This window comes from Salvelinus fontinalis, chromosome 42, assembly GCF_029448725.1.
Source record: "Salvelinus fontinalis isolate EN_2023a chromosome 42, ASM2944872v1, whole genome shotgun sequence".
In the NCBI taxonomy this organism is placed as follows: Eukaryota; Metazoa; Chordata; class Actinopteri; order Salmoniformes; family Salmonidae; genus Salvelinus; species Salvelinus fontinalis.
The window spans coordinates 18,931,865-19,076,043 of NC_074706.1; the positions used below are offsets into that span (position 1 = coordinate 18,931,865).

The 144,179-nt window shown below is 43.2% G+C and overlaps 7 protein-coding genes, 1 long non-coding RNA gene and 3 pseudogenes across 11 annotated transcripts in view; 10 read left to right on the forward strand and 1 right to left on the reverse strand.

Moving 5' to 3' along the window:
* Positions 1-1,101: 1,101 nt before the first annotated feature.
* Positions 1,102-18,115, forward strand: LOC129841387 (zinc finger and SCAN domain-containing protein 21-like; annotated as a pseudogene).
* A 15,307-nt stretch (positions 18,116-33,422) lies between these two features.
* LOC129841411 (uncharacterized) lies at positions 33,423-71,995 on the forward strand (annotated as a pseudogene).
* On the forward strand, positions 43,729-51,926 carry LOC129841412 (zinc finger protein 589-like). The gene is made up of 3 exons (XM_055909675.1): positions 43,729-44,238; positions 46,008-46,138; positions 46,328-51,926. The coding sequence occupies exons 1-3, from the start codon at positions 43,962-43,964 to the stop codon at positions 47,564-47,566; spliced, it is 1,647 nt and encodes a 548-aa protein (XP_055765650.1). The 5' UTR covers positions 43,729-43,961; the 3' UTR covers positions 47,567-51,926.
* On the forward strand, positions 58,814-69,839 carry LOC129841414 (zinc finger protein 354A-like). The gene is made up of 3 exons (XM_055909676.1): positions 58,814-61,618; positions 67,388-67,518; positions 67,693-69,839. The coding sequence occupies exons 1-3, from the start codon at positions 61,333-61,335 to the stop codon at positions 68,896-68,898; spliced, it is 1,623 nt and encodes a 540-aa protein (XP_055765651.1). The 5' UTR covers positions 58,814-61,332; the 3' UTR covers positions 68,899-69,839.
* A 7,901-nt stretch (positions 71,996-79,896) lies between the features above and the next one.
* LOC129841415 (zinc finger and SCAN domain-containing protein 12-like) lies at positions 79,897-83,918 on the forward strand. Its single transcript, XM_055909677.1, has 3 exons — positions 79,897-80,476; positions 81,040-81,170; positions 81,374-83,918. Exons 1-3 carry the CDS (start codon positions 80,200-80,202, stop codon positions 82,553-82,555), a joined length of 1,590 nt encoding a protein of 529 aa, XP_055765652.1. The 5' UTR covers positions 79,897-80,199; the 3' UTR covers positions 82,556-83,918.
* A 10,320-nt stretch (positions 83,919-94,238) lies between these two features.
* On the forward strand, positions 94,239-109,354 carry LOC129841416 (uncharacterized). 3 transcript variants are annotated; one of them, XM_055909678.1, is made up of 6 exons: positions 94,239-94,745; positions 95,137-95,267; positions 98,640-99,440; positions 102,232-102,384; positions 107,294-107,405; positions 107,637-109,354. In XM_055909678.1, the coding sequence occupies exons 1-6, from the start codon at positions 94,487-94,489 to the stop codon at positions 108,590-108,592; spliced, it is 2,412 nt and encodes an 803-aa protein (XP_055765653.1). In that variant the 5' UTR covers positions 94,239-94,486; the 3' UTR covers positions 108,593-109,354. The 3 variants fall into 3 exon arrangements, with proteins under 3 accessions (XP_055765653.1, XP_055765655.1, XP_055765656.1); XM_055909680.1 differs by having other exon boundaries at positions 98,640-98,828; XM_055909681.1 differs by lacking the exons at positions 107,294-107,405; positions 107,637-109,354 and adding an exon at positions 103,473-104,165.
* Positions 109,355-112,678: 3,324 nt separating this feature from the next.
* On the forward strand, positions 112,679-123,227 carry LOC129841423 (gastrula zinc finger protein XlCGF48.2-like). Of its 2 annotated transcripts, XM_055909688.1 has the most exons (4): positions 112,679-113,260; positions 113,478-113,587; positions 113,989-114,141; positions 122,991-123,227. In XM_055909688.1, exons 1-4 carry the CDS (start codon positions 112,981-112,983, stop codon positions 123,225-123,227), a joined length of 780 nt encoding a protein of 259 aa, XP_055765663.1. In that variant the 5' UTR covers positions 112,679-112,980. The 2 variants fall into 2 exon arrangements, with proteins under 2 accessions (XP_055765663.1, XP_055765662.1); XM_055909687.1 differs by lacking the exon at positions 122,991-123,227 and having other exon boundaries at positions 112,718-113,260; positions 113,989-115,582.
* On the reverse strand, positions 115,666-124,428 carry LOC129841425 (uncharacterized). The gene is made up of 3 exons (XR_008757320.1): positions 124,342-124,428; positions 121,804-123,333; positions 115,666-115,972 (listed from the first exon to the last, which is right to left on the reverse strand). It is a non-coding gene; the product is annotated as an uncharacterized LOC129841425 (long non-coding RNA).
* On the forward strand, positions 124,422-130,678 carry LOC129841418 (sal-like protein 1; annotated as a pseudogene).
* Positions 130,679-138,935: 8,257 nt separating this feature from the next.
* On the forward strand, positions 138,936-142,492 carry LOC129841420 (oocyte zinc finger protein XlCOF7.1-like). Its single transcript, XM_055909685.1, has 3 exons — positions 138,936-139,448; positions 139,826-139,956; positions 140,897-142,492. Exons 1-3 carry the CDS (start codon positions 139,163-139,165, stop codon positions 142,085-142,087), a joined length of 1,608 nt encoding a protein of 535 aa, XP_055765660.1. The 5' UTR covers positions 138,936-139,162; the 3' UTR covers positions 142,088-142,492.
* A 504-nt stretch (positions 142,493-142,996) lies between these two features.
* LOC129841419 (zinc finger protein 205-like) overlaps positions 142,997-144,179 on the forward strand; it is a 19,022-nt gene continuing 17,839 nt past the window's right edge. The window contains exon 1 of the mRNA XM_055909684.1: positions 142,997-144,179. This exon is cut by the window's right edge and continues 2,681 nt beyond it. The gene's annotated coding sequence lies outside the window, so the exon portion shown is untranslated.

Consider the following 144,179-nt stretch of genomic DNA (forward strand, 5'->3'; position numbering starts at 1 on the left):
AGTGACTTTCAACGTGACACAGTCATAGGATGCCACCTTTCCAACAAGTCCGTTTGTAAAATGTCTTCCCTGCTAGAGCTGCCCCAGGCAACTGTAAGTGCTGTTATTGTCAAGTGGAATGGATCTGCTGCGAAGTGGTAGGACACACAAGCTCACAGAACGGGAGCGCAGAGGGCTGAAGCGAGTAGCAAGTAAAAATCATCTGTCTTTGGTTGCAACACTTACTACCAAGTTCCAAACTTCCTCTGGAAGCAACGTCAGCACAAGAGCTGTTCGTCGAGCGCTTCGTAAAATGGGTTACCATGGCCAAGCAGCCGCACACAAGCCTAAGATCACCATACGCAGTACCAAGCAATGGCTGGAGTGGTGAAAATCTTGCTGCCATGGACTCTGGAGCATTGAAAACTGGAGTGACTCTCTGGACTCTCACTCTCTGGAGTGATGAATCACGGTTCACCATCTGGCAGTCCGAGGGACGAATCTGGGTTTGGCGGATGCCAAGAGAATGCTACCTGCCCCAATGCATAGTGCAACTGGAAAATTGGGTGGAGAAGTAATAATGGTCCGGGGCTGTTTTCCATGGTTCGGACTAGGCCACTTAGTTCCAGTGAAGGGAAACCTTAACGCTAGAGCATACAATGACATTCTAGACGATTCTGTGCTTCCAACTTTGTGGCAGCAGTTTGGGGAAAGCCCTTTGCTGTTTCAACATGACAATGTCCCCATGCACAAAGCGAGGTCGATACAGAAATGGTTCGTCGAGATCGGTGTGGAAGAACTTGACTGGCTTGTCCAGAGCCCTGACCTCAACCCCACTGAACACCTTTGGGATGAATTGGAGTCGTAATCGCCCAACATCAGTGCCTGACTTCACTAATGCACTTGTGGCTGAATAGAAGCAATTCACCGCAGCAATGTTACAACATCTAGTGGAAAACCTTCCCAGAAGAGTGGGGGCTGTTATTGCTGCAATGGGGGACCAACTCCATATTAATGCCCAAGGTTTTGGAATGAGATGTTCGACGAGCAGGTGTCCACATACTTTTGGTAATGTAGCGTATTTAAATGTGTAATTCGCACTCTGACCTGAGAAAGGCAGCAATACGTCGTCTAGTCTGCTGGAAACGCGCAAGAAGAAGAGTGTAAACGGAAGTAAACAATGACAAAGAACAACTTCCACGTCAGCGTTTTTATTGTTGTTATTTAGACGTTTATTAACACGATGGAACTAAAAATATGACTAATTTAATTGCACAGCATCACATACTTACCCAATGTTGTATTTAATTCGCGTTGGAGACAGGACTTGGTTGATAGACGTTATTTAGGTAACGCTAGCTAGCTAGTTGCTAACGTTAGCTAAAAGTAACAATGGCTAACTGTATGGTTTTCCACACTCAAATAGCCTCCATCATTGAGGTGTTAGCGAATTCAGCCGTGGCAGACATCTGTAAACTCGTAGACGACGACTATGCAGTGTTTCGTTTGGAAATTACTCAAAGCCAGAAAGAAAACAGGGCATTGCGGAGGAAACTACAGCTAATGGAACTGAAGGTGGCACGGGAGCGCGCAGAGAGGACGATCCGAGAGCGCGCTCTCGCCAGCCGTTCCAGTGGTGTCAAGATCCTCGACCGATACAGAGAAATGGCAAGAGGTAAAACATTTTTTAGAAGGCGGATGCTGCAGGGCCTGTCGCCCCGTTCTCCTCTGCGTATGTGTTCAGATGTGTTGTCCAAAATTGGGTCTTGGATAGTATGCAATACTAACCCCATCTTGCACAACTTTATTTTACCTTTGTTTTACTAGGCAGAACAATTAAGAACAAATTATTGCACAAAGACAAGATCGTATTCTAAGTAGATTATTGATAAACTGAATGTTGAATTATCATACTCAAAAAGAATGTGATGCATGGAACAATCAATCAATAAATAGTTTATCAAGGTGTTATGATTAGTGTAACCTTATCCTTGCCAATTGTAGACAGTGTCAATAGTGTACAATATAGTGTTGAACATTGACAGTACCTAACCACCTCTTTTACCCCAATACTTTTCTCAGGTGAAGGGCATCTCACTGGAGACCACAGGAGCTTTGCAAAGCCGGCAGGACACAACACGTGGAGAGATGACCAACCCTTAGCTGTTGATGAGGGGAGTGGAACCTCAACCCAGCATGTTATCGTGATTGAGGTTGGTGTCATACAGTGGCTTGCGAAAGCATTCACCCCCTTGGCATTTTTCCATTTTTTTGCCTTACAACCTGGAGTTAAAATAGATTTTTGGGGGTTTGTATCATTTGATTTACACAACATGCCTACCTCTTTGAAGATTTTTGTGAAATGAACAAGAAATAATACAAAAAAAACTGAAAACTTGAGCGTGCATTACTATTCAAAGTCAATATTTTGTAGAGCCACCTTTTGCAGCAATTTCAGCTGCAAGTCTCTTGGGGTATGTCTCGAAAGCTTGGCACATCTAGCCACTGGGATTTTTGCCCATTCTTCAAGGCAAAACTGCTCCAGCTCCTTCAAGTTGGATGTGTTCTGCTGGTGTACAGCATTCTTTAAGTCATACCACAGATTCTCAATTGGATTGAGGTCTGGGCTTTGACTAGGCCATTCCAAGACATTTAAATGTTTCCCCTTAACCATTTGAGTGTTGCTTTAGCAGTATGCTCAGGGTCATTGTCCTACTGGAAGGTGAACCTCTGTCCCAGTCTCAAATCTCTGGAAGACTGAAACAGGTTTCCCTCAAGAATTTCCCTGTATTTAGTGCCATCCATCATTCCTTAAATTCTGACCAGTTTCCCAGTCCCTGACAATGAAAAACATCCCCAAAGCATGATGCTGCCACCACCATGCTTCACTGTTGGGATGTTGTTCTCAGGGTGATGGGAAGTGTTGGATTTGCGCCAGACATAGCGTTTTCCTTGATGGCCAAAAAGCTCAATTTTAGTCTCATCTGAGTACTTTATTCCATTTGTTTGGGGAGTCTCCCACATGCCCTTTGGTGAACATATGATATTTTTCTTTAAGCAATGGCTTTTTTCTGGCCACTCTTCTGTAAAGCCCAGCTCTGTGGAGTGTACGGCTTAAAGTGGTCCTATGGACAGATACTCCAATCTCCGCTGTGGAGCTTTGCAGCTCCTTCAGGGTTATCTTTGGTCTCTTTTTTGCCTCTCTGATTAATGCCCTCCTTGCCTGGTCTGTGAATTTTGGTGGGTGGCCCTCTCATCATAGTGCCCCTTGCTTGGTGGTGTTGCAGACTCTGGGGCCTTTCAGAACAGGTGTATATAAACTGAGATCATGTGACAGATCATGTGACCCTTAAATAAAGTCCACTTGTGTGCAATCTAACTAATTATGTGACTCCTGAAGGTAATTGGTTGCACCAGATCTTATTTAGGGGCTTCATAGCAAAGGGGGTGAATACATATGCACGCACCACTTTTCCATTTTTTTTATACAGGTAATTTTTAAAATTTCACTTCAACATTTTGGAATATTTTGTGTATGTCCATTACATGAAATCCAAATAAAAATCGATATAAATTACAGGTTGCAATGAAACAAAATAGGAAAAACGCCAAGGGTGTGAATACTTTTGCAAGGCACTGTAGTGTAACATTAAAAGTTACAGTGCATCAAATTTGGCCCGTTTATTTCAGAAAGGCTACGCATAGCTATTAATTTGCTTACATGTACATCCTAATTTATCTGCCATAGGGGAGCTTGTTAAGATGGCGCCGAAGAAAATGGCTGACGTTTTACATGCTCCTGACCAATTGTGCTATTTAAAAAATTGTGTTGAACTTATTTTTTAACTTATTTTGTACATAATGTTGCTGCTACCATCTCCTATGACCGAAAATAACTTCTGGACATCAGAACATCGATTACTCACCACGAACTGGAAGAAGCTTTTTTCCTTTAACGAGTCCAACGAGAAGGACATACTGCTCTCCCGGGAACTGGCTCAAATCCCAGTCACTTGCGTGAGGAAAAGAGGATGCAGAACGGTTGCCTTCTGAGAATCCGTAGGCGAGCGAGTAAACTACCATCCAATCATTGGAAAATAAAATTGATGACCTACGATTACCCTACCAATGGGACATTAAGAACTGTAATATCTAAAGTTTCACCGAGTTGTGGCAGAACAACGTCACAGATAATATAGAGCTGGTGGGATTTTCCATGCACCGGCAGAACAGAGAAGCTACATCTGGTAAGACGAGGGATGGGTGTGTGTGTCTTTTTGTCAATAACAGCTGATGCGCGATGTGTAATATTAAAGAAGTCTCGAGGTATTGCTCGCCTAAGGTAGAGTACCCTATGATAAGCTGTAGACCACACTATCTACCGAGAGAGTTCTCATCTATAGTATTCGTAGCTGTCTATTTACCACCACAGACGGATGCTGGCACTAAGACCGCATTCAACCAACTCTATAAGGCCATAAGCAAACAAGAAAATGCTCACCCAGAAGCGGTGCTCCTAGTGGCTGGGGACTTTAATGCAGGCAAACCTAAATCCGTTTTACCACATTTTTACCAGCATGTGCAACCAGAGGGGAAAAAAATAGGCCACCTTTACTCCACACACAGAGATGCATAAAAAAAAACTCTCCCTCGCCCTCCATTTGGCAAATCTGACCATAATTCTATCCTCCTGATTCTTGCTTACAAGCAAAAACTAAAGCAGGAAGTACCAGTGACTTGCTCAAAGTGGTCAGATGACGCGGATGCTACGCTACAGGACTGTTTTGCTAGTACAGACTGGAATTTGTTCCGGGATTCATCCAATGACATTGAGGAGTTTACAGTACCACCACCACCACCTGAGTCATCAGCTTCATCAATAAGTGCATCGTCCCCACGGTGACCGTACGTACATATCCCAACCAGAAGCCATGGATTACAGGCAACATCCACATCGAGCTAAAAGCTAGAGCTGCCGCATTCAAGGAGTGGTACACTAATCCGGACACTTATAATAAATCCCGCTATGCCCTCAGACGACCCATCAAACAAGCAAAGCGTCAATACAGGATTAAGATTGAATCCTACTACACCGGCTCTGACGCTCGTTGGATGTGGCAGGGTTTGCAAACTATTACGGACAACAAAGGGAAACCCAGACGCGAGCTGCCCAGTGATGCGAGCTTACCAGACGAGCTAAATGCCTTTTATGCTCGCTTCGAGGTAAGCAACACTGGAGCATGCACGAGAGCACCACCTGTTTTGGATGACTGTGTGATAACGCTCTCGGTAGCCGATGTGAGCAAGACCTTTAAACAGGTCAACATTCACAAAGCCGCGGGGGGGCCAGATGGATTACCAGGACATGTACTCCAAGCATGCGCAGACCAACTGGCAAGTGTCTTCACTGACATTTTCAACCTCTCCCTGACGGGATCTGTAATACCAACATGTTTCAAGCAGACCACCATAGTCCCTGTGCCCAAGGAAGCAAAGGTAACCTGCCTAAATGATTACTGCCCTGTAGCACTCACGTCTGTAGCCATGAAGTGCTTTGAAAGGCTGGTCATGGCTCACAACAGCATCCTCCCGGATACCCTAGACCCACTCCAATTCTCATACCGCCCCAACAGATCCACAGATGACGCAATCTCAATTGCACTCCACACTGCCCTTTCCCACCTGGACAAAAGGAACACCTTCGTTAGAATGCTCATTGACTACAGCTCAGCATTCAACACCAGTGCCCACGACGCTCATCACCCTGGGACTAAACACCTCCCTGCAACTGGATCCTGGACTTCCTGATGGGCCACCTCCAGGTGTAAAGGGTAGGCAACAACACGTCTGCCTTGCTGATCCTCAACACTGGGGCCCCTCAGGGGTGTTTAGTCCCCTCCTGTACTCCCTGTTCACCCACGACTGCGTGGCTAAACACAACTCCAACACCAGCATTAAGTTTGCTGACGACACAACAGTGGTAGGCCTGATCACCGACAACGATGAGACAGGGAGGAGGTCAGAGAACTGTCAGTGTGGTGCCAGGACAACAACCTCTCCCTCAATGTGAGCAACACAAAGGAGCTGATCGTGGACTACAGGAAAATGCGGGCCGAACAGGCCCCATTAACATCAACGGGGCTGTAGTAGAGCGGGTCGAGAGTTTCAAGTTCCTTGGTGTCCACATCACCAACAAACTGTACATCACTGGGCCAAGCTTCCTGCAATCCAGGACCTATATAATAGGCGGTGCCAGAAGAAAGCCCATAAAATTGTCAGACTCCAGTCACCCAGGTCAGACTGTTTTCTCTGCTGCCGTACGGCAAGCGGTACCGGAGAGCCAAGTCTAGGACCAAAATGCTCCTTAACAGCTTCTACCCCCCCAAGCCATAAGACTTCTACCCCCCCAAGCCATAAGTACTTCCAGGTCACGGAATTTCACATTTTTTCAAAATTAAAGTTCCCCATGTAAAAGTGTCAACCTGTATTTATTCATGAAATTAAAAATAATTGTCTAAACATTAACAGTGATTCATATTTGTGCATATTTAGGTGACATTAAATGTGGATTTTAAAACAGAATCTATATATGAAGTTATTTCATGGGGGACTGAGGTCTATACAGTGGGGCAAAAAATAATTTAGTCAGCCACCAATTGTGCAAGTTCTCCCACTTAAAAAGATGAGAGAGACCTGTAATATTCATCATAGGTACACTTCAACTATGACAGACAAAATGAGAAAAACAAATCCAGAAAATCACATTGTAGGATTTTTTTATGAATTTATTTGCAAATGATGGTGGAAAATAAGTATTTGGTCAATAACAAAAGTGTATCTCAATACTTTGTTATATACCCTTTGTTGCCAATGACAGAGGTCAAACGTTTTCTGTAAGTCTTCACAAGGTTTTCACACACTGTTGCTGGTATTTTGGCCCATTCCTCCATGCAGATCTCCTCTAGAGCAGTGATGTTTTGGGGCTGTTGCTGGGCAACACGGACTTTCAACCCCCTCCAAAGATTTTCTATGGGGTTGAGATCTGGAGACTGGCTAGGCCACTCGAGGACCTTGAAATGCTTCTTACGAAGCCACTCCTTCGTTGCCCGGGCGGTGTGTTTGGGATCATTGTCATGCTGAAAGACCCAGCCACGTTTCATCTTCAATGCCCTTGCTGATGGAAGGAGGTTTTCACTCAAAATCTCACGAAACATGGCCCCATTCATTCTTTCCTTTACATTGATCAGTCGTCCTGGTCCCTTTGCAGAAAAACAGCCCCAATGCATGATGTTTCCACCCCCATGCTTCACAGTAGGTATGGTGTTCTTTGGATGCAACTCAGCATTCTTTGTCCTCCAAACACGACGAGTTGAGTTTTTACCAAAAAGTTCTATTTTGGTTTCATCTGACATTCTCCCAATCTTCTTCTGGATCATCCAAATGCTCTCTAGCAAACTTCAGACGGGCCTGGCTTAAGCAGGGGGACACGTCTGGCACTGCAGGATTTGAGTCCCTGGCGGCGTAGTTTGTTACTGATGGTAGGCTTTGTTACTTTGGTCCCAGCTCTCTGCAGGTCATTCACTAGGTCCCCCCATGTGGTTCTGGGATTTTTGCTCACCGTTCTTGTGATCATTTTGACCCCACGGGGTGGGATCTTGCGTGGAGCCCCAGATCGAGGGAGATTATCAGTGGTCTTGTATGTCTTCCATTTCCTAATAATTGCTCCCACAGTTGATTTCTTCAAACCAAGCTGCTTACCTATTGCAGATTCAGTCTTCCCAGCCTGGTGCAGGTCTACAATTTTGTTTCTGGTGTCCTTTGACAGCTCTTTGGTCTTGGCCATAGTGGAGTTTGGAGTGTGACTGTTTGAGGTTGTGGACAGGTGTCTTTTCTACTGATAACAAGTTCAAACAGGTGCCATTATTACAGGTAACAAGTGGAGGACAGAGGAGCCTCTTAAAGAAGAAGTTACAGGTCTGTGAGAGCCAGAAATCTTGCTTGTTTGTAGGTGACCAAATACTTATTTTCCACCATAATTTGCAAATAAATTCATTAAAAATCCTACAATGTGATTTTCTTGATTTTTTTTCTTCTAATTTTGTCTGTCATAGTTGAAGTGTACCTATGATGAAAATTACAGGCCTCTCTCATCTTTTTAAGTGGGAGAACTTGCACAATTGGTGGCTGACTAAATTCTTTTTTGCCCCACTGTATGCACAGCAACACTTTACTCCACCCACTCCATTGATCCCAATACAATACACTGTAGGCCTATAAATGACATATTGGCTTATAGAGAAAGAAACTATTCTATGTGTAGAGGTAAACGTGGGTTTGGGAGTACAAACCTGTATACACACTAAAATATCAGCACTAAAAAAACAACACATAAGACAAAATTTTTGGTCTAAACAAAAAACTAATTTAAATGTTATGAACATCAACCAGGCTATAGGTACACAGTCACTATAGTCACCAATTTTATAAAATGTGTCAGTTAAAATTCATGGTCAAACACACTCTAGGATACATTCATTCATTTCAGTCCCCCATTTCATAAAATGTTTCGGCAGAGACAATGAATTTAACACACTTTTTTTGTACATTCATTCGTTGCAATCGCTCACAATAAATCCACTGAATTAGTGATTGGAACCCCGAAATGGAAATGTTTTTTTCCGATATTGATATTGGTTCGTAGAAAATACTTTGAAACAGATTTTTCAAAGTCCAGACAACGGCTTGCCCATGTGGCCAGGTGTGTTCTGGTGGTATAAACCTACCTAACCAGATTGAATACAATGGGAAGCCCATCCACAATTGACATCAGCAGACAATTAAGCAGGCTAAGCAACCTGTTTTTGTTTTATTGTTCGTTTTTTGAAGTATGCTAAGCAGCTTTGTTCATGCAGGAACAGTCATGCATGCTTTTTTAGAGAATAGTGTAGGTTAAAAGGAAGAATAAACCAATTGGGTCTGAGGGTCTTCTCTGAGCAGTTGACATTCCCTCATTTAAACTCTCTACAGGCAAAAGGTTTTGTAGCTGAGCCTCATATAAATTCTCTGTTTGTACCATTTTGTTTAATATCACCTTGTTTTCACCAGCAATAGAATGTAGAAATATTACCTCTATTATCGTAACACATATTCCTACCATTTGACACTACGTTTAGTGACAATGGGTTTTCCAATTCGCCATTGCAAAGTTTTGGCAACTTCCTCCTAAAATTGGAAGTCAAATGTTTCATTATGCTGCATAACATAATGGTATTGCCATTGAAATAGCATGATAATCCAAAAATGTATTTTATAAAATAAAACATTTTTTAAAAATTGAGTGATTCTTAACTTTCTGATCCTCCCCAACATCCCTGCCACCCTCATACAGTTTGTTTCAGATTTGGTGGTTCAACAGCATTATTTTCATTTATCATCTGTTGTGTCAAGTTATTCAGATCTATGCATTTATCAGTACGGTCCGCTCCACAGTTAACTATCACAACAGACAACGGTGTCACTATCAGTACAGTTAGGACACTGCACCTCCTACTCCTACTATAGCACTTGGTCCACCCTTTAACAGTCCCTCCACATGTACAGTATAATACATTTTTTTTGACAAATAAAAACATCTCAAGAAGCCTTTGACTTGCCTCCCAAAGTGCCACCATACACAGCACAGTCATTAGTTAGACAGCACAAACATGTTTACATCAGCAAGAGCAGGGCAGGCCAGGGCTCATGATTGGAATATCAATTGCAGTGTGTAATGTATTGTAGCCTCGTTTTATTTACACCATCCCAGCAGTGCAAAACCTCGGGAACGAAGTTAGACGTTTAACTTTTCCCTGTGCTTCTCCGTGCATGCACTTCGAATAGCCTATTATAAACTGGGTGGTTCGAGCCCTGAATGCTGATTGGCTGAAAGCCATGGTATACCATTGGTATGACTAAACATTTATTTTTACTGTTCTAATTACGTTGGTAACCAGTTTATAATAGCAATAAGGCACCTTGGGGGGTTTGTGATAAATGGCCAATATACCACGGCTAAGGGCTGTGTCCTAGCATTCCGCGTTGCGCATAAGAACAGCCATATACCACACCCCCTGCAGTTTATCAAGTTCGTGCACATTTTTTGTTGAGACATGTGCATGTGTGGTTTTCATATGGTGTATTTAAAACTTGATCTCACCCTATTCTGCATAAACACGACAGCGCTTTATAACCTATATAGACTTAAATATACCTACACAAACAAACACCTACTGTACACGTCAAAATAGTGTAGGCAGGCTTGTCTGATGATGACTTTTGACTTATCATAGCTGACTATATGTCCACCATGATGGGTTTAACAACAATGAAATCATTCTGTAACTACAGTACAGGACTCAAACGTGGTGGGGATGGGTAAACACTCCATGTTTAATGTGTGTTTATCTGTGTGTACGTACCTGAGGGAGTGTATGTCTGTGTAATCTGTATCACTTGTCTCTTCCAGGAGGATCAGGGTCCAGAGGTGCTGCTGGTGAAGGAGGAGGGGTGTGAGGAGGGTCTGGGGAACCCTGAGGGGACCATGGTCATGGAGGACAACCAGACTACACCTCCTGAACCCACAGAGGAACCAGCTGAGCAGCACAGGACCACACACAGTCTCACTGAGGTGAGCCCACTGTAAACTACTGTCTGAATAGTATTAGGTCAGGGCCTGTATCCACAAAGTCTCTCATTGCAGGAGTGCTGATCTAGGATCAGTTTTGTCTTTTAGATCATAATGAATAAGACTATTTAGACAGGTGGGGACCTAATCCTAGATCAGCACTCTTACTCTTAGATGCTTTGTAGATACGGGCCCAGGTCTTGATACATTTTGTCTTAAGTGTGGCACCATGCCTTTGAATTATCAAACCATTAAAGTGTTTCAAGTAATCAAATCAACTAACATGTTTGCATAGTACTCATAGCAATCCCTCATTCTTGATCTAACATCCTCTCACTCTGTATTTCTTATAGTCAGTAGACATGGAGGATGGGAAGCCTGATCTGCTGCTGGTCAAAGAGGAGACAATAGAAGACGAACCAGAGAGCATTGATCTGCTGAGTGGACTAAAGATCGGGGAGCAAGGTAAGGAAGAAATACATATAGCCTACATACAGTAATAGATCTTCAATCGGAATAGTGATGCACCTGGCTATTATTTTGTCTTCATTCATAAAATGAAATCAATACAACTTGTATTTACATACAAAAACACACATTATAATGTATGAACTTGACCAGGTAATTGACCAAAAAATATATATGTAGAGTTCTCTGTCATGTTTATTTTCTAACCTCTTTCTGCAGGTGGTTGGCTGGAGGATGACAGAGGAGACTGGGCGGCCATCTTGGATTCACAGACCCAGACGGATGCAGCTAAGGGCCCGCGGGACAACATAGTGGAGGTCAGTGGATGGGACAGCGTCCTCAACTCTGGGCTGGGGAACAACACTGTTAACCACAACCAGAAACAGACAGTCGAACACAAAACCACATCTGAACTTAGTCTCCATGACAACAGACTGGCTGAGACCAGGGTGAGGCGTAGATTTGGTCTGCAGGGACGGGAAGGTGTCCCTATGCGACAGGAGAGAACAAACACAGACGCGGCTAGCGATGCTCCATCCTGCTCCTATAGTTGTGATTCAGAGAGACTGATGGCACCTCAGGTTAACCCCCTAACAGGTGCTGCCTTCAGTCTGCCTTCTATAGGATCTATCAACTGGAACATGGACCCTGCGACAACACAGACACTCCCTGGCATTCATCCTCCTCACACTCTCCTTATGTTAAACCAGAACTTAGACAATGCCAGTGCCTCAACACTAAATGGCTACACAAGCCCATTGACAAATGACAGTAGTAGTGATGCTGTCAGTAGATCCGGTGGCAAGGAGAAGCGCTTTTCGTATTCGTTCTGTGGGAAAGCCTTCAATTTACCCAAACAGGTGCAGCTCGACCAGAGGATGCACATGGGGGAGAAATCGTTCGGCTGCCACCTGTGCCATGCCAGTTTCTCCCGCTCGTTCAACCTGAAGAGGCACCAGAGGGTCCACACAGGGGAGAAAACCTACAGCTGCCCCCAGTGTGAGAAGCGGTTCTCCCACCAGCACCACCTGAAGAGGCACCAGAGGGTCCACACAGGGGAGAAATCCTACAGCTGCCCCAGTGTGAGAAGAGGTTCTCCCACCAGTACCATCTGAAGATGCATCTTAAGGTCCATACGGGAGAATGTTTGCCTGTACTCACTGCAGGAAGAGGTTCTCAGAAAGGAGATACCTCAGGATACACCAGCAGAAAATGCACACGGCCCATGTATAGAGTATAGTGACATGTAGTAGTACTAGTTCGTTTGTAGTTAATTCTGTTGGTTTTGGATGTATTAGGGAACTGGATGAGGTGAACTGAGGAAAGAATGAGTATGATGACATAAACCCCACTGATCTCATGAGCCTTATTAATACATACCCCAGTTCTTATTCCCAGTCCCCTCGTGACCTCATCACTAACTGCAATGACTGCCTTTTTCCCTGGATACCCTCACTCCCCTCAACCTGCTCAGTCTCCTTCACCCACACTTCTCTCTGGTACACCCCCGAGCTACGCCAGTTAAAAGTGGACATCTGCAAGACGACTGGTCTAGAAGTTAATTCTCAAGCATACACAGATCACCTGTTAAAATATAAGAACGCCCTCTCAGATGCAAGAACATCTTACTACTCCGACCTCATCAACTCTGGTAAAAACGACCCAAAAGTCCTCTTCTCCACAGCGAACCGCCTACTTTAGCATCCTGACAACTTCCCTGCAGACTCCTCCCCCAAACATTGCAAGAAGTTCCTGAAAATCCATGACATTCACCAACACCTACTTACAATGTCCAGTACAACCTCAGCATCACCATAGATAGTTTTTACGGTCCCTCTGTCAACACAAGTTAAAAGCCTTGGGGTCACTTTGGACCGTGCCCTTGTCACTTCCCGTTTTGATTATTTTAACACTCTCCCTCCCAAACTCACCAACAGACTTCAACTGGTCCAGAACTCTGCTGCCAGAATCCTCACCCAAATCAACCGATCACATTATTCCAATCCTCATCAATCTACACTGGCTCCCTGTGCAATCCCGTATTAACTTTAAGGCACTCCTCATCTACAAAGCCCCCCACAACCTGGCACCAACCTACCTCTCTGACCTTCACCCAGCACGTGCCTCCTCTGCTCCTCCTCTTTCCATGTCACCCCCCCATTCACAGGTCAAATAGCGGTGCTTATATTTGTCCTTTTTCACTGCATGTATTAGTGGTTAACCAGTGTGAGATGTGAAATGGAAATGTGTGTTTTTTTTTTTTTTTTTAAATATCCCAACACCCTCAGACACCCTGGGAGAGTGTCACGGGCAGGGATCAGCCATTATTGACAGCGATACTGGAGCAATTAGGGTTAAGTGCCTCGCTCATGGGCACAGCGGCAGATTTCTAATCTAGGCTGCTCAAGGATTGGAACCAGCGACATTTTCGGTAACTGGCCCAATTCTCTTCACCGCTAGGCTACCTGCCACCTCTCCACCATGGTTGCCTGAACCTTCAACTGCTCTGCCCCAGGCTCTGGAATGCACTCCCCCCAAACATACAACATGCAGACGAGTCATCTCATTCAAAAACATCTTAAAAACACACCTCTTCAAGGATGCCTATAACCTATCATTGACTCTGTCCTACCTAACCCCCCCACCCCCGTGTCTTCTCAGTATACCTACAGTGCCTTCAGAAAGTATTCAGTTCACACCCCTTGACTTTTTCCACATATTGTTGTGTTACAGGATTAAATAGATAATTTACAGTGCCTTGCAAAAGTATTCGTCCCCCTTGGCATTTTTCCTATTTTGTTGCTTTACAACCTGTAATTGAAATTGATTTTTATTTGGATTTCATGTAATGGACATACACAAAATAGTTCAAATTGGTTTAGTGAAATGTAAAAAAATCTAAAACGGAAAAGTGGTACGTGCATATGTATTCACCGCCTTTGCTATAAAGCCCAGACCAGTCCTCTTGCAATCTAAGGGTCACATGATCTGTCACATGATCTCAGTGTATATATACATCTGTTCTGAAGGCCCCAGAGTCTGCAACACCACCAAGCAAGTGGCACTATGAAGACCAAGGAGCTCTCCAAGCAGGTCAGGGACAAAGTTGTGGAGAAGTACAGATCAGGGTTGGGTTATGAAAAAATATCAGAAACTTTGAACATTCCACGGAGCACCATTAAATCCAGTGTTAAAAAATGGAAAGAATATGGCACCACAACAAACCTGCCAAGAGAGGGCCGCCCACCAAAACTCACGGACCAGGCAAGGAGGGCATTAATCAGAGAGGCAAAAAAGAGACCAAAGATAACCCTGAAGGAGCTGCAAAGCTCCACAGCGGAGATTGGAGTATCTGTCCATAGGACCACTTTAAGCCGTACACTCCACAGAGCTGGGCTTTACAGAAGAGTGGCCAGAAAAAAGCCATTGCTTAAAGAAAAATATAATATGTTCGCCAAAAGGCATGTGGAAGACTCCCCAAACAAATGGAATAAAGTACTCAGATGAGACTAAAATGTAGCTTTTTGGCCATCAAGGAAAACGCTATGTCTGGCGCAAATCCAACACTTCTCATCACCCCAAGAACACCATCCCGACAGTGAAGCATGGTGGTGGCAGCATCATGCTGTGGGGATGTTTTTCCATCGGCAGGGACTGGGAAACTGGTCAGAATTGAAGGAATGATGGATGGCGCTAAATACATGGAAATTGAGGGAAACCTGTTTCTGTCTTCCAGAGATTTGAGACTGGGACTGAGGTTCACCTTCCAGCAGAATAATGACCCTAAGCATACTGCTAAAGCAACACTCAAGTGGTTTAAGGGGAAACATTTACATGTCTTGGAATGGCCTAGTCAAAGCCCAGACCTCAATCCAATTGAGAATCTATGGTATGACTTAAAGAATGCTGTACACCAGCAGAACACATCCAACTTGAAGGAGCTGGAGCAGTTTTGCCTTGAAGAATGGGCAAAAATCCCAGTAGCTAGATGTGCCAAGCTTATAGAGACATACCCCAAGAGACTTGCAGCTGTAATTACTGCAAAAGGTGGCGCTACAAAATATTGACTTTTGGGTGGGTGAATAGTTATGGACGCACAAGATTTCAGTTTTGTCTTATTTCTTGTTTGTTTCACAAGGAAAAATATTTTGCATCTACAAAGTGGTAGGCATGTTGTGTAAATCAAATGATACAAACCCCCCAAAAATCTATTTTAATTCCAGGTTGTAAGGCAAAAAGAAATGTAAAAATGCCAAGGGGGGTGAATGCTTTCGCAAGCCACTGTATTAAATTATCAAATTGAGATGTTTTTGTCGTCAGTGGACTACACACAATACCCAATAATGTCAAAGTGGAATTATGTTTTTTTTTTATGTTTACAAATTAATTCAAAATGAAAAGCTGAAATGTCTTGAGTCAATAAGTATTCAACCCCTTTGTTATGGCAAGATTCAACCACAAAGACCAGGGAGGTTTTCCAATGCCTCGCAAAGAAGGGCAGTTATTGGTAGATGGGTTAAAATAAAAAGCAGACATTGAATATCCCATTGAGCATGAGGAAGTTAGTTATACTTTGGAAGGTTATCAATACACTCAGTCACTACAAAGGTACAGGTGTCCTTCCTCATGATCATTGATGCCCAACGAGGTGAGATCTTGCATGGAGCCCCAGACCGAGGGTGATTGACCGTCATCTTGACTTCTTCCATTTTCTAATAATTGCGCCAACAGTTGTTGCCTTCTCACCAAGCTGCTTGCCTATTGTCCTGTAGCCCATCCCAGCCTTATGCAGGTCTACAATTTTATCCCTGATGTCCTTACACAGCTCTCTGGTCTTGGCCATTGTGGAGAGGTTGGAGTCTGTTTGATTGAGTGTGTGGACAGGTGTCTTTTATACAGGTAACGAGTTCAATCAGGTGCAGTTAATACAGGTAATGAGTGGAGAACAGGAGGGCTTCTTAAAGAAAAACTAACAGGTCTGTGAGAGCTGGAATTCTTACTGGTTGGTAGGTGATCAAATACTTATGTCATGCAATAAAATGCAAATTAATTACTTAAAAATCATACAATGTGATTTTCAGGATTTTTGTTTTAGATTCCGTCTCTCACAGTTGAAGTGTACTGTACCTATGATAAAAATTATAGACCTCTACATGCTTTGTAAGTAGGAAAACCTGCAAAATCGGCAGTGTATCAAATACTTGTTCTCCCTACTGTAAGTATTCAGATCCTTTGCTAGGAGACAAAATTGTGCTCAGTTGCATCCTTCCATTCATCATCCTTGACATGTTTCTACAACTTGATTAGAGTCCACCTGTGGTAAATTCAATTTATTGGACATGATTTGGAAAGGCACACACCTGTCTATAATTAGGTCCCACAGTTGACAGTGCATGTCAGAGCAAAAACCAAGCAATCATGTTGAACGAATTGTCTGTAGAGCTCCGAGACAGGATTGTGTCAAGGCACAGATCTGGGGAAGGGTACCAAAACATTTCTGCAGCATTGAAGGTCCCCAAGAACAGTGGCCTCAATCATTCTTAAATGGAAGAAGTTTATAAACACCAAGACTCTTCCTAGATCTGGCCGCCCGGGCATACTGAGCAATCGGGGGAGAAGGTCCTTGGTCAGGGATGTGACCAAGAACCCGACAGTCACTCTGACAGAGCTCCAGAGTTCCTCTGTGGAGATGGGAGAACCTTCCAGAAGGACAATCATCTCTGCAGCACTCCACCAATCAGGCCTTTATGGTAGAGTGACCAGACGGAAGCCACATGACAGCCCGCTTGGAGTTTGCCAAAAGGCACCTAGAGGACTCTCAGACAATGAGAAACAAGATTCTCAGGTCTGATGAAATGAAGAATGAACTCTTTGGCCTGAATGCCAAGGGCCACATCTGGAGGAAAGCGCCTGGCACATCAGACTTGGGCGAAGGTTCACCTTCCAACAGGACAATGACCCTAAGCACACAGCCAAGACAACGCTGGAGTGGCTTCGGGACACGTCTCTGAATGTCCTTGAGGGGCCCAGTCAGATCCCGGACTTGAACCTGATCTAACATCTCTGACGAGACCTGAAAATAGCTGTGCAGCGACGCTCCCCATCCAACCTGACAGGGCTTGAGAGGATCTGCAGAGACGAATGGGAGAAACTTCCCAAATACAGGTGTGCCAAGCTTGTAACTTAAACAAAGTACTGAGTGAAGGGTCTGAATACTTATGTAAAAGGAATATTTCTGTTATTTGCCCAAAAAAATTACAAACCTGTTTTTCCTTTGTTATTATGGGGTATTGTGTGTAGATTGAGGGGGGGGGACTATTTAAATACATTTTAGAATAAGGCTGTAACGTAACAATGTGGAAAAATGGCTCTGAATACTTTCTGAATGCACTGTATGTGTCCCCCTATCCCGCACCCTAAGCCGGGTCCGTATCCTATTCCTAAACCTAAACCCTTACCCTAAACCGTATTCGCATCCTCTACCCAACTCCTCCCTCCTCTTTTTACCTGCCCTGTTTTGTCTGTTCCTTTATTTAAATATTAATTTGATTGATGCACTTGATTTGATCTTTTGTACAGTACTTGATTTTATGTAGGTCTAATTTTAATGTAAGATGTCCTTGATTTCCCTGAAAGGTGTCCGCCAAATATAATGTATTATTATTCTATTATTATGATGATGATGATGATGAGGCAGAGTAGATATGGTGATGGTTGATTTGATGGTGTCTGTAAAAATGCTTCACTGATCAAGAGTGACAAACTTTGTCCCTTTAGGTTGATACTAGTGTTTTATAGTCAGATAATGATAGTGACTTAATTCATGTTTACCTGACATGACGTAGTAAAGATGTGTGTAATGTTGAACCTTTTCATAAGTATTCTCAAATTAATTTTATCAAAGCGAGGGTACCAGATTTACAGAAAAGGTCAAGTGTTACCATAGTGATAAAAGTTATTCTACTTGTCACATATCGTTTTGTGCAATAAAAGTAATGTACTTCATATTATGTGAGTGTGTGACCATTTTGTTAAATACAACGTTAACTGTGTCGACTGCCTTGGCTATTTTTGTATCATTGCAGGGACTGAAATTTCCTTCTCTCTCTCTCTCTCTAGTGGTCCGTCGGTTTCGACGGTGACGACTTGTGGATGTCATTTTGGTTTCTTGTGGGTTCTTCAGTGGCTCAGGAGTCAGTTTTGAAGAGCAAACTGGGGCATGAGGGACAGACATGTGCTTCTGGTGGTTTTGTGGGCGCTGTTGTGCAAGAATGACGCTTTGCTCTGGCTGCAGATAGTAGTTTCTCTCCCGCTCGAAATTGTCTACTGCGGTGAGCGTTTGAGTGCCAGGTGGATATCGGGTAGAGGTGATGTCTGAGTTGGCTGGGCTGGATATTGCAAAACTTGAGGTTGCGTTTAAGGTGGTCTTTGAAGAGCTTTTTGGGGTCGGCCTGTCTTCTAGTGCCCTTGCTGCAGCTTGCCAAAGAAAATCCTGATGATGAGGCCTGTCCATCGGAGCTGTGCCTTAATGATCTTAGTCTCAATGCTGGTGCTGTTAGCTTTCTGCAGTACCTCCCGGTTGGAGATCTTGTCTTGCCGCCGGATACCCATAATAGATCTCAGAGATTGTGCATGGAATGTCTCCAGCTGTTTGAAGTGGCGACTGTACAGGGTCCAAGTTTCACAGCCATACAACAGAGTTAGGATGACTACCACATTCTAGATTTTCACCTTTGTGGAAAGAGTGATGTTATGGTTTAGTATTCTGTTCCTCAGCCTTTCCAATGACTGGCTTGCTTTCTGGATTCTGCTAGTTATTTCTTGGTCGAGTGAGCCATCCTTGGAGATGGTGCTCCCCAGATATGCGAAGTGGTCGACATTCTGGAGCTTGGATCCACTTAGGTGGATGCTGCGGACCACTGGGTTGGACAGGAGTGATGGTTGATGATTACAGTTTTTTTTCCCCAAGCTTTATCGAAGTTGTCTGCTAAAGATTGGAGGTCTGCCTCTGTGTGCGCAAGTAGGGCACTCATCAGCAAAGAGGGCCTTGCGGACAAAATGTTCTTGTGGTTTGGTCTTAGCTCTTAGCCTGCACAGGTCGTAGATTGAACCATCATCCCTGTATCTGATGTAGATGCCTGTTGAGGTCCTTAGTGGCATGGTTGAGGACGGCAGTGAAAAAGAGGTTGAACAGCATCGGGCTCAAGATGCATCCTTGCTTGATGCCATTGGAGATGGGAAAAGCCTCAGATATCACCACAACAGTGGATCTGCCCTTGCATTTCGTCATGGAGTACACGTCATGGATGGCCTTTTGGGGCATCAGGTTTATGGTTGTGGGGTCGGACAGTGGATGGTCTGTTCAGGAGATTGCTTAAGTGTTCCACACACCTCTCTGCAATACTTGTTTTGTCTCTGAGGAGGTGTTTGTCATCTGCTGATCTCAGAGGTGATGTGCAAGATTTCACTGGTCCGTAGATGGTGCCGGTCCGTTTGGTGCAGTGTGTGTGCATACATTTGTGTGCATTCTGCTAGTCCCTCCCACCATTGATCTTGCATCGATTGGAGCTGTTTCTGCAGTCTTTGCAACAAGTTGAACTTGTCTCTCTAGGAGGCAGATTGGGGGTTGTTTTGGAAAGACAATAATGCAGAGTTATTTTCCTTCAGGAGCATCATGATTTCGTCATTGTCATTGAACCAGTCTTGGTGGGTTCTCTTTTTAGTGCCAATGAGTTTTGTTGCTGATTCCTGTACAGTCTCTTTGAACTCCTCACATTTTTCCGAAGGCGTATCCGAGGGGATGATGCGGTTTGCAAGTTGGGTATCCAAGCTGCCTTGCAACTGAGCCCTGAGGTGGGCATCTTGCAGCTTCCCTGGGGAGGGTGTAGATTTATTTTTTGCCGCCTTGGGTGGTTTGGCACGGTGTACATACCAAGGATCGCTCTGACCATTCTATGTGCAGCACTCTTCGCCATGCATGGCTCTTGATATCTTGACATCAATGTCAGTCTGTCACACAATGATATAATCCATCAGGTGCTTGGATCTTGGATGCATTCATGTAGTTTTGTACTTGTCTGCTTGCCCGACGATGGTGTTGATGATGGCGAGGCTATGCTCTGAGCATTTGCTCTAGAGTAGAAGCCCATTTCCATTCATAGTTCCCACTCCATATTTGCTAATCACTCCTTGCCAGTTGGTGCTGTCTTTGCCCACCCTGGCATTGAAGTCTCCAGCAATGATTAGTTTGTCACTCCGGGGAGTTGTTGGATGAGTAGAACTGCTCTTTCATATTGTCAGGGCTTGGTAATGTAGGTGCATTGGCACTGATTATTGTGGCATGTCTGGTCTTGTTGAGAGGAATCCTGATTTTCATTAGCCTCTCATTTATGTCGGAGGGTAAGTCAAATAGAATACAATTTTATTGGTCACATACAGATGATACAGCCCGACAGGATGCTCTCAATTGTGCACCTGTAAAAGTTAGTGAGGGCAAACTTGATGATTAAGTTGGAGGCGTGCATGGCCATGCAGTCGTGGGTGAACAGGGAGTACAGGAGGGGGCTGAGCATGCAACCTTGTGGGGCTCCAGTGTTGCAGATATGCGGAGTGGAGATGTTGTTTCCTACTTTCACAACCTGGGGGCGGCCCGTCAGGAAGTCAAGGACCCAGTTGCACAGGGCGGAGTCGAGACCCAGGGTCTCAAGCTTAATGATGAGCTTGGAGGGTACTATGGTGTTGGATGCTGAGATGTAGTCAATGAACAGCATTTTTACATAGGTATTCCTCTTGTCCAGATGGGATAGGGCAGTGTGTAGTGTGATGGCAATTGTATCGTCTGGACCTATTGGGGCGGTAAGCAAATTGAAGTGGGTCTAGGGTGACAGGTAGGGTGGAAATTACATGATCCTTGACTTGTCTCAAAGCACTTCATGATGACAGAAGTGAGTGCTACGGGGCGATAGTCATTTAGTTCAGTTCTCTTTGCTTTCTTGGGAACAGGAACAATGGTGGCCATCTTGAAGCATGTGGGGACAGCAGACTGGGATAGGGATTGATTGAATATGTCCGTAAACACACCACGGAGAAGAAGAGCACACAGTCTGGTCGCGGGCCGTGTCGGTCGAACTGTATTGTCCTCCAAGAGCATAAAGAAGTTGTTTAATTTGTCTGGGGCCCACTACTGAAGTCTTGCAGGTGCATGTGAAGGTTGGTTCTCATGGCAAGTCCCAACCCATGTATTCTATCCTCATCGTTTGGTTTCCCTTTCCAGAAAAACGTTCAGTGATGGTGCCATCGTCAGCTAACCTTGTTTCACTCAGAGCTGCTATGTTGATCTTACATCTGCTCAGTTCTCTGGACAGCATGGGTGTTCTTCTCTCGGGACGTGTGACAGAGTTTTTGTCCATTATTGTTCTAACGTTCCAAGCAGCTATTATGAGCTTCTTTTTGACCAGTTTGCTTGTTTTTTCTTTTTGTTTATATTGCTTGTGTTTCTACCGTTTGGGGAATGATCTGCCAGCCATGGTAAGCTGGACAGATTCAGTAGGACAGGCGTTTTATAGGGCACCTTTTCTAGCCCCTTCCCTAGGTTAGATTGAACAGTGCTGTCCTAAAAGGGCTGCTCAGACATCCAGGGTGCTGCCGAACATTTTCTCTGTCCTGGTTACGCAGATGAGCGGCCAATATCCTGGACCGCCAACATGCAAGTTCGTGGCTACGACTGCCAGTGAACATCTCTCCCTGTCCATTCGCCATTCCCCCACCACTGTAGGGAAGTGATGTTAGCATGAGTTACCTGTGCTTGAGTTAATTATAGTGGAAGAGCCGTTGCACTGAGAAAGTCCCACTGTCTCTGCGTCCAAAGCTAGGGCCCAGAGGCACGGTAAACATTGCGGCTGGAAGCTTCTTCAGCTCCAGTGGATGGTCAGGGAGATGTGTGTCCTACCTTCGTGCACTCCACAATGCATTGTTGCTATTTAACCCATAGGTGGGGTAGAGATTGACGGGCACCAGAGCATATCTGCTCACTGGTGAGCCTGCACAACTCATCTCTGTGGCCCACTACTGCTCCGAGATCCCCTGTAGTTTAATATGAGGTCGCTCGATACCCAGTTACCATGTATTGCCACGGGGAGGCACTACATTAGTCTTGGTGGTGGAGAGGCTATGTACTGGCAGGGAGAGACTTACATACAGTGCATTCGGAAAGTATTCAGATCCCTTGACTTTTTCCGCATTTTGTTACGTTACAGCCTTATTCTAAAATGGATGGAATTGTTTCCCCCCCTGTCAACTAGCACGCAATACCCCATAATGACAAAGCAAAAACAGGTTTAGACATTTTTGCACATTTATTAAAAATAATCAGAAATATTAAATTTACATAACTATTCAGACCCTTTACTCAGTACTTTGTTGAAGCACCTTTGGCAGCGATTACAGCCTTGATTCTTATTGGGTATGACGCTACAAACTTGGGACCTGTATTTGGGGAGTTTCTCCCATTCTTCTCTGCAGATACTCTCAAGTTCTGTCAGGTTGGATGGGGAGTGTCACTGCACAGCTATTTTCAGGTCTCTCCAGAGATGTTCGATAGGGTTCAAGTCTGGGCTCTGGCTGGACCCCTCAAGGACATTCAGAGACTTGTCCCGAAGCCACTCCTGCATTGTCTTTGCTGTGTGCATGGGGTCATTGTCCTGTTGGAAGGTGAACCTTCGCCCCAGTCTGAGGTCCTGAGCGCTCTGGAGCAGGTTTTCACCAAGGATCTCTCTGTTCTATGCTCCATTCATCTTTCCCTCAATCCTGACTAGTCTCCCAGTCCCTGCCGCTAAAAAACATCCCCACAGCATGATGCTGCCACCACCATGCTTCACTGTAGGGATGGTGCCAGGTTTCCTCCAGACATGACACTTGGCATTCAGACCAAAAAGTTCAATCTTGGTTTCATCAGACAAGAGAATCTTGTTTCATGTTCGGAGAGTCCTTCTGGAAGGTTCTCCCATCTTCAGAGAGAAACTCTGGAACTCTGTCAGAGTGACCATTTGGTTCTTGGTCACCTCCCTGACCAATGCCCTTCTCCCCTGATTGCTCAGTTTGTCAGGGTGGCCAGCTCTAGGAAGTGTCTGGTGGTTCCAAACTTCTTCCATTTAAGAATGATGGAGGCCACTGTATTCTTGGGGACCATCATTGCTACAGAATTGTTTGGGTAACCTTCCCCAGATTTGTGCCTCGACACAATCCCGTTTCGGAGCTCTACAGACAATTCCTTCAACCTCATGGCTTGGTTTTTGCTCTGACATGCACGGTCAACTGTGGGACCTTATATAGACAGGTGTGTGCCTTTCCAAATCATGTCCAATCAATTGAATTTAACACAGGTGGACTTCAATCAAGTTGTAGAAACATCAAGGATGATCAATGGAAACAGGATGCACCTGAGCTCAATTTTGAGTGCCATAGCAAAGGGTCTGAATACTTATGAAAGTAAGGTATTTATTTCTGTTTTATATATTTTTTTTTTTATAAATGTGCAACAATTTCTAAACCTGTTTTGGCTTTGTCATTATGGGGTAATGTGTGTAGATTGACCACTTTTTTAAACTTAATCCATTTAAAATAAGGCTGTAACATAATGTGGAAAAAGGGAAGGGGTCTGAATACTACTGAATAGCTGAAAGCAGCAAGCAGGCAGGCGGCAAGCACTAACTACCACTACACTACGGCACTAAATGCATCACACACAAAGTACTTTGACCATTTGACCAAGTTAACCATGTGTTGACTGACTTGGTTATTTTTGTGTCATTGCAGGGACTGAGATTCCATTATACTAAATTCCTGAATCAACACTTATGGACATTTTTTATAATAAACTCCAATGGCTCCATATTGTTTGGTACTTAAATAAAAATTGTACCTTTATTGAACTAGGCAAGTTAGTTAAGAACAAATTCTTATTTACAATGCCGGCCTACCGGGGAACAGTGCCCCCTCGTTCAGGGGCAGAATGACAGATTTTTACCCTGTCAACTCAGGGATTCGATCCAGAAACCTTTCGGTTACTGGTGTAACAGTATAGCTTCCGTCCCTCTCCTCGCCCCTACCTGGGCTTGAACCAGGGACCCTCTGCACACATCACCAACAGTCACCCACGAAGCATCGTTACCCATCGCGCCACAAAAGCCGCGGCCCTTGCAGAGCAAGGGGAACAACTACTTTAAGGTCTCAGAGCGAGTGAAGTCACCGATTGAAACGCTATTAGCGCGCACCATCGCTAACTAGCTAGCCATTTCACATCGGTTACACTGGCCCAACGCTCTAACCACTAGGCTACCTTAATTGAATCACATTATTAGAGATGGGCTTGACTGTGGTTAACATTTATAATATAATGTCATGTTTCTGTGTGTACAGTAAAGAGTTTCTTATATAAAACTTTATGCTTTTCTGTACAATTTGTGTTTATAGTCTGCAGTCCATGAGGACCTGCTGATATCCGGTGTTGCTGGCGGGAGAGACTGGACCTCTGAAGCGGCTGGTCACAAAACCTGGCCCCTGACCAGGACCCTGGATCAGGAGCCGTCACTGTTCCTTCCCGAGTCAGAACGGAACCACGAGGGACAGAGACTCCACCACGCAGAACACAACCAGTGGACAGGTGGATTGAACAACCTCAGTCCTGGTGGTCATCAGAGAGACAGAGGCTCCAGTCAGGGATCCAGTCTGCAGCCCAGACCCTTCTCTTCACAGTCTCAGTGCAGGGATGAAGCAGGGCCTGGGGCTGATAAAGATAGACCCTCCTGTTCCTATGATACAAACACCACAGTATCCATGATGAACAGAGCAGGTCACCCTGGGCTTCAGCCTTCACAGAGAGTGGTGGGAGACCCCTCTGGTGGAAGTCTATCGGGAAGCCTGTCTTTTCCTTCAGGGTCTCATCTAATGCCTGGTGACTGGGTTCATAGAAGACCTGGACCTGGGTCTAGCCTTCCTCGGTTACCTCAGGGTTACCCCACCAATACAGACAGGGACAGGATAGGGGTTCACCACAAGAAGTACTTAGCCTATAACACAGCGCACAATCCCAACAACACCGAAACGATGGCAAGAGGTCAAGGAGGGAGCTCAAAAGCTCCTGCTTCTACCTCCTCTGGTGTCATTGGGTCACAACGTGGGAAGCCGAATATTAGGGCAGACGCCGACAAGCCGTACAGCTGCGCCACGTGTGGGAAGCACTTCACTCGGGCAAACTATCTGAAAGAGCATCAGACAGTTCACACCAAGGAGAGGCCTTTCAAGTGCAAACTATGTTACAAGAGCTTTCCCTTCCGGAGTAACCTTATCAGACATAGGAGTGTCCACAATGGGGAGAAATTGTAGCAGTATGGCTTGAGATGTACACAGGGGATGTCAGGAAATCATTCTTTAGCTGACAGTTATATTGTTAAGTGTCTTGGGATAAGAGGGTAATTAACCACATACCCCTCATTAACCCTTTGTTAACTTGTAATTTGAAACAGGCTTGTGTAAATACCTGTTTTTAGAGCAACAGTAAGCCTAGGCTAAAACAAGGACAAATGAAAATGTATGTTATTGACGTGATGGAATAAAGTCGTTCTATAAAATGTCTCTATTTTTGCTAACACACTGTTCATTCTAAACAAGTCTGCTTAAAAGATACTGATCATGGCAGGATTTGACGTGTATTGTAAGAAGCAATACCGTATTTCAAAGAACAGAGGGCATACCTTTTTAGTTTAACCACACCCTTTGAGCTTTGACGGCAACCAATAAGATCCTTTCTCTTCAGTGTTAACTGAAGTGGTGTGTCTTGATTTGTCTAGTTCTCTCTGGCCTTTTCTCATTTTGGCAAAAGTCCATCCTCTGCAGTAGTGTAGGGTATATGCAGGTAAACACCTATACCCACTTATTTTTCAGTGTGCATTGCGTATACTCACTTCTTAATCCCCACAATGCGTATACAAGTAGTGTAGTGGAGGTATACGCCGCTTCAATTAATAAGGCTGATGGAACAGATCAGAATGTTTAGCTAAATGTTGATAAACTATTATTGCTTCACATTTTAGGTGCAGCAATGTGCACACAGCAGTACGCCTAAGTGTGAATGTTCCAAAATGCAATTTCCAGGTAAACACCTTTCTAGAATGTGCACTGCACATTCAAGCGGTTTCCAGGACAGAGATGGAAATATCCGTTACAAATTTAGAAAGAGGGGAGATCTAAAGATGCAACAACTATCATGGGTTGCTAATATGACAAGGATAATGCCTTGGCTGTTAGACAATGAAAGAAAGAAAAGCGATAGAATCAATCAAATTTATAAAGCCCTTTTTACATCAGCCGATGTCAAAGTGCTATACAGAAACCCAGCCTAAAATCCCAAACAGCAAGCAATGCAGAAGCACGGTGGCTAGGAAAAACTCCCTAGAAAGGCAGGAACCTAGGAATGAACCTAGAGAGGAACCAAGCTCTGAGGGGTGGCTAGTCCTCTTCTGGCTGTAGTGGGGGGAGATTATAACAGTACATGGCCAAGATGCTCAAACGTTCATAGATGACCAGCAGGGTAAAATAATAATCATCACAGTGGTTGTAGAGGGTGCAACAGGTCAGCACCTCATGAGTAAATGTCAGTTAGCTTTTCAGGAGAATGTATTAAGTCGTTATAAAATAATTGACTCCACGTTTCTATGGTGGGATTTTAGCTATAGGCTACTTTGAAGCAAGGTAAGACATGCCTCATAATATGAGGTAAAACGTCCAGGTTTCAAACAATTAAGGAATAGGAAAAATATAGCAATGTTAATGATAGGCCTAACTTTCTTCTGGTAGATGGTAAGGCATTCCAGAAAACCTTCTCAATTAAATGTTAACTAGCTACAAAGTAGCCTATGTCTACCTGTCAGAATATGATTATTTGCTTCAATCCAGTGGCCATTTGTTTTGCAAACTCATCTCACGTGCTACAGAAACACCACTAACCAAACGGTGCTAGGTGTCTGTGCGCTTCAATTAAAGGCCAACTACACTCAGAAACCAACATTTCGTGGATTTTTCCCAGACCTCAAAAGTGGTCTCCTGATGTGGTTTAAGCATTGTTATGGACTAACAACATCCAATGTTGTTTTTCTATTAAAAAAGTGTGATGTCCACTTCGTCCACTTTCCCTCTCCTCGATTACCTTTGACCTTTTTCAAAAGGAGGCCAGAGAGGACTGAGGAGGCTTCGGATTCATAACGCAGACATGGAAGAATGGGAAGAAATGCACAAGGCTCAAACCTCCATCTTCTGAATATATACCTAGTAATGGTGTTAGAGTACAGATCAACTGCTGAGTGCGAGAGCCTGTCTCTTGTTACAAGTAACCATGGCGGGAGGGACAGAGTTTGGAAGTGAGCCTGACCAGGATGAAGTACCTGCGGTGACAGGTGTGGTTGAGACTTCCAACATTATCCCTGAGAATCCTATCAGAGACGATTTTTGACCGTTAGAAGTAAGGATTTTGGAAAAAGTGGATCCCTGCTTTTTGGCTGACCCATATGTAGTTTCAAGCTGGGTAAAAGACAAACTGGGAACTGTTACATCTGTCAAATTTTCGAGAAGGGGAAGGGTTTAGATTTTTTGTGCATCCTCTGCCCAGAGGCAGCAGATGCTCCATATCCCACGCCTCGGTGATTGACCTGTGTTATGCTTTGCTCTCCAGAGCAGGGCGCCGCTCAAAGGAGTGATCAATGGGGTAGTGTAGAGGTGGATCAAATGGAAAAATTATATTCCTGGCGTTTGTGACGCGTGCCGTCATCCTCCGCCCAGAGGCAGCTGGCGCTCCGCGTCATGTGCCTCGCGCGGTTTTGAGTGTAGGTGCGCCGTTCAAAGGCACTTAGATATTGTGTCTTGCCCATTTACCTTCTGAATGGCACACATACCAAATCCATGACACAATTGTCTAAAGGATTAAAAATCATTCTTTAACCTGTCTTCTACCCTTCATCTACACTGATTGAAGTGGATTTAACAAGTGACCAATAAAGGATCATAGACTGACCAGGTGAATCCAATGTAACTTGACATTTGAATACATTCAAAAAGATTTGCAAGCATAATTTACTATGACTATGAATATTCTGCTGTGAATCAAAAATATACTTGCAGATTGTTTATCTGTGCACATGCAGAGTTCTGTCACTGTTGTCACGTTACCAAGAGAGTCTTAAGCTTGTAGAAAGTTTTGTAAATTTGTAGAAAGAGATTCGCAAGTTAAAGAAACTGGTTTGAGCAGCTTTGGGGTTAGGACCTTTTACTCTTTCCAATTAACCAAAACCCCAGCCGCCTCATGCTGCAACCATTGGCTGAATCATTCTATCAATGAAAGTAACGTTACTCGGCCTGAAGTACGAGAATAAAACTACTTGAACGTTGTCATGGATTTTATATGTGTACATAGATTTTTTTGTGAAAAGGCATGAGAGTAGTTTAACATGCGAAACACAATGGTGCATTTCAGACGAAATTGACAGCAGCTAGCTGGCTTCTGACATTCATACTAACTTTACTATCAACTGGCTAGCTTCATCAGGCAGCTTTAGATGAGGGGAAAACAAATAGATTTGATATTTAACCATATGATTAATGAAGTTGATATAAATGCCATTAGCTAGCTGTCAACATGTAGCTATCTAACGTCAACTGCATTGAAACTGCTGGGGGGAAAACTTCCACCTTTGTCACTGTAGCAAATAATGTTAGGATTCTAGAAAATAAAAACTATATATATATATATATATTCAGTACCAGTCATAAGTTTGGACACACCTTCTCATTCCAGGGTTTTCTTTATTTGTACCATTTTCTACATTGTAGAATAATAGTGAAGACATCAAAACTATGAAATAACACATGGAATTATGTAGTAACCCCCCAAAAAAGGGTTAAACAAATCAAACTATGTCATTTAGATTCTTCAAAAAGTAGGTCACCCTTTGCCTTGATGACAGCTTTGCACATATTTGGCCATAATGTTAATAAGCTGACTGGTTTGAGACCACTAAATCAACCAACATAGCGCTGCTAATTGCTCTACATTGAAAATACTGTGAATGAAGAAAAAAAATGCTGATTAAATGAATAAAAAAATGTAAGTTCATTATAATTTCTACACACTCTCTACCTGGTTTAAGTCTTCGATTCAGAATGTTGTATTTTTTCATTTAAAAAAAATCAATTTTTTACTCAGACCCACCAGTTGAGAATTGCAGATGTAGGCTATATGATGCTCATAAATTCCCATTTCATTACTTCCATTCAAATACGTAATTTCTTTTCCCCCCAAGACACTTTTAATGAGAAAATGAATGCAGTTTATCAAGTTCATGTACATTTTTTGTTGGCACATGAAGAAGCACCAGAGGGTCTACACAGGAGAGAAACCCTACAGCTGCCCCAGTGAGAGAAGAGGAGAGAGGCTGTTTGCTTGTACTCACTGCGGGAAGAGGTTGTCAGAGAAAATCTGCTTCAGGATACACCAGCAGAAAATGCACACGACCCATGTATAGTGTACATGTAGTAGTACTAGTTTGTTTGTAGTTAATTATGTTGGTTTTGGATGTATTAGGGAACTGGATGAGGTGAACTGAGGAAAGAATGAGTATGGTGACATACACCCCACTGATCTCATGAGCCTTATTAATACATACCCCAGTTCTTACTCCCAGTCCCCTCCTGACCTCATCACTAACTTCAATGACTGCCTTCCTCTCTGGATACCCTCGCTCCCCTCAACCCGCTCAGTCTCCTTCACCCACACTGCTCCCTGGTACACCCCCGAGCTACGCCAGTTAAAAGCCAGTGGACATCTGCAAGAGGACTGGTCTAGTACGGCATTCTCAAGCATACACAGATCACCTGTTAAAATAGAAGAACGCCCTCTCAGCTGCAAGAACATTTTACTACTCCGACATCAACTCTGGTAAAAACAACCCAAAATTCCTCTTCTCCACAGTGAACCGCCTACTTCAGTCTCCTGAAAACTACCCTGCAGACCCCTCCCCCGAACAGCACCACAAGTTCCTGAACTTCTCTCCTGTCCTGACTGGCATAATAAACTCCCTCAACACTGGCATTGGTACCCTCCAGTCTCAAGAATGCTGCAGTTTCCCCATCCTCAAAAAGATGAATGTTGACCCTGATGTCATGAACAACTTTGTTCTTATGCCAAACCGTCCTGGAGCTGGTTGTGGCCACTCAACTACAACACCATCTTAACTTCAATAACCTTCACAAATCATTCCACTACGGTTTCCGCTCCAAACACACCACTAAAACAGCCATGGTCAAAATCACTAACGACCTCCTTCGTGCAGCTGACTCGGGACTGCTATCCACCCTCATTCTCCTCCACCGGAGTGCAGCCTTCAATACCCTCTCCCATCCACTCCTCGTGGAATGTCTGGCAGGTGTTGGTGTCATGGGTGTTGCACTCCTTGTTTTCCTCCTACCTCGCTGACCGCCAACAGTTTGTGCAACTGAAATATCACAGACCAAGTTCACTTCCATTGCTATGCTGATGACACCGAGCTCTACCTCTCCACCAAACCCACCACTCCCCTCCCTCCCTCCCACCTTCCTTATCAGCTGCCTTCAAGACATTCGGAGCTGGATGAGCATGAACCTCCTAAAACGTACCAGTAACACAACAGAGGTCAACCTCATCGGGCTAGAAATCCACTCTCTCCAACTAGCACAACCTCCACATAGATGGTTTCCAGGTGCTCTGTCAACACAAGTCAAACGCTTCGGTGTCACCCTGGACAGTTCCCGCTCATTCAACCCCAAATGAAAACCATCACCAGGACAGCATTCTTTCACCTCCGCAAAATCTCCAGGCTACGCCCCTCACTGTCACACTCCAGCATCAAAACCCTCATCCATGCCCTCGTCACTTCCCGTTTGGACTATTGCAACACTCTCCCTCCCAAACTCACCAACAGACTTCAACTGGTCCAGAACTCTGCTGCCAGAATCCTCACCTGCACCAGATCAAAAGAAAACATCACACCAATCTACACTGGCTCCCTGTGTAATTCCATATTAACTTTAAGACACTCCTAACCTAAACTGCTATAGACCTATATCCATCCTGCCCTGCCTTTCTAAAGTCTTCGAAAGCCAAGTTAATAAACAGATCACTGATCATTTCGAATCCCACTGTACCTTCTCCGCTGTGCAATCCGGTTTCCGAGCTGGTCACGGGTGCACCTCAGCCACGCTCAAGGTACTAAACGATATCATAACCGCCACCGATAAAAGACAGTACTGTGCAGCTGTCTTCATCGACCTGGCCAAGGCTATCGACTCTGTCAGTCACCGTATTCTTATCGGCAGACTCAACAGCCTTGGTTTCTCAAATGACTGCCTCGCCTGGTTCACCAACTACTTCTCAGACAGAGTTCAGTGTGTCAAATCGGAGGGCCTGTTGTCCGGACCACTGGCAGTCTCTATGGGGGTACCACAGGGTTCAATTCTCGTGCCGACTCTTTTCTCTGTATATATCAACTATGTCGCTCTTGCTGTGGGTGATTCCCTGATCCACCTCTACGCAGACGACACCATTCTCTTTACATCTGGCCCTTCTTTGGACACTGTGTTAACTACCCTCCAGGCGAGCTTCAATGCCGTACAACACTCCTTTCGTGGCCTCCAACTGCTCTTAAACGCTAGTAAAACCAAATGCATGCTTTTCAACCGTTCGCTGCCCACACCTGCCCGCCCGACTAGCATCACTACTCTGGACGGTTCTGACTTAGAATATGTGGACAACTACAAATACCTAGATGTCTGGCTAGACTGTAAACTCTCCTTCCAGACTCATATTAAACATCTCCAATCCAAAATTAAATCTAGAATCGGCTTCCTATTTCACAACAAAGCCTCCTTCACTCACACCGCCAAACATACCCTCGTAAAACTGACTATCTTACCAATCCTCGACTTCGGCAATGTCATTTACAAAATAGCTTCCAATACTCTACTCAGCAAACTGGATGCAGTCCATCACAGTGCCATCCGTTTTGTCACCAAAGCCCCTTATACCACCCACCACTGCGACCTGTATGCTCTAGTCGGCTGGCCGTCGCTACATATTCGTCGCCAGACCCACTGGCTCCAGGTCATCTATAAGTCTATGCTAGGTAAAGCTCCACCTTATCTCAGCTCACTGGTCACGATAACAACACCCACCCGTAGCACGCACTCCAGCAGGTATATCTCACTGGTCGTCCCCAAAGCCAACACCTACTTTGGCCGCCTTTCCTTCCAGTTCTCTGCTGCCAATAACTGGAACGAATTGCAAAAATCGCTGAAGCTGGAGACTTATATTTCTCTCACTAACTTTAACTTTAAACATCAGCTATCTGAGCAGCTAACCAATCGCAGCAGCAGCTGCACAAAGCCCATCTGTAAATAGCCCACCCAATCTACCTACCTAATCCCCATATTGTTTTTATTTACTTTTCTGCCCATTTGCACACCAGTATTTCTACTTGCACATCATCATCTGCTCATCTATCACTCCAGTGTTAATTTGCTAAACTGTAATTACTTCGCTACTATTGCCTATTTATTGCCTTACCTCCTCACGCCATTTGCACACACTGTATATAGACTTTATTTTTTCCCCTATTGTGTTATTGACTGCATGCTTGTTTATTCCATGTGTAACTCTGTTGTTGTTGTATGTGTCGAACTGCTTTGCTTTATCTTGGCCAGGTCGCAGTTGTAAATGAGAACTTGTTCTCAGCTAGCTTACCTGGTTAAATAAAGGTGAAATAAAAATTAAAAATTAAAAGATTGGGCGTCGGGGCTCTTAAAATAAACTTCCCCATACAGAAGACGCCTTAGTCCAATTACTTTTATGTGTAATGTCATGGAACTGAGAGTCATGATAAATGGCTAACTGCCTGCCAGACAAGTCAAAACAATTATGCTGGCTTGCTCAGCAATAAAGCAGATTTTAAATATATATATATATTTTGGATCTATTTGGGTCTGATACAGACCAGACCCAATTTGGATCCGATTCACCCTCATCTCTGAAATATTTTGGGTCGACCCACCTCGGATTCAAAACGGAATTGATTTTCAAAACAATTACGGGGTCCTGTAGGTGTCGGATGGGAATTTCACAGATCTAAGTCGGTTCAGATCTCAATTTCGGGATTCGAGAAATGTGCAATTCACACCCCGACCTGTGAACGGCAGCAATACCGCAACACTGCGTCTAGTATGTGGGAAACTCACACGAAGAAGTTAACGGACACGAACAGTGACCAAGAATAATTAACACGTTAGCCTTTTTATTGTTGTTATTTAAACGTTTATTAACACCCTGGAATTCAAAATGTGCCTAATTTAACTGCAAAGTATCAAATACTTACCGCATGTAGTGTTTAATTCGCGTTGGAGACAGGACTTGATTGATAGATGTTATCTAGGTAACGCTAGTTGTCGAGCTGCTAACAATGGCTAACTCTAACTGTATGGTTTTTCACACTCAAATAGTCTCCATTATGGAGGTGCTAGCGAATGCAGCCGTGGCAGAGATCTGTAAACTCGTAGACGACGACTATGCAGTGTTTCGTTTGGAAATAACTCAAAGCCAGAAAGAAAACAGGGCATTACGGAGGAAACTACTGGAAGTTAAGGTGGCACGGGAGCGCGCAGAGAGGACCTTGCGAGAGCGCGTCCTTGCCAGTCGTCCCAGTAGTGTCAAGATCCTCGACCGATACAGAGGAATGGCGAGAGGTACATTTTACAGAAGGCCAAGGCTGCCTGTCATTTATAGCGCAGTGCCTGTCGCCCCGTTCCCCTCTGCACATGTGTAGATTTGGTACCCAGAATTGGGTCTTGGTCAGTTTTTAGATAGCTAATCAGAGGAATTATTACATAATACTGTATGTATGTGAAAAGACACTATCATATTCTAACAAGATTCTTGATTTACTGCATTTCCTATTATTTACTCAATGAAAACAATATGATGCATGGAACACAATACATCGATCAATACATTGTATATCATTAAGTTATGAGAAGTATTACCTTACATCCTTGCCAATTGTAGACAGTATCAATAGTGTACAATATAGTGTTGAACATTGACAGTACCTAACCACCTCTTCCCCAATCACTCTCTCAGGTGAAGGACATCTCACTGGAGGCCACAGGAGCTTTGTGAAGCCAGCGGGACGCAATACATGGAGAGATGACCAACCAATCACTGTTGGTGAGGGGAGTGGAACCTCAACCCAGCACGTTATCGTGATAGAGGTTAGTGGAATATGGTTGCATGAAAAAAGATTTTGGACTTTGTATATAAAATGTGACCATTTATTTCAGGAAGACTCCTCTCAGGTATTGACTTGCTTACATGTACATCCTCATTTATCTTCCATAGTGGAGCTTGTGAGGCTTCACTACGACATTGTTATCCAATTCAACTCATATACCAGTAATAACCCTCTCTCTTCTTGTCAGTCTGCAGAGGCTGCAGGTCCTGGAGGATCATCTGTGGTCAAACAGGAGAGGACTGAAGGAGAGGAGGACCCACAACACAGCAGAGACATCGAGACTGGAGCAGCGGCTATACTAGTGCCCCCTGCAGCCACGGATCACCTATCCACTGCCGCGCCCCAGCCCAGGACGCGATGCAGCATGGTGGAGGTCAGTGGAACTCCGAACGCCGCCCTCAAGTCAGAGATGGACACAGAGACTTTAGTTGTAACACAGAGGCTTTTACACACAGGATCTGACCACAGGCCAGACCCAGAGAGACTGGGGCTGGGGAGACTGGGCTGTCCACTTGCTCCCGGATCAGAGTATTTACTTTACAGTAATCCGAGACCGAGGACTGTTCATTCCCATCGGGACTCAGGTGACACGTTAGAGACTGGCAATGATCCGTCTTGTTCTTACTCTACAGAGGTGGACCGTGGCAACATGCCCTTGGATTTGGAGACACAGACTGATCTGTCTAGAGCAGACTGGAACCCCTACAGTAGTAGTGTATACTCTGAAGGGTGCCTAGATAAGAAAGGGGAGGTTATAGTGGTAGATGAAGTAACTGTGAAAGTGGAGGGCGACGCTCCTCTGGCATGGAATGTAGGCAAGACTCACTTAGGAGAAGGACACTCACATGGCAGAGATTTCTTAGATTACAGGGGAAGCTTAAAGACAAATCTAAATGTCCCGACTCACTCCCCTTTACATGCGTTCAGAGATCGCGACCCAGTGTCCACATCAATGGCACCTTCCGATTCGCATGGCCGCGTCTTTTTCGATCAGGTATTGAACTCAAACGACAGGGCTGGAGCTGAGACTCGGGGAGGGGGAGCAACATCAGGCAATAGTAAAGAGAAACAGTTCCTCTGCATGTTTTGTAACAAAGGCTTCAGCTGCCCTCAGAAGGTGGAGATCCACCAGAGGGTCCACACAGGTGTGAAACCCTTCAGTTGTACCCAGTGTCACATGCACTTTGCCCTGGCTGGCAACCTGAAGAGACACCAGATGGTCCACACAGGGGAGAAACCCTTCAGCTGCCCCCAGTGTGAGAAGAGGTTCTCCCAGGCTGGTGACCTGAAGAGGCATCAGAGGGTCCACACAGGGGAGAAACCCTTCAGCTGTACCCAGTGTCACATGCGATTCGCCCTGGCTGGCAACCTGAAGATGCACCTGAAGGTCCACACGGGAGAAAAACCGTTTGCCTGTACACACTGCGGGAAGAGGTTCTCCGAGAGGAGCTACCTCAGTATACACCAGCAGAAAAAACATTCCACTCTATAACATAGAAAGTAACCATTCCACACGATATCCTCTGACGTTTAGATGAAAACCTGCACAGAGACAAATAAATTGATTTTGTTGTCAGCGGAAAAGATCCACAGATTCATTTGGAATAACGAGTGTAACAGATTTCAGTGTTGAATATTGCATCCAGGCATTGTGTGATATACACTGAGTGTATGAAACATTAAGAACGCCTTCCTAATATTGAGTCGTATCACCCCCTTTTGCCCTCAGCACAGACATGTTGACTCCAGTGCCTCCCACATTTGTGTCAAGTTCCTTTGTGGTGGACCATTCTTGATACACATGGGAAAATGTTGAGCATGAAAAACCCAGCAGTGTTGCAGTTCTTGACACAAACCAGTGCCCCTACTACCATCCCCCGTTTTAAAGGCGCTTAAATCTTTTCTCTTGCCCATTAACCCTCTGAATGGCACACATACACAATCCCTGTCTCAATTGCCTCGAGGCTTAAAATTCCTTTAACCGGTCTCCTCCCCTTCATCGACACTGATTGAAGTGGATTTAACAAGTTACAACAATAAGGGATCATAGTTTTCAGCTGGATTCACCTGGTCAGTCTATCATGGAAAGAGCATAATGTTCATGTTTTTTTACACTCGTTGTATGAAACCTAAAATGTCTGTTACATATTGTGTTTGTACTGTGTAGGCCAGTGGTCACCAATCGTTCGATCGACTTGTCAATCTCCAAGGCATTTCTAGTCGATCGCCAAACATCTCTGTATAAAGCCTTGTGTTCCTATTTATTTAAATTGGTCTCGGGCTGTCGGTGGTAGGTGCAGCCAATTCAGCTGCCCTGCGCGCCAGGTAGGCAAACTGTTGCCATTTCATGTGTCTGAAGGTACAACCTCTGCCTTCCCGGTGGGCCTGGAGAGGAAATCAAGTGCACTATGCTACCGCTGGCCAATCATATTGCTCAGATGACCGAATCTGCAGTAACCTAGCAGGCATAAATGAAAGCTACTGCAAAATTGTTACTGTGAGATTTCAAAACCATGACTAGAGAGAGACTGTTAACGAATACAGCAAAGAGCTGCTGTTTTTATGTTTAAGTTCTTTCTCGGCACTGTCAACACTTTGTATTTCACACTTTTATAAACCATAAAATGTGCGTTCTTCCTATTTCCATTCAGCGCTACAACAAGCAGTGCAGCAGTAATGAATGAGTAGGAAAGTGTATCTACAGGCTTGTGTTGTTGTCATTATAAGCGGCTTGGGTCTTTTTTAATATCAAGGAATATTTCACTTTCTCTGTTCATAACATGAATTTGTGCACGAGAGGCAGAAATAATGCGGTGCGACTTGAGTTTCGCCATCAGCTGGAAGACGGTGTCCCTTTTTGGTCAGTGTCAGTGGAGGAAAGGGAGAGCGGAGGGATGTTGAGAGACGGACCCTCAGTCTGTGCTGCTCTCTCCCTCCGCTGAGACTGACCATCAGATGCAGGCACCATCAGCCCAGCACAAAATAAAAAGCCAATTATTTAAATGTATGCTCACTCAGCTGTCCCTCACAAGTAATACAACAATGGATCTATTACCACTGTGATCATATAGCCTACCTCAAATTTTGAAATATAATTACAAAAAATGTCCTGAACAACAATGCATTCGTAGGTAAATTCAAGCAAAGTCAATATGCAGTGATCATGTATTGGGCCTATAGCTTACTGCACAAACCTCATTGCTACAGTACTGTTTTTAATTGGTTAATGTTGCATATGCTTACATTTAAGTCATGTTATTAAGAAAATCAGAGCGGTAGATCTCGACATGCATTTTGACTCAAAGTGATCTTGACTCAGAATAGGTTGGTGACCACTGGTGTAGGCTATATGATGTTCACAAATGCCTATTTCATTACTTCCATTCAACTACTTTATCCCCCCCCCCCCAAAAAAAACTCCCTAGTCCTTGCCGATGATAAGCATACCCATAACATCAAGCAGCCACCACCATGCTTGAAAATATGAAGAGTGGTACTCAGTGATGTGTTGTTGGATTTGCCCCAAGCTAAACGCTTTGTATTCAGGACAAAAAGTGCATTTCTTTGCCAATTTTTTTGCAGTATTACTGAAGTGCCATGTTGCTAACAGGATGTATGTTTTGGAATATTTGTTTTTCTGTACAAGCTTTCTTCTTTTCGCTTTGTCATTTAGGTTAATATTATGAATTAACTAAAATGTAGCCTGTTTGGCCCGCCTTTTCCTGTAGTCCATGATCAGCTCCTTTGCCTTGCTCACATTGAGGGAGAGGTTGTTGTCCTGGCACCACACTGCCAGTTCTTTGACCTCCTCCCTATAGGCTGGAGGGGACTAAACACCCCTGGGGGGCCATAGTGTTGAGGATCAGCGTGACAGACGTGTTGTTGCCTACCCTTACCACCTGGGGGCGGCCCATCAGGAAGTCCAGGATCCAGTTGCAGAGGGAGGTGTTTAGTCCCAGGGTCCTTAGCTTAGTGATGTTCTTCGTGGGCACTATGGGGTTGAACGCTGAGCTGTAGTCAATGAACATCATTTTCACATGGGTGTTCCTTTTGTCCAGGTGGGAAAGGGCAGTGTGGAGTGCAATTGAGATTGCGCCATCTGTGGATCTGTTGGGGCGATATGAGAATTGGAGTGGGTCTAGGGTATCCGGGAGGATGCTGTTGATGTGAGCCATGACCAGCCTTTCAAAGCACTTCATGGCTACCGACGTGAGTGCTACGGGTGGTAATCATTTAGGCAGGTTACCTTCGCTTCCTTGGGCACAGGGACTATGGTGGTGAAGACACTGATCAATAGATTTCTCTGTCAATTCCTCCACCCACCATGCACTCTTTAAATAGCCTACCTCCGTGTCAGTGAAGGGCTGTTAAGTTAAAACCAAGACTCGAATTGAGAGGGTATAACATAGGCCTACCTTTTTATTAAAGAAAATTGTGAAAAACACAGGCCTACCCCTTAGCTTAAGATTTTGAAGAAAATGAAACCGATCCGATTATATAAAGTGATCTATAACAGCGCTTGGGTCCGTGATGCTTTAAGCTAGAAACAAACTATGAAATACCCGGGAAAGACGTGACTCCGATATATATGGGGATATCATTGTTTCGTTTCTTTGACATTGAGGCTGAGCTACAACCTATAGCCGAGGAGAGAAAACATTTACTATGCTTTGGAAGTAATCTAATTCTTTCACTATCAATTGATTAATATTCCTTTTCTGTACAACAGAAGCTGTTCAAACCCAGACAGCTTTTAGGGGAACACTTGTGACCTTTTGTTGGGTTAAGCCACAGAAGAAGAGTCGCCAGCAGTTAAAGCTTACATTTTCTTAGTCGGTAGACCTACTCTGGGCTGGAAAGGTATAGGCCTAACTTTTGAAAGTACCATGCTCAGATTCCTAATGATGTCACAAATTAAATTATTTGCAAACGGACAGTTTTGTTGCAAACAAAACACACTGAATTGGCATTGGAGAAATATTATAAGATGAACACATCTCTGTCCATTCTTAGCCTGTAATTTCGCTAATTTGTTTGGTATAAAAACATTATTACAATATGTAAAAGGACATAGAATTGCATGACATTTCAATTTCTCTGACCTGCAAATATGATGATAGATTCATGCAATGCTTTTACTATAAAAGGAGATCTTCCCACCTCTACTCTTGTCCACGGTGGTCTGCGAAACCACAACCTTCTGGCCCGCAGCCCTTTGCGCTATCAAAGTTCCTGCGTTGCCATGTAATGCTTACAGGACGAAGAACAGTTTGTAAAACTGCATATCTAAGGCTCTGGTCTGTCCAAGAAGTGAGGATAAATGGTAGCTTTTATCTGCTATCCACTTATTATTTGGGGTATAGCCGAGAGTCACTTTTTTTAATTTAAGCGTTCAGGTAGGGTTTAGGTCAAATATATTTTGCTGAAGGGAAGGCCATACATTTTCATTTCAGAGGTCCGATTTTGAATAATGTTCACTCCCTAAAGTTACTGACTGAAAACCGAGAAATAACTGCTAATTCTGTTTTTATACTAACTGGTTACCATGGTGAATAATCCAATAATTATTGGTAGGACACATGAAAGGAAACAGAGTTTACCGGAATCTCTACATTAAAAATACTATCAGATCAATAAAATGTCCTTGTAGGTCTAATAGAAAAACACCACATAGGATAATATAGGTTATATTGGCTCAGAACAGGGCAGCACGGCTGGCCCTTGGATGTACACAGAGAGCTAACATGAATAACATGCATGTCAATCTCTCCTGGCTGAAAGTGTAGGAGAGATTGACCTCATCACTACTTGTATTTGTGAGAGGTATTGACATGTTGAATGCATCGAGCTGTCTGTTTGAACTACTGGCACACAGCTCAGACATCCATGCATACCCCACAAGACATGCCACCAGAGATCTCTAAACAGCCCCCAAGTCCAGAACAGACTATGGGAGGTGCACAGTACTACATAGAGCCATGACTACATGGAACTCTATTCCACATCAAGTAACTGACGCAAGCAGTAAAGTTAGATTTTTTCAAAAAACTGATTAAAATGCATCTTATGGAACAGCGGGGACTGTGAAGCTACACAAACAGACACATACACACACAATAACACAGCGCATCCGGGAAATGATTCAGACCCCTTGACTTTTTCCTAATTTTGTTACGTTAGCCTTATTCTAAAATGGATTAAATTATATTTCTCATCAACCTACAGACCTACAACCTACACACAATACCCCATAGAAAAAAATCTAATTTACATAAGTATTCAGACCCTTTGCTATGGAATTCGAAATTGAGCTCTGGTGCATCCTGTTTCCATTAATCATCCTTGAGATGTTTTTACAACTTGATTGGAGTGTACCGGTGGCGCAGCGGTCTAAGGCACTGCATCTCAGTGCTTGAGGCGTCACTAGACACCCTGGTTTGAATCCAGGCTGCATCACAACCGACCGTGGTTGGGAGTCCCATAGGGCGGCGCACAATTGGCCCAGCGTAGTCCGGGTTTGGCCGTCATTGTAAATAAGAATTTGTTCTTAACTGACTTGCCTAGTTCAATAAAGGTTCAAAAATATATATATAGGCCTCCCGGGTGGCGCAGTGGTCTAGGGCACTGCATCGCAGTGCTAACTGCGCCACCAGAGTCTCTGGGTTCGCCCCCAGGCTCTGTCGCAGCCGGCCGCGACCGGGAGGTCCGTGGGGCGACGCACAATTGGGCTAGCGTCGTCCGGGTTAGGGTGGGTTTGGCCGGTAGGGATTTCCTTGTCTCATCGCGCTCCAGCGACTCCTGTGGCGGGCTGGGCGCAGTGCGCGCTAACCAAGGGGGCCAGGTGCACGGTGTTTCCTCCGACACATTGGTGCGGCTGGCTTCCGGGTTGGAGGCGCGCTGTGTTAAAGAAGCAGTGCGGCTTGGTTGGGTTGTGCCTCGGAGGACGCATGGCTTTCGACCTTCGTCTCTCCCGAGCCCGTACGGGAGTTGTAGCGATGAGATAAGATAGTAATTACTAGCGATTGGATACCACGAAAATTGGGGAGAAAAGGGGATAAAAAAATATATATATATAGAATCTATTGATTGGACATGACTTGGAAAGGCACACACCTGCCTATATAAGGTCCCACAGTTGACAGTGCATGTCACAGCAAAAACCAAGCCATGAGGTCCAAGGAATTGTCTGTAGAGCTCCGAGACAGGATTTTGTCGAGGCACAGATCTGGGGAAGGGTACCAAAACATTTCTGCAGCATTGAAAGTCCCCAAGAATAGGGTGGCCTCCATCATTCTTAAATGGAAGTTTAGAACCTTCCTAGAGCTTGCCGCCCGGTTGAACTGAGCAATCGGGGGAGAAGGGCCTTGGTCAGGGAGGTGACCAAGAATCCGATGGTCACTCTGACAGAGCTCCACAGTTCATTTGTGGAGATGGGAGAACCTTCCAGAAGGACAACAATCTCTGCAGCACTCCACCAATCAGTGGCCAATCGGAAGCCACTCCTCAGTAAAAGGCCCTAGACAGCCCTCTTGGAGTTTGCCAAAAGGCACCTAAAGACTATCAGACCATGAGAAACAAGATTCTCTAGTCTGATTAAACCAAGATTCAACTCTTTGGCCTGAATGCCAAGCGTCACGTCTGGAGGAAATCTGGCACCATCCCTACGGTGAAGCATGGTCGTGGCAGCGACATGCAGTGGGGATGTTTTTCAGGGGCACGGACTGGGAGACTAGACAGGATCGAGGGAAAGATGAATGGAGCGAAGTACAGAGAGATCCTTGATGAAAACCTGCTCCAGAGTGCTCAGGCTGGGGCGAAGGTTCACCTTCCAACAGGACAACAACCCTAAGCACACAGCCAAGACAACGCAAGAATGGCTTCGGGACAAGTCTCTGAATGTCCTTGAGTGGCCCAGCCAGAGCCCGGACTTGAACATCTCTGGAGAGATCTGAAAATAGCGGTGCAGCGACGCTCCCCATCCAATCTGACAGAGCTTGAGAGGATCTGCAGAGAAGAAGGGGAGAAACTCCCCAAATACAGGTGTGCCAAGCTTATAGCATCATACCCAAGAAGACTCAAGGCTGTAATCGCTGCCAAAGGTGCTTCAACAAAGGACTGAGTAAAAGCAACATTTTCTAAAAACCTGTTTTTGCTTTCATTATGGGGTATTGTGTGTAGATTCATGAGGGGGGGAAACAATTTAATACATTTTAGAATAAGGCTGTAATGTAACAACATTTTGAAAAAGTCGAGGGGTCTGAATATTTTCCAAATGCACTGTACGCACTATACACACACGTACACATGGATTTTGTGTTGTAGATATGTGGTAGTGGAGTAGGGGCCTGAGGGCACACACTTAGTGCGTTGTGAAATCTGTTATGAATGTATTGTAATGTTTTTTAAATTGTACAACTGCCTTAATTTTGCTGGATCCATAATAAATTCAAATATCATAGAAATCAAAAGCTATTTCCATGTGAAAATGTTATTGCATCACTGGTTTCGTTGGTAGGCCACTGATAGGACCACATTATGTTCAAATAGCCAGAATAGCCTATTGGATAGTCTAAAACTTCAACTTGAAGTTTGTACAGCACTGTAAATGCACGCAGGAAGCTCCACAGAATTCTCACAACATTCTAGTTTACATCCCCACAAACTGAAATTTGCTCAGTGCCACCCAAGATATTAAGGGAACTGTGGTACCAGCTCATGTTGGGGAAAAGAAGCAGCAGATAAGGTAGCTCTGAAGAGGGAGGTAAATGTGGTGGTCCCATCAGGAGGGATGGAATGTTGGAGCATCATAGCAGAGGGGTTGACCCAGGAGTGGCAACGTGAGTGGGAGAGAAGAGGAGGGCAGTTTTTCTCTATCCAGAATTCTGTGAGGAAGGTATGTGGGGAGTGAAATGAGGGATACGGTTTTAGTGACAAGGCTGAGGTTGGGTCATTCTGAATTGGGAAGTGGGTTATTGTTAGTGAGGAAGGTGGCGAGGTAGAGATTGAAGTATGTCATGCTATATTGCCGGTGGTATGCTGAGGATAGGACATTTTTCTGTGAGCTGACTAACCGCATTTTTGCTTGTAACAATTTTGAGCTCAAATGATAAGCAAAGCGAAATACCAAGTAAGCTGTTGTCGTTTCTCTATTCCACCGGCCTGCACCTACTGGTGTGAGCCTATTATTCATTCGCATTCCGACCTGCGAAAGACAGCAATTCACAGTACACCTTTTAGTTTGCCGGAAACGCCGAAGAAGACAGCGGATAGTCTGCTGGAAACTCACAGGAAGAAAAATAAGTAAACGGAAGTGAAGTGCCCAAGAACAATTTCCACGTTAGCGTTGTTATTTAGACGTTTATTAAAACCCTGGAACTTAAAATTACTGATTTAACTGCATATCATCACATACTTACCGCATGTAATGTCTAATTCGGGTTAAGGAATTGGTTGATAGATGTTATCTAGGTAATGCTAGCTAACTGCTAACAATGGCTAACTGTATGGTTTTTCACACTCAAATAGCCTCCATCATGGAGGTGCTAGCAAATGATGCGGTGGCAGAGATCTGTAAACTCGTAGACGACGACTATGCAGTGTTTCGTTTGGAAATAACTCAAAGCCAGAAAGAAAACAGGACATTGCGGAGGAAACTACTGGAACTGAAGGTGGCACGGGAGCGCGCAGAGAGAACAACACGAGAGCAAATCCTCGCCAGTCGTCCCAGTCGTGTCAAGATCATTGACCGATACAGAGGAATTGCAAGAGGTACATTTTGCGGAAGGCGGAGGCTGCGCGGCCTGTCGCCCTGTTCAACGCTGCATGTGTTACCCAGAATTGGGTCTTGGTCAGTTTTTGGAAAATATGCAATAATTCGCCTGATTGGTATAGACACTATCACATTCGAATCAGGTTCTTGATTTACTGCATTTCTTATGATTTACTGAATGGAAACAATGTGATGCATGGCATTTAATAGATTGATTTATAAATAAACTCAGCAACAACAAAAAAAACGTCCCTTTTTCAGGACCCTGTATTTCAAAGATAATTTGTAAAAATCCAAATAACTTCACAGATCTTCATTGTAAAGGGTTTAAACACTGTTTCACATGCTTTAAAAAATTGAACCATAAACAATTAATGAACATGCACCTGTGGAACGGTCGTTAAGACACTAACAGCTTACAGACGGTAGGCAATTAAGGTAACAGTTATGAAAACTTAAGACACTAAAGAGGCCATTCTACTGACTCTGAAAAACACCAAAAGAAAGATGCCCAGGGTCCCAGCTCATCTGTGTGAACATGCCTTAGGCATGAGGACTACAGATGTGGCCAGGGCAATAAATTACTGTGAGATGCCTAAGACAGCGCTACAGGGAGACAGGATGGGCAGCTGGTCATCCTCGCAGTGGCAGACACCCGCACGTCTGCGGGACAGGTATAGGACGGCAACAACAACTGCCCGAGTTACACCAGGAACGCACAATCACTCCATCAGTACTGTGCGCAATATGCGGAGAGAGGCTGGACTGAGAGCTTGTAGGCCTGTTGTAAGGCAGGTCCTCACCTGACATCACCGGCAACAACGTCGCCTATGGGTACAAACCCACCGTCGCTGGACCAGACAGGACTGGCAAAAAGTGCTCTTCACTGAAGAGTCGCGGTTCTGTCACCAGGGGTGATGGTCGGATTCGCGTTTATTGTTGAAGGAATGAGCGTTACACCGAGGCCTGTACTCTGAAGCGGGATCGATTTGGAGGTGGAGGGTCCGTCATAGTCTGGGGCGGTGTGTCACAGCATCATCGGACTGAGCTTGTCATTGCAGGCAATCTCAACACTGTGCGTTACAGGGAAGACATCCTCCTCCCTCATGTGGTACCCTTCCTGCAGGCTCATCCTGACATGACCCTCCAGCATAACAATGCCACCAGCCATACTGCTCGTTCTGTGCGTGATTTCCTGCAAGACAGGAATGTCAGTGTTCTGCCATGGCCAGCGAAGAGCCCCGATCTCAATCCCATTGAGCACGTCTAGGACCTGTTGTATCGGAGGGTGAGGGCTAGGGCCATTCCCCCCAGAAAAGTCCGGGAACTTGCAGGTGCCTTGGTGGAAGAGTGAGGTAACATCTCACAGCAAGAACTGGCAAATCTGGTGCAGTCTATGAGGAGAAGATGCACTGCAGTACTTGATGCAGCTGGTGGCCACACCAGATACTGATTGTTACTTTTGATTTTGACCCCCCCCCCCCCTTTGTTCAGGGATACATTTTTCCAGGTCTGTGGAACTTGTTCAGTTTGTCTCAGTTGTTGAATCTTGTTATGTTCATATAAATATTTACACGTTAAGTTTTCTGAAAGTAAACGCAGTTGACAGTGTGAGGACATCTCTTCTTTTGCTGAGTTTAGTATATCAAGAAGTTATATGGATTTTACTTGACATCTTTGCCATTTCTGTGTCAATAGTGTACAATATACCATTGAGCATTGACAGTACCTAACCTAACCACCTCTTTTCCCCCAATCACGCTCTCAGGTGAAGAACATCTCACTGGAGGCCACAAGAGCTTTGTGAAGCCAGTGGGACACAATACATTGAGAGATGATAAACCAATCACTGTTGATGAGGGGAGTGGAACCTCAAACCAGCACACTATCATGATAGAGGTCAGTGTAATAGTGTTATGTTAAAATGTGTTACTTTGTAAATCAAATGTGGCCTGTTTATTTCAGAAAGGCACCCCTCAGCTATTCACTGTCTTAGATGTACATCCTCATTTATCTGCCATAAGAAAGTTTGTTAGACTTCCCTATGACATCAACTCATGTACCGGTAATAACCTCCTTTCGTGTCAGTCTGCAGAGGTTACAGGTCTTGGGGTCAAGCACGAGAGGTCTGAAGGAGAGGAGGACCCACGGCACAGCAGAGACATCCAGACTGGAGAGACTGGACCACCCCTTGTAGCCACGGAGGACCTCACCACCACCCCAGCGCAGCCTAGGATCAGAAGCAGCATCCCGGAGGTCAGTGGAAGGCCAGACGCCGTCCTCAAGTCAGAGACAGACACCAAGACTTTAACTGTAACACAAAGGCATTTACACACAGAGACACTGGGGCTGGGGAGGCTGGGCTGTCCTCCTGCTCCCATCTCAGAGTATTTACTTTACGATAACCCGAGCCCGATTCATTCCCATCGAGACTCAGGTGACGAGACTGGCAATGAACCGTCTTGTTCTTACACTACAGAGATGGACCCTGGCATGCCCTTGGGTTTAGAGACACAAACTGGTCCATCTAGAGGTGACTGGAACCGGTACAGTAGTATTGTATACTCTGAAGGGTGCCTAGATAAGAAAGGGGAGGGTCTGATCGTAGATGATGTGAAAGTGGAGGGCGACGTTCCTCCCACATGGAATGCACATAGTCACCTAGGAGACGGACTATCACAGGGCAGAGATTTCTTAGACAACAGGGAAAGCTTAAAGACAAATCTAAATGTCGCGACCTACTCCCCTTTACAGGCGTTCAGGGATCGCGACCCAGTGTCCACGTCGATGGGGCCTTCTGATTCACACGGCCACGTCCTTTTCGATCAGGTATTGAACTCAAAAGACCGGGCTAGAGCCCAGGCTCAGGAAGGGGGAGCCACATCAGGCAATAGTAAAGAGAAAAGGTTCCTCTGCATGTTCTGTAACAAAGGCTTCAGTTGCTCCCAGAAGGTGGAGATCCACCAGAGGGTCCACACAGGGGAGAAACCCTTCAGCTGTACCCAGTGTCACATGCGCTTCGCAGAGGCTGGCAACCTGAAGAGGCACCAGAGGGTCCACACAGGGGTGAAACCCTTTAGCTGTACCCAGTGTCACAAGCCCTTCGCCCAGGCTGGCAGCCTGAAGAGACACCAGAGGGTCCACACAGGGGAGAAACCCTTTTGCTGCCCTCAGTGTGAGAAGAGGTTCTCACGCCAGCACCAGCTTAAGATCCACCTGAAGGTCCACACAGGAGAGAGGCCATTTACCTGTACGCACTGCGGGAAGAGGTTCTCAGAGAGAAGCTGCCTCAGGATACACCAGCAGAAAAACCATTCCACTGTATAACATAGGAAGTAATCATTCCACCCAATGTCTGACGTTTAGATCAAACCCTGATTTTAAAGACAAACTGGAATTTTCATTGTTGTCAACAAAAAAAACCCACAGAGGCATTAGGATTCACGAGAGTAACAGATTTCGGCTTTTAATATTCCTGGGTAGAATATTGCATCCAGACATTGTGTAAAATACAGTATACGGCAGTAAATACAGTGCCTTCAGAAAGTATTCACACCCCTTGACTTTTTCCACATTTTTTTACAAAATGGGATATAAAATGGATTTAATTGTGCTTTTTTGTCAATGATCTACACAAAATGGAATTTCTTACATTTGTTTAAAAAAAGAAAAATAACACTATCTTTTAGAATAGTATTCAACTCTCCCGAGTCAATACATGTTTAGCATCACCTTTGGCAGCGATTATAGCTGTAAGCACTTTCCACACCTGGATTGTGCAACATTTGCCCATTTATTCTTCTCAAAATTCTTCTAGCTCTGTCAAATTGGTTGTTGATCATTGCTAGACAACAATTTCAGATCCTTAGCTCCATTATGTTATTTTTTTAAATCCTGATCAACTCCCCAGTCCTTAACGATTACAAGCAGACATAAGCCTAGGAAGAGTAGTGTGAATATTGTATATATTTTTTAATAATTTGATTGTTTCTTTTTGCATTTTTATCTTTTAGTTTTGGCTGCTCTAGGGTTAGATATCTATATCCTGTGGTCTTGACTCTTTTCATCACGATTTGCAGGATCGTGATGAAGTATTTTGGCTTGATAGCTAGCTGGCTGTTTTGAGTCAAATAATGTGGCTTTTTGTTTTATCTGTTTGGAAATTTTACAACAAGGACTGCGTGCTGTGTCCAGAGGTAACAGAGGAAGTTCAGGGAAAGCTCCTAACCAAGGGGTTGAGTACTTAGTGGCAAGAAAAGGTTTGTAAACCCTTTGGAAATACCTGGTTCCTGCATAAATTGGTAATAAAATTGGATCTGATCTTCATCTATGTCACAACAATAGACAAACTGTCTGCTTAAACTAATAACACACAAACAATGATACGTTTTCATGTCTTTGAGCACATTCACAGTGCAGGGTGGGAAAAGTATGTGAAGCCTTGGATTTAATAACTGGTTGACCCTCCTTTGGCAGCAATAACCTCAACCGAACGTTTTCTGTAGTTGTGGATCAGACTGGCAAAACGGTCAGGAGGAATTTTGCACCATTCCTCTTTACAAAACTATTTCAGTTCAGCAATATTCTTGCGATGTGTGGTGTGAACTGCTCTCTTGAGGTCATGACACAGCATCTCAATCGGGTTGAGGTCAGGACTCAGACTGGGCCACTCCAGAAAGCATATTTTCTGTGTTGAAGCAATTCTGTTGTTGATTTACTTCTGTGTTTTGGGTCGCTGTCCTGTTGGGTCACTCAAATTCTGTTTAGCTTCAATTGGCAGACAGATAGCCTAGCATTCTCCTGCAAAATGTCTTGATAAACTTGGGAATTAATTTTTCCATTAATGATAGCAAGCTGTCCAGGCCCTGAGGCAGCAAAGCAGCCCCAAACCATGATGCTCCCTCCACCATACTTTACAGTTGGGATGAGGTTTTGATGTTGGTGTGCTGTGCCTTTTTCTCCACACATAGTGTTGTGTGTTCCTTCCAAACAACTCAACTGTTGTTTCATCTGTCCACAGAATATTTTGCCAGTAGCACTGTGGAACATCCAGGTGCACTTTTGCAAACTTCAGACGTGCAGCAATGTTTTTTTTGGACAGCAGGGACTTCTTCCGGGGTGTCCTCCCATGAACACCATTCTTGTTTAGTATTTTGCGTATCGTAGACTCGTCAACAGAGATGTTAGCATGGTTCCAGAGATTTCTGTAAGTCTTTAGCTGACACAAGAATTCTTCTAAACCTCATTGAGCATTCTGCGCTGTGCTCTTGCAGTCATCTTTGCAGGACGGTCACTCCTAGGGAGAGTAGCAACAGTGCTGAACTTTCTCAATTTGTGGACAATTTGTCTTAACGTGGACTGATGAACATCAAGGCTTTTAGAGATACTTTTGTAATCCTTTCCAGCTTTATGCAAGTCACATTTTTTTAATCTTAAGTCTTCTGAGATCTCTTTTGTTCGAAGCATGGTTCACATCAGGCGATGCTTCTTGTGAATAGCAAACTCAAATTTTGTGAGTTTTTTTATAGGGCAGGGCAGCTCTAACCAACATCTCCAATCACGTCTCATTGATTTGACTCCAGGTTAGCGGACTCCTGACTCCAATTAGCTTTTGGAGAAGTCATTAGCCTCGGGGTTCACATACTTTTCCCAACCTACACTGAACGTTTAAATGTTGTTTTCAATATAGACACAAAAAATACAATAATTTGTGTTATTAGTTTAAGCACACTGTTTATTGTTGTGACTTAGATGAAGATCAGAAAATTTGATGACCAATTTATTCAGAAATCCAGGTAATTCCAAAGGGCTCACATACTTTTTCTTGCCACTAGCAGAGAAAGTTCAGGGAATGCGTCTAACCACTGCCAAGATGTGGCTTTTCGTGCACTTTTCAGCAGCGGTGACATCACCCAGGTGGGTGCTACATTCCTGGCAATGGAGGACCAGTACCAGAGAAGCGGCTCCAATGGAGTGACTGACCATTCAGAGAAGCAGGTGCGGTGGGCTGCTGAAGAGCTCCGGGCCTGTTTTTTTTTTTCAGACTGTCTTTGTTTCACCTTGGCTGTCCCCTCGATGCCCCCTCCACTGAACCTCCACTGCCTTTCTACTGACCCTAAAGCCCAAACTGCCTCAACTTCATCCCAAGCTGCCTGAAGCTTTCAATCTTGATAATTTACGTTTGTTTGTTTTACCATTTATACACATTCAGTCTTTGAAAAGCACTATACTAGTTCAAAAATGTATATACATGTTAATGTTTGTAAATTGTTTTAACCATTTATTTAAGAGAACCACAATGGAAATACGTTTTCAAACTTGTCATCCTCGATTACTTTAAAATGCGTTATCCAGATGCGTGGTTGAATGGATTTAAATGATCAAATAAATCTATAACATGATGCAGCCACCACTATGCTTGAAAATATGGAGAGTGGTACTCACTAATGTGCTGTATTGGATTTGCCCCAAACATAACACTGTATTCAGGAAAAATTGAATTGCTTTGCCACATTTTTTGCAGTATTAATTCAGTGCCTTGTTGCAAACGGGATGCATGTTTTTTGTTCTATACAGGCTACCTTCTTTTCACTGTGCCAATTAGGTTAGTATTGTGGTGTAATTACAATGTTGTTGATCCATCCTCCGTTTTACTATCACAGCCATTAAACTCTAACTCTTTTAAAGTCACCATTGGCCTCGTGAAATCCCTGAGCGGCTGAGTTAGGAAAGATGCCTGTATCTTTGTAGTGACTGGACGTATTGATTCACCATCCAATGTATATACTGTATTTTATACCATCCATTGCATCTTGCCTATGCCACTCGGTAATCGCTCATCCATATATTTATATTCCATCCCTTAGATGTGTGTATTAGATAGTTGTGGAATTGTTAGGTATTACTGCACTGTCGGAACTAGAAGCACAAGCATTTTGCTACACTCGCAATAACATCTGCTAACCATGTGTATGTGACCAATAAAATTTGATTTGAAGTGTAATGAATAACTTCACCATGCCCAAAGGGATATTCAATGTTTGCTTTTTAAAATGTTTCTAATTTAATTTTACATCTACCAATCGGTGCCCTTCTTCTCGAGGCATTGGAAACCTCCCTGGTCTTTATGGTTGAATATGTGTTTGAAATTCACTGCTCAACTGAGACATATTACAGATACTTATGTGGGGTACAAAGATGAGGTAGTCATTCAAAAACCATGTTGAACACTTATTAAGCACATTTTTACACCTGAACTTATTTAGGCTTGCCATAACAAGGGGTTGAATACTTATTGACTCAGGACATTTCACCTATTCAGACTCTGATGAATGTGTTAGTGTGTAAGCCAGTGACAAAAAAATTATAATCTAAATTTAGTCAAATTTAAATTCAGGCTTTAACACAACAAAATGTGGAGAAAGTCAAGAGGTGTGAATACTTTCAGAAGGCACTGTAAGCCTAAAAAAAGTTTACATGGATCTATATCTAAAGCAATGTCATCTAATTAAGCAAGAAAAAACAAAGAATGAATAGTGGACTCAGTGATATGTTTGAAATGTAAGTTTATTTATTGTTGAAATCGTTTGAATTCAACCGCAATGACAGTAGTTGTCATTCATTCACAATAGTTGTATCCAATACAGAAATAAAAATATATAATAAACTGGGTACCCAATAAAAATAACATTTGAGAGCACTCAATTATCTCGGTTCCTACCAGAGATGAGGCGACGACGATGATTGTGGCGGCTGCAGATCAGGGGTATTCAAACCTTACCCTACGAGGTCTGGAGTCTGCTGGTTTTGTTCTACCTGATAATTATTTGGACCCACCTGGTCTGCCAGGTCTAAATCAGTCTCTGATTAGAGGGGAACAATAAAAACAAGCAAGTGGAAGTGGCTTCGCGGTCCAAAAGCCAGTTAGCACAGAATTGATATTCAGGCTCTAGGGGTTGCCAACAAACTCCAAATCGATAAAATTATTGTATATTATTGTATAGAATTTAGGGACTGTCTTGTTTTTGTGAAAACTTTGTCTAAAATAGCATGGCTACATATACAGTAAGTGTGATGCACGTGACATCATGGGAACTTTGAGAAGGAAAAAAAAAAACTTTATATCGGAGTTGTCTCTTAAAATTCGAGACGGTCTATTCATGCGGCTAGCATAACATCTCACTCTCTATTGCATTGAATCCAGGCGGTTGACGTGAGATTCAACTCTTACCCTACGAGGTCTGGAGGGGTATCCCTATCTATAGGCCTAAAAACGGCATTCTCCTTATGTAGGCTACCATGGCGGTCCCACGTGGGCGAAAACATTGCAGCCTAAATGTAATTATACTCTGTTAATTACATGCTTCAAATGATGATGAAAAGCCAGGAATCTCACGAGCATTCATAACTGAATGTTTATGATGCAAATCAAATAGGCGACACTTTGTGAAAACTCGACAGTTGTCCATTTTGCACGCCTCTTATCCCCGCGACCCAGTATTTTACCCGTTGTGCATGACATTGGGGCTATATACTCCAGTATAACATGGTGCAGCCAAGCGCCATGTTATGTTTATGTTAACAATTGTACATGATTCATCAGAGGGAAAAAGGTTTGGAAGCCCATTCCCACCGCCCCCAAAAAATAACAAATGTATACTGTCTTTTCTATTAAATCTACATTTCGAAATAGTATAGAATATACACTGCTCAAAAAAATAAAGGGAACACTTAAACAACACAATGTAACTCCAAGTCAATCACACTTCTGTGAAATCAAACTGTCCACTTAGGAAGCAACACTGATTGACAATAAATTTCACATCTGACCGTTTGAGCAGACACATGCACATTTATGGCCTGCTGGAGGTCATTTTGCAGGGCTCTGGCAGTGCACCTCCTTGCACAAAGGCGGAGTTGGCGGTCCTGCTGCTGGGTCCTGCTGCTCAAACGGTCAGAAACAGACTCCATGAGGGTGGTTTGAGGGCCCGACGTCCACAGGTGGGGGTTGTGCTTACAGCCCAACACCGTGCAGGACGTTTGGCATTTGCCAGAGAACACCAAGATTGGCAAATGCACCACTGGCGCCCTGTGCTCTTCATAGATGAAAGCAGGTTCACACTGAGCACATGTGACAGACGTGACAGAGTCTGGAGACGCCGTGGAGAACGTTCCGCTGCCTGCAACATCCTCCAGCATGACCGGTTTCGCGGTGGGTCAGTCATGGTGTGGGTTGGCATTTCTTTGTGGGGCCGCACAGGCCTCCATGTGCTCGCCAGAGGTAGCCTGACTGCCATTAGGTACCGAGATGAGATCCTCAGACCCCTTGTGAGACCATATGCTGACACATGCACATTTGTGGCCTGCTGGAGGTCATTTTGCAGGGCTCTGGCAGTGCACCTCCTTGCACAAAGGCGGAGGTAGCGGTCCTGCTGCTGGGTTGTTGCCCTCCAACGGCCTCCTCCACGTCTCCTGATGTACTGGCCTGTCTCTTGGTAGCGCCTCCATGCTCTGGACACTACGCTGACAGACACAGCATACCTTTTTGCCACAGCTCGCATTGATGTGCCATCCTGGATGAACTGCACTACCTGAGCCACTTGTGTGGGTTGTAGACTCCGTCTCATGCTACCACTAGAGTGAAAGCACCGCCAGCATTCAAAAGTGACCAAAACATCAGCCAGGAAGCATAGGAACTGAGAAGTGGTCTGTGGTCACCACCTGCCGTACCATTCCTTTATTGGGGGTGTCTTGCTAATTGCCTATAATTTCCACCTTTTGTCTATTCCATTTGCACAACAGCATGTGAAATTTATTGTCAATCAGTGTTGCTTCCTAATTGGACAGTTTGATTTCACAGAAGTGTGATTGACTTGGAGTTACATTGTGTTGTTTAAGTGTTCACTTTATTTTTTTGAGCAGTGTATATATATATATATATACAGTTGAAGTCGGAAGTTTACATACACCTTAGCCAAAAACATTTAAACTCAGTTTTTCACAATTCCTGACATTTAATCCTAGTAAAAAGTCACTGTTTTAGGTAAGTTAGGATCACCACTTTATTTTAAGAATGTGAAATGTCAGAATAATAGTAGAGAGAATTGTTTATTTCAGCTTTTAATTATTTCAACACATTCCCAGTGGGTCATACGTTTACATACACTCAATTAGTATTTGGTAGCATTGCCTTTAAATTGTTTAACTTGAGTCAAACGTTTCGGGTAGCCTTCCACAAGCTTTGTCTTGGCTGATTTCTTTTGATTTTCCCATAATGTCAAGCAAAGAGGCACTGAGTTTGAAGGTAGTCCTTGAAATACATCCACAGATACACCTCCAATTGACTCAAAGGATGTCAATTAGCCTATCAGAAGCTTCTAAAGCCATGACATAATTTTCTGGAATTTCCCAAGCTGTTTAAAGGCACGGTCAACTTGGTGTATGTAAACTTCTGACCCACTGGAATTGTGATACAGCCTGTGTAACAGTTCAGATATATCAAGAGCAGATCTACCTCTTTGGAGAGGAAAGCCTCGGTTGCATCACACTTTGAAGCGGGACAAAGTTAAGGATTCAGGAAAGCGTCCTCTTGCAGTTGTGAATTGTGAAGATTCTCATGTACATTTGTGCCATTGTGGTGGATATTCTGCGAGGCACGTTGCAGTCCTCAAAATTGTACTTTGTATTTATAATTTTACTGTCAAAGGGATTGTCTAATTATAATTTTACTGTCAAAGGGATTGTCTAATTTATAAGTTAAATAATCGGTCTGTAAACAATTGTCGGAAGAATGACTTGTGTCATGCACAAAGTAGATGTCCTAACCGACAGAAATTTGTGGAGTGATTGAAAAATGAGTTTTAATGACTCCAACCTAAGTGTATGTAAACTTCCGACTTCAGCTGTATATATGTATGTATATGTGTGTGTATATTTATATATGTTTCTTAATTTCTAGCGTTGTGTGGCGATTTCCATCTATCCGTATTGCAGAGATAAGCATAGCACGGCCGCAGGCAAACGTGTGTTGAGCTGGCATATGCCCCAACACTTTTGATTCAGTGTGATAAAAAATATTGACACAAAGACGTTGAAAATAGGGACAAAGTACTGCTGTTTACACTGATTTGCTTCATGATTTGTCAACTTGTGCACAATTAATCTGTGTTTCAGTCTGATCAACTGTAGCCTACTGATGACAACCACAGCTGCGGTAGCCTAGGGAAGCCTATCGGCTCTGATCCCCTCCTGCCAGGGGAAACGAAGCGGTAAAGTCATGTATTTATAGCCTAAAATAGGCCATTGTGTTAAGAGAAAATGTGAATGTGATCAAATTTGCTTTATATTCCAACTTCGGGTGGCTAGTCTACCTAGACCTCAATCCAAAATTATTGACTGTAATTAATCAATCAACACAATATTGATGACGTACTGTGTGAGTAACTTTTTAATTACAGATGCAAATGCCTACACAATGCAACCCTGCTTATAGAAAACTCAGCCCTGTTCGTTCTATTGTCCAATCGCAGATGTCTATTTTTTTTTTAAACCATATGACCTGATTAGAAACAATCTGGTCCCATCATTGTCCATATAAAACCGTTTTACAGCTGATTTATTACTACCCTCCAACTAGGGTCCGAAGTTTTACCTGGTTAGGTTAACCCAGTGGTTCTCAAACCTCTCATTGGGAACCCCCAGATGTTTCACAATCTTGTTTTAGCCCTGAACTAGTTCAACTGATTCACCTAGTCAAGGGCTTGATGATTAGTTTACAAGTTAAATTAGATGCGCTAGCTCTGGGATAGATCAAATACATGAACCGGTTGGGGGTCTACGAGGACAGGTTTGAGAACCTCTGCTTTAGCCAACCAGATAAGGCAAAACTCTAGGCCCCCGGACTTTAAAAAACAAACAAAGGAATTTAATTTAAAAATTCTGAGTTAACGGATTAAAAAAAAACAGAGGGAACGATTTAGTCTGGCTGTTTTCCCTCCTACACCTAGGCCCCCCATAGGCTTAGGCTGGAGCTTGACAGTCAGCCGTTCCGCTCTACAAGCATCTCGTCATTGTATCCAGTATCTCTGGTACCGTAATTCAAGAACAGAGCGCACAACTTTTTATTTTGCGACACCATTTGCGCTATGACGCTAACCAATAACATACTTTCTCTACAGTGTAAACGGAAGGAAACAATGACGAAGAACAATGTCCACGTTGGCGTTTTTAATATTGTTTTTTTGACGTTTATTAACACCAAGTGAATTCAAAATATTAATAATTTAACTGCACAGCATCACGTATTTACCCCATGTAGTCTGTAATTCTCGGAGACAAGACTTGGTTGATAACGTCTATCTAGGTAACGCTAGCTAGCTAACCAACAATGGCTAACTGTATGGTTTTTCACACTCAAATAGCCTCCATCATGGAGGTGCTAGCGAATTCAGCCGTGGCAGAGATCAGTAAACTCGTAGACGATGACTATGCAGTGTTTCGTTTGGAAATAACTCAAAGCCAGAAAGAAAACAGGGCATTACGGAGGAAACTACAGCTACTGGAACTGAAGGCAGCACGGGAGCGCGCAGAGAGGACAGTGCGAGAGCGATACAGAGGAATGGCAAGAGGTACATTTTGCAGGAGGCAGAATGGCTGCGGGGGCTCTCGTCCCGTTTCGCATGCGTTTAGAAGTGTTAGCAAGAATTGTGTCTTGCTCAGTTTTTGATAGTTTGCAATACTTCCCCTGATTACTTAGCTATCTTGCACATTTGTTGTATTTTACTTTTATTTTACCAGTCAGGCCAATTAAGGACACATTCTTGCACAAAGACACCACCATATCTAACCAAATTCTTGATTTACTGAATTTCTTATTATCATACTATAAAAATAATGTGATGCATTGGACATTATCAATCAATATATAGTATGTCAACAAGTTATAAGAAGTGTTACCTTACATTCCTGCCAACTGTAGACTGTGTAAATAATGTATAATATAGCGTTGAGCATTCACATGATCTAATCTAACCACCCCTTTCCCCCAATCACTCTCTTAGGTGAAGGACATCTCACTGGAGGCCACAGGAACGTTGTAAAGCCATCGGGAAACAACGGGTGGAAAAATGACCAACCCATAGCTATAGATGAGGGGAGTGGAACCTCAACCCAGCATGTTATCGTGATAGAGGTTGGTGTCATAGTGTAACATCAAAATTACAGTACATCAAATGTGGCTTGTTCATTTCAGAAATGCTTTCCTCAGCTATTCACTGGCTTGCATCAATATGTATCTGCTGTACGGGAGTTTGTGAGACTCCCTAAGACATTGTTATCCAATTATACCGATTATAACCTCCTCTGTTCTTGTCAGTCTGTAGATGCAGAGGCTGCAGGTCCTGGGGTCAAGCAGGAGAGGTCTGAAGGAGAGGAGGACCCACAACACAGCAGAGACATCCAGACTGGGGCAGCGGCTGGAGTGGCGCACCCTGTAGCCACAGAGGACCTGGCCACCGCGCCCCAGACCAGGACCCGATTCAGCATCCCGGAAGTCAGTGGAATGCTGAATGTCGCCCTCAAGTCAGAGACAGACGCTGAGACTTTAAATGTAACACACCGGCTCTTACACACAGGGTCTGACCACAGATCAGACCCAGAGGGGCGGGGGAGACTGGGCTGTCCTCCTGCTCCTGGCTCAGATTACTTACCGGTATTTCATCAGAGCCAGAGGAAGGTTAATTCCCTTGGAGATGGTGACGTGCTAGACACTGGGGTTGATGATCTCTCTTGTTCTTATGATATAGAGATGGACCCTGGCAACATATCCTTGGGTTTAGAGACACAGCCTGATCTGTCTAGAGAAGACTGGAACCGGTACAGTAGTTGTGTATACTCTGAAGGGTGTCTAGATGAGAAAGGGGAGGTTATAGTGGTAGATGAGGTGACTGTGAAAGTGGAGGGCGATGCTCCTTCCGCACAGAATGCAGATAGTCACCTAGGAGATGGACACTCACAGAGCAGAGATTTCTTAGATTACAGGGGAAGCTTAGAGACAAATCTAAACGTCACAACCAATTCTCCTTTACACGCGTTCAAGGATCGCGACCCAGTGTCCACGTCGATGGGGCCTTCTGAGTCACACCATTTCGATCAGGTATTGAACTCAAACAACTGGGCTAGAGCCCAGGTTCAGGGAAGAGGAGCCACATCAGGCAATGGTAAAGAGAAACGGTTCTTCTGCATGTTCTGTAACAAAGGCTTCAGGTGCCTCCAGAAGGTGGAGATCCACCAGAGGGTCCACACAGGGGAGAACCCCTTCAGTTGTACCCACTGTGAGAAGAGGTTCTCCCGCCAGGACCACCTGAAGAGGCACCAGATGGTCCACACAGGGGAGAAACCCTACAGCTGCCCTCAGTGTGAGAAGAGGTTCTCCCGCCAAGACCAGCTGAAGATGCACCTGAAGGTCCACACGGGAGAGAGACCGTTCTCCTGTACACACTGTGGGAAGAGGTTTTCAGAGAGGAGCTACCTCAGGACACACCAGCAGAAAATGCACACGGCCCTTGTATAGTGACATGTAATCAGGATGAAAGTAAGGTGGTCCTGGTGGCGTCCCGGCAAATTAAATAGTGGGGGTACGCCGTACCAGTAAAACATGAGCCTATCACAATAATGAAAGCAAAATGTCAAGAAAACTGTAGGCTATTACACCATTATTTCATTAGGCTACCCCATATCTGAGGCATGAACAATTTGCGAATGGACTTGAAAACGAGTGGTATAACTTCAACTCCAAAATGCGACATGGTTCGACGAGAACACTGACATTTTTCCAAGGCAGTGATGAATGGCTGACACAGAGACACACAGCAGTGGATGTATAAATTCCGGCGTAATGAAAAATAGCCAAAATGTCATTAGACTTTGTGGTGTTTTGTGTGACAGACGTCACTTTCCATTTCCATGTTTGGAGGCAGGAAATAGTGTGCATTCACAAATGATTCATACCCCTTGACTTATTCCACATTCTGTCGTGTTACAGCCTGAATTCAAAATGTATTCAATATTTTTTTCTCTCACCTATCTAAACATGTTTTTAGAAATGATAGCAAATTTCTTAAATTAAATACAGTTATCTAATTTACATATGCATTCACAATCCTGAGTCAATACATGTTGGAATCACCTTTGACAGTGTTTACAGCTGTGATGTCTTTCTGGCTAAGTCTCTTAATAGCATTGCACACTTGGATTGTCCAATATTTGCACATGATTTTTTCAGATCTTCAAGCTCTGTCAAGTTGGCTGTTGATCATTGCTAGACAGCCATTTAAGTCTTGCCATAGATTTTTAAGCTGAGTCAAAACATTTAACGTCGTCTTGGTAGGCAACTCCAGTGTATATTTGGCCTTGTGTTTTAGGTTATTGTCCTGCTGAAAGGTGAATTAATTTCCCAGTGTCTGGTGGAAAGCAGTCTGAACCAGGTTTTCCTCTACGGTTGTGCCTGTGCTTAACTCCATTCCGTTTCCTTTTTATCCTGAAAACCCCCACATTCCTTAACGATTACAAGCATACCCATAACATGATGCAGCCCCCACCATGCTTGAAAATATGGAGAGTGGTACTCAGTAATGTGTTGAATTGGATTTGCCCCAAACATACACTTTTTGCCCTGAATACAGTGTTATTGCTTTGCCACATTTTTTTGACAGTATTACTTTAGTGCCTTGTTGCAAACGGGATGCATGTATTGGAATATTGTTATTCTGTAGAGGCTTACTTATTTGAACTCTGTCAATTAGGTTAGTATTGTGGAGTAACTTTAATTTTCTTGAGCCATCCTCAGTTTTCTCCACACAGCCATTAAACTCTGTAACTATTTTTAAGTCACTACTGACCTCATGGTGAAATCCCTGAGCGGTTTCCTTCCTCTCCGGCAACTGAGTTAGGAAGGACTTTGTCTTTGTTGTGACTGGATGTTTATACACCATCCAAAGTGTAATAACTTCACCATGCTCAAAGAGATATGTCATGTCTGCTTTAAAAATATATATATTGAAATAGCTATAGGTGGCCTTCTGTGCAAGGCATTGGAAAACCTCCCTGGTCTTTGTGTTTGAAATTCACTGTTCGACTGATGGACCTTACAGATAATTGCATGTGTGGGGTACAGAGATGAAGTCATGAAAAAATCATGTTAAACATTATTGCTGAACTTATTTAGACTTGCCATAACAAAGGGGTTGAATACTTAATGACTAAAACATTTCAGCTTTTCATTTTTAATTCATTAGCAAAAAATTCCACTTTGACATTATGGGGTATTGTGTGTAGGCCAGTGACAAAGAAATTAATCATTTAATGTATTTTAAGTTCAAGCTAACACAAAATGTGGAAAAAGTCCAGGGGTGTGAATACTTTCTGAAGGCAATCCTGACCCTGGACCCTAGATAAGATAGACTGGGCTAACACAGCAAACCTTTTTGGCCAATAATATGCCGTTTTTAAATGTTTTTTGTTTGCTTTATAATCGTGAGAGATATTAGTTATACATAGATAGCTAACAAGGTTAGCAGTCTTTTCTCAAAATTAACCTCATTGAACTTCTACATCTGCATTGCTTGCTGTTTGGGGTTTTAGGCTGGGTTTCTGTATAGCACTTTGACATCTGCTTATGTAAAAAGGGCTTTATAAATGCATTTATAAATACCAGGCCTTTGGCATGGTGCAGGAGCAGATAGGGTCAAAGTAGTGGAATGGGGTAGTGGGCTAATGAGTGTAGGGTTAGGTGGAAGGGTGTTTATTTACTTTTAAATATATATTTGTCTTCCAATTTTTTTTTAATTATCACAAAGTATAATGGATTTATATTATAGTCCATTTGGGGGAGGTAATGCAACATATTGGATGCCAACCGCCGTTAAACTCCGAAGAAGAAGAAGTACACGGAAGTAAACAGTGATCAAGAAAACGTCAGCGTTTTAGCTAAATGTTTTACTCATTTAATTGCATAGCATCACATACTTATCCCATGTAGTCTTTAATTCGAGACAGGACTTGACTGATAGCTAACGTTACCTAGATAGCATCTAACAATGGCTAACGTGAACAGTATGGTTTTTCACACTCAAATAGCCTCCATCATGGAGGTGCTAGCGAATGCAGCCGTGGCAGAGATCTGTAAAGTAGTAGACGACGACTATGAAGTGTTTCGTTTGGAAATAACTCAAAGCCAGAAAGAAAACAGGGCATTGAGGAGGAAACTACAGCTACTGGAAATGAAAGTGTCACGGGAGCGCACAGAGAAGACTATGCGAGAGCGCGTCCTCGCCAGTCCCAGAAGTGTCAAGATCCTAGACCGATACAGAGTAACGGCAAGAGGTACATTTTTCAGAAAAGCCCTGGCAATATGTGAAAATTATGTTCACGCTTTCATAAAAGCATGACACCTACAAAGGTGCGTTCGTAAATTCACTCTATCTACTCCAATTTCAGCGCACTCTCGTCTGGGTGTGCCAGAGAGAGCAGAATAACTGATGCATTTACGAACGCGCAACACCGGTTAAAAATGACCGGTGTCAGTAAACGTCGGCAAAAAAAGTGATTCTATTGTTGCCTGTTTGTCACCAACGCTCTAGATAAAATGAAAACAGCCTAACCAGCTCTGTTACGGCGAGTAAAATGGTCAGAGTGAGGTGTTCTCTCATGTGTCTGGAAGTAGTTAGCCAACTTTAGCCTGTTAGCTTGGGTGCTTGACTGCCGTTGTTAGGTCAGAACGTTCGAGATGAACCCAGCTCCTCGATCAGAGCGTCCATTGTGTGCTCCGAGAGCGAAACGTTCTGAATTTACGAACACACCCTTGGTACACAAGTAGAGTTTGTGGGCCCTGAACACATATGCAGCCATCGTAAAAAAACGCATCCTGGTGGCTTTTTTCTATGCCGCCATAACCAAATAATGTGTTTTGCATCATATCTCCATAATCTAACATGATATTACAGAAAAGGTGATGTATTCCCACCCCTATGTTTTGTTGGTCAATGACTACAAGGATGCCATGCACAACCTCAAACCTCATTTTGCTATTCCACCATAACCGGACAATGTATTTTCCGTAATATCTGCGGAACCAAACATAACACAGAAAATGTGATCTAAAAATAAAAAAATACACCTACACGGCCAAAAGTTTGTGGACACCTCTTCAAATTAGTTGATTTGCTATTTCAGCCATACCCATTGCTGACAGGTGTATACAATTGAGCACACAACCATGCAATCTCCATAGACAAATATTGGCAGTAGAATGGCCCGTACTGAAGAGCTTTGACTTTCAACGTGGCACAATCATAGGATACCACCTTTTCAATGAGTCAGTTCATTCAATTTCTGCCCTTCTAGAGCTGCCCCGGTCAACTGTAAGTGCTGTTATTGTGAAGTGGAAACATCTAGGAGAAGCAACGGCTCACCCACGAAGTAGTAGGCCACACAAGCTCACAGAACGGGACTGCTGAAGCACATAGAGCGTAAAAATCGTCTGTCCCCGGTTGCAACACTCACTACTGAGTTCAAAACTGCCTCTAGAAGCAATGTCAGCACAATAATTGTTCGTCGGGAACTTCATGAAATGGGTTTCCATGGCTAAGCAGCCGCATGCAAGCCTAAGATCACCATGCGCAATGCCAAGCGTCGGCTGGAGTGGTGTAAAGCTCGCCACCATTGGACTCTGGAACAGTGGAAACGCGTTCCCTGAAGTGCCAGGAGAACGCTACCTGCCCCAAATCCATAGTGCCAACTGTAAAGTTTGGTGGAGGAGGAATAATGGTCTGGGGCTGTTTTTCATGGTTCGGGCTCGGCTTCTTAGTGAAGGGAAATCTTAACGCTACAGCATAGTGACATTCTAGACCAGGCCTGGGCAACTCCAGTCCTCAGGGGCCTGATTGGTGTCACACTTTTCCCCCAACCCTAGAAAACACACCTGATTTAAACTAATTGCATTTTTAACTGACGCTCATGATTAGTTTATTATTAGGTGTGTTAGCTGGGGCTGGGGCAAAAGTGTGACACCAATCAGGCCCCCGAAGACTGGAGTTGCCCAGGCCTGTCTAGATGATTCTGTGCTTCCAACTTTGTGGCCACAGTTTGGGGAATGACCATTCCTGACAATGCCCCCATGCACAAAGCAAGGTCCATACAGAAATGGTTTGTTGAGATCGGTGTGGAAGAACTTGACTGGCCTGCAAAGAGCCCTGTGCGCTTGTCCAGGGTTACAATACAAATGTGTACTGTCGGGGTGCTCAAGGACCAAGGTTGGGAAACTATGCTCCAGACAACAACCTCTCATTGTGCATTTGTCCAACTCGTCCCATTTTGGAGGTCTGAGCAGAACAGCCTCGAAACAAATATCCAGCTATAATACAACAGCAATGTCAAATCTGTTCTGTTGTATGGTTTGGAATGTTCCCATGTTGTCAAGAACTTGAGACGGATGTAGTCTTTCAGCAGTGGTTGTCTCAAGAATCGGCCGAATGAAATACAACAGTACGGTTATACAAGAAGACCGGTTGACCAAATGTCACAACACATCAAGAGACAATGACTTGCCCACATTCTCAGAATGCCCAGTTTTGACTCAATTTGGGCTAATGTCCCAAAGAGGATGAAGTGGAATGACTATGTGCATCTATTAGAATTAGATTTGTCAGCCTATGTGGACAACTCTCTGGCTAGAGGGTCTCGTACACTCTGATCTGCGAAGACCCTGTTGGTCATCCATGCCATGAATTTAGCCTAAAATGAATATCTGTATAATGGATACGTACTGTATACTCTACCGTACTCTGTCTAAATTGACAACTGGTCTGGCCTAGATGGTCACATGCACTCCAACCTTCAACCCGTTACATCTAAAGGAGGTTCCTTCCATCCCCCCCGCCACATTGCTACTGCTTGCTCTTTGGGTGTCTAGGCCAGGCTGTTGTGAAGCACTCTGACAGTTATTGTTGTGAAAAGGGCTATATAAATGAGTCTGTATTTGTTGATTGATGTCCAGCCCCAAAGCATAATTTGTTGCCGGATTTGCTCCTTTTCTGTTTCGTTCTTCATGGACATCTCAAAATGAACTTGATTGAGGTTATCTTGAACGTTAGTGCGATCATTAAGGAGAATTGTGAAGTGGCCTAAATGGAAATGTTCTCTCCTGAAATATGATTTGAGTGGGTGGTGGCATTTGGGACCGACAAGCACTTGAGATGGATACGTGCCCTTGAAATCCCTGGGCTCAGACAAATCGAAAGGTCCTTCTTGTGTTCCGTGAATTCACACAGGGTCACACAGTATCCGAATTCACAAGCAGGGAGTAAGACGACTGCAGCAGACAACTGTATGGCTCTGTATGACACAGAAATAATATATTGTGTATGTTGTCAGAATCTGCGATTTTCAGTGGCTTTGTTCCCATGGCAGTCCACCATTATATAATAAACTGAACTATTTATGATGTTCTACTGGGCATCATTGTAATCCTTGACCATCAAAACATAGGTGTAGACGTCACCTTTTCTGTGTTAACATTTGGCTCAGAAGATAGGACACAAAATACATTTAGTTATGGCAGAATGAAAAACTGCCGTTTTTGCGATAGCTCCATATTTGAATTAGAGGTCGACCGATTAATTGGAATGGCCGATTTAATTAGGGCCGATTTCAAGTTTTCATAGCAATCGGAAATCTTTTTTTCTTTTTTTTACACCTTTATTTAACTAGGCAAGTCAGTTAAGAACACATTCTTATTTTCAATGACGGCCTAGGAACGGTGGGTTAACTGCCTTGTTCAGGGGCAGAACGATAGATTTTTACCTTGCCAGCTCAGGGATTCAATCTTGCAACCTTACAGTTAACTAGTCCAACGCTCTAACCACCTGCCTCATTGCACTCCACGAGGAGCCTGCCTGTTACGCAAATGCAGTAAGAAGCCAAGGTAAGTTGCTAGCTAGCATTAAACTTATCTTATAAAAAACAATCAATCAATCAATCATAATCACTAGTTAACTACACATGGTTGATGATATTACTAGTTTATCTAGCGTGTCCTGCGTTGCATATAATCGATGCGGTGCGCATTTGCGAAAAAGGACTGTCGTTGCTCCAACGTGTACCTAACCATAAACATCAATGTCTTTCTTAAAATCCATACACAAGTATATATTTTTAAACCTGCATATTTAGTTAATATTGCCTGCTAACATGAATTTCTTTTAACTAGGTAAAGTGTGTCACTTCTTTTGCAACAGAGTCAGGGTATATGCAGCAGTTTGGGCTGCCTGGCTCGTTGTGAACTGTGTGAAGACTATTTCTTCCTAACAAAGACAGCCAACTTCGCCAAACGGGGGATGATTTAACAAAAGCGTATTTGCGAAAAAAGCACAATCGTTGCACGACTGTACCTAACCATAAACATATGCCTTTCTTAAAATCAATACACAGAAGTATACATTTTTAAACCTGCATATTTAGCTAAAAGAAATCCAGGTTAGCAGGCAATATTAACCAGGTGAAATTGTGTCACTTCTCTTGCTTTCATTGCACACAGAGTCAGGGTATATGCAATAGTTTGGGCTGCCTGGCTCGTTGCGAACTAATTTGCCAGAATTTTACGTAATTATGACATAACATTGAAGATTGTACAATGTAACAGCAATATTTAGACTTAGGGATGCCATCCGTTAGATAAAATACGGAACGGTTCCGTATTTCACTGAAATAATAAACGTTTGTTTTCGAAATGATAGTTTCCGGATTCGACCATATTAATGACCAAAGGCTCGTATTTCTGTGTGTTATGTTATAATTAAGTCTATGATTTGATATTTGATAGAGCAGTCTGAGCGGTGGTAGGCAGCAGCAGGCTTGTAAGCATTCATTCAAACAGCACTTTGCTGTGCTTCAAGCATTGAGCTGTTTATGACTTCAAGCCTATCAACTCCAGAGATTAGGCTGGTGTAACCAATGTGAAATGGCTAGCTAGTTAGCGGGGTGCGCGCTAATAGCGTTTCAAACGTCACTCGCTCTGAGACTTGGAGTAGTTGTTCCCCTTGTGGAGCGATGGGTAACGGTGCTTCGAGGGTGGCTGTTGTCGATGTGTTCCTGGTTCGAGCCCAGGTAGGGGCGAGGAGAGGGACGGAAGCTATACTGTTACACTGGCAATACTAAAGTGCCTATAAGAACATCCAATAGTCAAAGGTATATGAAATACAAATGGTATAGAGGGAAATAGTCCTATAAATACCATATTAACAACAACCTAAACCACTTACCTTGGAATATTGACGTCTCATGTTAAAAGGAACCACCAGCTTTCATATGTTCTGAGCATGAAACTTAAACGTTAGCTTTTTTACATGGCACATATTGCACTTTTACTTTCTTCTCCAACACTTTGATTTTGCATTATTTAAACCAAATTGAACATGTTTCATTATTTATTTGAGGCTAAATAGATTTTTTATTGATGTATTATATTAAGTTAAAACAAGTGTTCATTCAGTATTGTTGTAATTGTCATTATTACAAACACAAAAAAACATTTAAAAATCAGCCGATTAATCGGTATCGGCTTTTTTTGGTCCTCCAATAATCGGTATCGGCGTTGAAAAATTATAATTGGTCGACCTCTAATCTGAACATATTCAGGGTCCCAAAGTGTACCAAGTTACATGCTTTTATGAAAAGGTGAACATATCACCTAAAGTTTGGCACATATTGACTGGACTACATGGCAGAGCCTGTGGGGCCTATAGCCCTGTTCTCTTCTGAGCATGTGTAACTTTAGATGTGTTAATGATATGGTTAACCAGAATTGCATCTTGGTCAGTTTTTGGATAGTATGCAATAATTCCCTTAATTACTTAACTATCTTGCGCAAAGACACAATATTATATTCTAACTAAATTCATGTTTAATGCATGTTCTATTATTTCCTCAATGAAAACAATATGATGCATGAAACATAATATCGATCTATAAATAGTATATCAATAAGTTATGCTAAGTGTTACCTTACATCCTTGCCAATTGTAGACAGTGTACAGTAGTGTTGAGCATTGACAGTAGCTAACCTAACCACCTCTTTTCCTCCAATCACTCTCTCAGGTGAAGGACATCTCTCTGGAGGCCACAGGAGCTTTGTGAAGCCAGCGGGATACAATACATGGAGAGATGACCAACCAATCACTGTTGATGAGGGGAGTGGAACCTCAACCCAGCATGTTATTGTGATAGAGGTTAGTGTCATAGTGTTACATCAAATTTACAGTACATCAAATGTGGCCAGTTTATTTTAGAAAGGCTCCCTTCGGCTATTCACTTGCCATAGTGGAGCTTGTGAGACTTCCCCACGACATTGTTATACAATACAACTCATGTACCGGTAATAACCTCTTCTCTTCTTGTGTCAGTCTGCAGATGCAGAGGCTGCAGGTCCTGGGGTCAAGCAGGAGAGGTCTGAAGGACAGGAGGACACAGGTCACTGCAGAGACATCCAGACTGGATCGCCCCCTGAAGCCACGGAGGACCTCTCTGCCGCCACGCCCCAGCCCAGGATCCAACGCAGCATCATGGAGGTCAGTGGAACGCCGAACGCCATCCTCAAGTCCGAGACAGACAACGAGACTTTAACTGTAACACACAGCCTCTTACACACAGGATCTGACCACAGATCAGACCCAGAGAGACTTTGTCTGGGGAGACTGGGCTGTTCTCCTGCTCCTGACTCAGAGTATTTACCAGTATTTCACCAGAGCCAGAAGACTGTTCATTCCTGTGGAGATGTTGATACGTTAGACACCGGAGGTGATGATCCATCTTGTTCTTACGCTACAGAGATGGACCCTGGCAACATATCCTTGGGTTTAGAGAGACAGACTGATCTGTCTAGAGGGGACTGGAACCAGTACAGTAGTAGTGTATACTCTGAAGGGTGCCTAGATAAGAAAGGGGAGGGTCTGGTTGTAGATGACATGACTGTGAAAGTTGAGAGTGATGCTCTTCTGATATGGAATGCAGACGAGACTCACTTAAGAGAAGGACACTCTCAGGGCATCAGTAGTGACTTCTTAGACTACAGGGAAAGCTTAGAGACAAATCTAAATGTCCCAACCCACTCTTCTTTACTCGTGTTCAGGGATCGCGACCCAGTGTCCACGTCGATGGGGCCTTCCAATTCACACAGCCACATCCTTTTAGATCAGGAATTGAACTCAAACGACAGGGCTACAGACCAGACTGAGGGAGGGGATGCAACATCAGGCAATAGTAAAGAGAAACGGTTCCTCTGCATGTTCTGTAACAAAAGCTTCAGCTGCTCCCAGAATGTGGAGATCCACCAGAGGGTCCACACAGGGGAGAAACCCTTCAGCTGTACCCAGTGTCACATGCGCTTCACCCAGGCTGGCACCCTGAAGAGGCACCAGAGGGTCCACACAGGGGAGAAACCATTCAGCTGTACCCAGTGTCACATGTGCTTCACCCAGGCTGGTCATCTAAAGAGGCACCAGAGGGTCCACACGGGAGAGAAGCCGTTCGCCTGTACGCACTGCAGGAAGAGGTTCTCTGAGAAGAGATGCCTCAGGATACACCAGCAGAAAAACCACTCCACTCTATAACATAGAAACTGTTGGATTTGGGGTTAAACTTGGAACATTGTTATAATCAGAAGTATAGGAACATTAGTTACAAAAGAGACATGAGGGGTGCCATAATGAAGTTTGGGAGGGGCTGAGTGCAGGGAAAACAATCGCATGTGACAGTACTGATAAGGGGAGAAACCGTTGAAGGCTCATATCACTTAGTTCCCTGCTTAGCAAGAATGATGCAATGTTTAGCGATAAGGAGGAGACTCCAGCCAAAGCGGAGTACCACCACGGGGGAAGCCATGACTGTGTCGGAATTACAGCTGTATCGACCCTTTGGGAAGAATTAAACTTGGTTAAGCTTCTCTAGTGTCCGTGAGTTATTTACTCAGAATTAGAACATAACAAAAGTAACCATTCCACTCGATAGCTTCTGACGTTTAGATCAGACCCTGCATTCAAGGTAGACTCTGCGAGATGACATAGATGCACAAAGTAAACAGCAGCAGTGGGTCAATTTCCACAACAACTAAAGAGTGTTGAAGTGCAAGGCTCAGACATTGTAGGATATATAAGCCTAAAAAGTATATTGCATAGTGTTTGTACTGTGTAGGCCAGTGTTTACCAACTCCAGTCCCCCAACAGTACACATTTACATTGTAGCCCCGGACAAGCACACCTCATTCAACTCAGAGGGCTTGATGATTAGTTGACCAGTTGAATCAGGTGTGCTTGTCCAGGGCTACAATAAAAATGTGTACTGTTGGTGGTACTTGAGGACTGGAGTTGGGAAACACTGGTGTAGGCTATATGATGTTCACACATGCCTAGTACATTACTTCCATTCAACCTGTTTTTTTCCCCCAAGACACTATCAAGTTCATGCAGATGTTTAATTGAGACGTGTATGTGTGGTTTTCAGATGGTGTATTTCAAACTTGTTTATGTTCAATAAACACCTACATGGGACTTTTCATTCTAAGACTTTCATTGAGACTCTCTTTAATATACATCACATCTGATCGCACCCTTTTCTGCATAAAAATGACAGCTCTTTGGAACAAATATACACTTACTAAATATACCTAGACACTAACAAACACCTACTGTACATGTCAAAATAGTTTAGTCAGATGTTGTCTGACTTGACTTATCATAGCTGACTCATATTTACCCACAACATCATATTTATGTCCACCATGATGGGTTTAACAACAATGAAGTCACAATGTAAATACAGTATAGGACTCAAACATAGTGAGGATGGGTAAACACTCCCAAAAAAATGAAAGTATGTTTATCAGTGTGCGTGTCAGAGGGAGTGTGTCTGTGTAATCTGCATTACCTCTCTTCCAGGAGGAGGAGGATCCAGAGGTGCTGCTGGTGAAGGAGGAGGGGTGTGAGGAGGGTCTGGGGAACCCTGAGGTGACCATGGTCGTGGAGGACAACCAGACTACTCCACCTCCTGAACCCACAGAGGAACCAGCTGAGCAGCACAGGACCACACACAGTCTCACTGAGGTGAGCCCACTGTGAACTACTGTCTGAATGGTATTAGGTCAGGGCCTGTATCCACAAAGTCTCTCAGAGTAGGATTGCTGATCTATGATCAGTTTTGCCTTTTAGATCACAATGAATAAGATTATATGGAAAGATCCTAGATCAGTACTCCTATTCTGAGACTCTTTGTGCATACGGGCCCAAGTCCCGATGAATTTTGTCTTAAGTGTGGGACCATGTCTTTGAGTTATCAAACCATTAAAGAGTGTCAAGTAATCAAATCAACTAACATGTTTGCATAGTTCTCATAGCAATCCCTCATTGCCTTATCAGAAGATGCTCCATAGCAGGGTGCTCATATCAGATTTCTTGATCCAACATCCTCTCACTCTGTATCTCTTACAGTCAGTAGACATGGAGGATGGGAAGCCTGATCTGCTGCTGGTCAAAGAGGAGACGATAGAAGATGGACCAGAGAGTATTGATCTGCTGAGTGGACTAAAGATGGGGGAGCAAGGTAAGGGAGAAATGCATACAGTAATAGATCTTCAATGGGAATAGTGATGCACCTGGCTATCTGTTCTTCATTCATAAAATGAAATCAACACAACTTATGTTTACATACAATGTATGAACTTGACCTGGTAATTGACCAAAAAAAAAACATGTAGAATTCTGACAAAAGCCCATTTTATAACCTCCGTTAGGTGGTTGGCTGGAGGCTAACAGAGACTGGGCGGCCATCTTGGATTCCCAGACCCAGGCGGGTCCAGCCAAGAATCCAGGGGACAACATCACTGAGCAGGCCAGGACCAGAGGCGACATAGTGAAGGTCAGTGGATGGGACAGTGTCCTCAACTCTGGGCTGGGGAACAACACTGTTAACCACAACCAGAAACAGACTGTCGAACACAAAACAACAACCAAACTTGGTCTCCATGACAACAGACTGGCTGAGACCAGGGCGAGGCGTAGATTTGGTCTGCGAGGACGTGTCCTTATTCGGCTGGAGAGAACAGACACAGAGTTGGTTAGCGATGCTCCCTCCTGCTCCTATAGTTGTGATTCAGAGAGACTGATGGCGCTTCAGGTTAACCCCCTAACAGGCCTTCAGCCTGCCTTCTATAGGATCTATCAACTGGAACATGGACCCTGTGACAACACAGACACTCCCTGGCCTTCGTCCTCCTCACACTCTCCTAATGTTAAACAATGCCAGTGCCTCAATACTAAATGGCTACACAAGCCCATTCACAAATGACAGTAGTAATAGTAACGCTATCAGTAGATCCGGTGGCAAAGACAAGCGCTTCCCATGTTCATTCTGTGTGAAAGCCTGGATATCCACCAAAGGATGCACACGAGGGAGAAATCGTTAGGCTGCCACTTGTGCCGGGCCAGTTTCTCCCACTCCTCCAACCTGAAGTGGTACCAGAGGGTCCACACAAGGGAGAAAATTGACAGCTGCCCCCAGTGTGAGAAGAGGTTCTCCCGACAGCACCAGCTGAAGATGCACCTAAAGGTCCACACTGGAAAAATGCTGTTCCCCAGTACACACTGTGGGAAGAGGTTCTCAGAGAGGAGCTACCTCAGGATACAGCAGCAGAAAATGCACACGACCCATGTATAGAGTATAGTGACATGTAGTGTAGAACTAGTTAGTTTGTAGTTAATTCTATTGGTTTGGGATTTAGTAGATTACTGGATGAGATGAACTGAGGAAATAATGAGTATGATGAGGCAGAGTAGAGGATATGGTTAGTGTCCTAAAATGCTTCACTAATGAAGTGTCATGTTTACGTAATGAAACGTCCCTTTTTCAGGACCCTGTCTTTCAAAGATCATTCGTAAAAAATCTTCACAGATCTTCATTGTAAAGGGTTTAAACACTTTCGCATGCTTGTTAAATGAACCATAAACAATTAATGAACATGCACCTGTGGAACGGTCGTTAACTAACAGCTTACAGACTGTAGGCAATTAAGTTCATAGTTGTGAAAAATGTGCAATGTCTGTACTGTGAGATGCCTAAGATAGCGCTACAGGGAGACAGGACGGACAGCTGATCGCCCTCGCAGTGGCAGACCACGTTTAAAAACACCTGCTCAGGATCGGTACATCTGAACATCACACCTGCGGGACAGGTACAGGATGGCAACAACAACTGCCTGAGTTACACCAGGAAGGCACAAACCCTCCATCAGTGCTCAGACTGTCTGCAATAGGCTGAGACTGAGAGAGGCTGGACTGAGGGCTTGTATGCCTGTTGTAAGGCAGGTCCTCTCCAGACATGACCGGCAACAACGTCAGCTATGGGCACAAACCCACCATCGATAGACCAGACAGGACTGGCAAAAAGTGCTCTTCACTGACGAGTCGCAGTTTTGTCTCACCAGGGGTGATGGTCGGATTTGCGTTTATCGTCGAATGAATGAGCGTTACACCGAGGCCTGTACTCTGGAGCGGGATCTATTTGGAGGTGGAGGGTCCGTCATGGTCTGGGGCGGTGTGTCACAGCATCATCGGACTGAGCTTGCTGTCGGTTCTCAATCCCATTGAACGTCTGGGACCTGTTGGATCGGTGGGTGAGGGCTAGTGCCATTCCCCCCCAGAAATGTCCGGGAAATTGCAGGTGCCTTGGTGGAAGTGTAGGGTAACATCTCACAGCAAGAACTGGCAAATCTGGTGCAGTCCATGAGGAGGAGATGCACTGCAGTACTTAATGCAGCTGGTGGCCACACCAGATACTGACTTACATTTGATTTGGAACCCCCTTTATTCAGGGACACATTATTCCATTTCTGTTAGTCACATGTCTGTGGAACTTGTCAGTTTTACTTGTCACCGGATTGTAAAGCCCTTTTGTTTTAATGTGTTATTTTTGTATCATTCCAATGGCTCTATATTGTTAGGTACTTGATTCACATTGTTAGAGATGGGCTTGATTGTGGTTAACATTTTAGAATGTCATGTTTCTGTGTGTACAGCAAAGAGTTTCTTAGATAAACCTTTATGCTCTTCTGTTCAATTTGTGTTTACAGTCTGTAGTCCATGAAGACCTGCTGATATCCGGTGTTACTGGTGGGAGAAACTGGGCAGGTGAGGTGGCTGGTCACAAACCATGGCCCCGGATCCGAACCATGGATCAGGAGCCGTCACTCTTCCTTCCTGAATCGGAACCAGAACCCAACAACGAGGGACAGAGACTCCACCACACAGAACACAACCAGTGGACAAGTGGACTGAACAACCTCAGTTCTGGTGGTCATCAGAGTGACAGAGACTCCAAACAGGGATCCAGTCTGCAGCACAGGCCCTTCTCTTCACAGTCTCAGTGTAGGGATGAAGCAGGGCCTGGGGCTAATAGAGATAGACCCTCCTGTTCCTATGATACAAACACTGCAGTATCGATGATGAACAGAGCAGGTCACCCTGGGCTTCAGCCTTCACAGATAGTGGTGGGAGACCCCCCTGGTGGTAGTCTGTCTTCTCCTTCAGGGTCTCATCTAATGCCTGGTGGGGTCTGGGTTCATAGAAGGCCTAGGCCTGAATCTGGGTCTAGTCTTCCTCCAGGTTACCCCACAAATACAGACAGGGTCAGGATGAGCGTTCACCACGAGACGTACCTAGCCTATAACACAGCACACAATCCCAACAACACCCAAACAATGGCTAGAGGTCAAGGAGGGAGCTCAAACACTAACCCCCTGAGGGTGGTGGCTCCTGCTTCTACCTCCTCTGGTGTCATTGGGTCACAACATGGGAGGCCGAGCATTAGGACGGACGCCGACAAGCCGTATGCCTGCCCCACGTGTGGGAAGCTCTTTGCGAAGACTAAATATATGAAGCAGCACCAGACCGTTCACACCAAGGAGAGGCCCTTCAAGTGCAAACTATGTTACAAGAGCTTCTCCTTCTTGAGTTACCTCATCAGACATAGGCGTGTCCACAACAGGGAGAAATCGTAGCTATTCTTTAGCTGAAACATTATAGTTATCATTAAGTGTACTGGGGTCAAAGTTTTTGGGGGATTACTGGGTCCTTTAGTTGATCATCTGGGGATGCTCACATGATACAGGCTTGTTGTTTGGTGTGCTGGCATAGCCAAAAAACACTGACATTAGCAAAAAACTAAGTTGTTTTCATGAATTTTTACAATACCCTACATTTTTTGGACTTCGTACCTGTGGAACCTAGTGGAAACCCTTTAAAGCTCGGTCCTTGCCCTCCGGGGTCCTTGCTATACGGAATCCTTGGGATGTTTGCCTTTTGTTCTATTCATAACAAATGAGTTATAACACCTTTAACACATTATTTGGCATAGTCAGGTTGTACCTGTTCCTTTTGTACTGAAAAGGTGATAACATCTGATAATAAATGAGAAATCATTTCCTTTTTATAAAGTTTACAAATTATTTGCTTGTTTATCATTTAGAATTTAACATGACTTTAGTTTCATTGGCTTCCTTCGGGAGGGGGGGGGGGGATTCCTGAAAACTTCGTTTTTTGCTCATTTAAGTTTGGGGGTTAAGATACATTGTAGAAATAGGGGTTTAGCCATAATTATGACTTTGTGGCTGTGGAAACTAGTGACGACCGCTTTAATGACACTGATCATGAATAGGAGGTTTGATGTGTTGTGTGGGCATTGGGATGGGTGGAAGAAGTGGGCCCTAAAAAGGGTAATTGCGTGTTCAGACTCTGCTACTAGCCTGGTCGTGCTGAGAGAAGGTTAGTCAAAAGGCACGCTCAGACCTGATAACAGCTGTTTAGGGCACTTTATAGGGTGGGGCTGAAAGGGAGTAAGATAGGTTTTCTGTGGGTCCCAGCTCATGTTGTGGTAGGGAGAAATGAGGCAGCAGAGGAGGTAGCGAAAGCAGCTGTGAAGGAGGCGGTGCATAAGGTGGTCCCATTAGAGGGGGATGGAATGTACGAGCATCATAGCAGAGGGGTTGACCCAGGAGTGGCAACGTGAGTGGGAGAGAGAGGAGCGGGGAAGGAAGTTTCTCTATCCAGAATTCTGAGAGGGAGGTCGGGTATCTGGGGTGTGAAAGGAGGGATGGGGTTCTGTTGACAAGGCTGAGGTTGGGTCATTGTGGATTGGGTAGTGGGTTATTGTTAGTGGGGAAACACCCAGATGGGAAGTGTGAGGAATGTGGTGAGGTAGAGGTTGAAGTATGTCCTGTTATATTGCTGGTGGTATGCTGAGGATAGGAGGCCATTTTTCTGTGAGCTGACTGTTGTGTAACTGCATTTTTGCCTGTAACAATTTTGAGCTAGCACTTGGACTTCTGATGTAAAAAAGGCTTTATAAATACATTTGATTGATTGAGCTCAAATAATAGGCAGATCGAAATAACAAGGAAGCTGTTGTCCTTTCTCTATTCCACGGACCTGCACCTACTGGTGTGAGGCTATTAGATATTTAAATGTGTAATTTGCACTCTGACCTGAGAAATGCAGCGATACAGCATCTAGTCTGCCGGAAATGCACAAGAAGAAGGTTTGATGTGTAATGAAGCCGTATCATATTTCAATGAACAGCACATAATACCTTTTCATTTAACCGCACCCTTTGAGCTATGATTCCAACCAATAAGATCCTTTCTCTTCAGTGTAAACAGAAGTGAGGTTGTGACTCATAGGCGCAAGATGGCACAAGCAGGAGGAGGTGTGGATCATAAAGATAGAGGACTCGTCTTTGTATCTGTGCCATTATAGCGTCTAACAGCATGGAAAACGGAGCAAAGCAGAGTTAGGAAATAAAACGTCCAGTTCTGTGTATGTCCCCTCGTCTTATAGGAGAACGTTTGTTGAAGAGGAGCGGAACAAGTTGCCAAATCAGAGTAATCCATTTGAGATTTCCAGACTGGTGGAAAGAGTGATGGTAAAGTGAATTGTGTGTGGATTATGAGAAGTGGACTTGTTCTGATTTCTTGTACTTCAGAGGAACAGAAGGAGCGTGTGTTGTGTTTCACCTGATTTCGAGAAGGTTGCCATGTCATGCGTGGCTATTCGGAGCAGGGCACCCCTCAAGGGGGTAATATCTGTCGTCCACAGGAGGCTGCGGAGGGGATAACAGCTCATAAATGGCTGGAACGGAGCAAATGGAATGGCAAACATGGAAACTGAGTTTGATACCATTCCACTGATGCCGCTCCAGCCATTACCACAAGCCCGTTCTGCCCAATTAAGGTGCCACCAACCTCCTGTGCTGGAGTCTTGTGGGAAATCGATGTTGCAGAAATAAAATGTATCCATGGAGTGATTGATGCACGTCAGATGAATGGAGTTTAAAAATATATTTTAAACGAGTCCATCCGTACCCAAGTACAGTTGGGGTATATGAATTACCATGTCAGAGGGTTTATCCAAAGACCAATGCAGTGTAATCACTGTAGAGGTTATGGACATGTGGAAAGTGTCTGCAGAAGTGAAAATTCGAGATGTCCATTTTGTGGAAGAGATCATCTCATGTGTTGTAAAAGTGAGGAGCACTTGTTGCAATTGTGGTGGGGATCATGAAGCGACATCTTAAGAATGGCCGGCGAGGGTGGTTGAGGTTGAGGTGGCTGAAGTCAGGGCCAACCAGAACATTTCATACGAAACAGCTGTAAAAAGGATTGAGGGATCTAATGGTCCTGAAGAGCCTATGGTGGTGAATAGGCCTTCTCTGCAGGGGTTGCCAGACATTTTACATGTCAAGAAGGTGGACTTTGTGGCCTTTATAACTATGGTGGTTAACGGCACTGCCAAAGTGGAGAGGAAGTCCAGGAAAATAGCCATTGTGGATGTGGCAGAGCAGTTCCTGGGACTGGAAGACTTCTCAGCGGAGGAGATGCATGGAGTATTGTCACGAGCCATACCACCCTCTCAGGCCCTAGAGCCTGAGAGGGGAGATATAAAGCTGAAGGATGGAAGTAGTGAGCTTTGTTTTTGTTAATGTATTATTTTTTTGTTGTGGATTAAGTTAGTTTTCCTACATCACATATGGATCTTATTTTTTTCAACCCCGTCCAGTTGGTGGCAAGAACACACCTTATTGAGGAAAAAACACACAGAAGAAGAAGTAGTAGTAAACGTAAGTGAAGACTCAATGTAGGAAGTGGATGTTTTGTTTGAAACTGATGGCGTTGGATGAAGTGGTGTCCGTGAGAATAGCAAGAATTGGGCTTATTTTGTTTGTGTGTGTCCGGAGCAGACGGAGCGTGCAACTCAAAAAGATATCGGATTGGAATGTGTCGCGTGTGGATCTTCAAAGCAGGGCGCCTATCAAGGGGGTTATCTCTGGGGTGGCACTAGAAGTGAAATCAAAAGATATCACTGAAGAAGTAGATGGAATGGTTGGTGCACGTCGACTGACCTGCATGGTTAATGGATTGAGGAAGCCCACTCCATCCATTCTATTGTTCCTTGAAGAAGAGTCTCCCTTATCACATATTTGGGTTATGTAAGAGCCTTTGTGCCTAAACACATGCAGTGTGATAAATGCAAAATATTTGGATGTAAGTGTACACTATCGGTCAAAAGTTTTAGAACACCTACTCATTCAAGGGTTTTTCTTTATTTTTACTATTTTCTACATTGTAGAATAAACGTGAAGACATCGCCTATGAAATAACACACATGGAATCATGTAGTAACCTGAAAAAAGTGTTACACAAATCAAAATATACACTACCGTTCAAAAGTTTGGGGTCACTTAGAAATGTCCTTGTTTTTGAAAGAAAATCATTTTTTGTCCATTTAAAATAACAAATTTATTAGAATTACAGTGTAGATATTGTTAATGTTGTAAATGACTATTGTAGCTGGAAACGCCAGATTTTTTATGGAATATCTACGTAGGCCTACAGAGGCCAATTATCAGCAACCATCACTCCTGTGTTCCAATGCACGTTCTGTTAGTTAATCCAAGTTTATCATTTTAAAAGGCTAATTGATGATTAGAAAACCCTTTTGCAATTATGTTAGCACAGCTGAAAACTGTTGTCCTGATTTTAAGAAGCAATAAAACTGGCCTTCTTTAGACTAGTTGAGAATCTGGAGCATCAGCATTTGGGGGTTCGATTACAGGCTCAAAATGGCCAGAAACAAAACTTTTCTGAAACTCGTCAGTCTATTCTTGTTCTGAGAAATGAAGGCTATTCCGTGTGAGAAATTGCCAAGAAACTGAAGATCTCGTACAACTGTGTACTACTACCTTCACAGAACAGCCAAACTGGCTATAACCAGAATAGAAAGAGGAGTGGGAGGCCCCGGTGCACAACTGAGCAAGAGGACAAGTACATTAGTGTCTAGTTTGAGAAACAGACACCTCACCAGTCCTCAACTGGCAGCTTCATTAAATAGTACCCGCAAAACACCAGTCTCAACATCAACAGTGAAGAGGCGACTCCAGGATGCTGGCCTTCTAGGCATAATTCCATGTGTTATTTCATAGTTTTAATGTCTTCACTATTATTCTACAATGTAGAAAATAGTAAAAATAAATAACCCTTGAATGAGTAGGTGTTCTAAAACTTTTGACCGGTAGTGTATATAGATGGGATGAGTTTCAAAAAATGATATGCCAGATGGTTAAATGCTGCAATTGTGGTGGGGAACATGCGCCCAAATTCTTGAATTGCCCCGTTAGGGTGAAGGAGACAGAGGTGGCAAAAATAGGGCTGTCAGGGAGAAGGAAGTAACATTTTAGAAACAATGGTAGTTCGAGTAGAGACACTAGTGAATGTTCCTCGCCAACAGAGAGATCCTTACATGATAAACGGTGACTTGCAATGGTTATAAACTGCACAGAGCAAACAGAAAGAAAAATCTAAGAAAATAGTAATCATTGAGTGCGACTCAACGTTTTTTGGAGACTTATAGCAGAGACATTACAAGTAATCCTGTCGATGAGTGTTCCGCTCTCACAGGCCCCTGAGCCTGTGTAGGAATGCGATTTGGACTATGATTGAAGGAGTGGGATGGGTTTTTGATTTATTTCACTTTTTGTATGACGTCGTCGCCCTCCGTCCCATTTGGTGGATGCCAGATACAGCGAGCGGCTCAGAGATATAGAATCAGTCAGGATGTTTCGTATGCAGAGGATATAAGACAGATTGGTGTGACTACAGTGTGGAATGTTGGAGCTTCCATGGCTGCTCCTGTACTACAGTAAGTGGACCTTATGTTGGGGTTGGTGTTTCTGCTGGTCCTGGAATGGTTTCTCAACCTGTTCAGAAATCTTGCGCTCATTAATGTGCTCTGTCAAAGGACATTTTGGTAGTGACAAAAGTTAACCTTACCAATGAAAGCTATGACATCAACACGACTCGGGTTGTGGAAAGCAGAAATGCTTGAAGGTTATTGTGGAAAAGGCAAAATAGTTATTGGGGGTTAACAGATACTGATGAAATGGTTGTAGACATGCTGAATAATCCTACGGGTGGATTGTTTCAGAATGACATACAGTTTAATGGGTTGGGGGCTTGGGAGGGTTAGTAGGGCTTTTTCCCCCCAGTTATTTTTTCTTAGTAGTGCATAATTAGGTAGACCATGATTGATGCACACTCCAGGACAGTAGGTGGCGGCATGCACCTTTAAACCTTTGTTTGCGGACCGCAATGATATCATAGAAGACTAAGACGAACGGAAGTGAACAGTGACCAAGAACTATTTCCACGTTAGCGTTTTTATTGTTAATATTTAGATGTGTATTACCACCCTGGAACGCAATATGACTTAACTGCACAGCATCACATACTTAACCCATGTAGTTTTTTATTCGCGTTGGAGACAGGACTTGGTTGATATGTTATCTAGGTAACGCTAGCTAGCTAGCTGCTAACAATGGCCGGTAACTCTAACGGTATGGTATTTCACACTCAAATAGCCTCCATAATGGAGGTGCTAGCGAATGCAGCCGTGGCCGAGATTTGTAAACTCGTAGACGACGACTATGCAGTGTTTCGTTTGGAAATAACTCAAAGCCAGAAAGAAAACAGGGCATTGCGGAAGAAAGTACTGGAACTGAAGGTGGCACGGGAACGCGCAGAGAGGACAACACGAGAGCGCGTCCTCGCCAGTCGTGTCAAGATCATGGACCGATACAGAGGAATGGCAAGAGGTACATTTTGCAGAAGGCTGCATTCATATATACGGCAGTGCCTTTCGCCCCCTTGCCCTATGCAAATGTATTCAGATGTGTTACCATGAATTTAGTATTGGTCAGTTTTTGGATTGTACGCAATAATTCCACAAATTACTTTGCTATCTTGTGCAAATACACAATATCATATTCTAACCACATTCTTGATTTACTGCATTTCCTATTATTTCCTCAATGAAAACAATATGATGCATGGAACATTATACATTAATCAATAAATTGTATATCAATAAGTTATGAGAAGTGTTACCTTATCCTTGCCAATGGTGTATAATATAGCATTGACAGTAGCTGACGTCAGGGTTTCCCAAACTCAGTCCTTGGGGTGCACGTTTTGGTTTTTGACCTAATACTACACAGCTTATTCAAATTATCAAAGCTTGATGATTAGTTGATTATTTGAATCAGCTGTGTAGTGTTAGGGCAAAACCCAAAATGTGCACCCCTTGGGGTCCTTAGGATGGAGTTTGGGAAACCCAGAGTTAACCTCACCACCTCTTTTCCCGCAATCACTCTCTCAGGTGAAGGACATCTCACTGCAGGCCACAGGAGCTTTGTGAAGCCAGCTGGACACAATTCATGGAGAGTTGACCAACTAATTACTATTGATGAGGGGAGCGGAACCTCAACCCAGCAAGTTATTGTGATAGAGGTTAGTGTCATAGTGATACATAAAAATGTGTTACTTTATAAATTAAATGTGTCTTTTTATTTCAGAAAGGCTGCCCTTAGCTATTCACTTGCTTACATGTACATCCTCATTTATCTGCCATAGGGGAGCTTGTGAGACTTCATTACAACATTTAGAAAATTCTACTCATGTACCGGTAATAACCTCTTCTCTTCTTGTGTCAGTCTGCAGATGGAGAGGCTGCTGGTCATGAGGTCAAGCAGGAGAGGTCTGAAGGAGAGGAGGACCCATGGCACAGCAGAGACATCAAGACTGGAGTAGCTGGAGCACCGCCTGTAGCCACAGAAGACCCCACCACCGCTCCAGCGCAGCCCAGGATCCGACACAGCATCACGGAGATCAGTGGAACGCAGAATGCCGTCCTCAAGTCAGAGACAGACACCAAGACATTAACTGTACACACAGGATCTGACCACAGGTCAGACCCAGAGAGACTGGGGCTGAGGAGACTGGGCTGTCCTCCTGCTCCTGGCTCAGAGTATTTACCAGTATTTCACCAGAGCCAGAGAAGGGTTAATTCCCGTGGAGATGGTAATGCGTTAGACACTGAAGTTGATGATCCGTCTTGTTCTTACGCTACAGAGATGGACCCTGGCAACATATCCTTGGGTTTAGAGACACAGAATGATCTGTCTAGAGGGGACTGGAACCAGTACAGTAGTAGTGTATACACTGATAGTTGCCTAGATAAGAAAGGGGAGGTTATAGTTGTAGATGAGGTGACTGTGAAAGTGGAGAGGGATGTTCCTCCCACATGGAATGCAGATAGTCACCAAGGAGACAGACACTCACAGGGCAGAGATTTCTTAGATTACAGGGAAAGCTTAGAGACAAATCCAAATGTCACGACTCACTCCCCTTTACACGCGCTCAGGGATTGCGACCTAGTGTCCACATCGATGGGGCATTCCGATTCACACCTTTTCGATCAGGTATTGAACTCAAACGACTGGGCTAGAGCCCAGGCTCAGGAAGGGGGAGCAACATCAGGCAATAGTAAAGAGAAACGGTTCCTCTGCATGTTCTGTAACAAAGGCTTCAGCTGCCTCCAGAAGGTGGAGATCCACCAGAGGGTCCACACAGGGGAGAAACCTTACAGCTGTAACCAGTGTGAGAAGAGGTTCTCCCGCCAGGACCACCTGAAAAGGCACCAGATGGTCCACACAGGGGAGAAACCCTACAGCTGTACCCAGTGTCACATGCGCTTTGCCCAGGCTGGTCACCTGAAGATGCACTTGAAGGTCCACACGGGAGAAAGGCATTTTGCTTGTACGCACTGCGGGAAGAGGTTCTCAGAGAGGAGCTACCTCAGGATACACCAGCAGAAAAAACATTCCACTCTATAAAATAGAAAGTAAAATTCCACTTGATAGCTTCTGGCGTTTTGATCAAACCCTGCATTTAAGACAAAGATACATTTTCATCAGAGATTTGGGGTAATGAGAGTAACACATTTCAGTGTTGAATATTCCTGGGTAGGATATTGCATCCAGACGTGTGAGATATATAAAAGTCTGTTTCATATTGTTTGTGCTGTGTAGGCTATATGGTGGTCACAAATTTTCCCAAGACACTTAATGAAAAAATGTATTCCGTTCATCAAGTTCATACTGACTTTTAGTTGAGACACGTGTATGTGTGTTTTTCATATGGTGTATTCAGCTCTTGTTTGTTTAATAAACACAAAATGGGACTTTTCATTCCAAGACTTTCATTGAGACTCTTTAGACCCACACATTAAAAAGCACCTACTGTACAAGTCAAAATACTTTAGCCCGGTTTGTCTGACTTTTGATTTATCATTTCTGACTTGTTTTTACCCACAGCATCATTTATGTCCACCGTGATGGGTTTAACAACAATTTTAAGAAATTCTGTATCTACGGTATAGGACTCAAAGGGTGGAGGTCAGAGACCTGGCAGTGATTGTGGACATGATCGTGGACTACAGGAAAAGGAGGGCTGAGCACGCCCTGTGGCGGATGAATCAGAATTAGTTGGGTAACATAGATCATTAAGATGTCTTATCTGCATAATATGCTTATGTGGTATACTTGTTATTAGAATGTATCCCTTCGGACTCTGGTGTTGGCAGTTGCACTTCTTCCCTCAGCTGGGGCTCAGTCACCTGGGGCCCAGAGAGGGGAGAGTTCAGGCTTGTCTTTCACATGTCCCTGGTGCTATGCAGAATATCAGAAAGGGAAGAGGACAGGAGGGAACATTGTCTTCAAATGTGAATGTGTCTTTACCTATTCTAAACCATGTGAAGGGATGGCGTGATTAGTGGGGAACCAATTACTTGTTTCCACAATGTCTGTGCGCCAGTCACTCCCTCCTTTGGCATTGGGGGATGTGTGTGGTAGTGTCTGGAGTTGACAATTGATTTATGCCATTGGTCGAGTTGGTGTTTTTGTGCTAGGAGTAACAGGAACAAGATAGGAACTTCGTCTTAGGGACCAAACTGAACGATAATTTATAGCGAAGGCTATCTGGCTACGGGACACTCCTTTCTCATTTATGAAGTCACACCTTGTGACCCATTCTATGTATCTGTTGTTTGTCATGTAGGTTGAAAGGGGTGTATCTTGGCTATAAAAGACCTTTGTACTTTTGTCTCGCCACTCTCAACGGATTATTAGAAATGGTGAATCATTGACAAGTCATTGCTATTGCAAAGCTCTCATTATTAAAGATTTAGTTTAAGTATAACTCTGACTTGTGTGATAAGTTTGTCTCTCCTCATTTGATAGTAAAGAAATGAACCACCACAGCCCCCATTCTCATTGACGGGGCTGTAGTGGAGCAGGTTGAGAGCTTCAAATTCCTTGGTGTCCACATCACCAACAAACTATCATGGTCCAAACATACCAAGACAGTCGTGAAGAGGGCACGACAAAGCCTATTCCCCCTCAAGAGACTGAAAAGATTTGGCATGGCTCCTCAGATCCTCAAAAATGTCTACAGCTGCACCATCGAGAGCATCCTAACTGGTTGCATCACCACCTGGTATGGCAACTGCTCGGCCTCTGACCGCAAGGCTCTACAGAGTGGATTGCGTACAGCCCAGTACATCACTGGGGCCAAGCTTCCTGCCATGAAAGACCCCTATACCAGGCGGTGTCAGAGGAAGGCCCTAAAAATGGTCAAAGACTCCAGCCACCCTAGTCATAGACTGTTCTCTCTGCTGCCGCACAGCAAGCAGTACCGGAGTGCCAAGTCTAGATCCAAAAGGCTTCTTAACAGTTTCTACCACCAAGCCATAAGCCTGCTGAACAGCTAATCAAATGGATACCCAGACTATTTGCATTGACCCCCCCCCCCCAAACACACACTTTTTTTTACACTGCTGCTACTCGCTGTTTATTATTTATGCATAGTCACTTCGCCCCTACCTACATATTACCTCAACTAACCTGTACCCCCGCACGTTGACTCGGTACCGGTACATAACCTCGTTATTTTGTTGCTCTTTTATTTTATTTAGAAAATATTTAGCTTAACTGTATTGTTGGTTAAGGGCTTGTAAGTAAGCAAGAAATACAATTTGATTTGAAACAAGGTGGGGATGGGAAACACTGTTTTACATTATAGTCCTTTGGCAGACACTCTTATCCAGAGTGATTTACAGTAGTGAGTGCATACATTTTCATACCTTTTTCGTACTGGTCCCGCGTGGGAATCAACTGAGCCACACGGGACGCCATCTTGAAAGTGTGTTATCTCTGTACACGTGTGTACGTACCTGAGGGAGTTAATGTCTGTGTAATCTGTATCAGCTATCTCTTCCAGGAGGAGGAGGGTCCAGAGGTGCTGCTGGTGAAGGAGGAGGGGTGTGAGGAGGGTCTGGGGGACCATGGTCATGGGGGACAACCAGACTACACCTCCTGAACCCACAGAGGAACCAGCTGAGCAGCACAGGACCACACACAGTCTCACTGAGGTGAGCCCACTGTGAACTACTGTCTGTATGGTAGTAGGTCTGGGTAGGAGTGCTGATCCAGGATCAGTTTAGCCTTTTAGATCATAATGAAGGAGACTTTTGTGAGGGCATTTTGAAGTTAAACCTTAATAATGCTTATGTACTGAAATATATGTCTTTAAGCCCAGGCATTGGGCTTAAGATTGTCAAAGAAACAAACTTATATAAGATAGAAAAGTGTGCGCGCATTAATAAGAGGCCTGTTCTAACTGTTGTGTGTGTGTAGCATGACCCCATGATACCTGGGTGCTCAGCCAAGAGCTGACAGAAACTAACTGGTTCCTCTTAGCTTAACTGGAGACAGAGCAAAGTGTTATCTTCTGCACATAGAGCTATTGTTCTGTTTGGAGCCTGTTTCTGGGTGAGAGATTCATGTTTTATGTGTGTGACCAGGTCGACCGTACATCATCTGGGCCGACAGTCAAAGGCGCTTGCTTGCCCAACTTGGGGGAATTGTTGAGCTACTCTTAGATGGAATATGTCTGGAGTGACTTCCTGTCATTCTGGCCGGTATTGTCCTCACTCAGTTGCGACAGACTGAGGCAATCTTTTCACCCAGTTGTCTCCCCTCACACACATACACATACACATACATAGGGTCATGTGTTCTGCAGATGCTTGCATGGGGTAGCTTGACTATATAAATGCTCCTGTATTCTTTGTACAGGAGGCTCTCACGCCATCTCACCTGCGTGGGTGGTGCGACCAGCCTCCTCGTTATAATACGTTTTTAATAAAAGTAATACCTTAATTGATTTAGCCTCTCCTCGTTATTAGTTACAGGTAGAATTTCCACCACACTATGTAGACCGGTGGGGACCTGATCCTCAATCAGAACTTCTACACTGAGACTCTTTGTGGATACGGGCCCAGGTCTTGATGAATTTTGTCTTAAGTGTGGGACCATGCCTTTCAATTACCAAACCATTAAAGATTGTCAAGTAGTCACATCAACTAACACGTTTGCATAGTACTCATAGCAATCCCTCATTACCCAATCAGAAGATGCTCCATAGCAGGGTGCTCATATCAGATTTTTTGATCCAACATCCTGTCACTCTGTATCTCTTACAGTCAGTAGACATGGAGGATGGGAAGATTGATCTGCTGCTGGTCAAAGAGGAGACAGTAGAAGACGGACCAGAAAGCATTAATCTGCTGAGTGGATTAAAGATGGGGGAGCAAGGTTAGGAAGAAATACATATAGCCTACATACAGTAATAGATCTTCAATGGGAATAGTGATGGATCTGGCTTTTATTTTCTCTTCATTAATAAAATTAAATCAATACAACTTATGTTTACATACTAAAACACACACAATTTATGAACTTGACCAGGTAATTGACTCAAATTCCATTGGGCCCGTGGGACGACATCACTGAGCAAGCCAGGACCAAAGGCAACATAGTGGAGGTCAGTGGATGGGACAGCGTCCTCAACTGTTAACCACAGCTAGAAACAGACAGTCGAACACAAAACGACAACCGAACTTAGTCTCCATGACAACAGGGTGAAGCACAGATGTGGTCTGTGGGGACGGTATACGGCGGGAGAGAACAGATTTGGCTAGAGATGTTTCGTCCTGCTCCTATAATTGTGATTCAGAGAGACTGATGGCACCTCAAGTTAACCCCCTAACAGGTGCTGCCTTCAGCCTGCCTTCTATAGGATCTATCAACTGGAACATGTCCACGTCCTCCTCACACTCTCCTAATGTTAAACCAGACCTCAGATAATGCCTCAAGACTAAATGGCTACACAAGCCCATTGACAAATGACAGTAGTAGAAATGTAACCAGTAAAGTTGGCAGCGCCAAAGAGAAGCGTTTCCTGTGTTTGTTCTGTGGGAAAGCCTTCAGTTTCCCCAAACAGGCTGAGATCCACCAGAAGGTCCACACAGGGGAGAAACCGTTCAGCTGCCCCCAGTGTAAGAAGAGGTTCTCCCACCAGCACCAGATGCACCTGAAGGTCCATAAGGAAGAAAGGCTGTTTGCCTGTATGCACAGCATGTAATGACATGTAATATGGTACTAATTAGTTTGTAGTTAATTCTGTTGGTTTTGGATGTAGTAGGGAACTGGATGAGGTGAACTGAGGAAAGAATGAGTATGATGAGGCAGAGTAGATGATATGGTGATGGTTGGTGTGATGGTGTCTGTACAAATGCTTCACTGATGAAGTGACAAACGTTGTCCCTTTAGAGACTGATGTTTTATAGTGAGATAATGATAGTGCCTTAATTCATGTTTACTTGACATGAAGTAGTGAAGCTGTGTGTTATGTAATGTTGAACCTTAAAGTATTCTCAAATGTATTTTATCAAAGCGAGAGTACCACATTTACACAAAAGGAAAAGTGTTACAATAGTGAGAAGTTATTCTACTTGTCACGTATCGTTTTGTGCAATAAATGTGATTTGTAATGCCGTTTTGTTGAAATTAAATACTAAATTGACTGTGCTGACAGACTTGATTATTTTTGTATCATTGTAGAGACCGAGTGTTGGCTCCATATTGTTAGGTACTTGAATCCCAGTGTTAGAGATGGGCTTGACTGTGGTTAACATGTAATAATATGCCATGTTTGTGTGTAAAGCAAAGAGTGTCTTATATAAACCGTTATGCTTTTCTGTACAATCTTTGTTTGCAGTCTGCAGTCCTTGAAGACCTGCTGATATCCGGTGTTACTAGCGGCAGACACTGGACCTCTGAGGCGGATGGTCACAAACCTTGGACCAGGACAATGCATCAGAAGCCATTCCCGAGTCAGAACCCAACCGTGAGGGACAGAGACTCCACCACAACCATTACACATAGTACCTTCAGAAAGTATTCACACCCCTTGACTTTTTCCACATTTTGTTGTGTTACAGCCTGAATTTGAAATTGATTAAATGTAGATGATTTGTGTCACTGGTCTACACACAAAACCCCATAATGTCAAAGTGGAATTATGTTTTTCGAAATATTTACAAATTGATTAAAAATGAAACGCTGAAATGTCTTGAGTCAATAAGTATTCAACCCATTTTTTCAGAAGTAAGAATTTGCTTAACAAGTCACATACAGTAAGTCCATGCAACTTGTGCAATAATATAGTGTTTAACATGATTTCTGAACGACTCCTCTACCCTGCACACACAATTATCTGTAAGGTCCCTCAGTCGAGCAATGGATTTCAAACACATTCAACCACAAAGACCAGGGAGGTTTTCCAATGTCTCCGACACCTGTTGGTAGATGGGTAAAAAAAAGAAAAAAAAGCATACATTCAATATCCCTTTGATCACGGTGAAGTTTGTGGGTGTGTGTCATGTTTTGGCTGATTAATGTACTAAAATGGGAATAACATTGACATTTCTACTTTCAAATGGTACCACAAAGATGGTTGGAGGTCCACATATCAGAGAATGTTGACTTGAATGAGATATCAGTTAAATTAACACTGTCAATCTTCCATATGAAACCTATTGATATCATAGGAATATAGATAATAGAATAGACATTCCCATTTAAGTTGTTAATCAACAGTGGGTGGACCGGCAGCCATCTTTGTAAGTAGTAATTGGAAGTTAAAATATCAATTTCAATATCAATGGTGTACTTGATCTTCAATGGGAATAGTGATGGATCTGGCTTTTATTTTCTCTTCATTAATAAAATTAAATCAATACAACTTATGTTTACATACTAAAACACACACAATTTATGAACTTGACCAGGTAATTGACTCAAATTCCATTGGGCCCGTGGGACGACATCACTGAGCAAGCCAGGACCAAAGGCAACATAGTGGAGGTCAGTGGATGGGACAGCGTCCTCAACTGTTAACCACAGCTAGAAACAGACAGTCGAACACAAAACGACAACCAAACTTAGTCTCCATGACAACAGGGTGAAGCACAGATGTGGTCTGTGGGGACGGTATACGGCGGGAGAGAACAGATTTGGCTAGAGATGTTTCGTCCTGCTCCTATAATTGTGATTCAGAGAGACTGATGGCACCTCAAGTTAACCCCCTAACAGGTGCTGCCTTCAGCCTGCCTTCTATAGGATCTATCAACTGGAACATGTCCACGTCCTCCTCACACTCTCCTAATGTTAAACCAGACCTCAGATAATGCCTCAAGACTAAATGGCTACACAAGCCCATTGACAAATGACAGTAGTAGAAATGTAACCAGTAAAGTTGGCAGCGCCAAAGAGAAGCGTTTCCTGTGTTTGTTCTGTGGGAAAGCCTTCAGTTTCCCCAAACAGGCTGAGATCCACCAGAAGGTCCACACAGGGGAGAAACCGTTCAGCTGCCCCCAGTGTAAGAAGAGGTTCTCCCACCAGCACCAGATGCACCTGAAGGTCCATAAGGAAGAAAGGCTGTTTGCCTGTATGCACAGCATGTAATGACATGTAATATGGTACTAATTAGTTTGTAGTTAATTCTGTTGGTTTTGGATGTAGTAGGGAACTGGATGAGGTGAACTGAGGAAAGAATGAGTATGATGAGGCAGAGTAGATGATATGGTGATGGTTGGTGTGATGGTGTCTGTACAAATGCTTCACTGATGAAGTGACAAACGTTGTCCCTTTAGAGACTGATGTTTTATAGTGAGATAATGATAGTGCCTTAATTCATGTTTACTTGACATGAAGTAGTGAAGCTGTGTGTTATGTAATGTTGAACCTTAAAGTATTCTCAAATGTATTTTATCAAAGCGAGAGTACCACATTTACACAAAAGGAAAAGTGTTACAATAGTGAGAAGTTATTCTACTTGTCACGTATCGTTTTGTGCAATAAATGTGATTTGTAATGCCGTTTTGTTGAAATTAAATACTAAATTGACTGTGCTGACAGACTTGATTATTTTTGTATCATTGTAGAGACCGAGTGTTGGCTCCATATTGTTAGGTACTTGAATCCCAGTGTTAGAGATGGGCTTGACTGTGGTTAACATGTAATAATATGCCATGTTTGTGTGTAAAGCAAAGAGTGTCTTATATAAACCGTTATGCTTTTCTGTACAATCTTTGTTTGCAGTCTGCAGTCCTTGAAGACCTGCTGATATCCGGTGTTACTAGCGGCAGACACTGGACCTCTGAGGCGGATGGTCACAAACCTTGGACCAGGACAATGCATCAGAAGCCATTCCCGAGTCAGAACCCAACCGTGAGGGACAGAGACTCCACCACAACCATTACACATAGTACCTTCAGAAAGTATTCACACCCCTTGACTTTTTCCACATTTTGTTGTGTTACAGCCTGAATTTGAAATTGATTAAATGTAGATGATTTGTGTCACTGGTCTACACACAAAACCCCATAATGTCAAAGTGGAATTATGTTTTTCGAAATATTTACAAATTGATTAAAAATGAAACGCTGAAATGTCTTGAGTCAATAAGTATTCAACCCATTTTTTCAGAAGTAAGAATTTGCTTAACAAGTCACATACAGTAAGTCCATGCAACTTGTGCAATAATATAGTGTTTAACATGATTTCTGAACGACTCCTCTACCCTGCACACACAATTATCTGTAAGGTCCCTCAGTCGAGCAATGGATTTCAAACACATTCAACCACAAAGACCAGGGAGGTTTTCCAATGTCTCCGACACCTGTTGGTAGATGGGTAAAAAAAAGAAAAAAAAGCATACATTCAATATCCCTTTGATCACGGTGAAGTTTTTTAATTATCTTTATTTAACTAGGCAAGTCAGTTAAAGGACAAATTCTTATTTACAATGACGGCCTTAACTGCCTTGTCCAGGGGCAGAACGACAGATTCTTACATTGTCAGCTCGGGGATTTGATCTAGCAACCTTTCGGTTACTGGCCCAACGCTCTAACCACTAGGCTACCTGCCGCCCCAAATACACCCGGTCGCTACAAAGGTACAGGCGTCCTTCCTAACTCAGTTGCCGGAGAGGAAGGAAACCGCTCAGGGATTTCCCCATGAGACCAATGGTGACTTTAAAACAGTTACAGAGGTTAATGGCTGTGATAGAAAACTGACGATGGATCAGCAACAGCACCATTGTAGTTACTCCACAATACTAACTTAATTTACAGAGTGAAAAGAAGGAAGCCTGTACAGATTTAAAAAATTCCAAAACATGCATCCTGTTTGCAACAAGGCACTAAAGTAATACTGCAAAGAATCTGGCAAAGCAATTCACTTTTTGTCCTGAATACAAATTAGGTTTGGGGCAAATCCAATACAACACATCAATGAGTACCACTCTCCATATTTTCAAGCATAGTGGTGGCTGCATCATGTTATGGGTATGCTTGTGTATAGGGAGTTTTTCAAGATAAAAGAGAAACGGAATGGAGTTCAGCACAGGCACAATGTGTATTATTGTTATGAATCTCCCATGGCTGTAGAAAACATTGCCACCCAATAATTTACTTTGGCTGTATTTATACGGATGTATGTGTTTATTCTACAGTCCTTGACCTCAAGCTGTTTGCAGTAAATGGCCTATAAGTTACCTTCAGGTGATGACTGAGGTGAAATATTAAACTTGAACTAAATTGAACCTGTAGTTAATATTCCAGACTGTCTGGTCTTTACAAACGGGGTCAGAGTGAACAACATGTTGACTTCTGGGTCATGTCATTTGATTTCAATCACTTTTTGACCACACTACTTTTGATTCGAACTAAACTTTCAATACATATTTGCCCATGGTAGAAGTGGTCAGAAAGTAACATTTTGGACCTGAGTGCCAGAACATTCAGGAGAGGGAGGTGCTCAAAGTTGACCCATTTGGCATACCTCATCATACCATGAGATTAATGTCTTCATCACTGGGAAAGATAAACAGTTGAATTGAATATCATTTTAAAGCTTGCATACAGGATTGTCAAACTATTGGACAATTTCCTGAAAAAAAAGTTAATAAAAAAACATTTATTTTACCTTTAAAGTCAATTATCTGAAAACAAATTAAAAATATATATTTTGCATATGTTGCAGTTTTTGACCATATTTGACATAATCTGAGATGTTTGTGTTGTGCCCGTCATCGGTTGAGACACAGCATGCTCTTGAATACAGGGTGGGTGTCATGTTTTGGCTGATTAATGTACTAAAATGGGAATAACATTGACATTTCTACTTTCAAATGGTACCACAAAGATGGTTGGAGGTCCACATATCAGAGAATGTTGACTTGAATGAGATATCAGTTAAATTAACACTGTCAATCTTCCATATGAAACCTATTGATATCATAGGAATATAGATAATAGAATAGACATTCCCATTTAAGTTGTTAATCAACAGTGGGTGGACCGGCAGCCATCTTTGTAAGTAGTAATTGGAAGTTAAAATATCAATTTCAATATCAATGGTGTACCAGCTAAATTGCAGTGGTCTGAAGGGTAGGCCCATTCTATTAATTATATTTATATGATTGAAATAACACCCACCCTGTATTCAAGAGTATGCTGTGTCTCAACCGATGATGAGCACAACACATACACCTCAGAGGATGTAAATTAGGGTCTAAACTACAACATATGTGAAAATAAATGAAACAAATCTGAGTTTATGTGGTTTTAGATACAGTACTTTAGATTTTTTTATAAAAAAACATTTATTTCAAGAAATTCTAAATATTTTGACAACCCTGTTTTTAAGCTTTTAAATTATATCAAACTCAACAATAATCTTTTCCAGTGATGAAGATATGGATGTCTCATGGTATGGTGGGGTATGCAAAAAGGGGCAGCTCTATCTCACGAATGTTTTGGCATTCAGGTCCAAGAATGTCACTTTCTGACCACTTCTACCATGGGCAAATATGTATGTAAAGTTTCATTCAAATCAAAAGGGGTGTGGTCAAAAAGTGATTAAAATCAAATGGAATGCCCTTTCTGTTTAGGAGGGTACTTAACCACAAACCCCTCATTAACTTGCCATTTGAAACAATGTGGCCAATCAGCTTAAATCCAATAGTTTTTTTCATATTGAACATACATATTAAACTGTACACAACCAGCGCAATATGTATGTCCTATATGAAAAAAGGATTGGATTTAAGCTGATTGGCCACACTTTAAAAGCCACAAAATGAGCAGAAACGCTCCACTGGGTGTAAACTCCGTAGATTTGGAAACAAGAAGTGCTACTTTGTAGAACAGACCCTTTTACTGCAACACAACGTACAGGCAATTCTGCAATAAATGATAGGAGTACACACACAAAAAAACATTGTTGAGCATTTAGACTTGAAAAAACAAATAAATCACATAATATCTCATAGAAATACTTTAAATTATTCTTTGTATGATAACTAGAATAAAATATTGATAATTGTGCACATTTCCCATCATTTTCAACCCAATTATTAATTCCTTACAAAAAACATTGCAGTTTCGTAACTGCAGTTTTGGACCCAGTAATTGCAGAATAATTGCAGTTTGCTGTGGTTGAACTGCGGTTTTGCTGCACTGTAACTGCAGTTACATTGCAAAATTACTTAGCCTATAGCGTATTGCATTGGGACCAATGGAGTGGGTGGAGTAGAACGTGTTGCTGGCATATAGACCTCAGCCCTCCATGAAATAACGTCATATATAGACTTTAGTGAGTAATCACAACCCCACTTTTACTTTGGGCACCTAGAAGTTGTCTCTATAAGCCAATATGTTATTGAAGGCCTATAGTGTATTGCATTGGGACCAACGGTGTGGGTGGAGTTGAAAGTGTTGCTGGACATACAGTATAGACCTCAGTCCCCCATGAAATAACACCATACAGCTTCTACAGACACTAGTGAGTAATCCCAACCCCACTTTTACTTCAGCACCTAGAATAGTTCTCTCTGAAAGCCAATATGTATATAATGTATAGTGTATTGCATTGGGGGGATTTACTTGACCTTGGAACATGTTTAAAACCCCAATGTAATGAAAATATCACTTAAATATGAATCATGGTTAATGTTTAGACAATTACGTTTCACATATCATGAATTAGTACAGGTTATTGAAACTGTTCTACTATTACATGGGAAACTTTTAATTTGAAATATTTAGAAAATCCGTGACCCGGAAGTACTTTTTATGTGTCGGGACAAGGCGCTGGTGTAAACAGTGACCAATAACGATTTCACCGTTAGAGTTTTACTATAGACGTTTATTTATTAACACTCTGGAACTCAAAATATGAATAATTTAGCAGTATAACATAATATACATACCCCGTGTAGTGAGTAATTCGCGTTTGAAACGGGACTTGCTTGATAGATGTTATCTAGGTAACGCTAGCTACCTAGCTGCGTAGCTAACAATGGCTAACTGTATGGTTTTTCACACTCAAATAGCCTCTATCATGGAGGTGCTGGCGAATGCAGCCGTGGCAGAGATATGTAAAGTAGTAGACGACGACTATGCAGTGTTCCGTTTGGAAATAACTCAAAGCCAGAAAGAAAACAGGGCATTGCGGAGGAAACTACAGCTACTGGAACTGAAGGTGTCACGCGAGCGCGTCCTTGCCAGTCGTCCCAGAAGTATCAAGATCCTCGACCGATACAGAGGAATGGCAAGAGGTACATTTTGCAGAATGCCGAGGCCTGTCGCCCGGTTCCGCTCTACGCATGTGTGACTTTAGATTTGTAAACCACATACTATATATGGTTAACCAGAATTGGGTGTTGGATAGTATGTAATAATTCCCCAGATTACTTAACTAGATATCTTGCGCAAAAACACTATCATATTCTAACCAGATTCTTGATTTACTACATTGTATGTTATTTACTCATTGAAAACAATGTGATGCATGGAACATAATACATCAATCAATAAATAGTATATCAAGAAGTTATGAGAAGTGTTACCTTACACCCTTGCCAATTCTAGACAGTATCAATAGTGTACAATATAGTGTTGAACATTGACAGTACCTAACCACCGCTTTTCCACCAATCACTCTCTCAGGTGAAGGACATCTCACTGGAGGCCACAGGAACTTTGTGAAGCCAGCAGGACACAATACATGGAGAGATGACCAACCAATCACTGTTGATGAGGGGAATGGAACCTCAACCCAGCACGTTATCATGATAGAGGTTAGTGTAATAGTATTGCATTAAAACAATGAGTTACTTAGTAAATCAAATGTTTCCCGTTTATTTCAGAAAGGCTCCCCTCAGCTATTCACTTGCTTACATGTACATCCTTATTTATCTGCCAATGGGGAGTTTGTGAGACTTCCCTATGACATTGTTATCCAATTCTTACATGCTGACTACACCGGCCACACGTGTGCGCCATCTCGCGCATGTTGATTTTGTCTATCCACCCCAGACACGATCAGGACATGCAGGTTGAAATATCAAAGTGAACTCTGAACCAACTATATTCATTTGGGGAAAGGTCGTTACACTGTGAGGGAAATGTTATGTTTATGTATCAAATCAATGCTACTTTCTAATAACTAATTAGGAAGGTTCATGGAGGTGACTGACTGATCGTGTATGGAGGAATCCTCACTATCACTGTTCCTCAACTTGGCAATACGCCCAGAATATTGCTATGGGAACAACCAAGGTATCTCAGTTTCAAGATCTCAACTTGGAGAGAGAGAAAGCCTCGTGAGGTATTAGTCAGTCAGATGTGCTAGCCACTGGTAGTGATGAATTAATTATGTTAAATCATGCAAATATAATTTGTCTGTGTATAGCCGTGTATAAGACAACTGCTAGGACTGCCCCAACGGAGCTTCTGATAGACCTGTACGGGTTTGTTGTAACCTCTCCAGCTTGCTGATAAAAGAGTTATTCATTTTAAGATTGACTTCAGGTGTCCTTGGTGTTGAATTTCCACCACAACACATATGAAACATTCATGGACATTTAGCTAACTAGCTTGCTGTTGCTAGCTAATTTGTCCTGGGATATAAATATATATCTATATATTTTTTGTTGTTGCTGGATCTTTGTAGAATATCGACCCATTTTGAGTCACAGAAAACGATGTGTTCTCTACTCTAACTGTGAATCCACAGATACAAGGGGAAACCTAGTTGGTTTCTAGTAATCTCTCCTTGTTCAGTCTTCTTCTGTGGATTTTACAGTTGAAGTCGGAAGTTTACATACACCATAGCCAAATACATTTGAACTCAGTTTTTCACAATTCCTGACATTTAATCCTAGTAAAAAATCCCCTGTTTTAGGTCAGTTAGGATCACCACTTTATTTTAAGAATGTGAAATGTCAGAATAATAGTAGAGTGATTTATTTCAGTTTTTATTTCTTTCATCACATTCCCAGTGGTTAAGAAGTTTACATACACTCAATTTGTCTTTGGTAGCATTGGCTTTAGATTTTTTAACTTGGGTCAAACATTTAAGGTAGCCTTCCACAAGCTTCCCACAATAAGTTGGGTGAATTTTGGCCCATTCCTCCTGACAGAGCTGGTGTAACTGAAGCAGGTTTGTAGGCCTCTTTGCTCACACACGCTTTTTCAGTTCTGCCCACACATTTTCTATGGGATTGAGGTCTTTATGATGGCCACTCCAATACCTTGAGTTTGTTGTTCTTAAGTTAAGCCTTTTTGCCACAACTTTGGAAGTATGCTTGGGGTCATTGTCCATTTGGAAGACCCAATTGCGACCAAGCTTTAACTTCCTGACTGATGTCTTGAGATGTTACTTCAATATATCCAAATAATTTTTGCCCCTCATGATGCCATCTATTTTGTGAAGTGCACCAGTCCCTCCTGCAGCAAAGCACCCCCACAACATGATGCTGCCACCCCCGTGCTTCACGGTTGGGATGGTGTTCTTTGGCTTGCAAGCCTCCCTCTTTTTCCTCCAAACATAACAATGGTCATTATGGCCAAACAGTTTTCTGTAATTTTCCAAGCTGTTTAAAGGCACAGTCAGCTTAGTGTATGTAAACTTCCGACCCACTGGAATTGTGATACAGTGAATTAATCTGTCTATAAACAATTGTTGGAAAAATGACTTGTCATGCACAAAATAGATGTCCTAACCGACTTGCCAAAACTATAGTTTGTTAACAAGAAATTTGTGGAGTGGTTGAAAAGCGAGTTTTAATGACTCCAACCTAAGTGTATGTAAACTTCCGATTTCAACTGTATGTCTATTATGTATGTACTAGGCACATGATCTGAGCCAAATGGGAGTCTAGGTATGTACCACTATCCGATTAGGGGGGGTCAATGTAGCCTATGTTGTTTTGTGTCCCCACTTTGGTTCTGAAATCACAATCATCCACTAATTAACTTGTCATGTTTGCAGAGGAAGTGTTGGAGCTCGTAATGTATCAATATTGATTGTTAAAAAATGATCTATGACATCGCCAATGAATAGAAGCACAACTTTGGATTTCACCCCCATCTCAACAGCAAATGGTTTCGACCGTTTGGAAGTTTTTAGTGTGCTTCTTTTCTCCTCCCGTTTTGACCATGCAGTGCGCCAGATTGCTGTCCTCGTTCTGAAATGATGAACTTTACCCTTTACCCTGTATATGCCAGCAGCATACCACCCTGCATACCACTGCTGGCTTGCTTCTGAAGCTAAGCAGGGTTGGTCCTGGTCAGTCCCTGGATGGGAGATCAGATGCTGCTGGAAGTGGTGTTGGAGGGCCAGTAGGAGGCACTCTTTCCTCTGGTCTAAAAATATCCCAATGCCCCAGGGCAGTGATTGGGGACACTGCCCTGTGTAGGGTGCCGTCTTTCGGATGGGACGTTAAACGGGTGTCCTGACTCTCTGAGGTCATTAAAGATCCCATGGCACTTATCGTAAGAGTAGGGGTGTTAACCCCGGTGTCCTGGCTAAATTCCCAATCTGGCCCTCAAACCATCATGGTCACCTAATAATCCCCAGTTTACAATTGGCTCATTCATCCCCCTCCTCTCCCCTGTAACTACTCCCCAGGTCGTTGCTGCAAATGAGAACGTGTTCTCAGTCAACTTACCTGGTAAAGTAACGGTAAAATAAAAATAAATAAATAAAATATCTAAAAATGACCATATACACTGATTGTTTGAAGCAAACCTACCAAAACGTATTGCTGATGGTGAACCTGAACAATCGAAACTCAAATCTATTGTAAGCCCCAGTTCAGCAGCTTAACTAGGCTACTGATATTTCCTGGGGTTGTTCGGCATGCAAGCTGACTTGTAGACCAATGACTGTCGACACGGGTACATTCTTAGTTTGACACTGAATAGAGGACGCATTAGTTGTGACAAAAGATGAGGTAAGGTACAAAATAAAGTAACATGTTAGTGAATCAGTGCTTCGTAATGTTTGGACTTTCTGACCGAAGCGTGCTACATTTGGATCGGTTTGGGATACGCGGACCAATGCAGTTGTATCTGTAACATTTCAATTGGGACCGATGCGTTTTGGTTAAATAGTTACATCCCTTCCAATTCTACTCATGAATAATAACCTCCTCTCTTCTTGTCAGTCTGCAGATGTAGAGGCTGCAGATCCTGGAGGATCATCTCTGGTCAAGCAGGAGAGGACTGAAGGAGAGGAGGACCGACAGCACAGCAGAGACATCCAGACTGTGGCAGCCGCTGTAGTGGCGCACCCTGTAGCCACGGAGGACCTTGCCACCGCCCCCCAGCCCAGGACCCAATGCAGCATCACGGAGGTCAGTGGAACGCCGAACGCCGTCCTCAAGTCAGAGACAGACACCGAGACTTTAACTGTAACACAAAGGCATTTACACACAGGATCTGACCACAGATCAGACCCAGAGAGACTGGGGCCACTGGGATGTCCTCCTGCTTCCGGCTCAGAGTATATACTTTACGGTAACCGAAGCCTGAGGACGGTTCATTCCCATCGGGACTCAGGTGACGCGTTACAGACTGGCAATGATCCGTCTTGTCATTACACTACAGAGATGGACCCTGGCAACATATCCTTGGGTTTAGAGACACAGACTGATCAGTCTAGAGGGGACTGGAACCGGTACAGTAGTAGTGTATACTCTGAAGGGTGCCTAGATAAGAAAGGGGAGGGTTTGGTCATAGATGAAGTGACTTTAAAAGTGGAAGGTGACGTTCCTCCCACATGGAATGCAGATAGTCACCTAGGAGATGGACACTCACAGGGCAGAGGTTTCTTAGATTACAGGGAAAGCTTAGAGACAAATCCAAATGTCGTGACCCACTCCCCTTTACACTCGCTCAGGGATCCCGACCCAGTGTCCACATCGATGGGGCCTTCCAATTCACACGGCCGCGTCCTTTTTGATCAGGTATTGAACTCAAACGACAGGGCTATATCAGGCAATAGTAAAGAGAAACAATTCCTCTGCATGTTCTGTAACAAAGGCTTCAGCTGCCACCAGACTATGGAGATCCACCAGAGGACCCACACAAGGGTGAAACCCTTTAGTTGTACCCAGTGTCACATGCGCTTCACACAGGCTGGTGACCTGAAAAGGCACCACAGGGTCCACACAGGGGAGAAACCCTACAGCTGCCCCCAATGTCATATCCGCTTCACCCAGGCTAGCAGCCTGAAGAGGCACCTGAAGGTCCACACGGGAGAAAGGCCGTTCGCCTGTACACACTGCGGGAAGAGGTTCTCAGAGAGGAGCTACCTCCGGATACACCAGCAGAAAAACCATTCCACTAAATAAAAACCATTCCTAATCATAGCTTATTAAGTTTAGATCAAGCCCTGCATTAAAGACAAAGATGAATTGTCAATGTTGTCAGCAGAAAATATCCACAGATGAATTTGGAATACCGAGAGTAACAGATTTCAGTGTTGAAAATTCCTGGGTAGAATATTGCATCCAGACATTGTGTGATATATAAGGCATATATAAGCCTAAAAGGTCTGTTATATATTGTGTTTGTACTGTGTAGAATATATGATGTTCACAAATGCCTATTTCATTACTTCCATTCAACTACTACATTTTGTACCCCCGACTCTTTTAATTAGAAAATGTAGGCAGTTTATCAACTTCATGCAGATTTTTTGTTGAGACGTGTATGTGTGGTTTTCATATGGTGTATTTAAAACTTGTTTGTATTTAGTAAACACAAAATGGGACTTTTCATTCTGACTTTCATTGAGACTCTCTTTAGTATACATCACATCTGATCTCACCCTATTCTGCATACACCCAACAGTGCATTATAACCAATTTACACCTAAATATACCTACACATACCCATAGTCTATTATACTAACAAACACCCTGTCGTCTATTACGCTAACAAACATCCTGTCGTCTATTACGCTAACAAACACCCTGTAGTCTATTACACTAACAAACACCCTATAGCAGGGCTGCCCAACCCTCTTCCTGGAGATCTACTGTCCTGTAGGTTCATTCCAACCCTAATTTAACATATTTATTCAGCTAGTTAAGGTCTTGTTGACTAATAAATAGAATCAGGCCCTGCCCTATAGTCTATTACACTAACAAACACCCTATAGTCTATTACACTAGCAAACACCCTATATTGTCTATTACACTAGCAAACACCTTATACAGTCTATTACACTAACAAACACCCTATATAATCTGTTACACTAACAAACACCCTATATAGTCTATTACACTAACAAACACCCTGTATAATATGTTACACTAACAAACACCCTATATAATATGTTACACTAACTAACACCCTATATAGTCTATTACGCAAACAAACACCCTGTAGTCTATTACACAAACAAACACCCTATACAGTCTGTTACACTAACAAACAACCTATAGTCTATTACACTAACAAACACCCTATACAGTCTGTTACACTAGCAAACACCTTATATAGTCTATTACACTAACACACACCCTATATAGTCTATTACACTAACAAACACCCTATATAGTCTGTTACACTAACAAACACCCTATATAGTCTGTTACACTAACAAACACCCTATATAGTCTATTACACTAACAAACACCCTGTCATCTATTACACTAACAAACACCCTGTCATCTATTACACTAACAAACACCCTGTCATCTATTACACTAAAAAACACCCTATATAGTATGTTAAACTAACAAACACCCTGTAGTCTATTGCGCTAACAAACACCCTGTCGTCTATTACGCTAATAAACACCATAAAGTCTGTTACACTAACAATTACCCTATAGTCTGTTACACTAACAAACACCCTATATAGTCTATTACACTAGCAAACACCCTATACAGTCTGTTACACTAACAAACACCCTATATTGTCTATTACATTAACAAACACCCTATATTGTCTATTACATTAACAAACACTCTATACAGTCTATTACACTAACAAACACCCTATACAGTCTGTTACACTAACAAACAACCTATAGTCTATTACACTAACAAACACTCTATATAGTATGTTACACTAACACACACCCTATATAGTCTATTACACTAACAAACACTCTATACAGTCTATTACACTAACAAACACCCTATATTGTCTATTACATTAACAAACACCCTATATTGTCTATTACACTAACAAACACCCTATATAGTCTATTACACTAACAAACACCCTATATTGTCTATTACATTAACAAACACCCTGTAGTCTATTACACTAACAAACACCTACTGATGATGAATTTTGACTTATCATAGCTGACTTATTTTTACCCACATCATCATATTTATGTCCACCATGATGGGTTTAACAATAATGAAGTAATTCTGTAACTACAGTATAGGACTCAAACGTAGTGGGGATGGATAAACACTCCGGGCCATACTTGCAAAAATTAGAAAAGGTTAAGTTTAAGCGACCACCTGATTAGGTTAGTAGGTTAGCAAAGGGCTAAATTTGCAAGCTAATGTAATGGAAACAGCTGACATGTAGCCTTTGCTCACGTGCCACTATGTCAACGATATTAATTGGCTGATGCTTAAACTTAACCTTGAACTTAAACCTTTTCTAATGTTTGTAAGTATGGCCTCCACATGCTGAAAGTGTGTTTATTATACGTGTGTGCGACTGTGTGTGTACGTACCTGATGAAGTGTATGTCAGTGTAATCTGTATCACCTGTCTCTTCCAGGAGGATGAGGGTCCAGAGGTGCTGCTGGTGAAGGAGGAGGGTCTGGGGAACTCTGAGAGGACCATGGCCATGGAGGACAACCAGACTACACCTCCTCCTGAACCCACAGAGGAACCAGTTGAACAGCACAGGACCAAACACAGTCTCACTGAGGTGAGCCCACTGTGAACTACTGTCTAAATGGTATTAGGTCAGGGTCTGTATCCACAAAGCCTCTCGGAGTAGGAGTGCTGATCTAGGATCAGTTTAGCCTTTTAGATCATAATAATAACACTGTGGGGACCAGGGCCCGTAGTTATCTAACTGCCCGAAAATTCTCAGTTATGCAAATTTGGTCCTACTTTTACGCATAGGAGTAAGAGCAGGTTATCAACATTCCTATCTCAAGGTGTATTTAAGAGAGCTCAAGAGGTATCCTAACCAGTTAGGAGTTGCCATAAGATGGCTGGATTGAGATGATGGCAAGCACACACATTTATTTTTTATTTTTTACAAACATATGGTAATGACAATTTAATCAAAAGATACCGGTTAGATAGGGATGGTATACTTTGCGACTGACCTTGTACGTGATGTTATTTCTCCATCTACGGGATGATCATGTGCTCTCTCGGCAGAGATCAAAGCAATCGCCACTTTACCCTTCTTGGCAACAGGAAAAATGCAACGGTGTAACAGCAATGATTTGGGTTCATCACAGACTACTATCAGCAGAGCAAGATCCGTCAAACCCAGATGGCATTTACAGCGCCTCAAATCATGCAAAGGTTTATTGATTTTCCCCACCACTCAACGCCAGATTATTCAAAATCAAGCTTTCATCCAAATCGCTGGTTTTCCGGGAGTTGTTGGCGTCATTAATTGTACCCACATCAAAACCATTGCCCCACACGGTTGAGGACACATTAAATCAATCGAAAGCGTTTCCTACGTGTTTTTTTTTATGCAGACAATATGATTCTTGATGTTGTAGCCAACTGGCCTGGGTCTACACATGACTCCAGAATGCTCAGTTAGAGTGGCCTCAACATGCTGTTTGAGCACAATGTTGTTCCCCCTGGATGTCACCAGCTTGGTGACAAGGGGGCTGGTAATTCCTTTTCCTATGACCTCTTTCCCCACGCTCAGCTCAATTATAACAGGTGAGGCAATAGGCCAAACATTTGATTTACTTGGCTACAGAGGACTATCTCAGCATAATTGAAATATTAATCCATATGTAAACATTGTTTTATCTGAAGGGTTTACAATATCACAAGGAGCATGGTAGAAAGAGGAATCGGCCAAGGGAAGAGGCGATTTCATGTTCTCCGTGGAGAGGTGCGTCACAGCCCAAGCAAGGATGGTCTGCCGCATAAGAATGACTTCTGGCATATTGCACGACATCCGAACTACGGCTGATCCCTCTACCTCCTGACAATGGAAAACTGTGGCCCAGTGCCATAGGTAGACAGCGAACGCTTTTCCGCCAGCACTTTACCAACCTTCACTTTAGGTAGGCTCGCATAGCAATCTCCACACTTCGTTTTGGCGCTTTGTCAGCCCAGGAGAATGGTCTCGCAGAACCAAATATCTAGCTACATAACATTAAGCTATTGGAATGGGAGAGCATCATACAGATATGCCATAGTGGGCTAACATTTAGAAAAAGGTGAACATACATACACCATATTATTTCTTAAGCTTTTTTTATTTTTTATTGTAAGAGTTATATTCCTCCTGCAAATGCAAAACTTGTACTTCCGGGGAGCCGTTGGTGGATGTCTTGCAGCAACAGCGAAGTGGAGGTCCCCTCAGACGATGGCGCTAGAGAATTGTGCAATAAGAATTGTTTTCAGTTTAGCTTACTTGTCCAATAACATTTGATTTGTTCATCAAAATATGTGAATAAAAGTGTTTGAAATGCAACAGTAAGCTTAAATCCTACTTGTTGTGCTGCTCGGTGACCCTCAACAGCGCAACGTCTAAGTCCTCTCCAATGCCCGAGATGGACACATTTGAGCCCTGCAGGTAGTTAAACACATTCAGCTATGGCACTGAGGGGGTTTACGTGGAGGGCCACCTCCTGAATGCAGAGAATACCCATTAGACATCAAAATAGTCTACTTTACAGTGTGCATAACATAGCAACTGAATTGAGGCCTACCTGTTTTTTCCGTTAACCTTCAGAAGTTGGCAATCTCCAACCTACATTTTGATAGGAATGTGTACCAGCGTTGTTCACATTCGTCAGTTTTTATGGAAAACTGAAGTATCCTGTTTATTGTTTCGAGATGGCTTTTGATAATGCTTTTGTATTTCTCAACTTGTTCTGCAAGTAAAATACTTTCCTCATCCCGCCAGTTTGGTTTTATTTTTAAATTGCATGATCGTATGTCGCATAAAAGGCTAGACAACTTAAAATGGATTGGTAGTTCTATGTAAAGAGGGTAATGTGAGACAGCTGTTAATAATGTTCTAATCAAATTTACTGGGTGAGTTAGATTCGCCTCTTTCTCTCACCATAGTGCCAACATTTCGTGTGCCTGGGAGTATTATTTCACCTAAATAGGTCTAATAGCCAATGTTACAATGGGCCGACTGTCACAGGTGCTCCCTCTCCGGCCTGGAGGTCACCAGGTTGAACAACGCACAACCATGAAACAGAAACAATGGCGCCTGGGGAAGGAACCAAAGGGAGTGACATACATAGGGAAGGTAATCAGAGAAGTGATGGAGTCCAGGTGAGTCTGACGCGCAACAATGGTGACAGGCGTGCGCCATAACGAGCAGCCTGGTGACCTCGAGGTCATGGTTGTGCGTGTATTGATTCAAATCACTGACTCCCTGAACTTGCTTCCCGACTCAATAACGATTACATTTGAATATAACAATAAAAACAAGATATCTAATAGCCTACAAAACTAACAATGTTGCTAGCCCTGTAATTGGTTTGATATTAATGTTGCTTAAATGTATCAGTCTTGTTTTTGGAAATGTGGAATCCACTCAGTGTGCCCTTTAACGGCTTTTCTCGTGTCGTAAAACGTGCTGAGATCAACTCATAAGACTAACCCCTACTCACCGCTGAGAGTTGGGGGGAGATGCTTAATAACTACCTTTTTAGGTCCTATTCTTAGCAGTGAGTAAATTAGGTCACAGTCGTACTTTCAGAGCGTTTCCTATGAGTAATTCTGAGACGCTTGATAACTACGGGCTCTGATCCTCGATTAGCACTTCTACTCTGAAACTGGGCCCCTATCCACAAAGGGTCTTAGGAATCCTGTTAACCTGTTTTCAGACAATAAAAACCTCCCAGTTCAGCGTAGGTTTTAGGATGATGTTAAGACACTGCTCAGACAGTCTGAGCCAGGAGTAACATCAACTCATAAAAGTTTCTCAGCTGGTAATCACGACAGTTTGAGGTACCGCAAAGGGAAAATAGTGATGACGCTCAGAGACATTGTTGCAAATTATGGGGAATAACCAACCGTGAAAAGGCATCACCAGCTGTGAACTCTATAGGATACTTCATACAACCACGGTGAATGTGGCTGCACATCAAATGTTGCGATGGTAAAGACTTATCATTTTCGCCTGACATGATCACTTCGCCTTCTCTTAAATCTTGCCTAATATGTTGGCATGCATAACCTTTTTTTTTTATTTTTTACAATTGATATTGAATAATCTGATAGGCATATTGCACTGAATCATGCAGTATAATGGTTGTTAAAAGCAGAATTTTGATATTACCATTATATACACACACTCCCATTAAACAACTCTAAATCGCATCGAGTTACTTGCCTATGTTGCATAAAACATTGAAAGGTCTAATCTTTACCCAACACAAGTAAAAGTTAACATAGCCCCTAGATGCTTTCAATTGCTCAATTTATAGGCATTCCCAATTTAGGCATTTTGTAACAATGTGTTATTCCCCTTGAAATAACATGAAGTAGGTTCATGAAATAATTTAATGAAAAATACACTGTGTACAAAACATTAAGAACAGCTTCACAATATTGAGTTTTGCCTTCAGAACAGCCTCAATTTGTCAGGGCATGGACTCAACAAGGTATCGAAAGTGTTCCTCAGGGATACTGGCCCATGTTGACTCCAATGCTTCCATCAGTTGTGTCAAGTTGGCTAGATGTCAGTTTGGTGGTAGACCATACTTGATACACACAGGAAACTGTGTATCAAACTGTACCCCTTCAAAGGCACTTAAATCTTTTGTCTTGCCCATTCACCCTCTGAATGGCACACATACACAATCCATGTCTCAAGGCTTAAACGTTTTTTTTTGTTTTTTTTTACATGTCTCCTCACCTTCATCTGATTGAAGTGGATTTAACAAGTGACATCAATAAGGGATCATAGCTTTCACCTGGTCAGTTTGTCATGGAAAGAGCAAGTGTTCATAATGTTTTGTACACTCAATGTATGATTATTTATTAGCCTAGTGGTTGTTAGTATTTAGGCATATCATGTGAATTAAACCTTGTGAAATCATTGTCAAAAGCGCAGACCTACATGGGAATACTGTTGCATGTAGGTCTAGATTATATATATATTGATCATATAGAAATATCAATACTTTATTTCAACAACTATAAAGCAATTTCCTGTCTATGGCATCAGAACCACTGACTCGCTACCCTTTAATATTATCAAGACACCTGCTGATAACTCTGGTTAGGAAATAACTGGTTAGGAACAGGTGGGACTCATGACTAAAGAGGCTTCAAGCATAGCTTTTATTTTTACCCATAAGAGTAGAAGTAAAATGTCTCTATTCTCAGCACTTACGACCAATTTTCTACTCTGAGGCTTTGTGGATACAGCCCCTGTTCTTGATTAATTGTGTCTTAAGTGAGGGATCATGCCTTTGAAGTATCAAACCATTAAAGAGTGTCAGAAAGTCAAATCAACTAACACGCTTGCAAAGTATCACATCAACTAACATGCTTGCATAGTACTCATATCAATCCCTCATTGCCCAATCAGAAGATGCTCCATAGCAGGGTGCTGATATCAGATTTTTTGATCCAACATCCTCTCACTCTGTATCTCTTAGTCAATAGACATGGAGGATGGGAAGATTGATCTGCTGCTGGTCAAAGAGGAGACAATAGAAGACGGACCAGAGAGCATTGATCTGCTGAGTGGACTAAAGATGGGGGAGCAAGGTAAGAGAGAAATACATATAACCTACATACAGTAATAGATCTTCAATGGGAATAGTGATGCACCTGGCTATTATTTTATATTTTTCTTCATTCATGAAATTAAATCAATACAACTTATGTTTACATACAAAAACACACATTGTATGAACTCCAGGTAATTGACAAAAAAAACTGCATATGTAGAATTCTCTGCCATGTTTGTAAAGTCTATTTTGTAACCTCTTCTTGCAGGTGGTTTGCTGGAGGCTAACAGAGGAGACTGGGTGGCCATCTTGGATTCCCAGACTGGTGCAGCCAAGGACCCAGGAGACAACATCACTGACCAGGCCAGGACCAGAGGTGACTTAGTGGAGGTCAGTGGATGGGACAGCGTCCTCAACTCTGGAGTGAGGAACAACACCTTTAACCACAACCAGAAACAGACAGTCGAACACAAAACAACCAAACTTAGTTGCCATGACAACAGACTGGCTGAGACCAGGGCAAGGCGTAGATTTGGTCTGCAGGGACGGGGAGGTGTCCGTATACGGCAGGAGAGAACAGACACAGACTCGGCTAGCGATGCTCCGTCCTGCTCCTATAGTTGTGATTCAGAGAGACTGATGGGGCCTCAGGTTAACCACCTAACAGGTTCTGCCTTCAGCCTGCCTTCTATGGGATCTATCAACTGGAACATGGACCCTGTGACAACACAGACACTCCCTGGCCTTCATCCTCCTCACACTCTCCTGTTAAACCAGACCTCAGACAATATCAGTGCCTCAACACTTAATGGCTACACAAGTCCATTGACAAATGACAGTAGTAGTAGTAACGCTATCAGCAGATCCAGTGGCAAAGAGAAGCGCTTCCCGTGTTCATTCTGTGGGAAAGCCTTCAGTTTCCCCAAACAGATGGAGATCCACCAGAGGATGCACACGGGTGAGAAACCATTCGGCTGTCATCTTTGCCGGGCCAGTTTCTCCCAATTGTCCAACCTGAAGAGGCACCAGAGGGTCCACACAGGGGAGAAGCCTTACAGCTGCCCCCAGTGTGAGAAGAGATTCTCCCACCAGCACCATCTGAAGATACACCTGAAGGTCCACACGGGGGAAAGACCTGTACGCACTGGGGAAAGAGTTTCTCGGAGAGGAGCTACCTCAGGATACACCAGCAGAAAATGCACACGGACAACGTATAGTGTATAGTGAGTGATACAGAATGTCACTTTAAAAAAAAGCCAAAAACAAATAAAGTATGTCTTTTCCTTCAGGGTCCCGTCTAATGCCTGGTGACTGGGTTCATACAAGGCCTGGGCCTGAATCTGGGTCTAGCCTTCCTCAGTTACCCCACCAATACAGACAGGGTCTGTACCTAGCCTATAACACAGCAAGCACACAATGCCAACAACACCCAAACAAATACTAGAGGTCAAGGAGGGCGCTGAAAGACTAACCACCTGAGGGTGGCTCCTGCTTCTACATCCTCCGATGTCATTGGGTCACAACATAGGAGGCCGAGCATTAGGACGGACACCGACAAGCTGTATGCCTGCCCCACGTGTGTGAAGCGCTTCACTGAGGTGAACTATGCGAAGAAGCACCAGACCGTTCACACTAAGGAGAGGCCCTTCAAGTGCAAACTATGTTACAAGAGCTTCTCATTCCTGAGTAACATTATCAGACATAGGAGTGTCCACAATGGGGAGAAATCGTAGCAGTGTGTCTTAAGATGTACACAGGGGACATCTGGGAACCATTCTTTAGCTGACATATTATAATTATCATGTGAAGTGTCTTGGGGTAAGAGGGTAATTAACCACATAATTCATAAAACCTTTGTTAACTTGTCATTTAAAATAGGCTTGTGTATCTATTTTTAGAGAGACTAGGCTAGAATAAAGGACAGTTTAATATTGACCTTACTGAGGTGATGTAGATGGAATAAAGTAATTATTATTTTCTACTCTATTCTTGCTAACACACTGTTCTTTCTAAACAAGTCTGCTCTCTGCTTGCAATATTCTGATCATATGAGATTTGATGTGTAATGTAATAAGCAGTACCGTATTTCAAAGAACAGCGTAAATAACTTTTTCATTTAACCACACCCTTTGAGCTATGACGCCAACCAATAAGATACTTTCTCTTCAGTGTAAACAGAAGTGGGTGCGGCTAGGCGACAAGGTGGAAGCCGATGTGGAACTTGAATCGGATGGCAGTGGAAAAAAGGATGAGTGGATTTTTGTCCAAAAGAATGGGAAAAGGAGAAAAAATTGTTGTGGAAAATGTCTAGTTCTGATCATATCCCATTGCATCTGATATTCCTGCGGTTTTTGGAAAAACAAATGTAGGCCTATGCCAGACTTGGTGAATCCGTTTCCATTTAGTGTGTTTCTGCTTTTCAGAAAAGGCGTGTCTCACCCGAATTTATGAATATAATGTGTCTTGCAGTGATGTGCCACCTGTCAAAAGGAATCATTTTTGGAGTCTTGGAAGAAGTCGACATTGCTCTACTGAGGAATGAATTGTGTGGTAAATGGCATGAGTTTGTCTGTCCTTGTTTTTTTTTTATGTGGAGTGTCTCCCAACCCAAGTGCAGCTGGGATATGTGTACTATCCTGTGAGAGCCTTTATATACAGACTAATTAATAAACTGACGGGAAAGCTATTCATGTCAAAAATATAATAATTAGAATCACTTCCTGAATTGCAGTAGCGGTGCGTGGGTAAAATCAACAGGGAAGCCAATCTAGGGGGAAAATGCCATATTACGACCTATGTGTTGTGATAATTGTGTACTGCTCTAAGAAAACCAACGGTCCAAACCTAATTTCTCTATGGTAATCTTTTTTAAAGTTATTGGAGCTTTTACCCTTGTAAAATGGCCAAGATTAGGGTGACAATCAATGGAGGCCAGAGAAAAAAAAGCTAAAAAGATTTTGAAAATAGCATTGTGTCAGCTAGGCAGGATGCTGTGTGAGAATTGTGACAAACTGACAGGCTCACCTATTGAATTCATCTTTCTTTTCGAATCCGAAGGACCTAAAACAATATAGAGGTAAGATAGATATCGATTTTGAGATATTATTTTCAGATTTTAGTATACGCGTTTCATAATAAATTCAGCTTGTGTCATGTTAATTCCTCAAAAGTCACTGCAAGAAGCGGCACTGCTTATTATCGGACGTTTTACATTTCCGGAATGTACATTTTTTATTTATTTTATTTCACCAGGTAGACCAGTTGAGAACAAGTTCTCATTTACAACTGCGACTTGGCCAAGATAAAGCAAAGCAGTGCGACAAAAACAACAACACAGACATGGGATAAACAAACGTACAGTCAATAACACAATAGAAAAATCTGTATACAGTGTGTGCAAATGAAGTAAAGAGGTAAGGCAATAAATAGGCCAATAGTGGCAAAGTAATTACAATTTAGCAATTTACACTAGAGTGATAAGTGTGCAGATGAGGATGTGCAAGTAGAAATACTGGTGTGCAAAAGAGCAGAAAAACAAATATGGGGATTAAGGTAGGTAGCTGGTTGGATGGGCTATTTACAGATGGGCTGTGTACAGCTACAGCGATCGGTAAGCTGCTCTGACAGCTGACACTTAAAGTTAGTGAGGGAGATACAGTTGAAGTCGGAAGTTTACATACACTTAGGTTGGAGTCATTAAAACTTGTTTTTCAACCACCTCACAAATGTCTTGTTATTATCAAACTATAGTTTTGGCAAGTCAGTTAGGACATCTACTTTGTGCATGACACAAGTAATTTTTCCAACAATTGTTTACAGACAGATTATTTCACTTATAATTCACTTATTAACATTTCCAGTGGGTCAGAAGTTTACATACACTGAGTTGACTGTGCCTTTAAACAACTTGGAAAATTCCAGAAAATGATGTCATGGCTTTAGAAGCTTCTTTAGAAGCTTTTGATAGGCTAATTGACATCATTTGAGTCAATTGGAGGTGTACCTTTGGATGTAATTCAAGGCCTACCTTCAAACTCAGTGTCTCTTTGCTTGACATCATGGAAAAATCCAAGGAAATCAGCTAAGACCTCAGAAAAAAGAGCAAGAAAAAATGCCCGAAGGTACCACGTTCATCTGTACAAACAATAGTACGCAAGTATAAACACCATGGGACCACGCAGCCGTCATACCGCTCAGGAAGGAGATGCATTCTGTCTCCTAGAGATGAACGTACTTTGGTGCGAAAAGTGCAAATCAATCCCAGAACAACAGCAAAGGACCTTGTGAAGATGCTGGAGGAAACGGGCACAAAAGTATCTATCTACAGTAAAACAAATCCTATATTATTTACCTTTATTTAACTAGGCAAGTCAGTTAAGAAGAAATTCTTATTTTCAATGACGGAGGCTTTGTTGCGAAATAGGAAGCCGATTCTAGATTTAATTTTGGATTGGTGATGCTTAATGTGAGTCTGGAAGGAGTTTACAGTCTAGCCAGACACCTAGGTATTTATAGTTGTCCACATATTCTAAGTCAGAACCGTCCAGAGTAGTGATGCTAGTCGGGTGGGCGGGTGCAGGCAGTGATCGGTTGAAGAGCATGCATTTAGTTTTACTAGCATTTAAGAGCAGTTGGAGGCCACGGAAGGAGAATTGTATGGCGTTGAAGCTCGTTTGGAGATTTGTTAACACAGTGTCCAAAGAAGAGGTGGATCAAAGAATCACTCGCAGCAAGAGCGACATCATTGATATATAGATATAAAGAGTCGGCCCGAGAATTGAACCCTGTGGCACCCCCATAGAGACTGCCAGAGGTCCGGACAACAGGCCCTCCGATTTGACATACTGAACTCTATCTGAGAAGTAGTTAGTAAACCAGACAAGGCAGTCATTAGAGAAACCAAGGCTGTTGAGTCTGCCGATAAGAATACGGTGATTGACAGAGTCGAAAGCCTTGGCCTGGTCGATGAAGACGGCTGCACAGTACTGTCTTTAATTGATGGTGGATATAATGATATGTTAGACCCCACTGAGCGAGATAGAACATGAAGAATCATATTTGTCTTGGTAAAACGTATTTTATAACATAAGGAAGTGAAATTTCAGCACCACAACACAAGGAAGTGAAATTTCAGCACCTCAGCGCATTTAGTGGGTGGACACCCTATAATATGTTAACTCCAGGCTGTAGCCATATGTACAAAAATTGATTATTGTGGATTCTGTCACCATGGGCCTTCAGACACAACTCAAGGAAGCTAAGGGTAATTTGACCCAAATATTGATTTTGCATTTACTATCCCTTTAAAACCTCCCAGTGTTACCACACCCAGTAGGTGGCAACAATACACACTTTTTGTGTAGTCCGCCGATAAATCCTCAAAGAAGAAGACGTAAACAGAAGTAAGCCGTGACCAAAAACTATTTCCACGTTTGCGTTTTTGTTGTCATTTAGATGTTTATTAACACCCTGCAACTCAAAATAGGACGTATTTAACCGCATAGCATCACAAACTTACCCGAGGTATTGTTTAATTCGCTTTGGAGACAGGACTTGGTTGATAGATGTTATCTAGGTAACGCTAACTAGCTAGTTGCTAAAGTTACCTAACAATGGCTATGGTTTTTCACACTCAAATAGCCTCCATTATGGAGGTGCTAGCGAATGCAGCCGTGGCAGAGATCTGTAAACTCGTAGACGACGACTATGCAGTGTTTCGTTTGGAAATAACTCAAAGCCAGAAAGAAAACAGGGCATTGCGGAGGAAACTACAGCTACTTGAACTGAAGAAGGTGGCACGGGAGCGCGCAGAAAGGACAACGCGAGAGCGTGTCATCGCCAGTCGTTTCAGTAGTGTCAAGATCCTCGACCGATACAGAGGAATTGCAAGAGGTACATTTTGCATGAGGCTGCGTGGTCTGTGGCCCCGTTACCCTCTACACATGTGACTTTGTGTTAACCAGAATTGGGTCTTGGTTAGTTTTTGGATAGTATGCAATAGCCTAATTCCCCTGATTACTTGCAATATAGCGTTGAGCATTGACAGTAGCTAACCTAATCACCTCTTTCCCCCCAATCACTCTCTTGGGTGAATTACATCTCACTGAAGGCCAAGTGCGCTTTGTGAAGCCAGCAGGACACAATACATGGAGAGATGACCTACCAATCACTGTTGATGAGGGGAGTAGAACCTCAACCCAGCAAGTTATCGTCATAGAGGTTAGTGTAATAGTGTTACATAACAATTACAGTACATTTCAGAAAGGCTCCCATCAGCTATTCACTTGCTGTAAACATGTACATCCTCATTTATCTGCCATAAGGGAGCTTGTGTGACTTCTCTACGACGTTGTTACCCAATTCTACTCCCAAGTGGCACATAAGGCACTGCATCTCAGTGCAAGAAGCGTCACTACAGTCCCTGGTTCGAATCCAGGCTGAATGACATCCGGCCATGATTAGGAGTCTCATAGGGCGGCGCACAATTGGTCCAGCGTCGCCCGGGTTTTGCCAGGGTAGGCGATCATTGTAAATAAGAATTTGTACTTAACTGACTAGCCTACCTAAATAAAGGTTAAATAAACATTTTAAAATACCGTCAACCCCCCTTCTTGTGTCAGTCTGCAGATGTAGAGTCTGCAGATCCTGGGGTCAAGCTGGAGAGATCTGAAGGAGAGCCCATTCAGACTGGAGTGGCTGGAGTGCCCCCTGTAGCCACGGAGGACCCTACCACCGCCCCAGCGGCGCCAAGGACCCGACGCAGCATCACGAAGGTCGGTGGAACGCTGAATGCCGTCCTCAAGTCAGAGACCGACACCAAGAATTTAATGGGTCAGGGGCGACTGGGCTGTCCTCCAGCTCTCCGCTCAGAATATTTACTTGATGGTAACCCGAGCCCGAGGATGGCACTGTCCCATCAGGACTTAGGTGACATGTTACAGATTGGCAATGATCCGTCTTGTTCATACGCTACAGAGATGATACATGGTGACATGCCTGTCGGCTTAGATACACAGACTAATCCAATGAGAGGGGACTGGAACCAGTACAGTAGTGATGTATACGCTGAAGGGTCCCTAGATAAGAAAGGGGAGGTTATAGTCATAGATGAGGTGACTGTGAAAGTGGAGGGTGACTCTCCTCTGACATGGAATGCAGACGAGACTCACTTTGGAGAAGGACACTCACAGGGCAACACCAATGACTTCTTAGACTACAGAAAAAGCTTAGAGACCAATCTAACTGTCGCAACCCACTCCCCTTTACACACGCTCAGGGATCGCGACCCACTGTCCACGCCGATGGCATCTTCCGATTCACAATACCTTTTTGATCAGGTATTGAACTCAAAGGATCAAAGGGCCAAAGCACAAGGAGGGGGAGCCACATCAGGAAATAGTAAAGAGAAACGGTTCCTTTGCATGTTCTGTAACAAAGGCTTCAGCAGCTCCCAGAAGGTGGAGATCCACCAGAGGGTCCACACAGGGGAGAAACCATTCAGCTGTACCCAGTGTCATATGCGCTTCACCCAGGCTGGTGACCTGAAGAGGCACCAGAGAGTCCACACAGGGGTAAAACCCTTCAGCTGTACCCAGTGTCACATGAGCTTCGCCCAGGCTGGCAACCTGAAGAGGCACCAGAGGGTCCACACAGGGGAGAAAACAGCAACCCCCTAGTGTGAGAAGAGGTTCTCCCACCAACACCAACTGAACATGCACTTATAAGTCCACACGGGAGAAAGGCCGTTCGCCTGTACGCGCTACGAGAAGAGGTTCTCAGAGGATACACCAGCAGAAAACAAAACATTCCACGGATTGACCTAGAAATGAAACATTCCACTCGATAGCTTCTGACATTTAGATCAAACCCTGCATTAAAGACTAAGATGAATGTTAATTGGTGTCAGCAGAAAAGATTCACAGATGCATTTGGCATAACGAGAGTAGAAAATTTCAGTGTTGAATATTACTGGGTAGAATATTGTATCCAGACCTGTGATATATAAGCCTAAAAGGTCTGTTTCATAGTGTTTGTACTGTGTAGGATATATGATGTTCAAGTACAGAATATTTTTCCCAGGACACTTTTAATGAGTAAATAAATGCAGTTTATGAAGGTCATGCAGATTTTTAGTTGAGACGTGCATGTGTTGTTTTTATATGGTGTATTTAAAAAGGGTTTGTTTAATAAACACAAAATGGGACTTTTCATTTATTGAGACTCTTTAGTATACATCACATTTGATCTCATCATATTCTTAAAACACCAGGCAGCGCTTTATAACCAATACACATGTATAAAAAAAGAAGGCCATTCCAGCCAACCGGACGCACTTGAATAGCTGTTTTTACATGGTACTTCGTATCGCCGGATTCTGACTCGGCTACGGTTAAGATGTTCCATTACCCAAAACAGAATTAAATTCTGTGCCCTGCAAAGCCATATGAGGCTGTTGTCACCACCCACAACACGCGGACGAAGCAGTCGAGTCCCAGAAGATGAGCTGCAAGGTCTTACACACCTCTCTCATCACACAGTCAACCATTGGTCAGGTTAGGGTTAGGGTTACCACCCTCACCAGCTGGGAGCTGCTAAGGACCTGCCCTGTAAAAGAGAAGAGATCAGGAGGTCATACTCTAGGGTACGGCTGTCAAACATATGGCCCGCAGCTATACATTTTTTATATCATTTTCTTGGGGTTGGAGGGAAACAAACTCAATATACATAAACATTACAAATCGAAACTGTAGAAATGATCATGGACAGTGCATTCAAAGAGTATTCAGACCCTTGACTTTTTCTGCATTTTGTACCGTTACAGCTTTATTCTAAAATGGATTACATTGTTTTCTCTCAATCTACACACAATACCCCATAATGACAAAGCAACATTTTTGACAATTTATTGAGAATAAAAAAACTGATCACATTTACATATATTAAGTATTCAGACCCTTTACTCAGTACTCTGTTGAAGCACCTTTGGCAGCGATTACAGCCTCAAGTCTTCTTGAGTATGATGCTAAAAGCTTGACACACCTGTATTGGGGAAGTTTCTCCCATTTTTCTCTGCAGATCCTCTCAATCTATGTCAGGTTGGATGGGGAGTGTCGCTGCACAGCTATTTTCAGGTCTCACCAGAGATGTTCGATCGGGTTCAAGTCCGGGCTCTGGCTGGACATTTAGAGACTTGTCCCGAAGCCACTCCTGCGTTGTCTTGGCAGTGTGCTTAGGGTCGTTGTTCTTTTGGAAGGTGAACCTTCACCCCAGTCGGAGGTCCTGAGTGCTCTGGAGCAGGTTTTCATCAAGGATCTCTCTGTACTTTGCTCTGTTCATCTTTCCCTCAATCCTGACTAGTCTCCCAATTTCCTGCCACTGAAAAACATCACCACAGCATGATGCTGCCACCATGCTTCACCGTAGGGATAGTGCCAGGTTTATTCCAGACATGACGCTTGGCATTCAAGCCAAATAGTTCAATCTTGGTTTCATCAGACCAAAGAATCACAGTCCTTTAGGTGCTTTTTGACAAACTCCCAGTGGGCTATCATGTGCCTTTTACTGAGGAGTGGCTTCCATCTGGCCACTACCATAAAAGCCTGATTGGCCGCAAAGATGGTTGTCCTTCTGGAAGGTTCTCCCATCTCCACATAGGAACTCTGGAGCTCTGTCAGAGTGACCATCAGGTTCTTTGTCACCTCCCTGACCAAGGCCCTTCTCCCCTGATCAGTTTGTCCGGGCGGCCAGCTCTAGGAAGAGTCTTGGTGGTTCCAAACTTATTCCATTTAAGATTGATGGAGGCCACTGTGTTCTTGGGGACCTTCCAATGCTGCAGACATTTTTGGTACCCTTCCCATATCTGTGCCTTGACACAATCCTGTCTCTGAGCGCTACAGACAATTCCTTTGACCTCATGGCTTGGTTTTTGCTCTGACATGCACCGTTAACTGTAGGATATTATATAGACAGGTGTGTGCCTTTCCAAATCATGTAAAATCAATTGAATTTACCACAAATGGACTCCAATCAAGTTGTAGAAACATCTCAAGGTTGGTCAATGGAAAAGGATGCACCTGAGCTAAATTTCAAGTCTCATAGGAAAGGGTCAGAATACTAATGTAAATAAGGTATCTGTTGTGTATTTTTTTAAATAAATTTGCCAAAAATTCTCTCAATCTGTTTTCGCTTTGCCATTATGGTGTGTGTGTAGATTGATGAGGGAAACATTTTATTTAATCAATTTTAGAATGAGGTTGTAACAACAAAATGTGGAAAAAGTCAAGGGGTCTGAATACTTTCCGAATGCACTCTATACAGTTTCTTCACTGAAATTAAAGCTAGACATTCAGGGAGTATCGACAATTCTCAAAATGATGGATAGAGTACTATCTTCAGCAACTTTTGATGGCGAAGAAATATAGATTTTCATCGAAGTCACGGGAGCGTTGGGTCCACTTCTGCTCCCCAGCAGATCAACACAACTCCAGAATGCACAGTCCACCACACCAAGGTCCCCTCCTCAGCCAGATTGTCAACAAGCAATAGTTAAGGAGACTCCTGTTCCAGTCGTGGTGCCACAGCCAGCCGCTGCCATTGAGCCTGTTCTGGCTGCCGTTGGGGAGTTGTCCTATCCTACCAGAGGTGACCCCATGCTGACACTCGGGTGCCCAATGTTCGATTGTCTGCTACCATGGAACCTTCAGCCATGAAGTCTCTACCTGCTCCTGGCACGGAACCCAAGCCAGTGGTGGATCAAATCAAATGTATTTATATAGCCCTTCGTACATCAACTGATATCTCAAAGTGCTCTACAGAAACCCAGCCTAAAACCCCAAACAGCAAGCAATGCAGGTGTAGAAGCACAGTGGCCAGGAAAAACTCCCTAGAAAGGCCAAAACTTAGGAAGAAACCTAGAGAGGAACCAGGCTATGAGGGGTGGCCAGTTCTCTTCTGGCTGTGCCGGGTGGAGATTATAACAGAACATGGCCAAGATGTTCAAATGTTCATAAATGACCAGCATGGTCAAATAATAATAATCACAGTGGTTGTCGAGGGTGCAATGATTGGGTTGTTGATGGCTCGCAATGATTGTGCATTAGTGAAACTTACAGGTCCGTAGGAGAAACGGGTACAAAAAAAAACGTTGTTTAGTTACGAGAACCAAGCTATCATAAGTGCTTTATATAGGCCTATTATGCATTTTCTATAAACAAATAGAATATTCTATAATTGTGGTACAACAAAGGTAAACCATTTTGGAATCTTGGATGCAGCCTCAGCCTGTAGCAACTGCTGATGTTAAGTGGGAGCCTCTCCAGCCACGGCCTGGTGGGATCAGCCCCGTCCGTTCTTCAAAGTTAAGCCAGCTGCCGTCAAGGTCCGGCCCTCAGCCACAAGGACTCAGCCCACTCCTGTGGGCCCGGCCCTTGCAGCCACAGCCTGGTGGGAGCTGCAGGTCCTATGCCTGGGGTCCCTCCTGATAGCACCCTGGTAGCTCCAGTCTGAGGGTTCTGCAACCTCCAGATCTTCCAGACCTGGACTCAGAGGACCCTCCAGTCCTTTAGGATCAGAGTTCCCCTCCTTCCTGGTAGGGTCGGGTTTAGAGTTCCCTGCCTCCCCAGTAGGGTTTACGTCTGCCTCTAATAAGTGTAGAGTTCCGTGCCTTCCTGTTAGGTCCAGTCTATCCTGCCCCCTTGGTAGGCTCTCAGTTTCCGGCCATACCCAGTCTTCAGTCTCTGGCCCGAGATGCAGGTTCACACTGTTCTGACTTAGGTTCCTGGACTCCTGCCTTAGTGCTAGGACCCCAGTCCTCTGCTGTTCTAGGTCCACAGCCCCCTGCACTAGTAGCCCCTAAGTTTGCTGCTCTGTCAGGCCCTAGGCACCATACCCTGCTAAGCCCAACGTTTGCTTTGCAGTCAGGTTCAGTCTCCTTCACGGATCTCAGCCCGCTGCCTTATTAGGTATGCAGCTTCCTATCCCGCCAGGCTTAGAGACCCCTGCCATGCTAGGCCCTAAATGAACTGCCCCATTGCAGGTCTGCAGTCTCCTTCCCTGCTTAGATTGCAGCCGCCTGCCTGAGTTGGTAGACAGTTGCCTAACCCACCAGGCTGAAGGTGTTCGCATGCTTCCCACCCGAAACAGTTTGGTAGAGTTTGAATATATTATGACATTTGGTGACGTTTTTGATATTTTTGGGACATCAGTGAGTGTTTTTTCGGCTGTTCGGGCACACATTTTTCTGGAGACAAGCAGAAGTTCGGAGCCGAAGTCTACGCACCTTCATCAGTGATTGGTCAACAGTAGGGATTCTTCAATAAAGTCTTGTCGTTCAACGAGAGACAACTCGTTGTCGTCTAAAAATACTGCACCAAACATCTAGACGTAAAACTGCGCGACTAAGATCTCTCTTCGGTAAAAAAGTCAAAATGAATGACCGATGTCTTGAGTTATCTTAGATTAATTCTGACTATTTTGAGGAACTGTATTCTGGCTACAGCATCTCAAAATGGACAAACAGTACTATTGCTGCTTATTTCTCATTTTTCAAGCGAATGTATTTTAAAGGGAATATGCGAGCAGTTCAGTTCGATATCCGAGTACGCCTAGGCGTCAGTTCGCCTTTAGAGCCCCCTGCTATGCTATGTTCGCTGCCCCATTGGTGTTTTTAGTTGTAGACAGACGACAAGTTTGGCTGGTTTTCTTCTAGAAGTGTTGTGCGTTCATCCGAAATAAACCACAATATCACTTCTGGTGTAAATGTGTGTGCAACTGTGTGGTGGTGACCAAGAGCCAGCTTCAGGCTTATGAAATGTACACCTTTCCTACGCATTTCTCGGTAGTTGGTAGACGTACCTTATGCATGTGAGTAGCAGGCTTTGCATGCGTAGTTCCCTTGCGCGGGCTGAATCGATTTAATTCAACAGCTGAAATCCGTCCAACTGGCTGGCCAACAGATTTTCTTGTGTAGTTTTCAATCAATAGGGGTTTCAGGACATTTATCTAAAGCCACCCCTTTAAATTTGGTGTACCTTTAATTAATTGCATTTTCTCGACAGACTCAATAGAATATATGGAGAGAATGGTTCAGAATATTAGGGATCAATGAAAAGAAGGCCATGTAAATACATGCATATTAGTCTCTTTTTCAGCACCAATTGTTAGATTTAAAAATACTCTGATCTTGTAGATTATTTAGGGTTAGGAAAGTATTTATGAATCATACATAAACAGATTTGGAGAGCCTATTACGCACAAAATATATTGGTGAATCAAAAATACTGGTTTGATTCGTTATGAAAATTGCCAAAATACATTTATTCCATGAAATATTGGAAGGTGAGACAAGTGTACAACAGGAGTTCAACAATAGTCCTATAAATCTTAATCACGGAACTGGGACGACAACGGTCCAATCCTCGTGATCCGTGCTCCAGATTTAAACTGCTATGTATGATCTGCGTTCCATAATGATTCAAATAGGCTACATGTCCCACATTATTGCGCAACTTGTAATACGTTAGCCTAATACGATTCACTATTGCTGGCGACCCCCAGGAACAACCACACAGACATGGCAGAGGAATGAAAGCTAAACTAACAATGTAATGAAATTATGCCTACAAAAATCAAGCCATAGGTCTACAATTAAAATTCAGAATAACGACACAGCAATTTATACTACACTGTGGAAAAGCGGCTGAAATACCGGTCATGACATGCTTTTCAGTTAGCTGAAATATGACTTTTCACATTTGTCTCCAGCGATCATTAGGTAAAATAGATCTTAAACAATTGTAATTTATATTTACAATCCAAACGGATGACTCATTTACCTAGGTCTTATCAATTTGTAACTGACATTGCATGGAGAATGGTGTAATTTCTATCAGAAAAAAATTAAGTAGATGCTTTTTTCACTTGGAAGCGAAAGATGTGCTCGACCTAATTCATGGTTTCCTCTCGTGCATAAAGGTGGCGGAATTATGCGGGAATCAAGTCAAGGTCAGAATATGGCATCTGCTGACACAACTCCGCCACACCTTCATTTCTTTGAAAGAATAGCATGGATATGGACACATCTGCCTGGTTCTTTCCGGACCGCCTGGGGTCAGACCTAAGTAAAGTCGGCATTAAGTCACTAGCGGATGAGGGCTCAGACGGCGCCAGCTAGCCATTTTTACAATACTTACTGAATATACCTACACACAGCCACACACAAACACCCACTGTACACGTCAAACTAGTTTAGTCAGGTTTGTTCAATAATGACATTTGACTTATCATAGCTGACATGTTTTTACCCACATTATATTTATGTCCACCATGATGGGTTTAACAACAACGAAGTCATTCTGTAACTACAGTACAGGACTCATGTAGTGGGGATGGGTCAACACTCCGTGTTGAAAGTGGGTTTATTATCTGTGCCTACCTACCTGAGGGAGTGTATGTCTGTATCACATGTCTCTTCCAGGAGGAGGTGCTGCTGGTGAAGGAGGAGGGGTGAGAGGAGGGTCTGGGGAAAATGCACAGGCCCATGTATAGTGACATGTAATGTAGTACTAGGTAGTTTATAGTTCATTCTGTTGGTTTTGGATGTAGTAGGGAACTGGATGAGGAGAACTGAGGGAAGAATGAGTATGATGAGGCAGAGTAGATGATATGGTGATGGTTGGTGTGATGGTGTCTGTGAAGGGGCTTCACTGATGAAAAGTGACAACTTTGTACTGTTTGATACTGGTGTTTTATAGTGAGATAATGATAGTATCTTAATTCATGTTTACTTGACATGAAGTAGAGAAGCTGTGTGTAATGTAATATTAAACATTTCCAAAGTATTTTAACATTAATTTTACCAAAGGGAGGGTACCAGATTTACAGAAAAAGTAAAGTGTTAACATAATGAGAAAAGTTATTCTACTTGTCACATATCGTTTTGTGCAATAAATGTGATTTGTTTTAATTAAATACGAAATTGACTGTCCTGACTGACTTGGTTATTTTTGTAGGGACGGAGTTTGGACATAAAAAAATAATTTCAATGGCTTCATATTGTTAGGTACTTCAATCAGTTATAGAGATGGGCTTGACTGTGGTTAACATTTTATAATATGTAATGTTTCTGTGTACAATCCACTTTTTCTGTGAGAGCTTCCCATGTCTGGAATACACTGCCATCAGACACACATAACTGCACCACATATCACACTTTCACAAAATGCTTGAAGACATGGCAAAAGGTCAATCAGATTTGTGAACATGGTCCCTAGCTGTGTGTTGCCGCTTTCCATGTCTGTTGTCTGTAGACTAGGTGTGGAAACATTTTGTTGCTTTTATGAATTTTGTCTTGCTGCTTTTTGTTCTATGTTGCTCTGTCTGTATGCTACGTCTTGCTTGTCCTATGTTGCTATGTCTTGTTCTATGTTGCTATTGTCTATATTGTAATTGTTTTTAATAACCTGCCCAGGGACTGCGGTTGAAAATTAGCCGGCTGGCTAAAACCGGCACTTTTACTGAAACGTTGATTAATGTACACTGTCCCTGTAAAAATAAACTCAAACTCAAACAGTAAAGAGTTTCTTAAATAAACCTTTATGCTTTTCTGTACCATCTTTGTTTGCAGTCTGCAGTCCTTGAAGACCTGCTGATATCCAGTGTTACTGGTGGGGGAGACTGGACCTCTGAGGTGGCTGGTCACAAACCCCGGCTCCGTCTCAGAACCCTGGATCAGGAGCCATCACGCTTCCTTCCCGAGTTGGAACCAGGACCCAACCGCGAGGGACAGAGACTCCACCACAACCACTACACAGAACACGACAGGTGGACTGAACAACCTCAGTCCTGGTGGTCATCAGAGTGACCGAGACTCCAGTCAGGGATCCAGTCTGCAGCCCAGACCCTTCTCTTCAGTCTCTGTGCAGGGATGAAGCAGGGCCTGGGGCTGATAGAGATAGACCCTCCTGTTCCTATGATACAAACACCACAGTATCCATGAACAGAGCAGATCACCCTGGGCTTTAGCCTTCACAGGGAGTGGGGGGAGACCCCCCAGGTGGTAGTCTTCTCTTTCAGGGTCCCCTTCTAATGCCTACTGAAAGGGTTCATAGAAGGGACCTGGGTCTAACCTTCCTCAGCTGCCTCAAGGAGAGTCCCTTCATGTGCAAACTATGTTACAAGAGCTTCTCCTCCCTGAGTAACCTTATCAGACATAGGAGTGTCCACAACGGGGAGAAATTGTAGCAGTGTGGCTTGAGATGTACACAGGGGATATCTGGGAACCATTCTTTAGCTGTTATAGTTATCATGTTAAGTGTATTGGGGTAACGCTTTGTTAACTTGTCAATTGTAAATAACTGTTTTTAGAGAGATGGTAAACATAGGCTATAACAAGTAAGCACAAACCTTAGCTCATCTCCTATTTCTGTAGTGTGAGGCAGCTTGACGTACAAGTACACCCCCTGGACAAGACGCTAGTCTATTGCAGAGCCTTAGCTTTAATCTAGTTCCTTAACGCTGAGTGCCAATCCTAGAAGCATCAGGGCCCATTTTTACAGTGTTTGGTATGACTAGGCCAGGGATTAAACGCAACCTTCCAATCTCAGGGCAGACACTAACTACAAGGCCACGAATATTTACCTTACTGAGGTAAAGTAATGTTGTTTTCTATTCTATTCTTGCTAACACACTACTCTTTATAAACGTCAGCTCTCAGCTTAAAAAATACTGATCATAGGATATTTGATGTGTAATGTAATAAGCAGTACCGTATTTCAAAGAACAGCACGCATACCTTTTTAATTGAATTATACCCTTCCAGCTATGACGCAAACCAATAAGATCCTTTCTCTTAAGTAAACGGAAGGGAACAAGAACCATGAACGATTTCGATGTTAGCGCTTTTATTGTTATCTAGACGTTTAACACCCTGCAACTCAAAATATGATTAATTTAACTGCACCGCATCACATACTTACCTCAGGTAGTCTTTAATTCGCGCTGGAGAAAGGAATTGGTTGATAAATGTTATCTAGGTAACGCTAGCTAGCTGCTAACAATGGCTAACTATATGGTTTTTCACACTCAAATAGCCTCCATCATGGAGGAGCTAGCAAATACAGCCGTGGAAGAGCTCTGTAAACTCGTAGACGACGACTATGCAGTGTTTCGTTTGGAAATAACTCAAAGCCAGAAAGAAAACAGAGGACTGCGGAAGAAACTACAACTACTGGAACTGAAGGTGGCACGGGAGCGCGCAGAGAGGACAACGAGAGAGCGCGTTCTCGCCAGTCGATCTAGCAGTGTCAACATCCTGGACCGATCCAGAGGAATGACAAGAGGTACATTCTACAGAACGCTGCGGGCCCTGTCGCCCCGTTCCACTCTGCGCATGTGTTCAGATGTGTTACAGAATAGGGTCTTTGTCAGTTTTTGGATAGTATACCATACTTCCGCTGATTACTTGGCTATCTTGCACATATATATTTTTTTACCCAGCCAAGTCAATTAAGAACAAATTCTTCTTGCAAAAATATTATTTACCGAATTTCCTATTGTCATACTCAATTTTTAAAAAGTGATGCATGGAACATAGTCAATCAATAAATGGTGTATCAACAAGTTATGAGAAGTGTTACCTTACATTTACAATTGGCTCATTCATCCCCCTCCTCTCCCCTGTAACTATTCCCCAGGTCGTTGCTGCAAATGAGAACGTGTTCTCAGTCAACTTACCTGGTAAAATAACGGTAAAATAAATAAATAAATAAAACATCCAGGGCCAGATTACCGAATAGGCACTCAAGAGTTCAATTTTCATTTCATCTGACCAAAGCACCGGTTCCAATCCAAGTGCCAATGCCATTTAGCAAACTCCAGGCGTTTACATTTGTTGGTAGTCAGATTAATCAGTCTGCAATACACAATTAATTGGTATATACAGTCTGAAACTAATAGGGATGGGCATTGACATTTTTTGACTGTTGGAGTACTCGCATGCTTTTTTTCTGAGTAATCCAATTGGGGGGAAATATGTTTATAGAACAAGGCCCGCACTGGAAAAAATATGTGCATTTATCTATATGCCAACAGATTGAAACAATGCCTAATTGATCATAACCGTTACAGATAAAATCCTAATTGCTAAATTTCCCTGTATATATTCAGTCATTTAAAAAGCAAGCGCCATTTAAGATTAATTTATTGCAATTGTAATATCAACTGGTAGTAACTGGATTGTTCACAATCCTCCCCTGATTCAGAATATACCATTTTCATTGTCCTGGCATAGCTATTGACGATGAAAAACGAATATCCAATATAAAACAAATGTTTACCTCGGTGCCAAACTGAACCATATACCCACCAGCTCTCTGAAAAGTTGGGTAAACAATACTTTCCTGTCTGTATTTTGTCTCAAAATTCACACAAATTTGCAGGCATTAGTTTCAGGCTGTATATACCAATTCATTGTCTATTACAGCCTTATTAATCAGAATCATTTGTTGGATAACATGAAATAGAGCTCTATGGCCACGCACACGAGTGGTTGGTAAGTCTTCGAAATGAGAATGCATGAGCAGAAAATAACCTCATACCTTACTGTCAAATATAGTGGTGGATCTTTGGTCCTGGGGCCCTTTAAGGTCAACAGCATCATGAACTTTACCCAGTTGCAGGCAGTGTCAATAGTGTACAATATACCGTTGAGCATTGACAGTACCTCACCACCTCTTTTCCCCCAATCACTCTCTCAGGACATCTCACTGGAGGCCACAGGAGCTTTGTGAAGCCAGCAGAACACAACGCGTGGAGAGATGACCAACCCATAGCTATAGATGAGGAGAGTGGAACCTCAACCCAGCATGTTATCGTGATAGAGGTTAGTGTCGTAGTGTAACATGAAAAATTACAGTACATAAAATGTGGCCCATTAATTAATATCAGTAAGGCTACCCTCCGCTATTCAGTCATGTACATCCTTATTTATCTGCCATAGGGGAGCTTGTGAGACTTCTCTATGACATTGTTATCCAATTCAACTCATGTACCAATAATAACCTCCCCTGTTGTGTCAGTCTGCAGATGCAGAGGCTAGAGGTCCTGAGGTCAAGCAGGAGAGGTCTGAAGGAGAGGACCCACGACACAGAAGAGACATCGAGATTGGAACGCCCCCTGTAGCCACGGAGAACCGCACTGCCACGCCCCAACCCAGGACCTGCCGCAGCATCACGGAGGTCAGTAGAACGCAGAACACCGTCTTCAAGTCAGAGACAGACACAGAGACTTTAACACAAAGGCTCTTGCACACAGGATCTGACCACAGATCAGACCCAGAGAGACTGGAAGCTGGGGCCACTGGACTGTCCTCCTGCTCCCGACTCAGAGTAACCCGAGCATGAGGACGATTCAATCCCATTGGGACCCTGGCAACATGCCCTTGGGTTTAGAGACACATACTGATCTGTCTAGAGAGGACTGGAACCAGTACAGTAGTAGTGTATAGGATCCAAACAGGGATGAAATCCTTCAGCTGTACCCGGTGTCAAATGCGCTTTACCCAAGCTGGACACCAGAAAAGGCACCAGGTGGTCCACACAGGGGAGAAATCCTACAGCTGCGGGAAGAGGTTCTCAGAGAGGAGCTACCTCAGGATACACCAGCAGAAACAACATTCCACTCTATAACATGAACCACGTTTCCATTCACAGATTTTATGCAAGTAAAGTCATAGAGGGAAAAAAAAGAAAAAATCATGGCAGCTGTGATGGAAACAGGAAGTTTCGGTACAATTTTCTAAATGCTGACAGAATTTGTTTGTTCGACATGGGATCTTTTTGCGTCTGTAAAATTAATTATGAGAGAAAAGGCGGTGGAAACGCCTTAATGCGCAAATGTTGATATAAAAGCCATCATATCGAAGTAAACTTGGAGTCACGCGATGACATGGTGTGTGGTCCTCCCACTACGACTCAGGGAAACATGTAGTTTATTAGGCTACAGAGGGTGGTGAAAGTTCACGGTGATCTTGATGCTCATTTTCAAATAAATATCCATGCTTGACTTCTGTTTGACAAATAAATATTCTTGCTCTTTTCCATAATAATATCATTATGTAGACTAGCCTACTCGCACTGTTTTTGCGAGCTTTTGGCTAGAGTGCACGTGCCAAGACCAGAGTAGGCACATTTGCTATTATTTAACGCAACAGTTTGTGACAAAACTATCGGTAGAGTTGAAAATGCGATGGAAACACATTGAACGTAATATTTTTATTCTGTACATGAAAACGTAAGCGGAAAAGTACATTTCGTGTGCGCTACGTCATCACGCACTGATTTTTTTTATCTTCATCAAGTCAGTTTGGTGGAAACAACACTGTTGGGAAAATGCGCATATTTTCTTTCAAATCTGTCGTCAATTGAATGGATACCGAGCTATAGAAAGTAACCATTCCACTCGATAGCTTCTAACGTTTACATCAAACCCAGCATCAAAGACTACGATGAATGTTCATTGTTGTCAGCAGAAAAAAATCCAGATAAATTTGGAATAACGAGAGTAACAGATTTCAGTGTTGAATATTCCTGGGTAGAATATTGCATCCCAGACATTGTATAATATAAGCCTAAAAAGTCGGTCACATAGTGTTTCCACTGTGTAGGATATATGATATGTTTCATTATTTCCATTCAACTACTTAATTATATATACTGTATATACGGCATATTCAATGGGGTCATAAATTATGGACACACTTGATAAAGATGAACAATCATTTTTTGTTCAGTATAGTATTTTCCCTGATCTTTATCAAGGGTGCCAATAATTTTGCGGTTACATTTGCATGTACAGGAATTTGACTCTGTGAAATCGTATAGGACTCAAACGTGGTGGGGATGGGTAAACACTATGTTGCAAGTGTGTTTATTATCTGTGTGTACGTACCTGAGGGAGTGTGTGTCTGTGTAATCTGTATCACCTGTCTCTTCCAGGAGGAGGAGGGTCCTGAGGTGCTTCTGGTGAAGGAGGAGGGTCTGGGGAACACTGAGAGGACCATAGTCATGAAGGACAACCAGACTAGACCTCCTCCTGAACCCACAGAGGAACCAGCTGAGCAGCACAGGACCACACACAGTCTCACTGAGGTGAGCCCACTGTGAACTACTGTCTGAATGGTATTAGGTCAGGGTCTGTATCCACAAAGTCTCAGAGTAGGATTGCTGATCTAAGTTATAATCTTATTCATTATGATCTAAAAGGCAAAACTGATCCTAGATCAGCACTCCTACACTGAGACTCTTTGTGGATACGGGCCCAGGTCTTGATTCGTTGTCTTAAGTGTGGGACCATGCCTTTTGAATGATCAAACCATTAAAGAGTGTCAAGAAATCAAATCGACTTACACGTTTGCATAGTAGTCATAGCAAGCAGCAGGATGCTCATATCAGATGTCTTGATCCAACATCCTCTCACTCTGTATCTCTTACAGTCAGTAGACAAGGAGGATGGGAAGCCTGATCTGATGCTGGTCAAAGAGGAGACAATAGAAGACGGACCAGAGAGCATTGATCTGCTGAGTGGACTAAAGATGGGGGAGCAAGGTAAGAGAGAAATACATATAGCCTACATATAGTAATAGATATTCAATGGGAATGGTGATGCACCTGGTTATTATTCTTTCTTAATTTTCTTCATTCATGAAATCAATACAACTTATGTTTAGTTACCAAAACACACACATTATAATGTATGAACTTCACCAGGTAATTGACTCAAAACTCTAGATAAGGATTTTTTTCACTGCCATGTTTGTAGTCTTTTTTGCAGGTGGTTGGCTGGAAGCTAACAGAGGAGACTGGGCATCCATCTCAGATTTCCAGACCCAGACCGGTGCAGCCAAAGGCCCAGGGGATGATATCACTGAGCAGGACAGGACTAGAGCAAACATAGTGGAGGTCAGTGGATGGGACAGCGTCCTCAACTCTGGGCTGGGGAACAACACTGTTACCCACAACCAGAAACAGACTGTCGAACACAAAACAACAAACAAACTTAGTCTCTGTGACAACAGATTGGCTGAGACCGGGGCGAAGCGTAGATTTGGTCTGCAGGGACAGGGAGGTGTACGTATGCAACGGGAGAGAACAGACACAGACTCGGCTAGCGATGCTCCGTCCTGCTCCTATAGTTGTGATTCAGAGAGACTGATGGGGCCCCAGGTTAACCCCCTAACAGGTGTTGCCTTCAGCCTGCCTTCTATAGGATCTATCAACTGGAACATGGACCCTGAGACAACACAGACACTCCCTGGCCTTCATCCTCCTCGCACTCTCCTAATGTTAAACCAGAACTCAGACAATGCCAATGCCTCAACAAGCCCATTGACAAATGACAGTAGTAGAGACGTAATCAGTAAAAGTGGCAGGGCCAAAGAGAAGCGCTTCCCGTGTTCGTTCTGTGGGAAAGCCTTCAGTTTCCCCAAACAGGTAGAGATCCACCAGAGGATGCACACGGGGGAGAAACCATTCAGCTGCCACCTGTGCCAGGCTAGTTTTTCCGATTCTTCCAACCTGAAGAGGCACCAGAGAATGCACACGGGGGAGAAACCGTTCGGCTGCCACCTGTGCCAGGCCAGTTTCTCCCACTCGTTCAACCTGAAAAGGCACCAGAGGGTCCACACAGGAGAGAAATCCTACAGCTTCCCCAGTGTGGGAAGAGGTTCTCCCACCAGCACCAGCTGAAGATGTACCTGAAGGTCCACACGGGAGAGAGGCCGTTCGCCTGTACACACTGCGGGAAGAGGTTCTCAGAGAGGATCAACCTCAGAATCCACCAGCAGAAAATGCACACGGCCCATGTATAGAGTCTAGTGAGATGTAGTAGTACTAGTTTGTTTGTTTGTAGTTAATTCTGTTGGTTTGGGATGTAGTAGGGAATTGGATGAAGTGAACTGAGGAAAGAATGAGTATGATGAGGCAGAGCAGATATGGTGATGGTGTCTGTAAAAATGCTTAATTGATGGGTCCAACCCTAACTACTTGTCCCTTTAGGTTGATACTGGTATTTTAGTGAGATAATGAGTGCCTTAATTCACATTTACTTGACATAAAATAGTGAAGATGTGTGTAATGCTGAACCTTTTCCAAAGTATTCAAACATGTATTTTATTAAAGTGAGGGTACCAGATTGACATTAAAGGTAAAGTGTTAGTGAAAAGTATCATGTATCGTTTTGTGCAATAAAAGTACTATACTTCACATTATGTGAGTATATGACCATTTTGTTGAAATTAAATACAAAATTGACTCTGTGCTGATTGACTTGGTTATTTTTGTATCATTGCAAAGACTCCAATAGATCCATATTTTTAGGTACTTGAATCACAGTGTTAGAGATAGACTTGACCGTTGTTAACATTTTACAATATCATGTCATGTTTCTGTGTGTACAGCAAAGGGTTTCTAACATACCCCAACCAAAAACCAGGGATAGATGGCTGTATTTGCGCAAAACTAAACTGTGCTAATGGTTCGAGGTAGAAGGAGAAATATCTACTTAATATCTATCCTATTGATCTTTTTGGCAACTAGGCTCATTTTCCTATTTTTGATTTGTGCTGTCCAATTTTGAGTTTAGAATTTTGTTAAAATCCCCTCCACAGATAAGAGTGCCAGTGGTTTCTGTGGCAATTAAATCAAACACCTTCCCGTAGAAGACCATGTCACTCCCTGGGGGTGCGTATATATTAAATAATGTAACTTCCTTGTTATCCAGTTTACATTTAACAAGTATAAATCTACCCTCCTTGTCTTTTATTTCTGACATAAACTCAAAATTAACTGAATTTGGGATCAAGATTGCAACTCCCCTTCTACCCATTTTGTAAGAAGAAAAAAGTGTTCCTATATCCCATTTTCTTGAGTTTCTCGTGTTCAGGAGTGGATAAGTGAGTTTCCTGCCAGAATAGTATGTCAACTCTCTCCCGTTTCATCTTTGATTTTACCTTACTTCTCTTGATGGCACTCCCCAGTCCGTTTACATTGAGACTTACACATTTGTGACCTGCTGGAGGTCATTTTGCAGGGCTCTGGCAGTGCTCCTCCTTGCACAAAGGCGGAGGTAGCGGTCCTGCTGCTGGGTTGTTGCCCTCCTACGGCCTCCTCCACGTCTCCTGATGTACTGGCCTGTCTCCTGGTAGCGCCTCCATGCTCTGGACACTACGCTGACAGACACAGCAAACCTTCTTTCCACAGCTCGCATTGATGTGCCATCCTCGATGAGCTGCATTACCTGAGCTGGGTTGTGTGGGTTGTAGACTCCGTCTCATGCTACCACTAGAGTGAAAGCACCGCCAGCATTCAAAAGTGACCAAAACATCAGCCAGGAAGCATAGGAACTGAGAAGTGGTCTGTGGTCACCACCTGCAGAACCACTCCTTTATTGTGGGTGTCTTGCTAATTGCCTATAATTTCCACCTGTTGTCTATTCCATTTGCACAATACCATGTGAAATTTATTGTCAATCAGTGTTGCTTCCTAAGTGGACAGTTTGATTTCACAGAAGTGTGATTGACTTGGAGTTACATTGTGTTGTTTAAGTGTTCCCTTTATTTTTTTGAGTAGTGTATATGCATCAATAATAGCCAAAAGAATGGAGAACATAATCCCAGAATTGATTGACGGAGATCAAACTGGTTTTATACAAAATACGCAGACACAGGACAATATAAGGAGAACACTACATGTCATGGACCACATTACTCAGAATGAGACAAGTGCAATATTAATCAGTCTAGATGCAGAAAAAACATTTGATTCAGTGGGATGGGATTACCTATTCCAAGTTATGGAAAGATTTGGTTTCAACAAAGAAGTGATACAGTGCATCAAAACACTGTATTCATGTCCGACCGCTAGAATAAAGATAAATGGACATTTGTCACGAACGGTAAAATTAGAGCGAGGGGCAAGACAAGGCTGTAATCTTTCACCCACGCTCTTCTCCTTGTACCTCGAACCATTAGCACAGGCAATAAGACAGGACCCAACCTTAGAGGGAATAACAATAAGAGGCAGTGAACATAAGATATGCATGTATGCTGATGACGTTCTGTTATTCCTTAAAGACCCAGGCTCAAGTGTACCTAGATTGATGGATGTTTTACAAACATTTGAAACATATTCAGGGCATGTGCTTAACGTACACAAGACCCAAGCCTTAGTATATAATTATACCCCACAGGAAGAGCTGTACCAAAAGATACACCCAAACTTTATTGCATGAATTACGATCACATCAACAAGAAAATATATGATGACCTAGACAGGTGGAATTCACTTCCCTTAGATCTTAGTAGTAGAATTGAAACAATCAAAATGAACATCCTGCCAAGGTTACTGTATTTGTTCCAATCACTGCCCATAGAAATCCCGCCTAAACAGTTTAGGGAATGGGATAAACAGATATCAAGGTTTATCTGGAACAGTAAGAGACCAAGAACTAGATATACAACATTACAATTACCAAAAAACTGTGGGGGTATGGCCTTACCAAACCTAAAAGAGTATGTGTCAGCCCAATTGAGACCTCTGATGTGTTGGTGCAATTCAGAATACGAATCCAAATGGAAAGACATCGAGACTACTTTGACAGAGATACCCATACAGTCAGTTTTGGGAAATAAGGACATGGTAAAAAAAATATACAATAGACAAAATCAGTGGATTCATTTCTCTCTGAAGACATGGTTTAGGGTAGTTAAGCAAAATAATTTAGACAGAGAGATCAAACTGCTGAGTTGGCCCGCATACGACCCCAGCTTCATCCCTGCAACTCAGGACAGCAGATTTAAACAATGGATGCAGAAAGGCATCACATCATTCAGTACAATTATAAGGAATGGGAACCTAGATAACTTCCAGGACCTAAGTAAAAAACATGGCTTGGATAAACAAGATTTTTACAGATACCTACAAGTTCGACACTATTTCTTAAGGGAGATAAAAAGTGACTGACCCTCGAGCACCTCCAAAATTAATCCAACTATTCACTAACGCATACAACTTGGGGAGTAACAAAAAAACGATTTAAAATCTCTACTTGGGTATTCAATCCTCAAAGAAACATTCTACAAACTATATTAAAAAGAAATGGGAGGAGGAACTTAACATTGAAATAACTGATGAAACATGGTTGAACATATTAGAGACTCAACAAAGCTCCACCAACTCAAGGTCATGGAGAGAATTCTGTTGGAAGAATGTTATACGTTTCTTCATAACACCTAAACTGAAATCAAAACAGACTGGCTCACTACACCCTTGTTGGAGAGAATGCGGTCTATTGAGGGCGGACCACTCTCATATCTTTTGGACTTGCCCCGCAATCGAAACTTACTGGGGAGAAATAGATCTAACATTGGAAAAATAATGGGATTTGACATAGAACAAACATGAATTTCTTTGTACTTGGGTGAAATACCTGATAACTTACACAATAGAGAAAAGTACCTCTTGAAGGTCCTACTGGCAGCCAGTAAAAAGGCTATCACTAGGAAATGGCTACAAAAAGACCCTCCCACAGTGACACAATGGATAGACATTGTAGAAGAAATACACCACATGGAGCGTATGACCTTTGCTTTAAGAACTCAACAGGAGAGAGGTCACGAATACTGTGAAAAATGGGTTTCGTACTTGGAAAAGGTCTAATTCAAAGATGTCAATGTAACTAATATGATGATATGATGATAATGGTATGAAGTGCACTGTAACTGCCAGATCTTTTTTTGTTCTTTTATTTTACTTTCTTTGTGTTCCTACAATAAAAACAAAGTATAAAAATTAAAAAAACGTTGGAACCGCGAACCACCGCATTCAACCACGGTAAGGTGACCCGGAACATGGATGAGTACAAACCGACCAGCTACAAACTCCGTAAGGCAATCAAAGAAGCAAAAAGTCAGTACAGGGACAAAGTGGAGTTGCAATTCAACTGCTCAGACACAAAGACGCATGTGGCAGGGACTGTTAACTCTTAAATGGCTGTCAGCCCGGAAATAAGTATCATAACAAAAAAGTCTGAAATCACAAATGCTCATATTCCTGCCATCTTTCTGAGCGATACAAAATTAATCTGTACAGGCGGAGTCTGGTTCAATGGCCCTGTGTGTGTGTTAAAGACCCTCTTTGTTGGGCTCCCAGCCAGTCTCAGTTGCTGTGCACCAGTGTGACGAAGAGGAAGAGAGAACAGAGGGAGATGGATCCAGTGAGCACCGCCTTCACTAGGAGGCGTGCTCGGAGCATGCGCAGACCAGCTGGCTGGAGTTTTTACGGACATATTCAATCTCTCTATCCTAGTCTGCCATCCCCACATGCTTCAAGATGTCCACCATTGTTCCTGTACCCAAGCAATCTAAGATAACTGAACTAAATGTCAATATCGCCCCATAGCACTCACTCCTGTCACCATGAAGTGCTTAGAGAGGCTAGTCAAGGGCGACATCACCTCAATCTTACCGCCCCAACAGATCCACAGATGACGCAATTGCCATCGCACTAGAAAAAAACACTCTCTCCCACCTGAACAAGAGGATTACCGACTATAGCTCAGCTTTCAACACCATGTGCCCTCAAAGCTTGTTACCTTGGAACTCATCCTTGTGCAACTGGGTCCTGGACTTCCTAAAAGGCTGACCCCAGTTGGTGAGGATAGGCAACAACACCTTTGCCATGCTGACCTTTAATGCGGGGGCCCCCCAGGGGTGTGTGCTCAGCCCCTTCCTGTACTCCCTGTTCACCCACGACTCCAACACAATCATCAAGTTTGCTGACGACATGACAGTGGTAGGCCTGATTACCAACAATGACGAAACAGCTTACAGTGAGAAGGTTGGAGCCCTGGCGGAGTGGTGCCAGGACAATAACCTCTCTCTCAAAGTCAACAAAACCAAGGAGCTGATTGTGGAGTACAGGAGACAGAAGGGAGAGCACGCCCCCATCCACATAGACTGGGCCACAGTGTGGAGGGTCAAAAGGTTCAAGTTCCTCTGTGTGCACATCACCGAGGACCTGATATGGTCACATCACATCAGCACCATGGTGAAGAAGTTCGGCATTGACCATACGACTCTCACAAACTCTACAGATGCATCATTAAGCGCTTTCTTTCGGGCTGCATCACCGCCTGGTACAGTAACTGTACCACCCTCAACCGCATGGCTCTTCAGCGAGTGGTGTGGTCAGCCAAAAGCACAAATCGGGGGCACGCTGCCGGCCCTCCAGGTCATTTACACCACTCTGTGTTGATGGAAGGCCAAGAAGATCATTAGGGACCTCATCCAACCGAGCCACGGACCGTTCACTCTACTACCGCCTGGTAGACGGTACAGGAGCATCAGAGCCGGAACCAACAGGCTCCGGGACGGCTTCTAACATCCGACCATCAGGCTGTTGAACAGCCATCACTGGCTGTCTGCCTGTCCTGCACCTTAGAGACTTTTTTTGCACACATACTCCTGCTCACTCACACAAAATACACACACAAGCTCTCTCACACACACGCAGACTCTGCACTCATATATACACTCACACACATGCATACACCCATACTCACAAACACATTAAACACTGCTGTCCCATGCAGAGACATTGGACACTTCCCTTTAAAAAAATATATATATACTGTTTATACACACTATATTTATATACTGTATTCTCGACATAGCTCACTCTAATATATCTACTGCTGTACATATCATTCATCCTGTGTATATACGCACAGATTGCTATTTGGAGTATTTATAGTGTTATTTGGATTGTTTCTTCCTGTTATTTCTTAATTAGAATTTTCATGAATTGTTTGACATTGTACTGCACATTTAGGAGCTGGTAACAAGCATTTAGCTAGTAACTAACATCCAATAAACTGTGTACGCTATCAATAAACTTTGATTTGATTATATAAACCTTTTATAAACCTTTATATGCTCTTCTTTATAATTTGTGTTAATGGACTGCAGTTGATGAGGAACGGCTGATATCCAGTGTTGCTGGGACTGAACACCTCCCTGTGCAATTGGATCCTGGAATTTGACGGGCCGCACCCAGGTGGTAAGGGTAGGTAACATCTGCTACGCTGACCCTCAACACAGGGCCGCTCAGGGGTGTGTGCTTAGTCCCCTCCTGTACTCCCTGTTTACCCACGACTGTGGCCAAGCACGACTCCAATGCCATCATCAAGTTTGCTGACGACATGACGGTGGTAGGATTGATCACCGACGACAATGAGACAGCCTACAGGGAGGAGGTCAGAGACCTGGCAGTGTGGTGCCAGGACAACAACCTCTCCCTCAATATCAACAAGACAAAGGAGCTGATCATGGACTACAGGAGAAGGAGGGGCGAGCATGCCCCATCCACAGGGCTTTAGTGGAACATGTCGAGAGCTTCAAGTTCCTCTGTGTCCACATCACCAAGGACTTAACATGGTTTTCTCACACTAGCACAGTCATGAAGAAGGTGCGACAGCGCCTCTACCCCCTTAGGATGTTAAAAAGATTTGGCATGGCCCTTCAGATCCTCAAAAAGTTATACAGCTGCACCATTGAGAGCATTTTGACTGGCTGAATCAACGCTTGGTATGGCAACTGCACCGCCCTCGATCGCAAGGCACTACAGAGGGTGGTGTAGATGGCCCAGTACATCACTGATGCCGACCTCCCTGCCATCCAGGACCTCTATACCAGGCGGTGTCAGAGGAAGCGCCGGAAAATTGTCAAAGACCCCAGCCACAGACTGTTCACTCTGCTATCGCACAGCAAGCGGTACTGGAGCGTCAATTCTTGGACCAAAAGGCACCTGAACAACTTCTGCCCCCAAATCATAAGACTGCTAAATAGCTAATCAAATGGCTACCCAGACTATTGCATTGACCCTTTATGCACTGACTCTTACACTGACTATGCACACTCCCTGGACGCTACCCACCCACACACATACTTACACAAACACTCTATATGCTCACACACATTGCTGCTACTCTGTTTATTATCTATCCTGATTGCCGAGTCACTTTTACCCCTACCTACATGTACATATTACCTCAACTATACTGAACAAAAATATAAGCGCAACAAGCAACAATTTCATAGATTTGACTGAGTTACAGTTCATATAAGTCAGTCAGTCAGTCAATTTAAATAAATGAATTAGGCCCTAATCTATGGATTTCACATGACTGGACAGGGGCACAGCCATGGGAGGGCATAGGCCCACCCAATCAGATAGATTTTTCCCCCCACAAAAGGGCTTTATTACCGATATAAATACTCCTCAGTTTCATCAGCTGTCCGGGTTTCTGGTCTCAGATGATCCCACAGGTGAAGAAGCCAGATGTGGAGGTCCTGGGATGACGTAGTTACACATGGGCTGCCGTGGTTACACATGGTCTGCGGTTGTGAGGCCGGTTGGACATACTGCAAAATTCTCTAAAACTCAGCTGGAGGAACCTTATGGTAGAGAAATTAACATTAAATTCTCTGGCAACAGCTCTGGTGGACCTTCCTGCAGGCAGCATGCCAATTGTATGCTCCTTCAAAACTCGAGACATCTGTGGCATTGTGTTGTGTGACCAAACTGCACATTTTAGATTGGTCTTTTATTGTCCCCAGCACAAGGTTGATCATGCTGTTTAATCAGCTTCTTGATATGCCACACCTGTCAGGTGGATGGATTATCTTGGAAAAGGCAACATGCTCACTAACATGGATGTGTGCATATGCATATATTTGTGCATATGAAACATTTCTGGGATCTTTTATTTCAGCTCATGAAACATGGGACCAACATTTTACATGTTGCGTTTATATTTTTTATTCAGTGTAAATGGAATGAAGTCAGTCATTCTATTCTTCTCTACTCTATTAATACTAACACAGTGGCCTTGTACGAATACCCATACTAGTATTAAATACTTAAACTGCATACTAATTTCAGCGTTTGATCTAGTATAATAAATTCATATTTTTGACTCACGTGTTTGACAAGAGCAGATCAAATGAGCCTGTACCAAAATGAACGAATGGCGGGAGTCAACACAATCACGCATATTAGTTGTAACTTTTAGTGTACCAATGCTGCGTTCACATTTTAGTCGGAACTAGAAATCTCGGGATTTCCGACTTGCTAACTGGTTGTATTTATAGGCGTTCAACGAATCTACAGATCGTAAATGTCGGTGTTTCTAGTTCCGACTAGAATATGAAGGCGGCATATTTTCGAAATTTCACATACTTATAAAACGTATTTTTGTTCGCATACTACTACGGGTATTCGGACACGGCTACTGTTCTTTCTAAACAAGTCTGCTCTCAGCTTGAGAGAATGATCATAGGATATGTTATGTGTAATATAATGTAATACGCATTACCGTGTTTCAAACAACAACGCGCATTATCAGCTTGAGAGAATGATCAAAGGATGTTATGTGTAATATAATGTAATAAGAATTACCGTGTTTCAAACAACGCGCATTACTTTTCCATTTAACCAAACCCTTTGTATGACGCCAACAAATGAGATCCTTTCTCTTCAGTGTAAACGGAAGTGAACAGTGACCAAGAACGATTTCCCGTTAGCGTTTTTATTGTTGTTATTTAGACGTTTATTAACACCCTGGAACTTAAAATATGACTAATTTACTTGCACAGCATCACATACTTACCCAAGGTAGTGTTTAAATCACGTTGGAGACAGGACTTGGTTAATAGCTAGCTAGCTGGCTGCTAACTAGCTAAAAATGGCTAACGTGAACAGTATGGTTTTTCACACTCAAATAGCCTCCATCATGGAGGTGCTAGCGAATGCAGCTGTAGCAGAGATCTGTAAAGTCGTAGACGACGACTATGCAGTGTTTCGTATAGAAATAACTCAAAGCCAAAAAGAAAACAGGGCATTGCGGAGGAAACTACAGCTACTGGAACTGAAGGTGTCACGGGAGCGCGCAGAGAGGACATTGCGAGAGCGAGTCCTCGCAAGTCCCGGTAGTGTCAAGATTCTCGACAGATACAGAGGAATGACAAGAGGTACATTTTGCAGAAGGCAGAGGCTGCGCGGCACAGCTCAGTGCCTGTCAACCGTTCTGCACATGTGTTCAGATGTATTACCCAGAATTAAGCCTTGGACAGTTTTTCGATAGCTTAGCAATCAGGGCAATTATTGCATACTATCTTGCACAAAGACATATCCTATTTTAACCAGATTCTTAATTTACTGCATTTCCTATTATTAGCTCAATGAAAACAATTTGATGCATATAACATAATTCAGTCAATCAATAAATTGTATGAAGTGATGAGAAGTGTTACCTTACACCCTTGCCAATTCTAGACCGTGTCAATGGTGTACAATATAGTGTTGATATAGTACCTAACCACCTCTTTCCCCCCAATCACTCTCTCAGGTGAAGGACATCTCACTGGAGGCCACAGGAGCTTTGTGAAGCCAGCGGGACACAATACATGGAGAGAAGACCAACCAATCACTGTTGATGAAGGGAGTGGAACCTCAACCCAGCATGTTATCGTGATAGAGGTTAGTTTAATAGTGTTACATAAAACATTACAGTTACTTCAAATGTGGCCTGTTTATTTCAGAAAGGCTCACCTCATCCTTCATATGATGTGGGAGTGCCCTGTAGTTACATGCATCTAGGACAAAGTTAATTTCGAAGTGCATGAATGTAAATATTGAATGCGTTGTATCTACTATGTTACTTGACGATGATAGCTCCTTGAATCTCTCAATCAATAAGAGATTATTACTGCTGTCAGGCAGTGCTGCCGCAAAAAAATAAAGGAAAACATATTTTAAAAATAAAATGAATAATATATATATATATTTACCCCAAAATATTTGGTGGATTGGAAATGATGCAGACAATTACATTAATGGAAGCCACAATCTATCTGCAACATTAAAGCTGATCTACCACTTTATATATATATATTTTTAACATAAATACCTTATTTATATAAGTATTCAAACCCTTTGCAATGACACTCAAAATTGAGATCAGGGGCATCCTGTTTCCATTGATCATCCTTAAGATGTTTCTACAACTTGATTGGAGTCCACCTGTGGTATATTCAATTGATTGGACATGATCTGGAAAGACACACACCTGTCAATATAAGGTCCCACAGTTGACAGTGCATGTTGACCTTTTTGGACCCGTGAAGAAGTCTAAATGGGATGGGGAGTTGGTGGTGTAGGACCACCTCTTTATGTTTCTCTCTTCTTTACACCAATTTTATTATTACACAATTCTGTGTGATCAATATGATCATTTCTCTGTATGTTTTTCTTTGGCAGCCTACGGATACATGTTGTATGAACTGTGTAAATTGAAATTAATATTGTACCCCTCCCCAAAAAGACAAAACGTATACAAACTTGGTAAAAAAAAGACTTACGACATTGTTATCCAAATCTACTCATGTATCGATAATAACCTCCACTCTTCTTGTGTCAGTCTGCAGATGTAGAGGCTGCAAGTCCTGGGGTCAAGCAGGAGAAGACTGAAGGAGAGGAGGAACCATGGCACAGCAGTAACATCCAGACTGGAGCTCCCCCTATAGCCACGGAGGACCCCACCACTGCCACAGTGCTACCCATGACCCGACGCAGCATCACGGAGGTCAGTGGAACGCCAAACGCCGTCCTCAAGTCAGAGACAGACACCAAGACTTTAACGGGGCTGGACTGTCCTGCTACCCACTCAGAATATTTCCATTACGGTAACCCGAGGACGGTTCTGTCCCATCAGGACTCAGGTGACACGTTACAGACTGGCAATGATCCGTCCTGTTCATACACAACTGAGATGATACCTGGTGACATGCCTGTGGGCTTAGATACACAGACTAATCCAATGAGAGGGAACTGGAACCAGTACAGTAGTAGTGTATACTCTGAACGGTGCCTAGATAAGAAAGGGGGGGGTCTGGTCGTAGATGAGATGACTGTGAAAGTGGAGGGCGACGTTCCTGTGACATGGAATGCAGACGAGACTCACTTCGGAGAAGGACACTCGCAGGGCAGCTCCAGTGACTTCTTAGACTACAGGGAAAGTTTAGAGACAAATCTAAATGTCTCGACCCACTCCCCTTTACACCCAGTGTCCATGTCGATGGGGCCTTCAGATTCACAAGGCTGCATCCTTTTCGATCAGGTATTGAACTCAAACAACCAAACGGCCAAGGCGTGGGGAGAGGGAGCAACAACAGGCGGTAAAGAGAAGCAGTTCTTTTGCATGTTCTGTAACAAAGGCTTCAGCTGCCCACAGAAGGTGGAGATCCACCAGAGGGTCCACACAGGAGTGAAACCCTTCAGCTGTACCCAGTGTCATATGCGCTTTGCCCATGCTGGCAACCTGAAGAGGCACCAGCGGTTCCACACAGGGGTAAAACCCTTCAAATGTACCCAGTGTCACATGCGCTTCACCCAGGCTGGTGACCTGAAGAGGCACGAGAGGGTCCACACAGGGGAGAAACCCTACAGCTGCCCCCAGTGTGAGAAGAGGTTCTCCCGTCAGGACCAGCTGAAGATGCACTTGAAGGTCCACACGGGAGAGAAGCCGTTCGCCTGTACACACTGCGGGAAGAGGTTCTCAGAGAGGACCTACCTCAGGATGCACCAGCAAAAACACCATTCATCTCTATAACATAGAAAGTAACCATACCACTCGATAGCTTCTGACGTTTAGATCCAACCCTGCATTAAAGACTAAGATGAATGTTCATTGTTGTCAGCAGAAAAGATCCACAGATACATTTGGAATAAAGAGAGTAACAGATTTCAGTGTTGAATATTACTGGGTACAATATTGCATCCAGTCATTGTATGACATATAAGGCATAAATAAGCCTACAAAAGTCTCTAACATATTGTGGTTGTACTGTGTAGGCTATATGATGTTCACACATTTTCTCAAAACACTTTTAATGAGAAAATGTCAATTATATTTATCAACTTTATGCAGATTTGTAGTTGAGACATGTGTATGTGTGGTTTTCATATGGTGTGTTTAAAACTTCTTTGTTTAATAAACACAAAATGGGACTTTTCATTCCAAGTCTTTCATTGAGAGTCTCTTTAGAATACATCACATCTGATCTCACGCTTTATAACCAACTTACTAAATATACCTACACATACCCACATACTAACAAACACCTACTGTACACTCAAAATAGTTAAGTCAGGTTTATCTGATGATAAATCATATTTATGTCCACCATAATGGGTTTAACAACAATGAAGTCATTCCATAACTATAGTATTGGACTCATGTAGTGGGGATGGGTAAACACTCCGTGTTGAAAGTGGGTTTATTATCTGTGCCTACCTACCTGAGGGAGTGTATGTCTGTATCACATGTCTTCCAGGAGGAGGGTCCAGAGGTGCTGCTGGTGAATGAGGAGGGGTGTGAGGAGGGTCTGGGGAACCCTGAGGGCACTATGGTCATGGAGGACAAACAGACTACACCTCCTGAACCCACAGAGGAACCAGCTGAGCAGCACAGGAACACACACAGTCTCACTGAGGTGAGCCCACTGTGAACTACTGTCTGAATGGTATTAGGTCAGGGTCTGTATCCACAAAGTCTCTCAGAATAGGAGTGCTGTTCTAGGATCAGTTTTGCCTTTTAGATCATAATAATAACACTATGTGTTTATTTGTTTGACAGGTGGGGACCTGGTCCTCGATCAGCACTTTTACTCTGAGCCGCTTTGTGCATAAGGGCCCAGGCCTTAATTTTGTCTTAAATTAAATGGGTTTCTATTCTATCTATTTTCTATTGTTCAACTCTACTGATGGATTTATCACAACAAAATGCTGGGTTATTGCGAATGTTCACATGGTGGTCTTGGCACATGAGCTCCAGCCAACTGCTGGCAGATACAGTGCAGCCAATTGTCAATCATCATTTCACTAGAATAAGACCTTTGATATTTAATTGAAAGTAGCATCAAGCTCACCGTGCATTTTTAAAAATTGAACCTTTAGGCAAGTTAGTTAAGAAATTCTTATTTACAACAGTGGGTTAACTGCCTTGTTCAGTGGCAGAGCGACATATTTTTACCTTGTCAGCTCAGGGATTCGATCCCGCAACCTTTCGGTTACTGGCCCAACGCTCTAACCACTTCACTTTCACCGTACTGTGAAGTTCATCATAACTTATTTCATCTCTAGCCGATAAACTGCATGCTTTCTCGAGCCGTTGTGAGAATACCAGACAACATAGTGTTTTTCGTGTTCTCCAAGTTCACTTCGATATGATGGTTATTATATCAATATTTGGCGTTCCACCGCCATTTGTCGCAGAATACATTTTAACGACACAAAAAGGTCCCTCCTTGTCTAGCCTATTTTGTTATGTTGACATTTGGAGAGTTTACCGCCAGATTTGCTGTTTCCATCAGGCCTGTTTTGACATTTATTATCCAATGTACTTTTCTCACATAAAAAGGTTGGATGGAATCCTGGTTACACACAAAGTTGGATGTATTTAAACTGATGTACGTCACTATATCACTGTGTTCATCAATGCACTAATGACCAAAACATCCTCAAGTCAAGTCCCTGAACTGTTTCTGTTATGCAAAATCCCAGAGCACACAAGCTTATCTATCATCTGTGTTATGGGATCTTTACAAACAGTCCTTGACCACAAGCTGTTTGCAGTAAATGGCATGAAGGCTTCAGGTCTTGTGATGACTGGGGTGAAATATTTAACATGAACGAATGTAACC

What these genes read in the sequence shown, in the direction of transcription:
- LOC129841412 (XM_055909675.1), top strand. Translation starts at nt 43,962, where the DNA reads ATGGCTAACTGTATGGTTTTTCACACTCAAATAGCCTCCATCATGGAG. An exon ending in ATACAGAGGAATTGCAAGAG is followed by an intron (nt 44,239 to 46,007) that starts GTACATTTTGCG and finishes TCACGCTCTCAG; the next exon opens with GTGAAGAACATCTCACTGGA. An exon ending in AGCACACTATCATGATAGAG is followed by an intron (nt 46,139 to 46,327) that starts GTCAGTGTAATA and finishes CTTTCGTGTCAG; the next exon opens with TCTGCAGAGGTTACAGGTCT.
- LOC129841414 (XM_055909676.1), top strand. Translation starts at nt 61,333, where the DNA reads ATGGCTAACGTGAACAGTATGGTTTTTCACACTCAAATAGCCTCCATC. An exon ending in ATACAGAGTAACGGCAAGAG is followed by an intron (nt 61,619 to 67,387) that starts GTACATTTTTCA and finishes TCACTCTCTCAG; the next exon opens with GTGAAGGACATCTCTCTGGA. An exon ending in AGCATGTTATTGTGATAGAG is followed by an intron (nt 67,519 to 67,692) that starts GTTAGTGTCATA and finishes TTCTTGTGTCAG; the next exon opens with TCTGCAGATGCAGAGGCTGC.
- LOC129841415 (XM_055909677.1), top strand. Translation starts at nt 80,200, where the DNA reads ATGGCCGGTAACTCTAACGGTATGGTATTTCACACTCAAATAGCCTCC. An exon ending in ATACAGAGGAATGGCAAGAG is followed by an intron (nt 80,477 to 81,039) that starts GTACATTTTGCA and finishes TCACTCTCTCAG; the next exon opens with GTGAAGGACATCTCACTGCA. An exon ending in AGCAAGTTATTGTGATAGAG is followed by an intron (nt 81,171 to 81,373) that starts GTTAGTGTCATA and finishes TTCTTGTGTCAG; the next exon opens with TCTGCAGATGGAGAGGCTGC.
- LOC129841416 (XM_055909678.1), top strand. Translation starts at nt 94,487, where the DNA reads ATGGCTAACTGTATGGTTTTTCACACTCAAATAGCCTCTATCATGGAG. An exon ending in ATACAGAGGAATGGCAAGAG is followed by an intron (nt 94,746 to 95,136) that starts GTACATTTTGCA and finishes TCACTCTCTCAG; the next exon opens with GTGAAGGACATCTCACTGGA. An exon ending in ACTAAAGATGGGGGAGCAAG is followed by an intron (nt 107,406 to 107,636) that starts GTAAGAGAGAAA and finishes CTCTTCTTGCAG; the next exon opens with GTGGTTTGCTGGAGGCTAAC.
- LOC129841423 (XM_055909687.1), top strand. Translation starts at nt 112,981, where the DNA reads ATGGCTATGGTTTTTCACACTCAAATAGCCTCCATTATGGAGGTGCTA. An exon ending in ATACAGAGGAATTGCAAGAG is followed by an intron (nt 113,261 to 113,477) that starts GTACATTTTGCA and finishes ATCTCACTGAAG; the next exon opens with GCCAAGTGCGCTTTGTGAAG. An exon ending in AGCAAGTTATCGTCATAGAG is followed by an intron (nt 113,588 to 113,988) that starts GTTAGTGTAATA and finishes TTCTTGTGTCAG; the next exon opens with TCTGCAGATGTAGAGTCTGC.
- LOC129841420 (XM_055909685.1), top strand. Translation starts at nt 139,163, where the DNA reads ATGGCTAACGTGAACAGTATGGTTTTTCACACTCAAATAGCCTCCATC. An exon ending in ATACAGAGGAATGACAAGAG is followed by an intron (nt 139,449 to 139,825) that starts GTACATTTTGCA and finishes TCACTCTCTCAG; the next exon opens with GTGAAGGACATCTCACTGGA. An exon ending in AGCATGTTATCGTGATAGAG is followed by an intron (nt 139,957 to 140,896) that starts GTTAGTTTAATA and finishes TTCTTGTGTCAG; the next exon opens with TCTGCAGATGTAGAGGCTGC.